The sequence below is a fragment of the Alnus glutinosa genome, chromosome 13, assembly GCF_958979055.1.
Source record: "Alnus glutinosa chromosome 13, dhAlnGlut1.1, whole genome shotgun sequence".
Lineage (NCBI taxonomy): Eukaryota > Viridiplantae > Streptophyta > Magnoliopsida > Fagales > Betulaceae > Alnus > Alnus glutinosa.
In genome coordinates, this window is record NC_084898.1 from 13635450 (window position 1) to 13778905 (window position 143456).

A 143456-nucleotide genomic window follows, 5' to 3' on the forward strand; every position below is an offset into this window, starting at 1 on the left:
AAAAAGGATTGGAGAATTTTTCGTGTCATAACAATTTTGAGGTGGGAAGTGGTGCAGGAATGTGGCTCTTAAAGCAGCTTTTCCAGTTTTGTTTGGTATTGCTCGTGTAAAGGATACCTCTGTTGCGGACCACTTGAAGTTTTTGGGTGGTTTTAACCGGTGAAATGTGAGGTTTGCTAGAGCGGCGCAAGATTGAGAGCTGGATATCTTTGCCTCTTTCTTCCAGATGTTGCACTCTGCTATAGTGAAAAGAGTAAGTGAAGAAAAGCTGTGATGGATCCCATTCAAAAGATGGTTGTTTAAGGTCAAATCCTTCTATAGCTCCCTGGCTTGTACTGAAGTTAGCGGCTTTCTTTGGAAGAGTGTGTAGCGGACTCAGGTTCCTTTGAGGGTGGCCTTTTTTGTGTGGTCGGCGGCTTTAGGTAAGATCCTTACCATGGATAATCTTAGAAAGCAGAACGTCATTATGATGGACAAATGTTGCATGTGTAATAGGAATAGGGAGTTCGCGGACCACCTTCTTCATTGTGACGTTGGTTATGCCATTGAGATTGCCTTTTTCAGTCATTTTGGATTGTCGTGGGTTATGCTTAGACGTGTTGTCGATCTCTATGCTTGCTAGTGGATCTCTGGCAATCCGCAAAATGCTGCAGTGTGTAAGATGGTGCCTACGTGCATTTTATAGCGTTTATGGAGGGAAAAGAATGACAAAAGTTATTCGAAGGGGGTGGGATACTTTTTCTAAGTTTGTGCGATTGGAGGTGAGAGATGGGTATCATGTTCGATTTTGGCATGATCTGTGGTGTGGAGATAAGCCACTCAAGATCTGTTATCCAGTCTTGTTTAATCTTGCTCGTTTTCAAGACGCTTAGGTGGTAGATAATTTGTCTGTGGTAGATAGAGTTGCTTATTGGAATGTGGTCTTTATGCGTTATGCTCAAGATTGGGAGGTGGACATGGTTCTTTCATTTTATGAGCGTTTGTATTCTAATCGGATTCGGCATGGAGCAGTTGACAAGTTGGTGTGGAATCTCTCTAAGAGGTGGATCTTTGAAGTGAAGACTTTATATAAAGCCTTAGCTAATCAAGAGGTCGTCTCTTTTCCTTAGAAGAGTGTTTGGCGTGTTAAAGCTCTGAAGCGGGTGTTGTTTTTTGTGTGGACAACGGCATTAGAAAAGATCTCGGCACATGACAACTTGCGTAGGCGTCATATAATGGTGGTTGAGTGGTGCTGTATGTGCAAGAAGAATGGGGAATCTATTGATTACCTTTTACTTCATTGTGATGTGGCATGGGTTGTTTGGAGTTTTTTCTATAGTTTGTTCGGGGTGGAGTGGGTCATACCAAGAAGAGTGCTGGATTTGTTGAGTGGTTGGGGCATTTTGCTGGGTCGTGGTTAAGTTCAGCAAATTTGGAAGCAGGTTCCCTTGTGTGTTATGTGGGGTCTTTGGTGTAAGAGGAATGCAAGGCTATTTGAAGATGTGGAATTACTGGTTTTAGACTTGTGTCGAAATGTGCTTAATATGCTATTTGTATGGGTCTCGGCTCATAGCCCTAGTCATCTTATGTTTGCTAAGTTTTTACATTCATGTTCTTTTGTTTCCTTTGATTATGGGCACTTTTGTATACTTCCTGTATACTAGGGTTGCGCTCCTCTGCGCCTTTGAATGAGATTATATTACTTATAAAAAAATAATACAAAAGTTTTGAGGACTGCAAAAGGATGATGGAGGAGATTATATCTTTATCCTTTAGAATTTTGTGTCTGTGGACTGTTACTTATGTAACTCCTTTGTCGATTAGTTATATCGTTTTCCTTACTCTTTTTGCTTCTTTTAGTTAGGTGTTTTTTTTTTGTATACTCCTCGTATACTTAGGGATGCCTTATGTTTTTAATGATATTGTCAATTACTTATCAAAAAAAAGTTTCATCTTGAAACCAAGATTTGCTGTGGGCTGAGCATCTGGGATTTCACCTTTCTGTCAACTCCTGAAAGTCTCTAGAAATTTGCTCCATGTGATATCCACAGTTTCTTTGTATCCAGGTTGGTATGGGTTTGGACTTTGTCCGGCCTAGAGCAACCAAATATGTTTCATATAGAAAAAAATAGTTTGATACTTGAATTTGAATAGTCTTGAAACTTGGTTTTTCAAATTAAAAGGAATTCATACTAAGTTGCATAAATCCAAGTTTGTAAAAAGTTTTAGTGCTTGTTGAATTTTTTTTTTTTTTTTTTTTTGGGTAGTATTGGCATTTTGAAGAGAAAGTAGTACCATATTATTATTGTAGCAGAAAATTCTTGGGCAAAAGGGAGTGTTAATTCCCTGTTTCTCGTTTGGAAAAGAGAGAATCAAAGTGTACTGATTCCTACACGTACTTGTCTAACCATGGTTTAGTGTCTGCCAATATTTTAATCCTGAGTGGTACTTGTAAGACATGTTTGGTCTTACACAACAGCTTACTTAAAAAAAGAGTATGCTGATTATGGTCCTGAAGTCTAGGCTGTCTACCAGGGTCTGTTCCCTGTCTAGGCAAGATGTATATTGGGTTCTCAGATTATTGCTTTGGAGTTCAGATTGTAGCAAACAGCTTCTGAGTGAAATATTTAAAGAAACAAGTACATGTTGGTTTTATTTGGCTGAAAGAGAAGGATGTTTATAGCCACAAATACTTTGGATATGGTTTAGTTTGGTTATCACTATAAGATTTGCTATTATTTTATCAGAGAGTTTTGTTCATGAAATTAATGCTGGAAGATAATGTCCAAGCTCCAAACTCCATGTTAAGACAATACCAGTGACCATGTTCTTTTGTTTCGAAGAATTGATATTAAATGTTTCTCATTCAAGTCTTAAACTCCATGTTAAGACAATCCCAGTTTCCATGTACTTTTGTTTCAAAGAATCAATGTTAAAAATCTCCCCTTGGGGCCAATTACATATACAAAAGAAAAAGAATCAATATTAAATCTTTTTCCTTCAAGTATTTTGTAAGTCATGGTAGAATTTTCATCTCTGAATAGAGCATTTGTGCACTGACTGACTTCAATGTATAATCCTTTTTGCATTAATGTGATGATAGCTGGATGGTTTTCAGCTGCATGGTTTTCTTGTGATTTAACTGGTGGACACTTTCTTAGTTATATCTGTTGATGATGTTTTCCTTATAAAGTTTATTTTGCATCTGCCTCTTTTTACAGGTTATGTGCATATTGACGTCATCTAAAGAGCTGACTGACCTTATAAAGAACGTGGATACTGTTTTTCATTCCAAACAAGCTGGATCAGGCAAATCAATGCTTAATAGCTTATACAGATTTGTTCCTTCAATTCGTGAACAGTTGCAGGTAGATTCTCCTGTCCCTCCTGTATGCCTGTGCTATGCCATTTTGATTCACTTTTTAAGGAACACAAATGAGCACTCAGACCTTTTTATTGCCTCGATTCTTCTAACTTAAGCTGATTAAATCCTCTCCCTCTTAAAAGTCAAATGGCTCCTCTGATGTGTTGACTGGATCTTTTTGATGTTTGATGTCTGATGCATTCTATGATGGGTCTGCAAGGGAGGGGGGGGGGGGGGGCGGCGGCTACGAGTCTATCTATCCTTCATGTATTAACAAGATTTCTTCATTGTGTACTGTTAGATCTTACCATATTGATTATTTTTGTGTTTTCTAATTTTGATACTAGGATTGGGAGGATGGCCTATGTGAGAGTGATGCTGATGGATCTTTCTTGCATGAGAACTGGAATAAAGATTTACGACTCTTTGATGATGGGGAAGATGGTGGAAGACGACTGCTTCAGGTTTTTACTGTTTATTATTGCTTGTGATTGCCATTTGTGTTTATGCTTTTAATTACTACAAAAATTATATAACTATCTACATTAGAGGATCTCACCAATTTTTTATTATTTTGTTTGCAGTTGTTTATATTGCGAGCAGAAGCTGAGTTACAAGCAATTTCTGGTGATAACCTTGCAGACAACCTTAAGTGTATAGATTCATTGAAAGCACAGGTGAGCTACTTGTTTGGTGGCGATCCGGTAAGGAGGCTGTCATTTTCCCCAGAAGCGCAACAGCACTCCCAATCCCGATATGATATATTCAAGCCTCGAAGAGTTGGGAACGACACAGTTTCAGAAATCAAATACAAGGGTGACTGGATGAGGCGCCCAATCTCTGATGATGAGGTTGCATGGCTTGCAAAACTGCTGGTCAAGTTATCTGCTTGGCTGAATGAGAGTCTTGGACTGAACCAGGCAGAGAGCGGCCAAGAGGAGCGTAAGTGGTCGTATGTGGAGGTGTCAGGTGATGCGGGCAATGTATGCGGGCCGACAGAGACGGTGAAGGTGGTTATATGTGCTATTGCTTCTTGGCTTCTCATTTTGGGGGTGGCGGCAGTGAGGCTAATGAGAAAACATGGTCTGAGAGTGAACCTTAGGATGTTAGCCTCAAAAAAGATTGTGATGGTTTTACTTTTGTCCGCTGTATTTAGTGTACTGAAGAAAGCTTTTGGACTACTGTTTCATAGGGTATAGAAGAAGAAAAATTGCAGAATGGAAAAGGTATAAAAATATATGAAAAAATGTAAAGCTTTTTTTCACAGGGTACTTTTGTTTCCCCTTGTAAGTACGAGAGACGTGGATCCGGAGCATGAAAAAAGAAGATCAATGCTTTGCTTTTGTTTTTCAATGCTTTGCCATTTATTCTTTCTATGATTATTAGAATGAAATATGTCGCAACTTCTGAAGAATCGAATTTTGGACATGTACCATTGTGCCAAAGCCCTTCGCTAGTTTCCAAACACCCAACCGGGCGCTTTGGGAGGACAGAGAATTGCTTAACCATAGCTGAAACAAATGGGCTTTGAACAAAGCCCATCGCTAGTTTTTTTAATTTGTTAAGACTGACAATTTATAACACGATTCGCGAGTCAGCACAAACGTAATACGAAATTAGAAAATTAAGGTTAATAGGATCAGATTTATTTAATTAAATGGATTAGATTAAGGTTTACCTATATAGTCTTATATTCATACATCGGCCGACATGCATATATGCGACATAATGGGTAGCAATTTTTGATACGACTCGTAAACTCGAAAAAATAGACAGAGGTAACAAGTCCGACTTTTTTCAAAACCGAAATACCATCTGTGATGCGATTTGAAACTAAGGTACCAAAAACTAAAGTTTTCAAATCACGTGTAACAAAAAGGTCTTTTAACCTAAGAAAAAAACCACAAATCTTTGTAAGTGCCAATAAAGAGAACACAAATCTCTGTAAGCAGATACGGAGCCAAAAATTCTTATGAGCAGGGGTCAATGGGAAAAAAAAAATTCCCACCGAATAAAAAAAATTCCTACCTATCCTAAGTAGGTAGGTGCATATAATATTGGGACACAGAAATATGAGCACCGATCGTAGAGGCTACTTGTAATTTGAATGACCATGGAACCACAATTCAAACTCCAAATTTTGGTGGTCCAACTTCCAACTTCCAAGCAGCTTAGAATATGTGGATCGAGTAGATATTCATTTGGGTATACCCCTCATGCATGCTGACAATATATGCCACAGGGCACTGGCACCCTCTGCTTGGAGGTATCATTGTGAACACAAGGTACGTACGCACAAATCTTTGTAATATATATATTATATATTATACGACAGACTTTCATGCAATCGTAACCGTAATTCAAACTTTCATGCAGCTAATAGTCGCCTCCCCGAGCTATACTTCTTCTTCTGCTGACCACCCATGTGATCTGGGCGTGTGATCCTCCTACAAATATTACATAATTAATGATCGGATAATTACTAGTAATCTGAACAGGTAATGTAAAAAGGTTGATAAAACTTATTAGTCAAATAAATTTTAAACTATCTATCAGAAGTAATAAAAATTAAAGAGAGACAAAAAAAAAAAAAAAATTGAGAAAATACAGATTTTAAGTGATTCGGCTTATAATTAATTCCAGGCATATGCATTGCAAATAGACAGATCGATTATAATGATACATAATGATTAGATAATTACTAGTAATTTGAAGAGGTAAATAAATTTTGAACTAATTAATCCCATATGTGCATATTTTGGCAGTGGAAATTAAACTGATTTAAAATTGATGCAAATAATGGTGTATATAAAGTCAATATTAACACCTCTTTTAAAAATTTAAATCTTGCATGTGAAATCATGTACATTATTATATGCATTAATTAACTTTAAATCCTAATTAGAAAATTGATAATATTCATTTAATTTGATCGAAAAGGAGATAATCCTATTCTCAATCGGTCTTGCAATTGAGTGATATGATCCTAAACTAAAGTACATTTTCACTTGAAGATTTTTGACTTAGCTCAAATCATGAGTACCATACTGGATCTTCTTTCTAGCATCTCCTGTCACATTTGTTTTGACAGTTGGCTTATATATATATATATATATATATATATATATATATAGATCGAGTCCTATTCCAGAATTTGACATGTGACCAGCAAGCTAGGCTTGGTATGATTAATGCATGTCCTTGGGTTTATGTCTTTCTTTTGTTTTACTTGTAACCCTTCCTAATAATATTGCCATGTCCGACACGGTGAGACCCAAATGACATTCAGTATGCTCCAAAAAAGAAAAAAGAAAAAAGAAAAAAGAAAAAAGAAAAGAAGAAACGCCAACTAACCTTCACCAACGCTCTTGTGATGATGACATGATGACAGCTCCTTTTCCCTGGCCTAGATTTGTGCATAAAGTTTGGGAGAAAAGACCCTTGGCACAATAATTGTGCAAGATTTGTACAGTTTTGTAGATACATGAGATACTTCACACTTTTCGGTACGAGTAATGCTACACATCATCCCCTTATCCTCCTTTTGTCACCCCAAAATTGATGTGGCTCTTAAAATCACCATTGAATTTTTGATATATCACTCTTGAATTTTGATCCAATGGTGATTTTAAGAGCCACATCAATTTTGGGGTGATAAAAGGAGGACAAGGGGATGATGTGTAGCATTACTCTTTCGGTACCCACACAAACAACAGGAAAAAATAATGTACCATGAATAGAATTTATGCAGCATCATTCAGCTCTCAAACTTTATTAATTACCTAATCAATAATTGCTCAACAGAGGGGATGCCTGCCAACGCTCACTTCCTTTAGTGCTTTTTTTCATTATTTTATATATATATATATATAAAAAAATTCAAAAAATCTAAAATGCAGTTGTTAATTTCCACAAGTTTGTTTTTTGTTTTGTTTTCTCTTTTCCTTTGCTTCTAGATTTGGTCAAATTAGGATCTACCAATCCAACTTCACCCAATTTCTTGTCACCCAATTTCGCAAGCGCAGCCCTCTAAATCATTCTATTTTAACTTTTACCTTTTCAAAAAGTCGAAATAATTTTCTAAACTTTTTTTTTAAGCATCTTTTTAAAGTATTGAAGTTGAAAAACACCCTTCTAATATCTAATTGTGAAAATTCTAAGAGATTCATTTTAAGTCTTCTACGCTTGATATTAACGAAGTTGATATTTCTTCTTTAGAACGAAATCCAAGATCCTCCGATGTGGGACTATCAAGTTAATTAACGTGAGGAAATAAGTAAGTTTTTTTGAAAGTGGGTCCATATCGAATTTGTCTTTCAAAACTATCAACGTTCTAGATCAGAAAAAGTATCCCGTCACTTTTAAGTTTCTTGGTTCACACAGTCTTCATCTTGACATGAGTATTATCCTTCTAAAGATGCCGCATATTGTCTGCCATATTATCTTCTTACCATGAAAGCAGGTGGATATCCTAAATGGGATGTACATACTACCAAGTGATTTAGAAATTGGAAAATTGTTAATGATGAAAAGAAATGTACATTTTTTACTCATATTGGGGAGGATCCTTATTCACCCCATAATAATACTGTGAAATCTTGTGAGAATTTACTAAAATATTCATGACATCTATCAAGTATTGAATGCACAAAGTCCAAACAAAAATTCAAAATAATCAACTACGGGTCAAAACTTATAATTGATGTTGTTTGGTGGCTCGCATTTCAAGCATGTGCTTTTAGAAGTCATGATGAGACTCTTAATTAAAAAAAAAAAAAAAAAAAAAAATTGAGGTAATTTTCTTAAAATGATTAAACTTTTGGCATCATAGGATGATACAATTGCAAAGCTTGTTTTTGAAAATTCTCCTAAATTTGCAAAGTATACTTCACATATAATTCAAATGAGATTTTGCAAGTAAAGTGCAAAATAAAATTCATGAAGATATTGGGGACTTTAAATTTTGCTGTATTGTTGATAAGACGCGAGATGAGTCTAAGAGAAAACAAATAGATATTGTTTTGAAATTTGTTGACAAATATGCTTTTACACGAATAAGGATGTTTTGTGCTACTTGTTTATTAGAGAATGAACCACTTACTCTCAACTTAAGAATGTTAATGTTGCTTATAAAATTATTATATCTTTCAAATTCATATTTATTTTACATATAATGAAGGATATCATGGGCATTACTGGTGTTCCTTTTCAAACTTTGCAATAAAAATCTCAAGACATTTTTAATGCTATTCATTCAGTTTCTAATGCAAAAATAACTTATCCAAAAATTGAGAGATAATGGTTGAGATAATTTGCTTGAGAATGTAGTATCTTTCTAAAAAATATTCAAAATTAACAATCCAAATTTGAGTACGTACTCGTTATATTGAAGGTCAATGCCGTAATCAATGGAATCATATTACAGTGGAGCATCATTATCATTTTGACATATTCAATGTTACCATAGACTTTCAATTACAACAGCTCGATAGTAGGTTTGATGAAAGGGCAGTGGAACTCTTGATACTTAGCTTAGCTTTGGATTCAAATAATTCTTATAAATCCTTTAAAAGTCATGATATATGTAGTCTTATGGAGAAGTATTATCCTTTTGATTTTTCTGAGTATGAGAAAATTAATTTAAATTTTCGGTTGAATCATTTTGAACTTGATGTGCTTAATCATCCAAAATTACAAAATTTGTCTTCCATTGTAGAATTATGTTGAGGGTTCGCAAAGATAGAAAAATCAAAGACATACTATCTTATTTTGACTATTCCAGTGTCTACAACGACTACCAAACAAGCATTTTCAGATATTAAAATTGTTAAAATAAGACTTCGCAACAAAATGGAGGATAAATTTCTTGCAAATAATTTAATTGTCTATATTGAAATGGAAATTGCTGAGAACTTCAACTCAGATTCAATACTTGATGATTTTGTTTCTCTAAAAGAACGTAGACTGTAATTTTAGACATTTTTTTGGCACATATTTATGAGCTTTTATAGATACACTTTTTGTGATACACATTGTGTGATAAATTACTGCATTTCTGTTTTAAATTGTGTTTGTCATATTTTTAGTTCGGTCTCTAAAATAATGATTTTTTAGCTCTGCCACTAGTAGTCAACATTCAGTCTTTTATCAAAGAACTACTATCTTTCCCACAGACAGTATTAAGCTGTTAGAACAATTGATTGTGGGCCGAGGTAGCAATCTGAAGTACCTATAAAGAATGGGAAAGATTGGCACAAGAGCTTGTTAGAGCGGGTAGATGAGAGATAATTCTGATGCTTAATTCAGTATAAATGTGGTGAATAGAATAGGAGAATATAGTGTTTAAGAGAACGAGACAAAAGTCCCATTTTACTTGATGTTTGATGCCTTCTATATTTAACTTGTCATAGCCGACAGCCACGTGACACATGCTAATTGCAGGTTTTCCTGTTGCTGCATTACCTAGGTCCCGGGACTCTAGCAATCTATAACTTCATGTTGGGGTAGTGATTGGGGGGGGACCATTGACCGGCTCCCTCCCCCCCTTTATATTAAAAAATCCACTTTTAATCCACTTTTTGTTTTTTATATTATTTTATTCCTTCTTTTGGATTAAAAGTGGGTTTTTTAATATAAAGGGGGAGGGAGCCGGTCAATGGTCCCCCCCCCCCCCCCCCCCCCCAATCACTACCCCTTCATGTTGGGATCGCGTAGACTAATGTTAATGTGATAGAGGATGGGATCTGGTGTGACGCTCCTAGGCTGTATTTGGGTCTATCGGTCGATGGGCTATGTATTCGGGTCATTAGGCCCAACAAACATATTATAGTCTTATTAGAAAAAAAGTTACCAACTATGACCAATTATTTAATAGTTGTAAATAGCTTGTGATTGAAGTCCTTTGTGCACTATATTCATAAAATGAATAGCATTATGCCCAAAGGCCAAAACAAATCTCAAATAATAAAACAACTTTTATTAAAATTATAAAATGTCAACAAATTAAATTTTGCAGGCCATTACTCGCAACACTTTCAACATTGAGTCAATCCCAAATTCAATTCTAAAACATAATTAAGGTACTGTCAATGTTGATCCCAATTATTTTAACTCCCTCGATACAAAAAAAAAAAAAAAAAAAAAAAAAAAAAAAAAAAAAAAAAAAAAAAAAGAAAAAAGAAAAAGAAAAAAAAAGTTAGGTCTCAAATCATAATCATTGGAGTCAGATATCCATATAAACAAGCTAGAAACTCAACTTAATTAGATCATGAGAAAACCAAAAAACAAATATTATTAGCAATGAAAATAATTTACCATCACTGTAAAATGATAGTTATGATTTATGACCTATTAATAAGATAAAAGAATAAATATGAATATCTATGAAGTTAAATATTCATTTATTAAGAAGTGTTTATAGTTTTAGTTTAATAAAAACTCAAATAGACCTTAAACTTTAGAACGATGGAAACAGGGTCAAACGAACTCCGTTTTGGTCGATTCGAAAGCCAGAACACTCGTCTCGGAGACCTCTATCTACATATAAAATTTCATAAAAATCAGAGTTTTCTAGATTTACCGAAAGTGTTCGTGAATCTACTGCCCTTGGACTGGGCAGCATGCATGTGTAGATTCTGCCACGTCATCACCTCGTCACCCTATTGATTTTGTGATATTTTGTAACCAATTAGTCCTATTTATAACTTAGTTTTATTTCTTAGTAAACCCATGTGCCAAATCTAGTTAGGATATAAATATTTGCTATAATTGGATTTGATTTTATTTGATTTGTGATGATTGAAATTTTAAGATATTTTGTGGGGTGTCAAATTTAGTTAGAATAGAATTTATTAGATTAGATATTATTTGATTTTATTTGATTTAAGTATTGATGAAACCCATGTGCCAAAATTCACATGAAATGCAAATGCATGTAGATATTTATCTTAGTAATAATGACACCCATGTGCCTTGGAGGATAAGGCTAACTCTAGATCAAAAAGTGTCTACTTGATCCTAGCCATTCATTCCCTTATAAATAGAACTAAAGAAGGATTCAAAAACCCATCAAGCTTCACACACACACACTCATGGCAAAGAGAGAGAAAAGTGTGCTTTTGTGTAGTCCAAGGCTTGGAGTGTGTTCTAGGAAGTCTTTTGGTAAGCTTCCAATCATTAATTTCATTGATTTTATGCTTTAAGTTTTGATTTCATTAGTTTAAGCTTGATTATGTTCATTATGTGTTTATGTTCAAAGTTGATCACTTATTTACCAAATATGCCATTATGATGCCCAAATTCAATTGGGTATTCCTTAAATGTGCCGTTATGCTGTCAAAAGTTTTGAAAGGTTTTTTAAGCATTACTTATAAAAACGTCGTTGTTCTGCCAAATTTTATAAAGGGAATTATTCATAATTATGCCGTTATGCCGCCCAATATTCTAAAAGTATTTTTAGACATTACTAATACTAATGTTGTTACTCAACTCAATTGGAATTGGTTATGTTATATAAATATATAGCTTTTATGATTAAAAGTGTTAGTAAAACGATTCTTATGTTCATAAGTATTTTAAAAATGCAAAAGGGTATTTTGGTCATTATTTATAAATATTGTTATAATGCCCGTATGGAATATGTGGCATTATAATTAAACCATTTTTTATATGCTGTTATTATGTTTAAATGATTTTAGCAATTATGTTAAGGTTTAAAAGGTTAAAAATAAAAATAGTGTTAATATGAGTTTATAAGTGAATTGTACTAATTCACTATTATTGGTATTAAATTATACTGCAGCTAATATTTATGTGAACACTTTTCTGAAGCAAAGAAAGAACTGTAAGTATTTATTACTTACTGAGGGTGAAGCTGAATTTTCATAATGTTGTGGTTTCTGTTTTATTTAATTGTTTGCGCATGTAGATTTTGCATATTTTGTTATTTTAATTAATGAATTTAATTATAACAAAGTTGGGAGTGACGTCTGCCAACGGATCAGGGAGTGACGTCTGCCTAAGCCAAAAATATTAATAAATAACAAAGTAGGGAGTTACGTCTGCCTGTGCCAAAAAGACAATAAATTGTTAGAGGAGTAACGTCTCCTTAGAACTCGCTAAACGGGAGTTACGTCTCCTATAACTCAATAAGCGGGAGTTACGTCTCCTATAGCACGTTAGACAGGAGTTACGTCTCTTAGACTCTATTAAATGGAATTACATTTCCTTAAATCTATGCGTTAGAGTTACGTCTCTATAAGATCGAATGCAAGAAGCTCATGATTCATTTTATAATAAAACTGTGCATATAAAACTATCATTACTTTATATTATTGCATTGTGTTGCATTTACTTAAATAAATCAGTAATCATATCAATATTGAAAATAGCGGACTCACTTTAGTATTTTGTGTTGTTGTTTTCCTCTCCATATTGTGTGATAATACAGGATATGAAGAATAAGAATATCAGGACTATCCAGACTCTTAGATGGTTCCTGATACTAGTTTTTGGGGCGAGACCGCCTCCCTTTTTGGGAACTACCATGTTGTAGTTCAATAACTTAGTTTAAAGACGATATTTATAATTCTGCTGTTATGTAGTCATTAAACCTTAGATATTTTGGCTTGTATGACTATTTATGCCCTGTGAGGCATGACTACTACTACTTTGTATAATTATGCTGACTTACTTATTATATCTATCTTGAGGTATTTCGGTAAAAGCTCTGAAGTGTTACTTAATTCCTAAGTCTGTATTATATTTATATATATTCCGTTGCCAATATTTAACTCTGATAAGTTAGTAATGTCACGTGAAAATTCAAAAATTTTCACTTACGCTTTTTGTAAAAGCGGGGCGTTACATAGTTTGAGTAGGTTTTTCTGAGGAAATTTGAATCTCCTTCAAACATATGTTAGGAAATGAACTTGTTCTATATTTTTATTAATTAGCACCGAAACCGCAATATTTATACAGACTTTTTTTTTTTGAACCGATAACTCTTTATTGATAATCTCAAATCATACAAACTAATAGCATCTAAGATCACAAATTAGGGATTAGGAGTTCCCTCCTTATAATATCATAAATAATTAGGGAAATTTCTTCCGCCCGAATAATATATATGACGTGATGGACCGCTTCTTTAGTGAGACAATGTGCAGCTGAATTAGCATCCCGTTTCACATGAACCACCTGAGACGATCAAAAAGACTGTAGTAGCGTTTTGACGCCCTCCACTAAATGACCAGAACTGCTCTTGTTTTGAGATACTTCATTGATTTCTCTTATCAACCACCTGTTGGGAGTCACCCTCAAGAATGATATAAAAAATGCCCACATCCTTACACAAATTAACCGCAATCGTACTTGCCCAACCAACTCGATCTTTGGATTTTAATTTTTTAACAATGACTAATTGAGACAATCGCATCATCATTATAAGATAGTTGTGAAATAAAAATTCAATTTTTAGCATTACTCTAACCACAGTTGATCAACCGACTCTTGACCAACTCAACTAAAATACTATCTCAATCTACTCAAAAGATAAACATAAAAAAAAAAAGAAAAAGAAAAAGAAGGTGGACCTCTAATAGGAAATTTGAAAGCAACAGGACTCTTCAACAATAATATAACCATATATAATAGGTGGATGGGAAAAGCATTTTATTCTTCCGACCAATCAAGAGCTCCTCCCAAAGGGAAATGAAATCCCACTCGACGAGACACGAGAGAGAGCTTTGCGGCCAAAAGCATTTTCAAATGTGCAGTACTGGGTAACGATTATATTTTTTGTTGGGGCTGGGGTCCACATGAGATTTGATGTCAACTACTCTAACCCTCCGGCAATAAATAAATAAATAATAGAATAATAATAGGGCAACACGTGACTCACATTTGCATGGTTTTAGACTTTTTTTTTATTATTATTTTTTATAGATAGATGGTTTTAGACTTTTAGTCATAAATAAGTTAAAACATTTCTCGAGATTGAGAAATATTCTTTAACTATTTATTCATATAATATTATTTCCCTTTCTGGTTCAAATTAATTAGTATTTTGGAAAACTTTTTTTATTTATTTAACAAACAACAAAAAATACAAAGTAGCATACTCTCACAACCCAGAGTAGAAATACCCCTTACGTGTTCCACCTTTTTGGACTCTAGTGGATATATATACGAGGGATGCTACACATCATCCATTTATCTTCTTTTTATCCTCCTAAAATTGATGTGGCTCTTAAAATCACCATTGGATCAAAATTTAATAGTGATTTATCATAAATTCAATGGTGATTTTAAGAGCCACATCAATTTTGGGGGACAAAAGGAGGACAAGGGGATGATGTGTAGCATTACTCCTAAACATAAAAAGAATATATCATTTCTCATTTAATAATCCTTTTCAACTCAAGTATAGAAAGTAGAAATATTATTTTCCATTCTTATAGCATTTTCAGCTGATGTGACATGCCTAATTCACTATTTGATCATTCTTAATTAAAAAATAATAATAATAATGGTAGATTGAATATGTCAGGTCAGCCGAGAATGCAAAATAGCATTTATTTGTCGAAGCACATGCAAAATAGTGTTCCTGAAACAAGTGAGAAGCACATGCTTTATTATTAATACTATTTTTTTTTTTTAAAAAAAAAAAAAAAAAAAAAACGTCAGAAGCACATGCTATTAAAAAAATATATATGTTATTCTCACATACTAAAAGACGTACACATGTTACTTTATTAGATTAATTTGTGAGAATTAACTAATAATTATTAGTTTGTAGCTAGTTTATGTCCTCTATATGGTGCAAAAGGGACAGAAGCCTAGAAAAATGAGTCAACATGCATTCCTTGAGCATGTAAAAAACACTTGTTTTTTTAAATAACAGGAAAAAAGTCGAAATAAATTTTATTAAAAAACATAATACGTGTCATTCTTTTATATATTAAGTTGAAAAAAGTTTTTTCAACTCAATTCGAAAGAAATCTTTAGGATAAAAAATAAGGTGTGCCACTCAAAGGGGAGAAATTTTGGCAAGGCCCAAGGGCACTATAAAGTAAAAACAAGTGATGGTCCCAATTGTTATTACTAAATTTAAACAGTACTATCGTTTTCAAATTTATTTATTTATTTTGACATGTTCACACAAGAGGGGGAGAGGGAGATTCAAACTAGTGACTTTCGCTTCATGAGGCATGATCCCCAGCCGATTGAGCTATCCTTTAGAGACTCGTTTCAAATTTATTGTGCACAGCATATATCCAAGAAATGAATATAAAAAATGTGCAAATAAATCCATGAAGTGATAATCTTTGGTAAATTCTCAGCCATATATATATATATATATATGATTGGTGTCCCGATATTTTTAAACTGATAATTGAACCACATGTAACATATATATATATATATATATATATACACACGTGAGTTTATGCTTATATATATATATATATATGGGGACCAACTTAAACTGACAATTATCAGTTTAAAAATATCGGGATACCAATCATGCATAGATGTACATAGAAGAGAATATTTAATTGATTATTCAAAAAAAAAATATTTAATTAATTAACGTCGTTCTCTTAATTAATTGGTCACCCGTGAATTATCTCCACCAACATTTCAAAACAGCAAAGTGGAAAAAATTAAGGAAGAGCCCAACGTTCGTTCTAGAAGGTTCTTGGCTATTAAAAAGTTATGATTTGTAGTACTTAAACCCAGATTTTTTTATTATTATTATTTTTTAAGAAGAAAAAAAAGTGTTCAAAGACCGACTGGCAATTTTTTTTTTTTAACAAAAAATCTTAATATTTCATTGATGAAAGATTACGAGTATAAAGCTTTTACATCACAAATTAAGTATAAAGCTTTACAAAAACCGATCGATAGTTTTTTATTTTTAATATTTCTTGGAGTAAATTTTTTCAAAGTTTCTAAAATCTTATTAATTCAAGATAATTAAATATATACCGATCGAGTTAATAAATGTGATAAATGATTTATAGATAAATGTGACAAGTGCTTAAGTGGTAAAATTTTAACCATTTGATTTAAACAATGTTATAAAATCTCTAGATAGAGGATATCCTGATTAATTCATTTTTCAAGTCATAAAACCTCTTTATTTTTCTTTCCTTCTGTTTATTTATTTATTGTTGGTCATGTGTTAGGTTTTTTCTTCTCTTTTCTTTTCGGTAAAATAATTGATTTCATTTGAAATCATAAGGATAAAGCATGTTGCTCTAACAAGAATGAAAATATATATTAATGTTTAAATATATCATGAATCAATAAATTTAATTGTCTTTATTTTTGAGAGATACTGTTGGATTTTTTTCGTGGCCAAACATGAAGTTTTGCTCACATGATTATTGAAATCCTCAATTAGGTTTCCTTTTTGAATGATACCATTAAACTACTCGATTCTCTCAGTCCCTTGGTAAGTTTTCTCTCTCATTTAATTCACATCAAATTAGGTGGTATCAAAGATGATATCAAATCAATCTTTAATTATTTAAACTTTTCGATCGAAGATGGCCCATATATTATATATAGCTTTACACCCTCCCCAAGAAATTAAGATATTGTTGTTAATTAGATCATTCTCGGAAGTTGTAATATACATATATACATCTTAATTTTTTTTTTTAGACGTATTATACATCATTTTCTTGTATTCTTCTTATTTTTTATTTTTTAAAATCACCATGTGAAACTTATGCATATCCTTCCCGTAGCCCCACAAACCTAATGATAATTTTGAAAAATAGGAAAATAGGAGAAAGACAATGAAAGATAAGAAATTATTTTTCTAAATTTTTTAGCTTTGGTCTTGTGTAAATTATTAAGTTTAAGATTTTTAACCTAAAATGATATCGGCTTTAGGGTCCATTTATGTTTGCGATTTTAAAATGTGCGATTTGAAAATTTGATTTTTAAAAATATAGTTAAGTGTTTGGCAAAATCACAATTACCTTTAAAATCGCATATTAGCTTTTCAAAATTCTACTTTTTCAAAAAAATACCAAATTGTCTGCAATTTGAAAAAGCAATTTTCTGCGTTTTCAAATAGTAATTTTTTAAAAACGTAGTTCCCAAACGGTTCATTTTCTACGATTTAGTTTAAAATTACATTTTTTCCTCTACAAAATCGCAATTCCAAACGCATCCTTCCTCTGCACACATTATAATTTGTTTCATAAAAAGAGTGACAAGAAGAATAACAAGCATATATATGGGCTATAAGTAATACTAGAAATTATATTTTTATCCAACAGTTATTTCATAATGCTAATGTGATAGTCGCAACCAATAAGTCTTGAATTTATTGTAATTATTCCTACAATGTATATATAGCCATGAGTAATATTATATGTGATCACATTTTTATTTCATACATAACTATTTTACAATGTTAATATGGTAGCCCCAACCACTTATTAGATTTTTTTTATTTGTTTTTAGATCTTGAAATTTCAATTACGTTAATATATATACCCTCAGATTCATAAAGTTCAAGTGAGCTGTATTTCGACACACTTACCTTATTATATTATAATTCTATTGATTAGATTGCAGTGATTTGATTATTGAAAGTCATATATATATATATATATGATCCTTATCGATACAGTCGGATTTTTAGGGTTCATTTTATAATGTCAAGTTTATAAGGGGAAATTTACCTTGCACACCTAAAAGATAGTATGACATACTTTTCTAATGACGGCTTCAAAAGATTTTGGGCTGCTCTCGCTGCCTTATTGCATATCTGTCTTTGGATCAACCTTTATTAAAAGAGTAATGACACATTAGAAATATCATTTTTTATTTTCTCAGTTGATATAATTTACTTTTAAATCAATCTTAATTAAAAATAAAAAATAAACAAATTAAAGATTGGTTGCGAAGCCATGTCAGCTAAGCATACTAAGAGAATGTTGAGAGAATGCAAAATAGTATTTCTCAATGCTAGATACTACGTACACTCATATATATCTCACCCCCATTCCATTGGCCTAATATGGAAATGATCATCGGCCTCTTGGATCAGCTATTGTTATAAATAATAAAGAAAAAATTTATTGATAAGTACGGCTACATCAGCTCAGTATAATGAAAATGTAGTATCTAACATTACTCTTATTAATAATTAAAAACTAAAAAATAAAAATCGAAAGCGGATGAATAGTGTATGCTTTATACTATATTTTTATCTCATATTCATTTTTATTGATCTAATGTAACAGTGACATCCATCTTTAAATCAATCCTTAAAAAAAAAAAAATAAATAAAAAAAGCCCTAGTGCACGTTTGTGTTTGAGTTTTGATGGAAAGGGCAAGCGCATGTGGGCAAAGTACCTTTTCATTTATTTATGGCAGAATCATTATGCCAACTATATTGAAGGTAAAAGTTGTCGAGTTGAAGGGAAAAATAAAAAAAAATAAAAACCCCACTTCCCATTCTCGCGAATCTATAACCGGTAGTTGAGGTCCTCTGGTTTTACTTCCCTCCCTGGGAAGGGTAGCTGGATGGACTCACTCACTCTTCAATTCCTTCTTCAACACTTCACAAACCTTCATGTTTTTAAATTCTCACTACTTCCCTCTCCCTCTCTAGGATCTCTTCATTCAGCAAGCTGCTTTGTCTCTCTGCCCCTAATTCTAGCAGCAATAACACCTCTCTCTCTCTCTCTCTCTCTCTCTCTCTTAAATGGCACCAAAAAATGAAGGATCAGCTAAGAAAGTAATGAACAAAGGAGCATGGACAGCAGAGGAAGATCAAAAGCTGTCTCAGTACATTGAAATCCATGGTGCAAAGAGGTGGAAGACAATTGCACTCAAAGCAGGTTAATTACCATTAAATGATAATTACCATTATCATCAGGCGAGAAGAAGGAAAAAAAAAGAAAAAAAAAAAAGCAACAGTATATTTTTCTTTCTTTCTTTCTTTATTTATTTATTGTTTTTTTTTTCAGGTTTAAATCGGTGTGGGAAGAGTTGTAGATTGAGATGGTTGAATTATCTGAGACCCAATATCAAAAGAGGCAACATATCTGATGCAGAAGAGGATTTGATACTCAGGCTTCATAAGCTGCTAGGGAACAGGTTAGTGTATATATATATATATCTCCAAGAGAAGCAAATCAAGCAACGTGTGACGTTTGATATTACATGTTTATGTGCATAGGTGGTCTCTAATTGCTGGGAGGCTCCCAGGGCGAACGGACAACGAGATAAAGAATTATTGGAATTCTCATTTGAGCAAGAAAATAAATAACAAGGAGAAAACAGTACTAGAGGCTTCAACCCCACCGGAGAATATGCCTCCGAAAATTTACACCCGTACTGATGTGGAGGGTGCTAGAGGAGCCGGGACTTCTGAGGGAAACTTCGATATAAACGAGTTCTTTGACTTCACCGCTGAAGGATCATATGGTTTAGATTGGGTGAACAAGTTTCTTGAACTCGACGAGGATCCTTGGCTCACTGATAAAAAGGTGAGCATTGTGTAATAAAATTTGTTTTCTCCTTGAAAATTAACCGACTACATTATCAATGGAAGCCAGCGTGATTCTTGTCCTTGTAATATAAGAAGAATAATTTCTCTCATTGTTCAAAGAATCTGTCAAACCTTTCTGGCCGGCCCGGTGGCCATGTGCGGAGAGAAACATGCATGCTCATTTCTCGAGCTAGCTAGCTAGCAGAGAAATGTCTTACTATATCTTGACCATATCTTCAAATAAGTAAGCACGTAAGCCAAACCTGTCTTAATTACTATATTAATAATACATATGCAGAAAATTAAACGACGAAGAAAGACAACAATATTAAAATAGTATAGAAATGCTAGAACTTTTTTTAGTGTTTTTTTTAGAATTTTTTTATGCTGATATGTTACCATATAAAGGACCCTAAAAATAAGAGTACTTGGACAGAGTGGCATGTGTCCTTTAAGCATCTGAAAAGCACATATTTTTTTATTAATACTGTTAAAAAAGCATGTGAGAAGCACATACTATTAAAATAACATGTGTTTTTCACCTGTCAAGAGATACATGTCAATCCTGGCCCTTGCATGCCCCAGATCGAGCAGTGTTACGGAGAAGCACTATTTTCAACTCCATGACATATTTGTAAGAGTAATAATTCACTACCACCTAAATATACAACTTTTCACCACCTTGTCTACGTGGCAAGGTGGTCCCTCATCTTAATTTATTTTTAAAAAATAATAAAAAATAATAAAAAAACTCAAAAAGTAGTGGGGGACCACCTTGCCACATAGGCAAGGTGGTGAAAAGTTATATATTTAGATGGCATTGAATCATTATTCTATTTGTAATTATAATAAATGAAAAAGTACTTTTTTTAAGATAAATTCTGAAAAGAATGCTTCTCCAAGCATTAACCGCCCAACATAATGGCCGACAAGGATTTAATTATCGAGTCAACACACATATAACGATTTATCCAACAATAATAATAAGAGTAATGATTCAATGCCACCTAAATATATAATTTTTCACCACCTTGCCTATGTGGCAAGGTGGTCCCCCACTACTTTTTGAGTTTTTTAAAAATAAATTAAGGTGAGATCGAGATCGACCACCTTGCCACATAGACAAGGTGATAAAAAGTTGTATATTTAAGTGGCCGGTAGTGAATCATTACTTTAATAATAATATTGTAACAATAATTAATTCATTAACAATAACAGTAACGCACCAAAAAGATCACCGTCAATATCATGGCGTACGTATAAAGTTCCTATCACGTATTTCAAGTGGGCTCAGTTTAATTACATGGAGTCAACCTTAAACATCGATGAGCTTTATGTAAACAAGAGTCATGATTTTGGTCATATATATCTATATAAAAAATGATTTTGGTCAATGAAAAAGTCTCCATTTTTTATACATACCTTGGATTCGACCTAATAACTAAGCTCTTAATTAATTAGCTTTAAGACTAATTGATTATTGATCACTTGTTTTTTTTTCTTTTTTTAAATATATTGATCACTTTGTTGGAGACTATGAAATAGGCCACTGAAATGATAGGCATCCGATGAAATTATATAATATATTTTCTGCTTTACACTACAGAAAATAAAGACAAGAGACTAAAATCCAAGAGTTCAAGAGTTAAAGCACTTAAGCATATTCACATTAGTTTTTTATCTTCATGGAATAAAATTATTTTTTATTTCTTATTCAAATAGACTCTAGTAGTGTTCCACAATAATTTCTCTTATATTTTTCAATATTAATTAAATATTCTTTTTTTACAAATATAAATTCCTACAAACCTTCAAATTTTTCACAAAATTCCAACACAATCTCTGATAAACGACAAATTAAAGAGATCATGAGAGGTGAGAGAGTAAAGATAAATATTTTGTACTAAAATAATAGATAGAGAAACACTTTTTGATTCCATATATTGTGTAAAACTGTAGCATTCTCAATGCTTAAAGAACCGATGGGTATTGTTGTGGCCTGTGGATATTTTTTTTATGATTTTTTTGATATTTTCTCTATGTGTAGGGAAGGGAAGGAGCCGCGCAATAGGGAAGCTGTTGGGAATGCTTTAACTGCAGCAGTTTTTTTAAATCTCATTTTCTTCTTTAGATGTAAGAAAAATTCTTTAAAAAATTTATTGAATCAGATTCTCTTGCCTAGATCTAGGAAAGCAAAGATAGTTCTCTTAACATTATTTTAATATTAAAAACTTTCTCTTTCCTCTCTCATTCATCTAACATTTATTTAAAACAATATTTAAATGATTTATCTTTTATCTCTTTTTCTTAACATTTAATTTAAATAATATTTAAATGATATAGGAAAATGATGATGGAAGCTATTGTGGAGTGCATTTAAAATAAGGAAGCAAAAAATAATTTTATTTTCTAAATTAAGAAGAAAAAAAAAAAAAAAAAAAAAAAAAAAAAAAAAAAAAACTGTCTTTACTGCTATAAAGTTGATGTTCTATGTTATCTGAATGTGGCCAAGCTTTTGAATTAGTGGTCGTGAGAATTCATGGACCGTGAGAATGTTATCTGAGTGTTTTGAATGGTCGTGAGAAACCGGCCGTGAGAATGCTATCTAAAATGTGGCCAATCATTATTAATGCATGTGTGCCACTGCACATATGTACGTACGTATCGTATTCTTCCTGGGGTAATTAATTTTAACTATGAGTTATTTTTTTATCACTTTCGTGTCCTTTTAAAAATAATATAACTCTTAAAATCACCGCTTAATTAAAATTCAATAGTGATTAATCACAAACTTAATAGTGATTTTAAAAGGCACATCATTTTTAGAGAGACACAAAAGTGACAATATAGTGACTTCTAGCATTACTCTCCTTCCCGTCATTAACCCATAGGAAAACGCTTTTTTTTTATTTATTATTATTTATATATTCTCGTATTTTTTTTCATTATTTTATTTTAAAAATTAATCATTGAATTTGTAGGACTTATAGTTGTGATCTTTTACAGTTTTACATCAATTTTATAGATTCAATGGTTAAATTTTTAAAGAGAAATGATACACTTACACCTCCTACACACCTTTTAATTTTTTATACATCTCTATAGTACTATTAAGTTTTAAATCTATCGTTGAATTTGTGAAACCCAATGTAAGTCCCATAAAATGAACAGTAAATTTGAAAATGAGATGTATAAAAAGTGTATAAGAGGTGTAGAAATGTTATTTCTTATTTTTAAAATATGAGGATGAAAGAAGAGCTCAAATGTATGTACTAAATTAATAACAGTACTCGATCTCATCTAAAAAGACATGTTTTGCTTTTTATTAGATACTTTTAAGCAAGCACTTTAGCTTATCTTTTTCAATATTGTCTTTCTCTTTTGTTATAGTTCTCTTGTCTCTTTGTGGATTAAGAAAACAATAACAAAATATTGAGAAATAAGCAAGCACTTTAATTAGCTTATCTTTTTCAATAGTGTCTCTCTCTTTTTTGTTATAGTTCTCTTGTCTCTTTGTGGATTAAGAAAACAATAACAAAATATTGAGAAATAATATTTAAGAATTTGTATTGAAAAAGTAGTAAGTAAAGTTGAAAATATATATATATATAAGCTAACATTACTGAAGATGCTCTTAAAAAATAATTAAAAAAAAAAAAAAAAAAAAAAAAAAAAAAAGGAAAAAAGCTACAAAGGAGAAGGATTAGGGTGCATGTTTTAGCGCAATCCGGATCACTATAACGGAGGAAGGGAGGAAAGAATAATTGCCGCCAGAACAAAGGAGGGGGATGGAGGTGACTGGTTTAGCAAATTAATTATTATGCATATGATTTACCTTATTTACAATTAGTTTCGTGTGAAATCAAAATAAATACAGAAGTTCATGAAGTATGCCTAAAAAATAATGTACTTTCTATAATCAAATTTTCTCAATTGACTTAACAGATTCGATTACTTTGACACCGACTTAAAATAGTACACGTGTCATAATTTTATTAACTCCGACGTGTCATACTTTCATAATCTGTTAATTCAATAAACAAAATTTGGCTGTAGAAAATAAATTATTTTTTTGACATATCTCAAAGATTTTTAAATTCATTTTGATACCACGTTGAACTAATTGTAAATCACATGCCGGGGTGGAGGGAGGAGGGGTTTATAAGGGTCACATGCTCAACCCCAAAAAATTTTTAAAAAAAAAAAAGAAAAAAGAAAAAAGAAAAAAAAAAAGATGGGTAGAAGTTTTCCTCCCCCCTAGTAGCCTACCCTCAGACATACAGGAAATTTTATTTATTTATTTATTTTTCTAAAAAGACCGACATTTAGTAAGTGGGTTCTCTTTGACTTCACGATTCATCACTCTTACTTACTCTTAGACTCTTACCCTTGACATTTAATTGCCTTCATAACAAAGGTAGATGGTTAATTAATTATTGTGCACCGAAATAGTTGACATTTCGGGGCATTTCATGGAATCGGGCGGAGAAGAACTTTGACAATGGGCTCCATAATCCGATCACATGAAGGGTCTTAGGGGAGAAGGAATAGTTGGCACACCATTAAATCAGTGTCCCTTTCAAAGGATAAGGATTCGCCGCTTTGAATTATTAGTAATTTGAAAATGTCGTAACGTAAAAGATTTGATATGAAATTAATTGTTTATTCGGATATATAAAATAGTTAGACAACTCAAAATTTATTCAGACATAAAAGATTTGTACAGGCTCTCTCATATTATTTGTCAAAATTACTAGCAATTCAGACAGATAATTACTGCAGGCCGGTCTCAATCTCTCTCAAAGATTATGTTTTGTAGGCCAGAAATGAAGTTGTCTATTTTTCACGTCTATTTTATATACTAGTTGTTGATGTAACATGTTTTAAATGGTGTATTTTTATTTTTTATGTGACTGGCATGGAAAGCTACTTAAAAAATACGCATGATATTAGGGACTATCTTTTTATCCTCCTAAATTGATGTGACTTTTAAAATCATCATTAAATTTAAGATTGATCACTATTAAATTTTTATGTAATGACGAATTTAACGACCTTGGCAACTTTGAGATGATAAAAACATAATCCATAATATTACTACAAAGAAATACCCATCAATCCGTTTAAGCCTATGTAACGCTATGGGAACAGCTTTTTTTGTCCGCTTTCAGCTAGAATTAGTATAATAAATTAATAAGAAGAGTTAATTGCATCAAAACTCTCAATTTATATTGCCTTAGTTATATAAAATATATATATATATATATAATAAATAAGATTACCATTAGAATTCGTATTCATGTATAATATCAAAAGAACAGAATTTTAAGAAGTTATTTTAGAAATTTTTACTTCTCATAAATGTTCGGACTATTTTCAACATAAATGGAATTGACAAGCAATCGATATTATTGTACATACATTTATAATTGATGTGAGATTCATGTGAGATTGAGCTGTTTTTAAGGGTAATTTTTAATAAAAGTAAAAATATTAATATACAACCCAAAACACTCCTAATTGCTTTTATTTTTATATCACATCACAATTAAAAAGTAATAAGAAAAAAACACTTTCAAAAAAAAGGTTTTGCCAAACGAAGCCGTTAGACACAAAACGCTTTGTTATTTTTATTTTTATATGAAAAATGTTAGAGGTGCTAAATTTTTTACTAAGATGATATGGAGCTTAATCATTAGTACCCGTAACATTTCTTTTTATTAATTGTTTTAAGCATCTCCAATAAATAAGCTCTATATCACTTAATAAGACTCTCTTTGTAAAAGTTTAAGTACGGCTTGTAATATTTCTCTTTTTATCTCACATAACAATTAAAAAGCATAAAGTAAAAACTCCAAAAAAAAGTTTTGTCAAACAAGTCCGTTGATATATATAAAAAAAAAAAAATGCAAAATGAGTTCATATGATTTACATTTAGTTTCTTGTCGTATTAAAATGAACACAAAGGCGTTTGAGGTATGCCAAAAAATAATAATAATAATTTATTCTCTATAATTAAATTTTGTTCACTTACCTAACATATTTGATTATTGTGACACTAACTTAGATAGGAGACGTGTCGCACTTTTTTTTCTTTTTTTCTTTTTTTCTTTTTTGCTTTTTTATTATAAGTCAATACATGCACTTAGACCGTTAGACAATGAATGAAAGTGAAACTTCCCCCCAAGTCCTTCCCGATTCCACATGCCATCGATGGTCTTATCAAGTCTTCTCTCGTGTTCCCTGCACAGCCTGAGCATCAAACTATTACAATCGCGAAAAATGTGTGCAGAAAATATGAAAAATAAATAAATAAATAATAGTAAATTCATAATTACAAAAACTAAAAATCACCTTTTTTTTTTTTTTTTTTTACTTTAGGTACTACTTTTTCAATACAAAATTAAAAAAAAAAAAAAAAAAAAAAAAAAAAAAAAAAATCTATTCTATTATCTATTTTTTTAGACTACTAAAAGAGAAAAGAGATAAATGACTGTAGCAAAAACAATAGAGAAAAGAGAGAGAAATAAAAATAAAAAATAAAAAATACATAAACTATAATGCTTGCTTAAAAGTGATTAATCAAAAAGCAAAATGGGTTTTAATAGGGAGAAGAGAAGTTGGTGAGCGCAATTTTTGCCTTATATTAACTAAATATATATATAGGGTTAAATATATTTAAGCCCCTAAATTATTAGCCACTTTTTTTTAAAAAAAAAAAAAAAAAAATAGATACTAACAAGTGTGCTCTTTGACGCATCAAATTATTATTATTATTATTCTTTTGTTACGATTAAGCAATTTTTCTGTCATTCTTTTAAAAAATATTCATATTTTCTTAAAAAAACTAAAATCAAAAGTTCATACAAATTATTTCTATAAAAATCGAGCCTTACTCTATATATTTTAGTATTTAATCAAAATTTCTTTTTAATTATTTTTTTTATAAATTCAATTATTATTTTTTTATTTAACCCATATGTGGGTTATGATATGTAAGTTTTAAAATCCCAGCAGATGCTCATTCAAACATTTATTTATTTTTATTTAATTGGGAGGACGGTAAAAGGATTTAGTAGTGTTGAAAGTTAATTAACAAACGGAATGATATTATTATTATTTTTTTTAGATACAAACGGAATGATAGTGATGGTTACTTTCTAATAAAGCATCGTACGTCCTCTCAAAAATAATTTAAAAAAAAAAAACATCGTACGGAGAGGGTACCACTTTCAGTTCAACACAGCAATAATTAAGCATGAATTTAGGTAGAGTGATGGCGGCATCCCCATCCCCATCCCCCTCTTTAAGAAGACGATTTGATGACCTAATTTTCAATTCATGTAATGGTGGATGTGCAAATTATATATTAATAATATTTGAGGCAAGTGGGGTTGGAGCTAACAATTTTCAATTCATGTAATGGTGGATGTGCAAATTATATATTGATAATATTTGAGGCAAGTGGGAATGGGGCTAACAATCGGTCCTTGGACCGGACATCATTCATTTGTTTTGTCGGACTGTACCATGTTCAAATTGTTAACAATTAAACCGATAATGTGAGAGAGATCGTATATTAAACCCATCTATTCGGATAGGAGGTCGGATGGTTCAAAATTTATATGAGAGATCGTATATCAAACCCATCTAAGATGAATCTCATATGAAATCTCTAGTATTAACTGTCTAAATTACTAACAATTGGATACATAATTGCTATGAATCCTTATTCATTTCGAATGCATACTATTTAATCATGTCATACTATTTAATCCTTATTCGTTTCCAGCAATGATTTTTATTTTAGTTATTCAAAATACAACTTTTTTCTATTTTAGCTACTAACTTTTCATTACAAACTCAAACAGTTCACTCTCTACTTTTTTCTAAATATTATTTTTTAATCATTTTCATTTTTATTTTTATTTTTTCATTTCTCTCTCACTCTCCGGTCTCCCCAATCCCAATCCCAACCCCAACCCGTCGAGAGACTTCACCATCCTCGTCTAGGAGACGGCCCCTTGTGGAAGGCTTGGACCAGAACACTAGCCTCGTTGTGCGATCTAGAGAAGATGAAGATCGAGAGAGAGAGTGACAGTAGGAGATCGAGAGAAATCAGGAGAATACCCGAGCGACCCGTGAGACCCAGAGGATGATTGGAAGCTGGGGGCGCGATTCCGGTAGCCGGAGAAACTAGTGACGAGAGAGAGAAAACATCGATTGGTTGCGGCGATGATTTTGGTTGTTCTAGAATATGCATTTCAGTTGGTTTCGATTTGAGCAATGGCCATGCCCATGTTACCAGCCCCGATGACAAAGATCTTGGTGTGGCGCTTGGTCGGGGATGGAGGGGCAGCGCTGTGGAGTGACAGAGAGGGAGAGGGAGAGAAAGTATTTGTTTTATTATTTTATTCCTTAACCGATAACAATGAATAGGCAACATTACCTATTTATTGTTGATGTGTTAAGAAAAAAAGTTAAAGTGGCTATTCTGCTTGAGAGAAGAAAAGGCTAAAAATTGAAGGTTTTAGCCATTCTTTTGGAGATGCTCTTAACTGTCTAAATTAATAACAATCCGGACACATAATTGCTGTGAATCCTTATTCGTTTTGATTGCATACTATTTAATCATGCCATACATCCCATCTGATATGCATTCCAGTTGACCCTTCAAGAATCAAAAGCACTTGTATTACTGAACATCAGACCAGCCTTCACAAGCTCAACGGCTAATCACCAGTGGAGTTGCTAGTTTGGGATCTGATTTGAATCTGGTTCAGCCTGTTAAACCATATTGAATGAAGAATCATATGAAACAAATCATATCTAATCGGTATTGGGTTCCAAAGAAAATGTTTCTGAACCATCTTCACATTAGTTTGCATCTTGAGGTATCTTCTCAGCGGGATAGCCCACAGAATCTCCTTCAGCTTGGGAATATCCTGCTCAGCCACAACAACAGAGAATGCACTCCACTCCAGAACTTCACTGAAAGGAAGGACAAAATTATCTGCAATAATAACCGGAACACATTCATAATATATGGCCTCAACAATCCTAGGGCTGTTCACTTCATACCCCATTGGGCATATACAATATTTACTACTTTTCATATGTTGAACGTAAGACATCCTTCGGGAGACTCTATTTGGTAATGGCCCATAGATTCTCATGTCTTCATCCTTGTCCCTCCAGTACTTAAGCAGTGTGGGGCGGACTCTACCATGCATGTTTCCTGCAAAAAAGGCGAGTATAGGGCGTTGTGATACTCTATTCCCACCAACATTTCTAAGAGGTCGTCTAGGAGTCCTTATGGTAGTTTCTGGCAGGGAAACATCCTTTCCACCAACAAAAATTCCTTCTGATTGGTCAGCATTGCATAGAGCTTTTATGGTGTTCTTGCTTAGCTCCTCGTGCTCAGTCACTGTGTACGGGCCCTACAGGGATTAAAATCGAAGATAAGAAAGTTAGGTGAATAGATATGATTACAGAGACTTGACAAATTAAGTCATAATACACGGATGCTCAAATTCCAGAATAAACAAAATAAAGGTAACACTCAGAAAGAATTGTTAAATTTTAGACCGAGAATCTCTTTTTCTATCTCAATGTTAGGGTAATTTGAATACTGATATCTCCTGATGAAGAGTCCCAGGCATTGCTATCTATTTAAGTGAGGTAGCTGCATCTCCAACCAAAACTAGAAATCGGTATGAAATGATTTTGCAAAGGGTTTCATTCTAAGCTTGTAGCCTAACAGCGGCTTTTTATGAAAGGCGCTCAGGGTGTTCTATATAAGAACACATACACACATCAGCCTACATATATAATGTGTGTGCGTATGTGTGTGAGAGAGACAGAGAGAGAGGAACTTCTAAGATGACAGTTGCTAACACAAATTTTTCTATAGCAAAAAATACAAAGAGACGTAGAGAAGTCCCCAGTGTTGAAGCACCCCTTGGAGACAATATGCCAATGGCATAATTGGTCGTGCATAATTCAATGTCAAAGAGGATATGCATCATTATATTAGTTATGTTGTAAATAAATTATACGTCTTCAATAATTACGGCACCCAATCTACATATATCTATAAACGTCCCTACATTCTGTATTGAATGGGTGGGACCTAACTCTGCAACCACATGCACAACCAAGAGTTGGGTCCATCCCATTATTTTTTTCTCCCCCTTCAAACATACAGGTTGCACCTGTTTATACCAAAGAAACTTTTAAAGTGTAATTGCATTGAGAGCAGCATTTTGATTTTTGTTCATGAAGTCTTAAACCAACCCACCACAGATATAAATTGAAAACAAAAGCTTGTCTTTGACCATTAAAGGAATTGTCAAAGTTAAGCAAAATTAGACACACACACAACATTTCTATGACCAAAACAAATAGGCTACTGTACCCAGTCATGGCAAGCAACGAGGAAATGATCTGACCCATGTGCGCGGTTCCAGAAGGGATACTTTGCAGCAATCATGTTCACATAGTCCCTTAGGAAGATTGACAGAGGTTTCATATTATGTGACTCAGGCACATAGAGTGCCATCTGCAGCTGGCGTGCACTGTATGGCAGATAAAATAAGTGAGCCTTTTCAGGGTCTCTCGTCACAAATTGCCTGTTTGCCTCTATCAACTTCATGAACCATCCTTCAGAAGCATAAATTCCTCGGAGATGAGGTTCGTGAAAAATAGGCCTCGCTCCATCAGGGTAAATGAACACTTTAAGTATCATTTCCATCAATTCGTAGCTCCTGCAAATGAGGAAAATCAATGGCTTTTAAATTATTTTTTACCCAGAATATATTTGCAGGGAAATAGCGAGAATGATAGCACTATACATAAACGATTATGTCGTTAACAGATGAATAGAAAGCCTGATGAACCTAATGGAGGTGCTGATGCTCAAATGGCTCTGCTGGCAACTGATTTTTTTTTTTTTTTTTCACATGTCCACACAAGAGGGGGAGGAGGATTCAAACTAGTAACCTCCGCTTCGTTCTGCTAACAACTGATGGTTGTTAATTACGCATGATCAACTAAAGAATAAAAGTGAAGGAAATGGCATAAAGGCCTACAATCTCAAAACAACTCTACCATTAATGTAATTTCAATTTTCTAATGCTTATATCATTCCATTACTTTGATGACATGCCCCTAACTTCTGAAACTAATATAGGAGCTCGTCTCAGATATGGGGGCAACTAAGGACAACTTAATGGCTAATAATAATCATAGCTGCAACAATCAAACTTATTTCTCATATGCGTGACATGCAAATTATTTAGATTTCTCAAGAAACACCATGTTGTTCTCTTAAAACCATCAGACTTCAATGTACCAACAACTATTTCTTCTGACTATTCATCTATTCACTATTAGCTACCAACAACTACCTTTACTGTCAACTTAAACCAATATTATGCTGAAATTTGTACACACCCACCAATCAATTTTGCATCTTTTAAGATGCATGACTTTTTTATTAAAATCATGTTAACGAATTGGAGTGCCTAACATTGCATCAATTAGATCAATCTTTCACTCCCATATTTCTGTACTTGGTGCTTCAAATTTTTACTCATACTGAATCCATTTCAGTGATTTTCTTCTCTCTCACTTTTGGAGGCATGGGCTCGCTGGTAATTGGTTTAGTGCAAGCAATCCACCCTACTGCCTTCACCTCTTATATAAGAATGTTTTTGTTTGGGCAAGAGCGTTCACCTCCTTATACAAGAATGATTTATTTTGGTGAGAGCTCCTCACACAGGATAACTGCATGGGACTGAGTTTGTATAAAAGAAAGCAGGAAACATAGACATGGAACATGATAGAAAGTGAGAATGCACTGGATGACTCTGCTGTTTTAGAATTGCTTATTCTACCGAGCCTATTTAAATCATAGAGACTTTTAAATAATCTCGACTTTTGCTATTTTTCTTTTGAAGTGGGGAGGGAGAGGATTAACCTGCTTACTCAGTGCCAAAACGGTGATTAAAAATACCAATTTTCGTAATTTCCTTTCATGATCAACAAGTCACAGGGTTTTTACAAATACCAACGTTGCACTTTAAGTGGGTATCAATTTGGTCCCTGAATTATCAATTTGAACACTTAACCTCCTAAAGTTGTAGGGAATCAACCTATCCATTAAATTGTCTGTTAAATTTTAACTGAAATAATCTGCCATTTCAGCAATAACTAATGAACGATACAACTTCCCTCATGCATAAAACATACAAAATTACTACCTACCATTCTCATTCATGCTTTATCGAGCAATTTCTTGGAGGGCGAGAGCCCAAAACCAAAGGCGAAGCTGCCCGTGGTTGACATCAACGTCATAATCAGTGGTGCCAATGAGCTCACCCACTGTGAAGATAAGTTTGTCGTTGTTACCAAGTCACCCCTGAAATTACATCGCAAAGGTTCCATAATTTTTTCCCCAAATTGAAAAGCTTCAAACCCTTAATTCAAAAAGCCCAACAAAAAGTTGGCAAGGCCTAGCACGTGGATCCATACGATGTTTTCTTTGATGACGAGCAGAAGAAGATTATGGATACAAAAATTATGGAACGCATGTATAATTTTTCTTTTATTTTTTATTTCTGATTTCTTTTTTTCTATTTTTTTTGCACAAATATCTGGAAGTTCTGCTTTGCAATAGAGTGGAGAATCCGCTGGCTATATACTGGGGAAACAAAGAGTTTGAATTTGGTAGTGGAAATCTGGCTTAATTGGGGAAAAATTGGAGGTCTGCAGTTGAAATTGAGGGTTTGAAACTTTTCAGTTTGGGGAAAAAATTAAGGGACCTTGGGGGATGTGAGTTTAGGGGGACATGGGGACGGCAAAGAACTTGTCGGCTCAATGAGGGAGCTTATCAGCACCACTGATTACAATGTTGGTATTAGGCGTGTAAACGAACTGAGCTACTCATGAGCTTATTCGAGATTAACTCAAATAAATTCGACTCGATTATTAAATGAGATATTCGTTAACACGAAATTAAACTCGATTATGAAACGATACAAACACGTATAAACTCGGCTCGACTTGATTAATGTTCGTGAACCCGCTTGTATAACGATCGACTCATATATATATATATATATATATATATATATATATATATATATATATATCAACTGATTCAACTTGCTTATATATATACATCAAACTTTTGAAAGGACTTTAATATAGACAAATATATAAATAATTTGATTATTCCACATAAATCTTGTGCATGCATGTGGGTGACTTGAGATTCAGGCGCTTAATCCTTCACTTTCACAGTTAGGTCTCGATTGAAGCCCTAATCATGTCTCTTTAAGGTTTCCAATTGGCACATTTGCTACAATTCATATATTGATTAATTCTAGTTTCTTGAATTCCTCACATGTTTGTGTTTGGCTAGCATAGGCTTGTGGTATGGATTTGTTATTTATGTCAATTTGGATGACCGAGTCCTGGGCATAATAGAGTAATGAAAGAATCCCATCATAGGTTCTTGGATTAATCAACATGAAGACAACTGGAATAGATACTATGTTCCAACCTGAGTGTGTTTACCGATTTCTATAGATTTATACTTTCTTGAAGAACAACTTAGTAGATACCATGCTAAATCCTTCAAGGAAGAAAAGAATTAAAGTAGATACAATGCCTAACTCGTGGCTTAGGGAGATCAATGACTTTAGGAGTAGATACCATGCCCTTGTGGGCAGTAAACATTAAGTATCAAGTTATGATTGTAGCATTGGCATTGTGGATCTTAATTAAGTATGATTAGCGGTGGATATCGAAGCCCCATCTACCTCCTATTATATTTCCTCAATATTTTTATCTCTTCTCTTATTATATTTTATTAATATTTTTATTTCTTTTCACTCATCTCAGTTATTTAGGAATATCTTTTCAAGCATTATTTACCAATCCTCGTGAGAATGATATCGTATTTGCCTATTATACTATCATTTTGATCTTGGTAAAACGTACAAATATTTATCTATTTATTTAAGTAGATATTTGCACAAAAAAATTTTGGCGTCCTTCCTGATAATTTTTGCCTGCCTACTGTTTGGTTCTAATGGTTCATGCAACTCCTAATTGTTCATTTCTACTTTAGTTACACATGTAGAGAACAGAGGTCATTCTCTCTTTAGGTTTCACATGGCGTTTTGGGGGGATTTGTGAAGAAAAGTTGTTCAGAGTTGCAAAGGAATAGATCAATGAGTTGAAGCCTTTCTGGGATGATGATTTCAATACTTTGATAGTTTTTTTTTTTTTTTTTTGAAAGGAACTTGTAATTTCATTAATAAGAAGACAAATGACTCTTAGCAATTACAGTTCCTGAAATATAAGACGGATACGAGCCCATCCAAACTTAATTTAGTTCCTGACTAACAGCAAACCTAGCAAGTTGGTGGGCTGCATTATTACATTCTCTCCGAACAAAGCTAACATTCCACAAAGGAAAACCCTTTAAAATCTCTCTAGTCTCTACAATGATATTCCCAAACCTACTAAAATCCTCATCCTCCCGATTCAGGACTGTGACCACCACATTAGCATCACCTTCCAGAAAAATGGAATGGAGACCCAAAACTCGTCCAAGTTCTGCACCCATTTTAGCACCCAATTGCTTCTGCTATAGTGGGATCCAAAATGTATCTCTGCACCAAGCACTGAGCAGCAAGAACTGTCCCAGTATGGTCACAAGCTATAACTCCCACCCCCATGAGGTTCTTCCGCCTATCAATGGTAGCATCCCAATTCACCTTGACACTATCAGCTCTAGGAGATTTCCAGACAATTTGGGTGGAATAGTCCCATGTATCAAAACATGATGATGAGGTATTCGCCTCCCAATACTTCTCCAGAGAATCTCTAGCACCAATTATCAAGCACTTTGGGGGTATAAGGGTACCCTCGAAAACCCATTGATTTCTTCGAAGCCATAGTTTCTGGGCAATTATGGTTGCTAATTCTAGTTCCTCCTGATTCAGCCGATCACTTAAACAGCTAAAAATGTTGCGAAACTCATCTGCTTCAATTGCACATTTTTGGATAGCTCGGGAACTTTCAGTCCACACTGCACGAGCAGCATCACAACCCCACAAGACATGCCCAAACATTTCCACCTCTCGGCCACACAAACGACAGTTCGGGTTAGTCACAATTTTTCTTTTCAATAATTTTTCCTTTGTAGGAAGAATGTCATTGCATACTCTCCAAAGGAAGAGATGAGCCACCCGGGGCACTTTCAGCTTCCATATTTTCTTCCATATAGGACTATGGTTGGGGCAAACAAAGCTGCTGCAATTCAAACTAGCCTTTCGGTCAAGCTCCAAAAAATAAGCACTTCTCACAGTAAAGAGCCCATTGGCTGTATATGCCCAGACCTGCCTGTCTTGAACAACACTGGGGCTGATGGCTAAGCTACAAATTTTCTCCACAATATCAGCTAGAAAGATTTGCTCAATAAGCAGTATGTTCCACCGTCTACTATGCTGATCAATAATTTCAGCCACTTTGGCATCTTTGTTTAAAATTTGCACTGGTGACTGAATAGAATTGGAATGGGGAGAAAAAATCCAACGATCTCCCCAAATATTAATTTTTGATCCATCTCCCACCTTCCAAATCAATCCCTCCTACAGCAGAGGTTTTGCCATCCATATGCTACGCCAAACATAAGAAGGTCTGTAGCCAAGCAAAGCCTCCAAAAAGGATTTCTTAGGAAAATAATTTTCCTTTAAAACCCAAGCTGCAAGTGAATCTAGTTTCTGTATTAAGCGCCACCCTTGTTTAGCAAGAAGAGCAATATTAAAACTCTCCAAATCTCGGTATCCTAGTCCCCGTGAATTCTTGCTTCTGCCAAGGCCTTTCCAAGACATCCAAGCCATCCGATCAATATTTTCCATATGCCCCCACCAAAACTTATCACATATTTATTTCACGACATGGAGTAGTTGGAAGCCTAAACACGCTCATAGTATAAGTTGGAATGGCCTGTAGGACTGCTTTTATAGGGATCTCCTTACCTGCATGAGATAGGAATTTTTCTTTCCACCCATTCATTCGGCTCCAAATCCAGCTCTTAATATGGTTGAGAGTGGAAATTCTTGACCGACCAATAAGGGCCGGTAACCCCAAATATGTTTCATACTGATGAGTAGAACTAAGCCCCGTTTCTTGCAAAATAGATACCCAATCCTCTTCCCTTGTGTTTCTACTAAAGAAAAGAGAGGTCTTTTCAAGGTTAACTTTCTGACCAAAAGCCCTCTCACAGATATCCAAAATATCCTTAATTTGCCTCCATTCTTCGAGATTAGCCCTCCCAAATAAAAGACTATCATCAGCAAAAAGAATGTGATTTATCTTTGTCCCTCAACAAATAGGCACACTATAAATCTTCCCCATTCCTACGGAATGGTTTAACATGTTACTTAAAGCCTCAGCACAAATTATGAAAAAATAAAGGGAAAGGGGATCTCCCTAACGGATGCCTCAAGTAGGGATGATATGACCATGGGGTTGGCCATTGATGAGTATAGCATAAGTAACCGTTCGAACACAACTCATTAGAAGCCGAACCCATCTATCAGCGAGACCAAGTTTCCGCATCATAGACTCCAAGAAATCCCACTCCAAACGATCATACGCCTTACTCATGTCAAGTTTAAGAGCCATAAAACCATTTCTACCTTTGAGCTGTGTTTCCATGGTATGGAGAGTTTCAAAAGCCACAGTGATGTTATCCATTATCAATCGGCCCGAAATGAACGCACTTTGTTCGGGGGAGATGATATGAGGCAACACAATTTTCATCCTATTAGCTAGCACCTTGGAAATCAGCTTGTATACCACGTTACAAAGGCTAATGGGTCGATAATCTTTAACTGTCTCCGGGGAGGGAACCTTAGGAATAAGGCAAATGTTGGTAGCATTAATAGCCGCATCAAAAGGCCCTCCATTGAGGAAAGATAAAACCGCCTCTGTGACTTCTCTTCCCACAGTACACCAAGCCTTTTGGAAAAAACCCACAGAATACCCGTCCGGGCTTGGAGATTTCAAGGGATGCATTTGGGAAAGGGCCATGCAAACCTCCTCCTCCGTGAATGGCCACAGTAAATTTGAGTTCATCTTTGCCGAAACTCGAGGCTCCACATGTTCCAAGCATTGAGAAAAATCTGTTGATGTGTTAGAGCTATAAACATATCTTTGTAATAGTCAATGAAAACCCTACATACCTCCTTATTGCGCCTCCATGTCCTTCCTTGATCGTCAGTGATTGAACGAATATTGTTAATTTTCCTTCTGTGATTGGCCCATGCATGGAAAAACTGGGTGTTGCGGTCTCCTTGACAATACCAGTTCTGTTTTGCTCTCTGTTTCCATTTGACATCTTCTCTCTCCAGGATATCATCAATTTCTTTGTAATTCAAGTAGACTTTTACTTTTCTGCTTCAACAATTTTGCATCTTTCCCAAACTTTTGTTTACTCCAACGTGTGAGATTTCTTTGGCAAGCTGATAATCAGGATTGAATATCCTTCATCTGGTTTGCCTCGAACACTTCTTGTTCCCAAGCTGCTTTGATGATATCACGACATTCGGGATCCAACTGCCAATTAGCTTCAAATTTAAAACCACAGCGATAAGAGCCGGGTTCAAGAGGCAACTCACTGTAAGAAATGAGAATCGGGTTATGGTCCGATGTACGTGCTGCCAAAACATGAACATCCACATGTTGGAAACTTGAACACCAATCTCTATTGGCAACCGCTCGATCGTCTCTCCTACGTAAAGTTTCCATCACTTATGCTATTGCACCATGTATACCAGGGCCCAGAGAACCCCAAATCACTCAAATCACAATCTTCTAAAGCCATTCTGAAATTGTTCATCTGGGAATTACGTCTTAGAACTGCTCCTTCTTTCTCCTTTTGCTCTATAATCTCATTAAAATCACCTGCACAAAGCCATGTTGTGGGTTTGAATGATTTTAGAAGCCTCAACAGATCCCAGGATTCACTTCTCTTAGCATTATTAGGATTTCCATAAAAACCGGTAAATTTCCATCCCAGACTTCCATCTTCAATACGTATAATAGCATTGATACGGTGGCGAGAGTAATTAAAGATCTCCAAGAAAAAAATTTCTTTCCATAATAAAGCTAGACCCCCACTCCTTCCAACCGGGTTCACGACAAAAAGTCCCTCAAAACCCAGTTTACATCTGATCTTCTCCATATATTTATGCTTACTCATAGTTTCTATAAGAAAGACAAAATTGGGTTTCTTTTCTTGCACCATTTGGTGCAAATCTCGAACTATTCGAGGCTTCCCAAGCCCTCGACAGTTCCAACATAAGACTCATTATAACAGGCACAGCCACCACCTTTGCCAACTGAGAAGGAACCTCCCCTCTGGATTTGCATTTCTTAGTCTGAGTCTCCTGAATATCAAAAGACATCCATCCCACATCTTCAAACTTTCTTTTCCCTTTAGTTTCATATGTACTACCAGCCGTGTTATCCTTAATTTTTCTTCTCCACGTACGTACCTTGCCCAAAACCTTTGTAGTCTCCTCATTTGAAGCCTGCGGAACCTCATGGATAACATTATACCCATGCTTAGGGTTGGGTGGATCAGAGACACTAGAGAGCACTCCTTGTCCTGTATGATTTGGCGGGAGAGAAGCCACCTCCTCCTGGGACCCATTGCTTCCATTCGCCACGTTAGTGTTACATGGCTCCTTGCATGCCACATGCTTAGCTTTTGTCATTTTTTCATTCAGATTTACCACCAAGGAATCTCCCGCATTTATTATAGAATCTTCGACACTTAGCTCCATGCAAGTAGTCTTTTTTATCACACCCCGGTCTTCCACAGAGTTTTGAGCAAAAACCTCTGTATCATTCCTAATCTGTTGCCTCGCGCTCCGATCCTTGTCACCTTTCCTGTTGTCAGCCGCATTTGTCTCTTCCAAATCCCCCACTGAATCTTTCACATTAATACTAATTGTCCCGCCCTAATCCTCATCACTTTCCATGTAATCAGTCGTGCACTGTTCATCCAGTTTTCCTGCTGCTTCTTCTGAATTTTTGTCAACTGAGTCATCTCGGCTCCTCTCTCCCTTGTGCTGATCATCCGGTATTCATGGCTGGGTTCTGCCCCATCCCGTTTCCTTCGTACTTTGTGTGATCATACGGGTTGTGAACGTGGTCGGAGTGTGCCCTTCCAATACACTGTTAATGACCACAGCTTCCTGATTGGCATAGAACTGCTTTCTTGATTTATGATTTGCCTATCGAACTTTCAATAGACCTTCCTTCTTGTAGCGCAGATCATCTGCCCATAACCAGGCCCCTCAAGATTTAGCCAATACATCCTCATTAATGCAGAAGCTGGTTTTGCTCGTACATGGTTTGTTTGCATGGTAGATTCTCCCACAATGATAACAAAACTGTGGAAGTTTTTCATATTTAAATGATACCCAGAGAGATTTACCATTTACAGCAAGAGCACGACCCCTTTCAAGCGGCTTTGTGATATCAATATAAACTCTTATTCGTAGACATCTATCCCACCCAACTCCATCACTAGTAACATCTATGTCCTCCACAATGCCAATGGATTGGCCTATCCAAAAACCTACTTCCCGATTCATACACGTTAAAGGCATGTCATGTCCCTGTACCCAAAAAAGAGCTTTGGAAAAATCCATTTGTAGTGGTGGTATATTTTCATCAATTTCCTTTAAGACCAAAACACTGCGGTCAAAGAGCCATGGGCGACCCTCCTTAACAAGCCATTTGTCAGCCATGTTGGAAACTCTAGCAACAACAAATTATCAAGTAGTTCCTTAAAAGCCACTGCTCAAGAGTCTTCCAAAGCCTGGTCATTAGCGCCTTGAAAGCTTCTTTCTGGATACGCCGATCCGAAATCAATCTACCCAGCAAACAACATTCACTCCTTGCTCGTAAATCTGCAGTGTAAAACTCTATGATTGTTATCCCTTTCCTTTCACCCTCCGTTAGCTTTATCCTATCACCCATACTTTCTATTAACTCTTCCATCCCGACGTATTAGTGAGAATCTAAGATTGCAAAGCAAAACAAGCCTAGATCCACTGAGGACTCAGGGACTGAAACTCCCAATCGTAAAGAAACGACAGGAGACACAAACTCTCACTCCTAGAAGTTTCCAAGGCGAGGCAAACCTAGGGGAGGACAATACTCATTTTATTTTGAATGGCGAGAGTTCTCAATACTTTGATAGTTAAACCTAGAGAATGGGACAAATGTCTGTAGGATAAACTTATTATTATTATTATTGGTAAGTTAGACACGCTCCTGGTGGGACTTGAACTCACAACCTCACCCTCCACCTTGCTACAAAGGGAGATGAAGTACCATTTGAGCTAAAGCTCATTGGCTTGTAGGATAAAATATTTGAAGTTTGAATATATATTCTGTAACATATGGAACTGAATTGTGACTTGTAACACATAATATTGTAATTATGAGGTCGGGAGTTTTCTGAATATTTTAGCAACTTAAAGCTTAGTTATGATACATACGTTATTGAAGATTGATTTAATTATGTTCTACACTACATGTGTTATACTTCCTTTAACACTTAATTTATGCAACAACCTATTCACATGATCAAATTGAAGGTGAACTGTCATGCTTAGAGAATAGGATAAGTCTCGATCTTGGGTTGTGATAGAATGGTATCAAAGTATTGGTACTAATTCTGAAAGACGCATTTTACACACTATACCTTAGAATTTCAAGTTCTCGAATCGTGACAAAATAGTATTAGAGCATTGATCCTAGTTCTGAAATATGTATTTGGTACATTAGAAATATGCATTTGACACACTATACCTTGGGATTTCAGGTTCTCTAGTCAGGAATACATTCATTAATTGGCCAAAGATTGAACAATCCGAAACATAAACCACAAAAAAACATTTGAAGGAGGGAAGTGAATTTTCAAGGACAAAATTTATTTAACGGGCGAAGAATGGAAATACTCACTGCAAACTAACAAATCTTAAGGTAGATAAGTTAATTCTCATAGTTTTTAATTCACACTAATATATATGTAATGGAAGAAAATTTATGACTCGGTGATGCCAAATTGAAACTGTTGAAAACCTAGGGGTTCATTTTCACTAAGACAATTTGAATACTTGATAATTGAAGCTAGAGAGTGAGATAAATGTTGGAGGCTAAGCAATTAACATATGGAGCTGAATTATGATTTGTAACATATTATATTGTAATTATGAAACCTTAAAGTCTGTAAACATTTTGATTAAGCTTAATTTCTAATGTAAACATCATTGGAACTTGATTTAGTTATGCTATGTGTTGATACAATTAACCGCGTGCTAGAATATCGATTTTGAGTCCCTGCAAGGGAGAGGAAAAATTAGCAAAAGGAGCTTGCTGGAGCATGCCGATGGGAAATAGCTCCGAATGCTTAAGCCAACAAGAGATTTGAAAGAAAGGAATACGGCTAAAAATAGAATGATCAAAAAGGCAAAAGATAAAGATGATCCTACCTAACTCATGCAACCCTCTTTTAGTTTGTCTCATAGCCATCTGCCACGTGCGCTTTCCCTAATGGCGAATCCCCAATAACCGAAAAATAATGTTTTTTGCACAACTCTTACATAACTTTTGCACAACTCTAACTACATTTTTTTTATGATCAACCATTGAATTTGTTTTCCTATATGTGGGCCCTAAATATTCAATGGTTGATCTTAATAAAAAGTTGTTAGAATTGTGTAAGAGTTATGCAAGAAACATTACTCATAACCGAATATCCCACACCTCCCCTCACCTGCCTCACGGTCCCTAACCTCATGCCGGAAATAAAGGGGACCATTGCTAAGGTGGCAACAAGGAAGGGAGTGCGTGTGGTAGGAGCAAGGTGCTCTTGCATTAGTGGGCCTTAACTCAGTGGACCCCTCACAAGACGATCCCCGGGCCCAAAGGTCCACCACTATGTATGATCATGTGTAATACTTTCTTTAAGACTTAATTTATGCAATAATTGGTTCACATAATCAAATTCTAAATAGTGAAGCATCATACATGGAAATTTGGATAAGTTTGGATCTTGGGTCGTGACATAATAGGTGATAAAATAAAACTAATCCAATCAAACCAATGAAAATTAGACCAATCACAATGCATAGCATAGTAAAAAAACAATATAAAAATCATATCGGCATCAGGAAGCATGATGAGGCAACCATCGAAAAGATTCTATGAAACATACCTTTTGAAAACAGAAACGTTCCGAAACAGAGGGGGAAATAGGTCAGGATCATCAACAACTTCTGGAGCATGCTCAATCTCTTTTTTAGCATACATAAGCGACTCATTTGGTGACAAGGACCAAATGTATCTCTGAAAATATAGCCAGCCACAAAGGTAAATTTATTGGTAATAGCTTCCTTTGTTATGCTTCAAAGGAAAACAAAATTAGAACTCTCAATACTTCTACCTGCAAGTGAGAAGGCACTATTTTACGAGGAGGGAAAGGAGGCAGCAGCTTTGGCTTGTCATCTAGTTTGATATTCTTTTTCCTTCTTCTAGATATAGATTTTGTCTTTCTGGGAGCGGTCACTCTCTTTGGCTCAACTGGCATTGATTGGATCAACTTAATAGAAGAATTCACTGAAACAACAGGGGCAGCTGGAACAAGCTGAAACTCTTCAACCCTTGCCTTACTGAGGATCTCACTCAATGGAATAGTACTATTCAAAGATTCATATGATGAAACTGTAACATGCGGTGACAGAAACAACATTTTCAGGGGATAATGAAGACTAAACATCTGAAACACAACCCCAGCTATTGTCAAAATGACCCCAATAAAAAGAAGTTTTCTCCAATCAACATTGTACCCCACACAACGGTGGATAAGTTCCTTCATCAGGATAATGGCAATGCACCACACTGATCTTTTCATCTCATTGTACTAGAAGATTCCAACCTTGCCCACCAATAAAAAAGCAAAAAGAAGAAGCCTAGTGACCATAACATGATCATATCATTCAAAACATTTATTTGCCTAAAAGGACCGCATCAAATTGGCATGCCTTTCTGTTCTTGACAAGGTTAAACTTGTTTCCATCTCACCAAAAGTTGTCAATTCCACACACTGATAATTCCAGCTTCTCAATAAGAGACTGCCACATGAACCCAACACAACAAACAAATTAAAGTTCTTTTCAAAAAATGTTAGAAGAAAAATTACAACAGTGATTAAATAGTTCATCATCAAGTTTCTGTCATGATCAAAGGGAAAAACTATGAATGAGAGAACATAAAAGAAATACATGACAGACATAAATGAAATAAGAAACTGAAGACTGGAAACAGAGATAGGTAGATTATTAAATGAAATAATCAATGTGCTGAAAGGGTTCCAAAACAAGCCAGGTCCTACTTGCTTTCTTTATCAAATTGAGTGGAAGCATTAAAGAGACTCAAAGAAAGCCATTCAATAAAATCAAATAGCATTTTAACCAATACATTTTCCATACAAATATGACATTCAATTTCAGCACTCAATAGCTATTAGAATAATTGCTTCTTAAAGATGTTTTTAGACACGCCTTTACAAGAAAAGGTAATGATTAACATTCACAAAAAAACCATATCAGAAACCTAGTCAAAGCATCATCATCCAATAATAAGGAGCAAACCCAGCAAACTAAAATCAAGTTTCCAAGGTTTAATGGGGTTAGGGTGCCGTTGCAAGCAATGTATGATCCTCATTTTCATTGAATTCTGAACAATAGTTACAATATTACCCAGAATCATTTCCAGAGCTAGCTATTCATCAACTAATTTTTTAGCATATTCAAGAACCATATCTTTAATGGATATTCAATCCAAATTTACAACAATTCATCACAAATCAAGCAATTTGGCACAAAGAGGAAAGGATTGAGGCAGTAGCCAAACAATAAAAACTGGGCTCACTCAAACAACCACCCCCAAAATATCGAATTCAATTTACAGCACAATTTTTTTGATTACCACATAAATGGAATTGTTTTTATCATTCACTAAAACACACACACACACACACACAAACAAACAAAAAAAAAAAAGGCCCCTATCTAAAATTCACTCTTTTTTGTTTTCTTCCTCTTGTCCCTGTCGCAGTTCCAAAAATAAAATAAAGTTTGTATCGTAAAAACTGAAGTTTTGACAGGAAAAGGTAAAGCAAAGAGACAAACAAATAGTCAATACAAAGGAAAATAAATGACAGAATAAAATATGAAACATGATATAATAACCATACCTTTTGATCCAACGAGTTCGATGAGATTTAAACGAAGTTGATAACTGTAGGAAGAGGAACTGAGTTACAAAGCGAAATTGAATAACACGGGGAATCAGGGAGACCAAAGGTTAGAGAGAGAGAGAGAGAGGACGTCAAGGTTGAATGGAGGGAAACAGAGAGCTGGAGACATGGTAATCCAATAAGTAACGGCTCTGGCATATATATATAGCTCGACGACTTTTCATTTACGCAATTACTAAAATTACGAAAACTGATTTTTGTACTTTTTCTTTTCAAAGCCTACCAAAACCAGATTCGTTTACCTTTTGTGTCTTTTTTTTTTATTTGGTAGTTGGTATAACTAAACCTGGAAAAGTGCATGCGAGTTAAAAAGTATTAATTTGCATGAGTAGTAAGATTACCTTCCACACAGCGATTTTTCTATTAAAAAATGTAATTTTAAATCATCGTAAAAAAAAAAAAAAAAACAAAAATTATTTGAAAGTACATTTTTTAAAAAAATTATGATTTAAAAATATATAGTAGTACGAGAAATGTTATTAAACATTTTTAACTAATGCCCCGTTTGTTTCGGCGTAAAATGGTTTCTGAAAAATGGTTTCGGTATTTTCCGGTGTTTGGTAGGGGCGAAAATAATGGTCAACCGAAAAATGATTTCTGTTTGACCAAAAATGCTTAATAAATTTTGGAAAATGATTTACGCTTTATGCTCCGTTTGTTTCGACGTAAAATGGTTTCCGTCGTAAAATATTTTCGACGAAATCAATTTCAAAAGAAATTATTTTCTCGAAAATATTTTTCGGCGTTTGGTTCGCACGAAAAAATTACGAAAAGGGAAAATGCAACTGTCGCCGGAATCCGGCGACGACCGGTCGCCGTCGCCGGAATCCGGCGAACATGTTTGGCCGGATCCGGCCAAAATTGCCGGATTCCGGCAGGACACCTCCTGGACCGGTCAGATCCGGCCTGATCCGGTCATTTTGGCCGGATCTCGGCAGGATCAGTGGCCGGATCCGGTCAGATCCCGCCGGATTCCGGCCATTTGGGCCAGATCCGGCCGGATCAGTAGCCGGATCCGGTCAGATCCCACCGGATTCCGGCCATTCTGGCCGGATCCTGCGGGGTCAGTGGCCGGATCCGGTCAGATCCGGCCGGATCCCGGCCATTTCGGCCAGATCCGGTCAGATCCGGCCGGATCCGGCCGGATCAGTGGCCGGATCCAGTCAGATCAGGCCGGGTTCCGGCAGGTTTCTGTCCATGGCCGGATTCCGGCGGTATTCCGGCAACCGGATTCCGGCGGCCGGCGGTTTTCCGGCGACCGGATTCCGGCAGCCGGCAGGATTCCGGTGGTCGGATTCCGACGCCGACATTATTCCAGTGACTTGATGATGCCGGATACCGGTGCTGCCTATTTTCGAACGACTGACTATTGTAGGATTTGGACAGTCAGATATCAAACGTACGTGCAAGGACGAAGAATATAATTTTGGAAAACGATTTACGGTTTTAAAAACCGTAAATCGTTTTCCAAAAATTAAAGAAGGTTTTACGGTCAAACCGAAAATGATTTTCGTTGACCGTTATTTTCGCCCTTACCAAACACCGTAAAATACCGAAATCATTTTCCGGAAATCATTTTACGCCGAAACAAACGGAGCATTAAGCGTAAATCATTTTCCGTAAATGGTAGATGCAGTCGATTCTTTTTTAAACAACGCAGTCAACCTTTACGTTCAAGTAGTTGACTATTGCCGAATTTGGACAAGTCAGATTCCGACTTCGGTTGGTGCCGGAATTCGACAAATTAAGCCGGAATCCGGGGACGTCCGGCAGATGTCGCCGGATTCCGGCCAGACTGGCCGGAACGGCCGGATCTCCGGCTATCTCACTGGATCCCGGCCCGGATCCGGCCATCTGGCCGGAATCCTGGACGGATCCGGTCGTCTGGCCGGGATACTAGCCGAAGAGGCCGGATCCGGCCAGAACAGCCGGACCCCCGGCATCTGGCTGGATCCGGCTGTTCTGGCCGAATCTCCGGCCAGCTGGCCGGAAACTGGCTAGGACGGCCGGTTTCTAGTCAACTGGCCGGGATCCGGCCGTTTTGTGCCAGATTCTGGCCAAGTTCGCCGGAATCAGGCGAAAATGGCCAGAATCCGGCAACTTTTGTCAGAATTTGTATATGCCAAATTTTAAAAAATATTTTTATATTATTTTTTATTAATATTTTTTATTTTGTGAATAAAATTTAATTTTTTTAAATTAATATGATTAAATTAAAATATAAAAAATATTTGTAATTTTTCGTACGCACCATACACCGAAAAATGATTTCGACGGAAAATATTTTTCTAAAAAATGATTTCTCTGAAACTATTTTACAACGGAAATCATTTTACGCCGAAACAAACGGAGCATAAATTGGCCTGCACCATCTACTATTTGTGTTTTTTTTTTTTTCCTTCATTTTAATAACATTTCTCTAGCGTTTTTAAATTGCAGGTAAGACTGCGTTTTTAAATTGCGCATGAAAGTTGCCCATGACTACTCGATCGATCCGGGCGTTACGTTAACCTTAGACAATCGTGTGTTCAACGGTTGAAAATGAAGAATTGTTTTCAGCACATGATGTTTGTGAGCGGAATAGAATTTTGCCCCTCAAGCTAATTAAGGCGGGTTTGTTTAATTATTCCGATTACATATCTAACAGAAATAAATGAGTAAATTGATACGAGATTTTTTATTTTTTATTTTTTATTATTTTTTATCAAGTTTGATAGGTTTACGTCCACAAATTTTTAGTGCTTAATAAGATTCTATCTTTATCATATTTACTTGGATTACATCCTGCATATTTTACTACAATAGTACAAATATAATACAATTTTAATTGGTGAAGTATCATAATTCAATATGGTTGCTAAAATTGTACGTTTTTAGTATATTTGTATATTAAAATCCTTCATTGAGCTTATTAATTAAATCACTATTTATCCAAAAAATACTTAAGTTAATAAAAAAATGACTAATTTTATATTCTAACATAACTCAAGATGGAAGTTTGAATTTGAAAGAAAGTGAGTATGTAAGATTATGGTTGATTGAATTAGGAATATACATGTGCATGCGAATGCAGATACAAATACTGATGTTGTTATTTACAATATCTGTAACCGCATCCACAAAATGCATATATCACTTTTAAATATCTGCATCTGTATCCGCTACATGTTTTTACTAACTGCATCATCGCGATTATTATTGTTATTATCTACTATTCGCATATTAAGTAATTGTCATGTTTTAGTCTTTTGTGCTTTCTTTAGGTCTCTATTATGGCCAAATTTTTTTTTAAAAAAAAAAAATGAAAATAATTTAGGCCAATTTTATGTGTTTTGGACTTGTTTTAATTTTTTTAAGCCCTAATCTTTTGCAAAATATATTGATTTCACATTAGTTTTACATTTTTGTCTAAGTGTTACACGAGAAAGCAACACAACCAACCAATTCAATATAAACATAACCTATACCTAATCCAAAACGACTTCGTTTTGGTGAATTTATTAAATATAAAATATATATTATATATAAATTGGTATGTAGATGCGGTTATTAATTGCATTCGCATACCCTAAAATCGTTATATGCGTCTACATATGCGGATAATAGTTTTGCTAACCTCATTCAAATCTGCATGTACGAATAGCAGATAACAACTAGTTATGAATAACGAATGCGAACGATTAATATAAGCCTTCATATACCCTCTAGATTGAATAAGTAAATCTTGAACGGATCCAAATGGCAAAAGGCAAGAGTAATAATTGATGCAATTTATATATATATATATATATATATATAGGGAGGGAGGTTGTCCATCAGAATTTGACTAAAAAATTTTGTTTTTTTTAATCAAGATAAATAAGTAGGTTAACCTTTCAATTCCTAGGAAACATATGAGAGAATCCATAAAGTGTTCACATGGTTACTCATGTTAAGAGAAAGACCGATAAATGCAATCATGCCCAACAATTAAAGCATGAGAATAAGGTGTCAATAAAGTATTATGGCAATCAAGATACATATTTCTCATGCAATAAGGAAAACTAAGGGCATATAAAGAAAGATTGCATGGAGTATGAGGAATGACTTAAAAATAATCTCATATATCTAGTATGTCGTGAATCTCTTTTAGTTAGGGTTGGCAATTTTTGACACGACCCACGAACCCGACATGGGAAAATAAGGTTTGGGTTTATTATAATCGGGTTCGGGTCATAATCGGGTGTTTATAATCGTGTTTTGCGGGTCAACCCGCTGGTTGACCCGCGAACACGATTATGACCCGTTCCATTATTAAAAAAAATAAAATAAAAAAATAAAAAATGGGGTCAAGAGTGACCAAACCCATATAACCCGTGAACACGACTGACCCGCACGCCTTTTGGGTTTTGGACTTTTGCCCTTTTCATCACTTTTAGTCTCAGATTTCAGTCTTTCGGTTTGCCCTAAACCTTCAAAACCTTCAACTGCTTACTGCATCGGCGAGGCCACAATCTGCCATGGAAGCAACAAGCACCGAAATCAGGAAGTGGCTAGTGGGTCTATGTTTGCCCCGAAACTTCCGTCGAACCCACCGATGATCGGCTCCTGTGTGGTCTACTAGGCTCTTCGGGACATACGGGTTTGGTCTCCCGTCTCTCTTCACCGGCGATCTCTGGCTCTAAAGGCGTCGTTCCACCGGAATTCGAGTCCTCAACCGCCAGCGTCGTTTCTGACTCCAACGACCCAGCCCTCTGATCGGACTCACTCTCTCAACTGATCTCTCTCACACGATCTCAATTCTCACAGTGTTTCTCTCCTAATTTCCCCCCTCTCTCAGCTACACTCAGAAGCTTCGATCTCAGTGTTTCTCTTCTGATTTCCCCCCTCTCAGCTACACTTGGAAGCTTCAATTCTTCTTCAGAGTACAGAGAATCAAAGAATCAGAGGAAATAAACGGGTTACCTAGGTCGTGTTCGGGTAACTCGGTTGAAAATCGAGTCGTGTTTGGGTTTTAAAATCCAACCCGATTAATAATCGGGTCAGCCGGGTTGAGACGAACCCGACCCGTCGACCCGATTTGCCAACTCTACTTTTAGTGACTCATTCAAATATGTTGTGGATTGATTATGGTTTAACAATTCACGTTGTCAACACAACTGCAGAGTCTTCTTAAAATGAATAACACGTGTTTATAATTGGAAGTTGTTGGGATCTATAGGTTAATTTTAAAATTCAGTTATAATTTTGACCTCAAAAATGTTTTATATTCCATAATCTTTTATAAATTTATTTTCTAGTTTAGTTTGTTAAAAAAAATCAATTTTATTTTAAACTTGAAAATTTTCTTATTTTGGGTGGAATATTAGTTAGGGGTTTATTTAAAGTCTATTTAAAATTGACTTACGTTCCAACTTTTGAAACAAAATTATTTGTTTATTTCTGCATACTGATGTTGACGTAAAGTAGAGTCTTTGAGAATTTAAAATGCTCTTGTTATGGCTTTGGAGATTGAAATATATCTCCATACAGAAAATAAAAGTCGGTAATTTACTGACTTTGGTACTTGTGTGGACTGCATAAGGGAAAGCATACCAACAAGACCACTAAAGATGCCAAAGAGAGCCTTTTGAGATTCTTGAGATCATGTACATTGAAAAGTGTTGACCTTTTCATACTCATTGCCTAAATGGTCAGAGATATTTTTATCTCTTTTAGTGATGACCATATAAGGTTTATGTATCTCTATCTTCTAAATAATAAAGCTGAGGTATTGAATGCTTTCAATACCTATAAAGAAGAAGAAGAGAAACAACATGAAGATCATAAGATCTCATATAGGCATTGAATATTAAGGTAGGTACACGCAAAAGGGAAATTATTAGTAATACTAGTCTACTATTACCCTTATAGAGTAAAGCTTTGAAGACCGTTGTGTATATGTTAAACAGGATTCCATTTAAGGTTGTCCTTAAGACACCTTATAAAGTATGAAATAGATGGAAACCTAGTTTAAATTATTTACACATATGGGGTTGCCTTGCTAAAGAGAGGATTTATAATCCTCGCCTAAGGAAATTAGATTCAAGGACAACCAGGGGATCTTTTATAGGCTATACAGTAAACTCGAAGGGATTTTATGTTTTATTATCCTTCATATAATCCTAAAGTTGTTGATTGTAAAATCTATAAAGGATGTTAAACATAGTGGGAGTGTTTACCTCAAAGGTTGTACTTAGATGAAATACGAGAGTTAACTGAGGCTCCTTCATATGAAGGATGTTTGATTGTACTTATGGAAAATCAAATTGATTACCTTGAGTTACAATCAGTTTTGAATTGTCAACTCATGAAGAATAGGTTCAGTTTGAATCTACTTAGACTTTGCAAAATGCAGAGGTAGAATTAAGAAAATCCTATAGAATAAGGAGATCAACAATTCTTAGTGATCATGTTGTATACCTCCCAGAGTTTGATGTTGACATTGGACATAAAGATGATCCAAAATTGTTTTCACATGCTATGAGTGGAGAAAACTCCACATTATCGTTCAATGCCATAAAGTAAGAGATAAATCCATGGCTCAAAAGTCAAGCTGAACTCGTAGCCAATGGTTTTACTCATAAGGAATGCATTGATTATCATGAAACATTCTCACCAGTGTCTAAGAATGGTTCATCAAGATAATCATAGCATTAGTAGCTCATTTTGACCTAGAGCTACATCAAATTGATATGAGAACAACTTTCCTGAATGAGGATCTCAAGTAAGAGGTTTACATGAAACAATCAAAAGATTTTATAAATAACAGTCAGAAAAGCTTGCAAATTAAAAAATTCTATTTATGGCCTGTGACAGATCTCTCATCAATGATATACTTTTTTACAAGGTTATTGCTTCATTGTTTATTGAAAACCTTGTTAATTAGTATATATATATATATTAAAGTCAGTGGGAGTACAGTAATCTTTCTAGTCCTATATGTAGATATTATTTTTGCAAGTGGTGATTTAGGTTTGCTACATAAAGTTCATTTCACAAAACTTTGAAATGAAGGATTTGGGTGAAACCTCTTATGTCTTTTGACATAGAGATTCACAGAAACATAAAGAACATTAGCATTGTCTCGGAAAGGCTTACATTGAAAAAGTTTTGGGAAGATTTAAAATGAAGGATTTTATACCTTCAGTAGCAAGTAAGAGGGACAAATACAATACAGACTAACATCCCAAAATGTATTGGAACAAGGGTAGATGAAAAGTCTTTTATAAGCATCTGCATTATGCAACCTACTGCATTGGACTGACAGTAAGAGTACTGGGTCAATAAAGTGCTGCAAATAAAGTTTTGCGGTATATGCAAGGAATCAAGAAGTACAACTTAACCTAATGATACACTTTCCATTTGGAGGTGGTTAGTTGTTCAGATTTGAGTTTTGCTGATTGTGTAGATAGTAGAAAGTTTACTTTAGGGTATATATCTTTTTATTGATGGATATATCATAGAGATGCAGTATGCAAACTATAGTTGCTACGTCTACCAAGAAAGCTAAAATTCTCTCGTGCTATGAATTTAGTACACAGGCATGATGGATGAGACAATTTGTTGAAAGTTTCAATATTGTCGATTTTACAGTTAGACCATACGGATACTTTGCGATAATTCTACTATAATCTTCTTTTATAAGAATAAAGAGTAGAAGCAGAAGTAAATCAACATCAAGTATCTCAGTACAAGAGATAACATTAAGAGATATAAAGGGTCTATTGAGCATATAAGTACTGAATTAATGATTGCGGATCCCATGACTTAAAGTTTATCGGCAAAGAAAGAATAAAGTCATGCGGAGTATATGAAACTCATTAATTCATTTTTTGCTTGGTTAAGTAGTTTTGTCTCTTTTTGGTCTATAGACATGAAGTTATTATAATAAAGATTTTGTGCACATTTGTTATTTTATCCATGAGGATAAATAAAGTTGGACCCGAATGACTTATAAGAAATTCATCCATAAAGCTTAACTATCCATAAAATACTTATGTAATGAGTGTTTTACATTGTGATACATGGAAGGGACGACCTAATTTTATAATGGTTTTACCGCCATGATTCATGTGAAATATTTCTTATTTGAGTTGGATGATTCCATAAAAAATTGGCCAAACTAAATAACCTAATACCATAAGGTCATGTGTCATAAAGGCTAAGTGGGAGAATGTAAGATATTATCTCCATATATGACCTATATGCCACATATACGGTGTTTATTATAAATATAATATACGGTATTATGGTTATGGTAATTTCTATTAATTTCGATTACCGTAATGGAATCATTTAATTGATTTAAAATCAATTAATAATATTGTTTCCTTGATTGGAGGAACAATACGGAATTTACCATATTTGAGGGTCCCTGACCTAGCCTATAAATTAATAGCTTGTGTACACCATCAGTATGGCAATACAGTCATAGGCATAGGTTAGAAGATTCCTCAGATAACTTTTTATTGTTCTTCATATGGATCATGAAAACGCTTGAGCAAATATGGCTAGAGATAAGCCTGAATCCTGTCTTATTTATTTCCATTGTGCATGTTAGTTTAGCATAATATGTTTACATGTTCTAACATTTTATGCTTTCTTTAGGTCTCTATTATGGCCTATTTAAAAAAAAATAAAAATTGAAAATAATTTAGGCCGATTTTATGTGTTTTGGACTTGTTTTAATTTTTTTAAGCTATAATTTTTTGAAAATATATTGATTTCACATTACTTTTGCATTTTCGTCTAAGTGTTACACGAGAAAGCAACACAATCAACCAATTCAATATAAACATAACCTATACCTAATCCAAAACGACTTCGTTTTGGTGAATTTATTAAATATAAAATATATATTATATATAAATGGTATGTAGATGCGGTTATTAACTGCATTCGAATACCCTAAAATCCATATCTGCGTCTGCATATGCAGATAGTAGTTTTGCTAACCTTATTCAAATCTGCATGTACGAATAGCAGATAACAACTTGTTATAGATAACGAATGCAAGCGATTAATATACGCATTCATATACCCTTTAGATTGAATAAGTAAATCTTGAACGGATCCAAATGGCAAAAGGCAAGAGTAATAATTGATGCAATTTATATATATATATATATAGGGAGGGGGGTTATCCACCAGAATTTGACTAAAAAATTTTGTTTTTTTTAATCAAGATAAATAAGTAGGTTAACCTTTCAATTCCTGGGAAAACTCATGCAATGGTTCCTCGCCTTCTTGCATTAAAATTGGCGCATGTTGCACAATGGATTGTTTCTTCTGGCCAGATCACCATGTGCTTTGGAATATATAAATCAATGTTATGTTTCCATCAAGTGAGCTGTCCTACTAATAGGATTGGTTTCTTCCTTCTTTAATGTAATAAAAGGAAAATATTATAGTTGTATCATTTTCATGAATATCACAATTTTTTTTTAAGGTTAAATACAAATTTGATCAGTATGGTTTATCCTTTTATCAAAAAACTCATTAGGTTTTTAAAAGTGAGAAATTTTTCTCCTCATGCTTCTCACCACTCTAACCACCCTCCCAGGGCCGACTCAACCGTAAGGCGAGTTAGGCGGTCGCATAAGGCCCCCAAGTGAAATAAGGCCTCCAAAGACGGGTTTGTTTAAAAAAAAAAAAAAAGAAAGAAAGTAGAATAAGGCCCTAAAACAAGTTTGTTTGAAAAAAGAAAAAAGAAAAAAGCCCTAATCATAAGCTAAAATGGTTTTTTCCCAATAGAATAAGGCCCCCCAAATATGGGTTTGTTTGAAAAAAAAGAAGAAGCCTAATCATAATTTGGAATGCTCTTGAAAAAATAAAAGAAGCATGATCTCTTCTTTGGAAACTTTTAACTTCAATAAAAAAAATAAATAGTTAAAGGCCAAAAAATACAACAATTAATACCAACAAAAAAAGAGTACATTTTCTCTCTTATTAGGAGACTCAACTAAAATAATGTGGACTATAAGAAAGCTAATGAAGAGAGTGGGACTCACAGAAAAAGATTTGTTGAAATACAAGTCATAACTCTACAAAAACAACAATCATTGAGAATAGGGCCCACGAAAAAAAGCCTCGTTTAAAATTCTCGCCTTAAGCCCCAAAATATATCGAATCGGCCTTGCACCCTCCTCATACTCCTCATCACTCTCACCAGCATGACTTTCATGATTCACATCTTCTTCAACCCTTGCCCAAGTATGGATGCATCAACAACATCATTATCCCCATCAAACAAATCAAGTTCATATACCTCCTCCTAACATGAATCATCTTTGTCAATCTTAGAATGCCCACCATCACCAGCCACCAGGGGCGGAGCCAGGAATTAGTTTGTGGGGGGGCCGAACCTAAATAAATAAATAAATATATATAGTCCAATGTGCACCCACTTGTAAAATAATAATAAAAAAAAAAAACAAGTCTTAATAAACAGTTAAACTTAACTTCATTGTAAACCATAAGTTATAACTGTATACAAAAGTTACATGTCTATAAAATCATATTTAAAAATAACTTTTCTTCCGAATACAAAAGCGTTCTAGTTTGCTATAGACATGTACAAAAAAAAAAAAAAAAAAAATCCAAAAAAGAACTTCATATCTCTTTCGAATTGTGCTCAACGTCGGCGGTCTTTCATGGAATAAAACTCATCCATTATCATCTCTGTAGTGAAATCCTTAGCAATTTCTTTCTCGATATAAACTACCAAATTATCTGTTAGAAACTCATCTTCCATTCTATTACGTAATCTAGTTTTTACTAGTTTCATGGTAGAAAATGCTCGTTCAATAGTAGCGGTAGAAACAGGGAGAGTCAACACTAGACGAATCAACCTGTCAATCAAATTATAAATCTTTGATTTTCCTGAAATTGCTAATCCTCTGCACAACTCAGATAAAGTAGACATATTCTGAAAATCTGAATGTTTTGGCACATCAAGCTTATAATGATCCAATTGAAATTTCAAAATAATTTTCTCTTGCTCGGTAAAATCTTGAGGATAGAACTTCTCAACAAAGCTGCATATATCATCGATCTTAAATGATTTGTATGCATCTTGAGGGCTTAAAGTGGCACTAAGACGAAGAAGTTCCACTGCATGCTCACTAAATCTATTATCCAGTTCTTGCAATTGGAAGTCTATTGCAGTAATAAATACATCAATTCTAAAATGATGCTCCATTGTCATGAAAGGTTCTTCATTTTGGCGACATGATCTACCTCGAGCTCTAGTGTAATGAGCATTCATATCAGGAACATCAATTTCATTTTTTTCACAAAATGATTTAATAGTATCAAGGAAATGCTCCCACTTTTCATTTCTCAAATTCTAAAGAAGTGATTTTGTAGTTGAAACCAATTTCATGGCATTTAAAATGTCTTGAGAATTTTGTTGCAAAGCTTGACAAAAACAATTAGTAAATCCCATAATCTCTTTCATCAAATGCAATATCAAAACAAATTCAAATGATGTTAATACCATATAAGCCGCTTCAGCATCACCGCGCTAAGAATAGTTGGTTCCCTCCTTTGAGATAGTGTCGAGAACTGAACAAGTAGCATGAAACATTCTTATCAAGCTACAAACAGAATTAAAAAGAGAAGACTATCGAGTATCTCCAGGTCGTTGCAAAGTACCAATTTGGTTGGCCCCCCTTCCAGTCTCAATTTCATTAGAAGCAATCATACTTTCAATCTCAGCAACTTGAGCAGATTGCAATTCATCATTGCATTTTGAAGAACCAACAACAATGTTGATAATAAAATTCAAATTCTCAAAGAATTGATGAACAGATTTTGCTTCTCTAGATGCTGCAACCAAAGCTAATTGTAGCTTATGAGCAAAGCAATGCACATAATATGCATATGAACATTCTCTAAGAAATAAAGCTTGTAGCCCATTCCATTCTCCACGCATATTACTACCTCTATCATATCCCTGACCTCGAATATTTTAAATTTTGAGGTCGTTACAAGAAAGGACATCACATATCTTATTTTTTAAAGTTAATGCAGTAGTATCTTTGACATGGACAATATGAAAGAATCTCTCTCGAATAAAACCATCTTTATCAACAAATCTCAAAATGATTGCCATTTGCTCCCTTTTTGACTCATCTCGAACTTCATCAACAAGAATGCAAAATTTAGCATCTCCAATTTCTTTGCGAATCACATCTCGTACTTTAGTTGCAAAGATATGCAAAATTTCTTTTTGAATTTGGGGTGATGTATATTTGGCATTCCGTGGAGCATTTGTTAACACAACTCCATCAACTTTATCATTAAAAGTTGCTAAAAACTTTATCAATTCAATGAAGTTACCTTTATTTTTTGAGTCGAAGCTTTCATCATGACCTCTGAATGCACATGCTTGAAATGCTAGCCATCGAACACTATCTATTGAGGTTTTAAGCCGCAATCGATTATTCTCTATTTCTTGTGATGACTGTTTTTCAATCAACTTGCCAATATGCCGTGAATAATTCTTCAGATCTTCACAACATTTCACAGCAATTTTATGTGGTGAATTTGGATCTGTCCCCACATGCCCCATTAAAGGACAATTCATTCCATCATTCACCTTTTTCCAATTCTTAAAACCTTTAACTGTAAATGCATCTGATCTTGGACGGCCTGTTGATTTCTTAGCAAAAATGTAACATGGATGACAAAAGATAGCATCCTTCGATTCCAAATATTCCAACAAAGTTAAGTATGTCTGAAACCAAGAAGCTTGAAATCGACGACGATGATTCTCCGGTCCTGAAACTGGATATTCTGTAGGTTTAAGAATAGGTTGACATGGGCCAGCTCTAAGATAAGCACGTCGCATTTCATCTTGTAAGTTTACAGGAAATTCCCATATTTGCGGACGTTTTCCTGGATAACGTTGCAAAGAGGTGGCATCAATTTCTTCAGGAAGGATTCTTGGACATTTGGAAGGCCGTTCATCAGTCACTGGAGCATTAAGATCCGTTGCTAACGGTCTATTTAAAGGTGTATCACTATTAACATCTGAATGACTCTCATATTTTTTCTTAAAGAATGAATCGATTGTTTTTGGTCTACTCATATTTTTCTAAGCTGTAAGAAAAATTTATAGATTAATAAATTAACCAAAAAGTACCTAGAAATATAAGATTTTTATTAGAATTTTTTTTACTTGTAATAGTTCTTATTAGCATTAACAACCAAAAAAGCAACCAAAAATTAACTAAATCAAAAAACCCATCAAATTATAAGGAAAAAAAAAATTAAATAATCAAAGTAACTATTAAAAATCTTAATTTAGCCAAAATAGCAAACACAACAAAAATATAAACTACTTGACAAATAAACTAAGCACAATTAATAGGGTACGAGAAAAATGAGTACCTTTCAATAAAGCAATGTTATCTTGAGCTTAAGGAGTTTCTTAAAAACAAATCAAAGACAATAATGTGCTAGCCGAATGCTGCAAACCAATAATAATAATAATAAAAAAAAAATAGAAAAAAAAATTATGGAACACAATAAAAAAGAAAAAAGAAAAAAAAAAAAGGCATACTTAATTTTCTTTTTTTTGTATATTTATTTTGTAAGCTTCTTAAGAATTCTATCTAGACTAAATGTTTGAAAAAAAAAAAACAAATTAAATAATAAAAACAAATATAAAATTTTTTTATCATTCAAAGATAAATATTAACAAAGCATATTTGATTAATTGATTATTTTTTTTAAATTAATCACATAATCATATTTAAAATTTTAATCATTTGATTCCTAAAGAAATAAAAAAATAAAAAATCTCATATCTAAAATCAAACATTCCAGAACGTCTAACAAATCTATTGGTCTTTTTTGAAAAAAAATCTATTGGTCTCTTTTGAAAAAATCTCTCCCTGTCTCCCCAATCCTCACGGTCCCACCATGGTTAATGGTTTGATAGTCCCACGCATGACACATCAGAGCATTGAAATCATTCGGTCAAAGTGGGTTTTTCAGTTTTTCTAATTTACACTTTCTAGGACTTTCTAAACTCTATCCTTCTGGCTTCCACAAAAGACAAATCCACAATATTCCTCATTTGAGTCATTTCCTCAATTTCATTTCTCCCCTACGCCTCCCTCAAAGTCTCAGACTCTCAAACTGTCAAACACAACATTTCCTCATCTCACGCCTCTCTCAAACACAGTATAGAAAAAAAAATGGCGTAGATACTAGAGCAGATAACTCACATTTGTGACGTCTCAATGTTTCACAGTGATAGAAGACAGTGTCTCGAGGCTAGATGGACAGCCTGGATCGCGCGCTGGACGCTGGTGGTGGTGTGGCGTAGCGTCGGGTGCGTGGAAGACAGTGGATGCACAGCCTCTCAGTCTCAGATCTCAGTTCTCTCCCCTCTAAGCCTCGGTATTTTCAGGAGTGAACCACAACATTTTTTTTTTCTTTTTTTTGGGGTTTGGGTGATACTTTTGACAGAGAGTTAGTGAGAAAAATTTGAGGGAGTTAGAAAACTAAAAAACAATTTGGTTTGCCCCCTTTTCTCTTGTTGAGTGTGAATTTTTTTTGATTGACATTTCAGTGATTACCCATTGCCGTGTGGAGAGGATTTGATTGCTGTCTCATGTCTGATTATTTTTTTTTTCCCTAGGACCTATCTTCTGTGTACTGCGTAGCTGTGGTTTTTTCTTTTTTAATTATTATTATTATGATTTTTTTTTCTTTTAAGATTTAAGTGCCAGAACTACAGGTTTGAGGATAATTTTTTTTTTTTTTTAAGAAAAAAAAATTAGGGGGGGTTGAATTCATTTTTTGCAGGGGCCATTAGTGCATTAATAAAAAAATAAAAAATAAAAATTTAGAAGTCAATTTTTTTGGCCATGGCCCCCGCCCTCCAATGTGCCTCCACCCCTGCCGGCCACCATATTCATCATCCTTTTCATTAATGAGACAAGGTGCAACTCAACTATTGGTGTCCACATGCACCATCAATTCCCATGGAATTCCGATCCAGTCCTCGGTAGGATAGTGACAACTCCATATGCCAGTTCTGTAGCACCTAGTCAGGATCCGTCCAATGCTTAACATGGGTTTCTCTCCTTTTCACCCTCGATAAAAGCATTTGGCTTGTTTGACAAAGACATGTACAGAACAGAGTAGTGAGTTGTTAGTTTTAGAATTAGTAAAAAGTGATGATGTGATATAAAATAAAAAGAATTTGTATAAAAAAGTGAAAAAGTTTTGTATTATAGTGAATTTTTTTATTTGAATAGTAATAAAAAATTATTGATGTGATATAAAAAGTAAAAAATGTGGGAATGTTAAGATGTTGATTGGTGGTAAAAAAATATAAAAAAAAGTGAGAAAAAAGTACATAAACAGTAACAGCATAATACTGTTACTGTTCTGAAGCTTGTCAAGCAAGCCCATTGTCTCGACCGTTCCCCTATGCACCTGGTCAAGCCTGTGCATTTCCTAGATTCCTGCGAATGAACAGAGAACAAAGAAAACAACACTGTCCTGTATGTTGGCATCAGAGTCAATCCACACAAAGGCCTTGATTGGTAAGAAAGTGAGAGTGAAAGTTAGAAGGGGTAGATGGGATATAAAATGAAAAGTTTTATATTATAATAAATTTTTTTTATTTAAATAATAATAACAAATTATTAATATGATATAAAGTTAGAATATTTTAAAATTGACTATTTTTTTTAAAAAGTACAGAAAAAGAGGTATGATTTTATTTTCATTACCAAACAAGCCCCGGTAAAGGGCCTTAGAAAAACTTCGTCCTCTTGTCCCTCTGCTCATTTGATTTTTCGACATTCCAGACAAAAGCAGTACGACTATCCTCATCCGCGTTTACGAAATGGTGAAAATCCTCCAAAACAATCAAAGGGGATGAAGATAGATGCGGCTTAATCACCCTTCTTACTACCTCGAAACCCCCAAATAATAAATTCATGAATTCAAACAGGCAATGCGGCCACAATCCGTCACGAAGAATGAACGATCACCAGAGGACACACCACTGCCAAACTCCATCTTCTGAAATGTATAAGATCCGGAAGACGCCTAGCTATAAAAATGAATCAGATCGATATCATTTTGTAAAAGTAACGATTATTCTGTCAACTCCCCACTCCTTTCCGATAGAATTTCGATTTTTTTATTATTATTTTTTTATACTGTGCTTATTCTATTATAAATTTTGTTTTCTTGCCAGTTGCCACTTTTTTTGTAATTTGCCTTAAAAAAAAAAAAATGTAGTTTCTTAGAACACGTCGATGGTTGAGCGACAACCAATAGAGATGCGCCACGTCATAAACACTACTACGTGTACTTAGTCCAACAAATTGCAAATTAAATTAAAGAAAAAATACACATACCTCTTCAAAATATCACTTCATTGACAATATGGCTCTCAAACTACAAATTGTATCAATATTCTCCAAAACTACCAAAAGATGTCTATATCTTCTCTAAAGTCAACAAAAAGACAAAAAAACCTAAAAAAAAATTTCAATAAGACAAATAAATCTTTATAAATTCAAAAAAAAAAAAAAACTAAAACTAAGAAAAAAAATAAAAATAAAAACGACTTTTTTTGAAAGATTGATTTTTTTTTTTTTTCGAAAACAATCGTTTTTTTGAAAGATTGAAAAAAAAATTTAAAGGAAAATCCAAGGTGTGGCCTAAACTTAAAATTATATAAAACAAAATCTAAAAAAAAAAAAATGAAAAGCCTTGGTTTTTATTTTATTTTTATATAATTTTAAGAATTTTTATAATTTTATAAAATGTATTTTGTCATTTGAAAAACATTGACATTATTTGATAATTTCTAAAGTAACATTGCTACAATTGGTAGGCTGAGGCACGCTGACAATTCGGTCATAATATAAGTGAAAGACAGCAAAGAAGTAGGAAAGACAAAGAAAAGAAAAAAGTAAATGACAAAACAGGAACCTGAAATTGAGCTCAAGCTGACAAAAACGCCACTGAAAAATATGTAAAATACCGGGAAATTCCAAAGCCAAAGTCATTTAACGATCAGGGTTATTTTGGTAATTTTGTCTCCATTTGGTTTCCGAAGGCCCCCAAAACCCTGCACTGGAAACCAAGAAATTGAACGATTTCAATATCATATTGAAATCTCAGAAAGAAATTGAACGATTTCATTCTGTTCGATCTCTCTGAATTCAAAGCAGTACTTCGTTATTTCGCCATGGCCGCACCGTTTTTCTCAACGCCTTTCCAGCCTTACGTCTACCAGGTGTTCACTCCTTCACACTCCGTCTCTTCACGATTAGATGCGTGTTTTTTTTTTTTTTTTTTTTTCTTGGTTTGTTCTCTATTCGGTTGCCGAGAAAACTTAGAGACACGAAAAAAAATTTGAATTTAATCTCTTTTATTTTGAATCCTTTTCGCAGTAGCTGAATGGAGCTAGTTCTTTAAATTTGTATGTGAATTTAGGGATTTGCTTTGGTTTTGGCGTTTGATCCGATTTACTTGATGTGCATTGTTGAAGATTTGTATATCAGTTTGCTAGTTAGGGTTTAATTTGGTGGAGGTAAGTTTGTAAGACCATTAGCTAAGTTTGGTCTCTGTCTTTTGTGTGTGTGCGCGTGTTTAGATCATGGGGGTTTTGGAGTTGTGGACTGTACACAATGTTGTTTTTCTAGTTGTCTGCATGCCTTGATAAGTCTTGCAGTTTGAGATCAAAGCTAACAAACAAGGATAAATTAGGCCAAGCAATTGGTGTTTGCTATGCATATGCTGTGAAAGATTCAATCTAATGGACAATGTGTAGTCGGCACATGCTGATCTCAATGATGAGAATTGCAATTTCCTGAATGATAAAGGTTAATCAATGATTAGTTTTTTTCAGAGGAAAAGTTGGATCAGTTGGCTTATAATTTTTTTTTTTTTTTGGGTAATTACTATTTACCTCCCTGACTTAAACATAATTGCTTCCCACACTGTGGCAGATCTGATTTCTCATCTGTAAGGTCCTTATTTTTGTATTTCATTTTTGACACTTTTCTTGAATGTTCACACCTTGCATGTATGTTCAATTTACTATACATGGATCATGCAATGTGAGCTTATTTCTGTGCTCTTTAGAGTGTAGGTCCCAATACCACTTACATATAGTCTTTATAGGCATTTTAGGTCACCTTAAGGTCCCCTAAAAAGGTCTGGTCTCAGGCCAAAAAGATAGGCTTTAAGGCCTCAAGGTTCAACTAATGTGTTTGTGTGTATATGCTGTAATTCCAGTAATGTGTCAGCGAAGATTACTCTGCTGTAAACCCTACATGTGTCCAATGACCGCATGGTTTGGACCATTGGAAAGACAACTCAAAGAGGGTTTATTCTATAGTCACTTTGTTGCAAAACATTTTTTTGGAAAAGGCCCTACAACCACTTTTTTTGGTGACTGCAATGCTGCAGAATTTCTGCAGCAACCTAATCTTGTTGTTTGGCCTCTACAGTGCAATGCACACACTCAACTAGTCATACAACATGTTATGATAATTTCAAACATTTAGGAAATCATGTGATCATGCTATATAAACCATATCTATTGTCTTTTAAGAGAATAAATCAGATCCATAGGGCTTTCCTTATTGTTGACAGCATGCATAGGAAACTCAAACATCAAACTTTAATTCCGTTATTCATGCTTTAGTAGGTTTCTGTTAGGGTTCTCATAATAGCACAAATAAATATCAACTACAAGGTTTATTAGAACTCATACCAAAGCAAAACCCAGCCGTGAACTAGGAGAAATCCAAAAGACAGAATCTTTTCCTCTTTGGTAGCAAGAGCTCTCTGTGCAAGAATCTGATTCTTGCACTGTTTTTGCAAGATTTAGAATATAAGAATTAGGAAAATCACAAAGGGGAAGTTTATCTCAGATTTATTGAAAAGGAATTCTCAAAAACTTAAAAGGATTGTTGAGAACGCTTACGAAAATCTTGATTAGAAGCTGTACAGCAAGTGGCAGCTTCTAGGAATCGGTTTTGAGGCTCAAATTGCAACTGATTTTGCATTAAAAAAAATACAGAAATTTCAGGTAGGCTATATGAAATCTGAATTTCAGTTTTCAATAGAAAAGCTTGAGAAAAAACCTGGAAAATCCTACCTGTTCTGGTTGCAGCTGTGAGGAAGATTGTTTTTTGTAAATTGTTTTAGTTTTAGGTCTCAGTTTAGAGAGAGAGAGAGCTGAGTTTTTTCAAACTAACGTGGGGTGTATTTTGGGGGCTGTAAATTGGAGGCTGAAGGGGTGAAACTAGTGTTTTAAGTTGGGTTACAATCTAGTGGCAGATTAGGTTTTAATTTCGTTAAAATTCTGGCGGTTTATTAAGGTTTGTTTTAAAAAGAAAACTTTCCTTTTTGGAGAAAAATAAAGCTAGTTAGATTCTGTTAGGTTTTAGACTTCACAATTATTGACCTTTTTGCCCTTTATAAGTCTTTTAGCCCTCTAAGAGCACTCCCAATGGATTATCTATTTGCAACTTTAAGCTATAATAGATAACAAAAGTGTTAAAAAGAGACTCCATCAGCTTATGTATTCCAACTCTAGAATAGATTTTTCTTAATTCCATAAATAGTGCAACTCTACAAGTAGAGTTTTTTTTTTTGATAAGTAAAAAAGGTGGAGATAAAGAATATAAAAAAGAAAGAAAAGAAAGAAAGAAGATAAGTGAATAGTATAACTTTACTTGTACTACTCTACAAGCAGAGTTATACTATTCACTTATCTATTTTTTTTTATTCTTTATCTCCACCTTTTTAGCTTTTTTTTTTTCTTTTTCCCTTTACTACTCCACGTTCTTCCTTTATAGTGGAGATCTAAGGGAAAGTGTGTAAAGTAGTGGAGTTATCAAGTGGGACCCACGTGGAAAAAAAATACTATATTGAAAAAAATTAATGAAAAATAATAAAAAAATAATATATAGTTAAGAATAGATAATCGGATGTATAGTACATTTTAAAACTCATTAGTTAAATTAGATAAAATAGATTTTGATTAGCTATTCTAGATTGAAAAATACATAAACCATTGAGAGTGCTCTAACATGCCCCCCAATTAAACCCATGAAATTAAAAGAGATAATTAAGCAAATAGCTACCACACAACAAATTTTAAAAAATAAAACAGCAACAGCATCAGAAAATTACCCTAGGGATGCCTAGGGCGTTACACGGGTGTAGTGCTCTTGATGCCTTTTAAAGAAGCTTGTTACCTGCACCAACTACTCCTAGGTATGCCTCTACTTTGTACCTGCATTCGAATTGATCAAGGCATTCATCTTAAGGGCCAGCATCTTGCCACAAGAAGGACACACCTTGGCTTGCTGGAGTACATAGGAATCCTGAGGGCTAAGCCTTCTTGATTATCCGTGTGTTGCTTTAGGCTTTTGACTTGTGGACTCTTCCCATTGTAAAAGTTATAAACTTACACCCATCAGACACAAAACTATGGATCCCTGTGTGATGAGAGAAGTCAGATTGCCTTGCCAGCATGTATCATTTTGAGATTTAAAATTTGGCAAATTATTTGGGATAGAAGTAATAATATGCTACTACTTGCACTTTGTATCTTATTTTTTAACAGTATCTATTGATCTTTTAAATTTGGCAAAACTACTAATAACTTTGGCAGACTGGTGGTTGCATTGACATTTTTTAAGAATTGAACAAGTTGAGCATTAGAGATGTAAATTTGGTACACATTTATCAAGATTGAAATTAGGGAAGGGTAAATAACTAATAAAAGCAAGTACATCCAATTCAATGCAAATTAATTTAGGTTTTGCTCATTTAATGTTCTTAGAAGTTGAACTTGTGCTAAATGTCATCCAAGTAATGTCATTGACTCTTGTGAAAGATAGGTATGGTTGTAGTTTCAATAGCACAGTACTTGTAAGGGAATAGATTTAGAGAAGAAAATCTAAAAAAGTTTTGGAAACACGTTATTAATGTGGGCATACTACATTCTATTCTGATCATGCTTCTTAAAACTGCATGATCATTGAATCTTTTGGAGCTTTTATGTTGCATAACTAACCTTTTTAATTGTTATATCGGTCAACATTAAGAAGTAATGACCCTTTATAGTTGACCTAATCTCAAAAGTGGCCAGTGGGTTTTGGTGCGTCGAGGGAGGTGGTTGCTCAGGAGCAGGGCGATGAGTTATGGGATGGGGAGGATGACGATTTCCCTCTCCCTTTGGGTGTCTTTCCTCCTGATTGGGCTGTAGATTGGGAGTTGGAAAGTGATGAGGGCTTGGACCTGTCCTTGGCGATTTTGGATGCCATTGAAGAGAACTTCCATCGGGGAGTTAAGGCCGTGCGCCCAAAGTCCAAGGGTAGGAGGGAAGTTTTGAATTTGGCAAGCTCCATCAACTACGGGGATTCTTGTGCTTCCTCCCGACACAGGAAAGACAAGGTGCACATGGTGTAGGGCTGGGTGGGTTGATCAGGTTTTCTTGTGGGTTTTGAGGGTTTTGTTGGGTTGGGGTGCTTGTGGGGTTGGTTTGGGTGTTTGTTGGGAAATTCTTTGGGTTTTAGGGTTGTTCCTTGTGGGTTTGTTTGGTTTTTCTTTTTGTGGGTTGGTTTTGGTTGTTCTTGTGTATACTCCCGGTGTACTTAGGGGCGCCTTACGCTTTTTATAAAATTTTCGTACTTATCAAAAAAAAAAATTAATATGCACCGGTTGGGGCTCTTTGTAGAAATGTGTTTAATATGTTATATCTTTGGGTGTCGGCGCAGAGCCCGAGTAGTATATCGTTCGCTGATTTTTTACTTTCTTATTCGTTTATTTCCTCTGATTAGGGGCACTTTTGTATACTTCCTATGTATTAGGGTTGCGCCCCTCTGCGCTTTCTAAAGAATTTTTACTTATAAAAAAAAATTAATATGCACGATATGTATCTCTCTGTAGTGCTTTCTCAAGGAAAGAAATGTTTTAGAACGTGAAAGCAAACTAAAGAGAAATGATTAGCTGAAGATGCTGGGAAATCACAGTGACTGATCATATTACAGACTTGAAAATAAGTTTCAAAAGGTGTTAGCACACAAAATGTAATTACTGGTCATATTATAGACTTAAATACAAGTTTCAACTGTCATTAGCACACAAAATCTTGTTGATAGAGCAGCATACTTTCTTGTTGTGTTGGGAGAGTTTTTTGTTGTTTATTTTCATATAATTCTTAGGGAATTCATGCTAGTAGCTTATGAGTCAGATGCCTCTTCTCTCTCCTTCTTTCGAGCCTAGGCTTCTGTTGGCTATCGCTTAGTTTATATGTCCATCTTTTTCCTTAAACCAAAATTATTGAATCAATTTTGGGTTTTTATCAAATTGCTCCATTGAGATTGTCCCTTTTATCAAATCAATCCTTTCATCCAATTCTGTATAGATGCTGTTAATGTTTTTTTTATGGAACCTGTATAAAATTACAAATATACCATTTTCTAAAAGAAAGAGAGAAAAAAAATCAGGGGGTGGCTCAAAGGGGAGGCTGCAAGCCACCCTTCTGAGGGGTTAGGGGGTGGTCATGGCCAGCCACCCCCTCACAGCCTATACTAGGTACAATTTTTAATTTTATACGAGTTCCATGAGAAAAATTGACGAAATCTATACGGAATTGAGTGGAAGGATCGATTTGATAGTGGGGACAACTCATGGAGTTAAAATATAAAAATAGAAACGCAGGAAACGATTTGATAAAGGCCCAAAACTCGAGGAGTGATTTAGTAATTTTCCCTAATTCTTATGAAGAGATTGCGAATTTGATAAATAGTAAACTATAATCTACTATGAATTGAATGCTTTGCCACAAAATTGTTTGTATGTATAATGTGATACCGGTGGTTGCTCCTGATATAAGCTTATTTTTGTGTTTTTTATGAAGTCTGGTTTGATCAAAGGAGCTGGCTTCCTCATATTAATATGAATTGTGCAAATATTGATGGTCGTTAATGTCTTGTGTGCTGATATTACATATGCTGGATAATCTGATGTGTGTTATTGTACTACCGTAGAGTCCGCAAGATGCGGTGATACCTTTTCAGATTTTGGGTGGTGAAGCTCAGGTGGTTCAGGTATATGCATGATCATCCCAAAGTATGCAATTTTATTTTCTTATTCCTCTGCTTTTGTATCTTTATCTCCTAAACATTTTAATTATGGTTTGCACATTTTCAGATAATGTTGAAGCCACAAGAAAAGGTTATTGCAAAACCTGGTAAGTTGCCCAGCATGGGTTTTCGATTTATGGTCAATTCCATTTAGTTGTTAGATTTTCAAAGAGAACTAACATCATCCTGTTAGCTTATCATTCTTTCTTTTTCTTTTCTAATTTCTTTCCTGCTTTTTTGATACTGTTAGCTTTTGTGTTGTAAAATTCTGTGTCAAAACCAAGTTGGTTGTAAGTCTAGGTTTGTTAGTTTAAGTCGGTACTTAAACTGGAATTCAGACATTTGGGTCAAAATTGAGGTTCAGAATGGCTTAGTTAGACTCTTGGTTGGTAGACGTTCGAATGAGGCACTTTCAAAAGCAATCAAGTTTCAAAGGCAGAACCTACCAGTCGAACGGGTTGTCACACTGTGTCCGAACGGCATATGTCAATACACCAAATGAAGTGATCCAAAAGCATTCATTCGGAGTGGTGTTCGCACATGGTTCAAACAGCAGCCTTTAGTGAATAAAATTGAGAATTCCATAATAGCCCGTTTGGAGTAACGGTCGGTGTTTGGTTGAATGGCAGAAGATCAAAGATGTCACAATTTTGCTCGGTTGGAACTCACGGTTGGACACTATACGAATGGGGGAAGGATCACAACTGGTGGAATTGTTCGGTCAAATGTGCGGTTGGACTAAGTCCAAACGCCATCAACTGTGAATCTGTGAAACCCTAGCCGCGTCCGAATGAGATATTTATCCATTCGAACGCAGCCTTCCAAAATTTATTTTTTCGGTATCCAACTTTGTTTAAACCACACAATTTAAAAAAGAAAAAAAGAAAAAAAAGAAGAAAACAACAACAACAACAACAACAAAAAACAACAAAAACAACAACTACAACAACAACAAAACCTTCGGCCATCAGAGTTCTGAGATGCAAGAGGAAGCTTGATAGAAGATTGGCTAGAGTTTTGGGCGGTAGAGAAAAATTGGTCGTTTGTTGGGGGTATGATTCAAGTTTTGCTGCAAAGGTTTTGGTAGTATAACTAATTATAATTAATCTTCTATATTGGATAAATTTTCTAGGTTTGGTAGCTACATAATGGTTTTACTTTTAAAGAGTTCTTCAAAAGGTTTTCACTTTGTCACCAAAATCCATTGTGTGTGGTGAAATTTTAATTGGCATCAGAGCGAGGTTTACTTTATTAGGATTAACCCCTTGAGTGTGATCCTTGATACCAGTTGTCAATGGATAAGCCGCTATCCCTTAGTATTTTTCCCTATTTTGATGGGAGCAATTACGTTTAATGGAAGGTATGCATGAGAGTGTTCCTAAAAGCCTTAGATGAACACGATTGGGCCTCTTTAGTAAAGGGCTGGAAAAGGACATCTATTGCCATTAACGTGTGGTTGAAGGAGGAATTAAATGAGTGTAACTAGAATAGCAAGGGATTGAATTACATATTCATTGCTGTTTTACCTGAATAGTTCAAACAAATGTGTGAAACTGCTAAAGAGGGACGGGACATTCTTGAAGTCACTCAGAAAGGTACTAAAATTGTTAAAAATTCTAAACTTCAATTGTTGACTTCTAAATTTGAAGAGATAAAAAATTCTAAACTTCAATTGCTGACTTCTAAACAAATGAGTTCTATGCCAAATTAAATGATATTGTGAACTCAAGTTTCAACCTAGGAGAGAAGATACTTGAAACTAGGATTATGAGAAAAATCATGAGGTCTTTGCCCCAAAAACTTAAGACCTAAGGTCATTACTATGCTATCAAAGAAAGCGAGGACCTTGACACCGTCAAAGTTTAGGAGCTTGTGGGTTCTCTTCAAACTTATGAGCTCTTATTACCTCAACCCAAGAAGAACAAGTCTATTGTCTTAAAAACAGTGTGGGAAGAGGCCGATGACTCCATCGATGAGGAATCATTGATTTATGAGGACTTGGCATTGTTTGCCAAGAGATTCAGTAAACTTTTCAGACCTAGGAGAGGTAAGTCAAAGAATAAGTTTTCTAAGGCTGCTGAGAAATCCAAGGGTGATTCCAATGGAGCCTCCCAAGGAAAAAGGGACAATGATAAAAAGGACAAGAACCCTCAAGGCATCAAGTGCCATGAATGTTCAGGTGAGTCATCTCTGGGTGATTCTAATGATGAGGACGATCTGCAAGTTGCCTATAATAAGCTTTTGGAAGAATGCATTAAACTGAAAAAATTGAACAAAAATACTTTTAAAAAGTTTAATGAAGTTGAATTGGAAAAGGAGAACTTGCTTGCAAAGTTGGATGATTCACATGCTGTGGTTGACAAATTGAAACTTGAGATTGCTATGCTTAACGAACAAAACAAGTCACTTGAAAATGACCTTAAGGATTCTAAGGATCACTTGAAAAGAATTCTCTAGTGATAAGCTTGATAAGATGTTGAATGTTCAAAAGCTTCATTGTGATAAATCTAGCTTGGGTTATGTTGATAATTTTTCTTCTTTGCTTTCTACTTCTAATGAAAAATCTGATGCTAAAGGTAAAGTTGTTTTTGTTCCTGTTGTGGTTGATAAAGGTAAGAAGGTTGCTTGTGATAATGGTGTGTCAAAGCCTAAGTCTTTTCCCTCTCCTAGGAGATAGCCTACGCCTAGGTTTGTTCCCACTTGCCACCATTGTAGTAAGGTTGGTCACATCCGACCAAAGTGTTTTTTGTTAAGACCCTGTGAGCATAATCATAAGGGGTTGTTCAAGATGATGAGGACTGTATTGGCAAAGTTAGATGAGTTGAACAAACATAGGGTTCAAAGTCAAAAGTCTCCTCCCAGTGTCAAGAAATTGTGGGTTAGAAAAGTTGACCACACTCACCCTTTGAAGAAGGGTGGTGGTAGTCCTACCTAGATTTAGGTAGTTTCATTGTGTGTCTAGGAGCGCATTTGGTGTCATATCTATCATCCTAGGGCATGCAATTGCATCTTGCATATCTCATTGTGCATTGTGTTTTGTTTGAAATTTTCTGCACTGCATTAGCCTATGTATTGATTTGATTGATTTTTTGTGTTTTAAGTTTTTTTTTTTATTATTTATTATTTAATAATAATAAGAAGAAAAAAATGAGGGGTCCTACTTTGGCGATTTCATTTTTGGATACATCTTATTCTCATTTGTGCTTAATCATGAAGTTCACTTTGTGTGACTTTTGCATGAGGTTTAAATTTTATGATGGATTATGGCTTTATGTGCATAAATAGTGTGGAATGCTTAGACTATGCTTGGTAATTTTGCGTGCCAATCTGCATTTTTTGGTGTGTTAGAGAGGAAAGAAATCTTAAGTGTTTCAAGGATTTGAAGAGTTCCATGGAAAATATTTTAGCTTCGTTTTTTCATACTCTGTATCTTTGGACGGTGGTTTTTTTGTCCCCACTGTTGATTAATTTTGTCGAATCCCTTGTCCGTTTTTCTATTCCTAGTTAGGTGTTTCCTTTTGTATACTTCCAGTGTATTTAAGGGCGCCTTAAGCTTTCAATAAGACTAAATTTACTTGTCAAAATTTTTTTTTGCACATTTTAACTTCCACAAATTGAGTTTGACCGCATGTGTGAGTTATCGGTTGGCAATCATTTGTGGGTGTAAGACATTTTCACGGACCAAATTGACCTTAAACTAGTTGAATCTAGGGCTTAATTACTTTTATATATCTCACTCTAATTTCTATGGCATTGGTGTACTATAGAAAAAACCAATGTTCCTAGCTATGGCAAGATGTGGACATTGCACATTTCATGATTGAAGCTAGTGTCCTTATAGAAAAAGGTATTGTTGACTCACTACGGAAAAAGGTGAACAATTCAAATGAACTAGGATACAATTTAGCGCTAAGTGTTAGAGTGAGTGATTGTACGAGTGTTCCTAGGCCCTAGTGATTGGGTTTGACTTTTGTTTTTTGAATCATGTTTGCCTTCCACTTGTGGTTTCATATTAAAGCTTGACCTCCTCACAAAATTAAGGTCTTAAGCTTACCTGTTGGAAATTATTCACACACAACATGCAAGCATTGTTTAAAGATTATACACTATCATTGCCTTAGTTGTGTGACTTCAAATCCATCAATTTTTGAACTCTTCATGCCTTTGATACACATTTTGGACATATTGCAAGATTTAAATTTTATTGAGTGTCAAATGTAATTTGATGTTTCTCATGATGGGAAAATTATTTTAATAATTCATTAAAGGGGAGAAATGCCTTATGTCTTTTGCAAATGTTTTTTGAAAAATTGCATATTGGTTTTCACAACACGGCGTCTGGACGGCCAATAAAGCTCGTCCGAATGAGAGGCGAAGGGTTGCACTTATTAGGCCTTTTTAAACGGCCCGATCGGACTCACTCTCTTTCTATCCCCTACTTTTTCCCATTTGCACCGACCCGTTTTGGGCTCCTCACCAAATAAAGATTTTCTGTCTTTCCTACAATTTCTCATCTCGAAATCAGTTTGCATCCAAGTTCCTCATACCCATCTATCAAGGAAAATCTCTTTCCATTGTCTCTCGAGACATTTTCAGGTTCTTTATGTTGAATTGAGAGTGCGTTGGGTGTTCATGAGTTTTTTATTTTCCTTGGTTGTTTTGCATTTTGCTTTATTAAAATTTTTGGGTTGTTTGTATCTTAAATTTCACTCTTTTTCCATTGCACACAAGGTGCTTGATAAAATGCTCCACTGACCGTTTTTAACTTCTCTTGGCAAGTTTTATCCAGACTTGAATTGGTTTTACTCTCTACTTGTCTTGGAGCATTTTGTTGAGTCCGTATCCAATCCATTCATGCTTGTTTTCATTTAGGTCTCATTCGACTTGTCTTTTGACATTCTATAAGGTAGGCATTGCATGTATTGTGTCCATTGCATTTAGTGCACTTGTCTTTCACTTGGAATGTGTTTCTGTGCACTATCTATTGATTGATGGAATACACATGTCCTTGTAATCTCAGTTCTTTAACTTGGTCACACTTGTCTTCGTTCACTTAGATGCATTGGTTTGGTTGAGTAGTCACCTAGGGCCACACACTTAGAACTAGTTGTGCGACTAGGTGTGTGTCATAGGCACATAGGATACTCAATGTGTATCACCCATTGGATCATTGGTTGTTTGTCAAGTGCATGGGTGTTTGAACTGTTTCGATGTTGGTGGAACAGGTATCATGGCTGACAGCTCACAAAGGAAACATTCCCGTAACAATTCCAGATTCGGAAGTCTTGCTACAGAGAAAATCTTTTATGTACGCTTTCAGGATCACACCATCTTGGCAAAGCAAGGGGTAAAAACTTTCTAACCTTACTGACCAATTTGTGTTTATACATCACATCTTTGAGTCTTGAGGTTGGAAATCTTCGATATCCGATCCCGCCTCTCCTCCTGTGGAGCTGGTTCAAGAATTCTGCTCAAACATCCACGACATCCAGGAGGATTCTTTTTCTGTTTATGTTCGGAATATCACTTTCAGGGTCACCCCTTCCTTTATATCTCTGGTGCTTGGTGTTCCTTTGGAACGCAATCCAGGCTATCCTTTACCCAATGATACGCTCCCTACGAAGCGCATTATGATGTAGAGGTTTGTTGATCTTGACCATCCTACATGGCCTGATCGTGAGTCAGTTGTCTTGATCAGTGATTTTACTCCTACCAAGAGGTTATTGAGGAGGATCATGACCTCAAATCTTTGGCCTGTCTATCACCACTCTTGACTTTGGAGTTGAAAAGGCTCGGTTTCTGTATGCCTTGATCGATGATAGCCCCATTGATCTCTGTAGTCATGCCATTAGGGTCATTCTTGATAATTTCCATGCTGCCAAAAATACTTCTCTTCCTTTTGGTGGACTCGTCACATGCCTTGCGATTCACAAATGCGTTTCCCTTTCCAAAAATGAGACTACTCAAAAGCCCATGTCTGTCTTTTCTCACCGTATTGTTCAGAAAAGTCTTGCCCAAGTCTCTCCAAAGCCATTTCACTGTATTGATCCAGCTGCCGCAGCCATTCCTAGAGGAGATTCAGAGACTGCTGTAGATGCTGCTACTCAGGATGGACTTTCTTCATCGGGATCCTCAGTTCCTTAATCTGCTCTGATGGGGTAGTTTGGTACTGTCCTTCAGCATTTTGACCAATTTGGTCAGCAGACAACTGAATTTGGTCAGCAGTTGGGTTGAGTAGATGCGAGGTTAGATGGAGTTGATGCTATGGATACTCGCTTGGCTTAGATGCAGAGTGATTATGTCCACAATCATGTGAGGCTGGTGCAGATTGAGCTTGATATTAAATCCACTCTTGAGTGCTTGGATGATGAGGATGGGGCTGATTGAGTAGTTATTGTCGTTGCTGTCTATTTTTTCTCCCTTTGTCATTTCGCAACAAAAAGGGAGAGTAGATAAGTGAATTTTGGCTGGATTTTGGATGTATTTTGGTTGAATATGGATATTTTATGTATATATTTTGTTGCTAAGATTTTATTGTGCTGCTTGGTGATCATTTTATTATAATTAATATCTGTTCAAATATGTTTTTATTATTACCTGTTCAAATTGCATTTAATGTGTGTGTGCGTGTGTATGTTTCAGGAGAGACGGGTTCTTTCATCCATTGAATTAAGTCTAGCCTAGTTAAGTTGTTTTAATAGGGTAGCTTGTAATTCGTTGGAATTTTTTTTTGAGTTGTGATTCATGTAAGTTTTGTCACAAAATTACCAAAGGGAAAGTTTGTTAGTTTTTATGTTGGCAAATTCTATATCAAAATCAAGTTGGTTGTAAGTCTAGGTTTGTTAGGTTAAGTTGGTACATTAACTGGAATTCAGAAACTTGGTCAAAATTGAGGGTCAGAATGGCTCAGTCGGAGTTCTGGTTGGTAGACATTCGAACGAGGCACTTTCAAAAGCAATTAAGTTTCAAAGGCAAAATCTACCAGTTAAACTGGTAGTCACATCGTGTCCGAATGGCATATGTCAATACACAAAATGAAGTGATCCAAAAGCATTCGTTTGAAGTGGCTATTGGATCAGAATCCTATTCGGCTAAAGATAATGCTATAGACTTGAATAAGGATTCTGATCAAGCTTTAGAGTTAAACAAAGACTCTTCTAGTTAGAACAGTCGGTGGTTGGTCGAACAGAAGAAGATCAAAGATGTCATGGTTTTGCTTAGTTGGAACTCACGGTCAGACACTGTCCGAACGGGATAAGGATCGCAACTGGCAGAATTGTCTGGTTGAATGCGTTGTTAGACCACAACAATGAATCTGTGAAACCCTAGGCATGCTAAACGAGAGATTTATCTATTCGAAATGCCGCCTTCCAAAAATGATGTTTTTTTTTTTTTTTTTTTAAGAATCCGACTTGCACTTAAACTCCTTACTTTCCGAGGGTCTATATAAGCCCCATAATGCATGATTTTCATAAGACCCTGAGGCCATTATTTGGTGTTCTTAGAGAGCTTTTTACACCTTATGCATTCATTCTTAAACTTCTCCTTGATCTTTGTTTAAACCACACAATCACAAAAACAAAACTTTCAGCCATTGGTGTTTCGGGATGCAAGAGGATGAGTGATAGAAGATTGGCCATAGTTCTGGAGCTATTCCGGTAGAGTCAAACAGGTCGTTTGTTGGGGGTACATTTTAGGTTTTACTGCAAATGTTTTGTTAGTATAATTGATTGTAATTAATCGTATATAGTGGATAAGTTTCTTGAGTTTGGCTGCTTCGGAGTGATTTTATTTTTTAAAAGTTCTTCAAAAGATTTTTCACTTTGTCACCAAAATCAGTGTTTGATTTATTTTAAGCTTTAGTTGATTTTGATGATATTGTGTGTGGTTTTTAATTTTAATTTGCTGATATTTGTTGTGCTTGAATCGAAAACATCTATTCACCCCCCTCTTAAGTGTTGTTTGGGTTCTTTTGATGGAATTTCAGATACTAAAGTAGTCATAAGGAAGTTCTCTAAGTGATTTTATTAGTATGATGTTTGAGACTTAGTCAGTTCTTGATGCCAATTTGTTGTTGTTTGAAGTGCTGTTTTTTTATTTCAAAAACATAATATAGTGAAAGATTGGTTATGGGTATTAAAAGGTTGAGAGTGGAGACCATAATTTATTTGTCTTTTCAGTCATTTATAATTTTTTTTCCTTGATGATGGATGACATGGATAATCTAATCCAGTGATGCTCTTTCATAATTGGTTTTGGCTGTTCATAGAGTTTTATACAATCTATTTTGTTACACCTGTGTGAGGAAAGCTATATTAGGGGCATGTCTGTCCATTTGAAAATAGGCATGCTAGGAACAATTTACCGACTAGAATGATTCTAATAACTATGTTGTTTTCACTTGAGTTGTGGTTTGGCTTTGTTTACATTTTAGACATGTTTTAATTTGGAGCTGTTTGGTTGACATTAGAGCATTCCTAGCAGTCTCACCAAAATAATTTTTTATCTATTTTGGTGAGGCAATTTGGTAAAAACACGCAAAAACCACTCTGAGCCTCATTACTATAACCAAAAATATTTGGTGAGTGAACAGTACTCACTAACAATAGTGAGTACTGTTCACTTACCAAATCATTTCTCTCTCTTCGCCTTTTTTTTTTTTTTTTTTTTTTTTTCACACACAACTCTGTTTCGTTCTGCAATATTTTAGGCTAAAACTGTTTTTTTTTTTTTCTTAAACTACAATATATCCACACTTTAAACTAATAGTGCCATACAAATTTCTTGTTCGCATATTTCAATAGGTTTTGTGGAATTGAAGGGGCATATTTGGGTAGCATTTTATTTTTGATTATTTTTTAAAAACATGTTTGGGTAGGTTTTTTAAATTAAAATTCTACTAAAGTTTTATCAAACGTTTTTCAATTTTGTCTCAGGTTCTCTAAACCATTCAAACATAATTTTAAAAAACAAATATTCTCGGTATTCACAATTTTAAATATAGTAAAAGATAATATAATATAATACAAAATTTTAAAAATATGACCATTAGAATAAGTCAAATATTCAAAAATATGACTGTTAGGAAAATACAAATATTCAAAAAATATTAAATAGAGAAAAAATAAAGAAATCTGAAAAAATATTATTTAAATAGAATAGTGATAGTGAATAGTTAAGATAGTGAGGTTGCTGGGGATGCATTAAAAAAGTAGTTCACCATAATAGAGAAAAGTAAATTTTAGCTATTTTAGCTGTGGTTCAACCCTTTTCAAGACTTGAGAGGTTGGGCTTGGACCCAAAATTTTCTGAACATATAATTTCAACATTTTAACATTTTGAAACTCGAGGTCGAGTTTTCTCTAACTAAGGGAGAATGATGCAAGGGGCGAGACATGGATTTTACGTTAATTTAGTCTTATTAGTATTTAGTTTTATGTTGTATTTAGAGTTAAGGCTGTTTTTGGTAATTTTAATAAATGGGTGTTGTGCTAGATTAAGGTTTAGTCGTTTGTCTATTTAAGTGTGTTTTGTATTCCAATGGAGGCAGACTTTGATGGAATAAAAAAAATATGCGGAATTGATTCTCCTTTCTCTTTTTATCCCCCCTTAGCTTCTTCTTTCTTTCTCTCCCCTGAACTTCTTTCTTTCTCCCCCCTGAACTTCTTTCTTTCTCCCCCTTTTTAGCTTCTTTCTCCTCCCTTTTTCCTACTTTCACTGTCTGATTTTGTGATTACATCATTTAGCTCAGTAGTTGGACGTGCTTCAAGCCATATAAGTTCCATCCCCATTTAAATGCATAGATACTAACATCTATTTCTCCCTTGTGGTATTCCATATGCACTGCCCTGCCTAGTGTTTGTTCTTTAGGATTGGCCAATGCTCCTTACTTTTGTGGGGCAATTTAGGAGAAGTTTCCATTTTTTTCTTAGTTCCATATTCTTTTTCTATTTGGAGTTGCATCTCCATCCCCTGCTAAACATCGTTCAGGTGAGGTTGCTGGTTACCAATACTTCTTTGTGCTCTTCTTAATTGTCCACATGCTGTGTTAGATGTCTATTGTGTTTTTTCTTTAAGCAATATTTGCACCCCATGTGAACAAAAAGTCCAGCAGATCATCTGCTGCATCCTTACTCTAGCCTACTGGGTTGGACCCATGTAGCAGGGGCTTGTTGCTATAGGGACAAAGACATGGAGAGCTCATTTAAAATTATTTGTTGGAACTCTTATAGGATTTTTTTTTCATCTCAAGTAGTTATCTTCTATTTTTCAATAATGGAGTATGGATTAAATTTTACAGATTACTTGACTGAAGTTATATTTGTTCTTATTTGAGTTATAGATCATATAATATCTTCTTTTTTCTTGTCTTATTGTGTAGCAACTGATATATGAAAATTCGTAGGTTCCATGTGCTTCATGTCTGGGTCCATTGAAATGGAAAATGTTTATGTCCCTGAAAATGAAGCAGGTATGTGGCAATGGCTTTTCGGGAAGAGTGTGAGTAGTATAGTTTTTCGTAATGCTGGTCCAAGTGATGGGTTTGTTGGAATTGCCGCTCCTTCTCTTGCAAGAATTCTCCCGGTATGTGCTTTTTAGCCATACCACATTTTAAGTCAGCATGCTGATGATCCATACTTGTTATTGCATATTGCTAACTCTAGTGTTGTCATATGTTTCTGGTTCACATTATTCTACAGATTGACTTGGCAATGTTCAGTGGAGAGATTTTATGTCAGGTACAGCCAATTATTTGTTTTACTTGCCCCTTTGCTCTGCTAAGTTTGCAGTCCTTTTCTGGTATTTTCCCATTCAGCAGTGAGCAACTTTACATAATCTCCGGTGGTCTTATGCTATAATCACCTTTTCCTTTTCTTTATTTCTGTCAGCTGGAATTTTATGTAACTTAGTTAACATTGATCTGCAGCCAGATGCATTCCTTTGCTCCATCAATGATGTGAAGGTCAGTACTACAGTTGATCAGAGGGCACGTAACATCATCACTGGTGCAGAGGTGAGTTCTTCTTCATTGTTTTAATTGGCCTCTTGCAATCCTTCCAGCAGTTGAGTTGTTTCTTTTCCTTTCTTTTCTTTTCTTCTTTCTTTCTGTGTTTCTTTTTTGTTGTTTTGAGTATCCTATCTCTTTGTATTATTTCTCTGGTCTCCCAACTGTGCTGTGTTTACCTATTTGGAAGACATTTAAATGTTTCTTTCGATGGTAAATAATATGTTGAGGTTATTGTAGGGATTTCTGAGGCAGAAGCTATCAGGCCAAGGACTTGCATTCATAGTTGCGGGTGGATCTGGTATGAACTTTCTGAATCATTTAATACAGACTTAAGAAAATTTCTTTGAAAGCCTTTCTAGAGTTTGCTCTGCCATGAGTTCTGCATAGAAAACAATTGGAACAGGATACAGGCAGGCCTTTAATCCTGCTCTGAGTTCAAGGCATGTCTGGGTGGATTGAGCACCAGGCTGTGCTTTTACCCCCAACCCTCCAACAGATTAGTCGCGTCCTTTGTATTTCTATATGAACCCAAATGTACTTCCCTGTGCCTCATGTTTTTGGCTTAGTTAGAGCTTGTTTCTATTTTTCCCGGTATTTTTCTTTCACTACTCCCGTCGCCCCTTTTTGTGCCTTATTATTTCTTGATTGATTACTCTACTTCCTGGACAAGCATGTATTTTGTTCAGATTACAAAATTAAAGCTCCAATATTCATCCTCTAGACTAATCCCCCCATGGTTTTCTCTGTTGGCTAGTTGTACAGAAAAATCTTGAAGTGGGTGAGGTATTAGCTGTTGATGTATCTTGCATTGTTGCCCTGACAACCACAGTCAATGTTCAAATCAAGTACAATGGTCCTATGAGAAGAGCTGTTTTTGGGGTGAGTTTCTGCTATCCATCTTGTTACTTTTTGTTTCCTTTTTTTCTTTTCTTTTCTTTTTATTTGTTCATTCTGATTTTAGCACCTTATGTATATATGTGGCTACTTCTAATGATGAAGATTCAGCTGGTTCTTGGGGACTTTAATGATAAGGTTGACCAAGCCCTTCAATAGTTGTTGCACTATCCCGGAAAAGATTAATTCTGTGCGATTTTATACATGATGAAAAATGGGTTCACCCAATGGAATAGGATCGGCTCCATTTCATTGTGAGGATTTAAATCCTGATCATGAAATGGATACCGGAGTGGATCCTTGTCCTAAGCGAATATGGTACCTCAAGTGTACCATCTTTACGCATCCACTGATACCTATAGCTGTCATACTAATGCATCAACTGTGTTCCACTTTCCATGAACGTCGTTTTTTTTTTTTAAGTGTGTTTGTCATCTTGCAGGGTGAGAATCTAGTAACAGCTGTTCTAACAGGACCAGGCATCGTCTTCATCCAGAGTTTACCCTTTCACCGACTCTCTCAGCGCATTGCCAGGTATTGTCATCTTCCAGCAAAGATTCAACTTCATCAGTTAATTACCCGAGTATTAAGATTTTCACCACCCATTTCCTTTGATTCTGTTCTGAACCAAATTGTTTTCTGGTTTACAGAGCTGTTACATCCCCGAACATGAGGGAAAATCCAAAGTTCTTCATTCAGATTGCCATTTTCTTTTTCCTGGCATATGTGGTGATTGTATCTTCATTAATCTTGACCGACGTTTGAACTTTAGTTCTTGTCTTTTTTTCCCCCAATTTCTTCTAACACAACCCACATTATATTCTCGGTTCTTTAGTTATTGGCCCTCTGTGGTTGAAATCAAAAGAAAAAAAAGGGCACAGAGTTATCTATGGGAATATATTTAACTTGGTACTCAACACTATTACTTGTACATGCAGTTTTTTTGTTTTTTGTTTTAATGATAGAACAGTTCGTTAATGGACCCCCATTTCTACGAAGTGTTTCTGCAAAAAGGCTATTAAAATTTCTAAGTGTGGAATCTATGATACTCATGATTTGAGAAATTGGGAGATATGTGCCTTGTTTCTTTCAGGTTTTATCAAATTATTGTGCTAATTATGGAGGAGTTGATGAATAATTAATTTGCAGCTTGTTCATAAACTTTTTGTACATGCTATATTTTAGATTGAACTGTTGTACAGACTGCAAATTTTTCGAGTGAATGGTTAGCCATCCCTTCCCCCCCACCCCCCGCACAAAAAAAAAAGAAAAAAAAAAAAAAAAAGGGAAAAATGCTCATCCTCTTAAAAAATTTTCTTCAAAAGTTGGTTCTCAAGTGATTTGTCATCATCTTATTTTTCAAAATAATATATCATTTGTGAATTAATTTTTTCCTAAAAAATTTGGGATATATAGCATTTCTCGAAAACAAAATATATTTTTTTATGCGTTGGTAAACAATGCTCAAAGCCTTCTGCTTATACATCTCATTTTTCATCTAATGGAGTAGCTTATTTGAGACAGAGTCGTAGTTCTTAACACGTATTCCTTGCATGTGAAAAACACTTTTTTTTTTAAAAATAGTATGTATTTTTTACATATTTTTTTAATAGCTTAAAGGACATGTGTCGTTTTTATAAGCCATACAAACCAATTTGTAAAAAAATTTTGCTTTTCAAATTGGGTTAAATGAAATCCATCCTCCGAAGCTGAGAAGCTCTCAAGCGCCCCGTCGCCTCTTACGTCCCCTTGGACTTCCGTAAGCCTTAATTTAGTTAAGAATTGAGATCTTTTACAATTATTGTCTCGAATATTAAAGAATTTTTGTAAATTTGAGAGGCATTTGATGAGGTTTACTTGTCCAAAAAGTTTTAAGACTGCTCAAGTATGTCACAATTGCCTACCCAGGCTACCTGACTAGAGACAGAGCAAGGGGAGGGCCGGTATGGGTCACGACTCTCCCCCTCTTGAATTTTTTTCTTCTTTACCTATAACCATACGGATACCCAAATATATTAGAAAAATCCACATGAACTATTTGTTTTAAATTGACGTGGTGGGAACTTAGCTACTAATAGGACAATCTCTTCATCGTTATAACTTATAAGGCCATCTCCAGTAGATGCTTTAAATCTTAATTTGACTATTTTGAGCATTTTTTCCCCTCCAACAGATTAGTCACTATGACTTTTTCTCTTCAACATTGAACAGTGAATAGCCAACATTGGCTATTCACTGTTCATCTGTTTATGATTTTTTTATTAATATTTTCTTTCTCTCCCTCTCCCTCTCTGTCACTCCACCTCCACCTGCATCCCTCTCCTTCTTTGTTCACCCGCTTCCCTCTCCCTCACTTCTCATCTTTGTTGGTCTCCCCCTGAGTCCCCCACTTCGACGCCATCATAGGCCTCCAGAGACCTCCGTTTTGGCCTTGACGAGAATCCAAAGCAATCAATCGGTGCTCTCCCTCTCTGTCACTCCACAGCGTCGCCCCTCCGTCCTCGACCAAGCGCCACACCAAGATCTCCGTTATTGCCCATACTAAAATCAACTGAAACGCATATTCTAGAACAACCAAAATCAACTGAAAACAACCAAAATCATCACCGCAACCTACTAATGTATTCTCTCCCTCATCACACGTTTCTCTGGCCACCATAATCCCGCCCCCAGCTTCGCCGGCGTCCACCTAGTTCCATCCACCGGCGATCGGACCTCCGATCATCCTTTGGGTCTCATGGGTCGCTCGGGTATTCTCCCGATTTCTCACTCTCACTCTCTCTCTCGATCTCTATCTCCGTCTCCATCTTCTGTAGATCACACGGTGAGGATGGTGTTTTGGTCTGAGCCTTCCAGAAGAGGCTCCGCCTCCTAGGCGATGATGGCGTCTATCTCTCGACGGGTTGGGGTTAGGGTTGGCCGGTTGGGGTTGGGGAGATCGGAGAGTGAGGTGGAGATGGAGACCGGAGAGTGAGAGAGAAATAAAAAGAAAATAATTAAAAAACAATATTTTAAGGAAATGAAGAGTAGAATGAAGAGTATTGTTTGAGTGTTTTTAACTGTTGGAGTAGCTAAAGTAAATATTTGTAATTTTTGAGTAGCTACTTTAACTTTAACTGCTGAAGATGGCCTAAGAGATTTGAATTAACACATCCTGACATCAATAATGTTATAATAATTGAGGTTAGCTTGATAAAGAGGAAATTTAAAATCTAGAAAACCATGGTTAGTAAATCATCATTTGGATTTGACTAACTTTAATCAAATATAAGACTATGTATTCGAGTTTCAGTTTTAGGTCTATAAAAAAAATAGGGGTAATTATTTTTTTCTCTTATCAACTACAAGCCATTGTCAATATACCACCACAAATTGATATATCGACCAAAAGAGAGTATGAAACTACCATTTTCATACCGTTACCTCTCTTCTATTAGGAAATCTCGTTAAATCGGATGGAATATGCGATTTTTATACATTAAATTTTGTTTAAAGACAAATACTCTTAATCAGTAATTTAATAAAAAAACATATTAAACATAATGTATATTTTTTAAAAAACAAAAAAAACAAAACCAAAAAAAAAAAAAACAAAAAAAAAAAAACAAAAAGAAGAAAGAAAGAGAAAGGGGGTGGCTGCTCAGCCACCAATTAGGCCGGGGGTGGGCCACCTCTAGGAGTGGCTCGCGGCCAGCCCCCTCCCCCTAGTGGCAACCACCACCTTTATATTTTATTATTATTATTATTATTTGTTTAATTTTGAGGATATTTTATGTAAATTTTGATTTTAAGTTAGGGTATTTGAGTCTTTTTACGAATTTAATTGACGGAATGAGGGTTTTGGTATGTAAATGATAGTTCAATGCTCTCTTTTGGCCGAGACGTCAGTTTGTGGTGGCATATTGATAATGGCCAGTAGTTGATGAGAGAAAAAAAGGTAATTACCAAAAAACAAATATGTGAAAAAGAAGAAGAAGAAGAAGAAACAATTATTAAGAATGTTGAGTTTCATTTTGATAGGTGATTGAGTTGAAAATTGTAATATATTAAATTATTTTTTTATTTTTATTTTACAATAAATACTGTTTTTATATTAATTTAATCTTCAATCTTAATATATTTCTCATTCATATTTTGACTCTATATTTTAAAACACCCCTATTTTATTTTATTTTTTTTAAAAAAATATCATAAAAAATTTCAAAGATTCAAGCCTGGGTATTTTTGCAAATTTCGTTAAATTATGACCAACACCTAAATCTTTGCAATTTTTTTTCCCTAAAAAAATTAGGGTATTTTGAAAATTTTGACATGATTTAACAAAAAAATTTAATGGATATATATATAAACATATACGGCTCAAGCTTTTATACGATCTTGTTTACAAAATGTTATTCGAGTCGAGCCAAATTTTATATGAGTGTATCGTTTAATAATTGAACATATTTTCGTGTTTATGAGCAATTCATTTAATACTCGAGTTGCACATGAGCTGAGCTTTACAGAGTTGATTCCGAGGGAGCTCACAGGTATCTTTGTTTGTTTACACCTCTATTAATAAAGGTATGAAGGAGTGAATGAAAGAGACAAATATTATGGTTTGAGAGCGTATGTCTTTGCCTTTAGCCAACCATATATAGATGTGGTCTTGGTTTGATTGGATGCATTGGTAAGGCAAGTATTTTCAATTAGTGATTTATGTAGTTCATTAGGCCTTTGATCACATTGGTTGTTTCCTTTAGCCTTCACCATCTTTATGAGTGTCTTTGCCTTTGGTGGAGTACTCTTATTTTAGGTGATTCTTTTTGGTGGGTGTTCATTTCTTTCTTTAGGAGAGTGATTTGTGGTTTCATAATCACGGGGATTTGTAGCCTCTTTGGCGACGTGTGCCTCAAGTCAATTGCTTGTTGGGCTTGCATGCTCCTCGATGACCCTAAAAGTTTGCTTGGGTTGTATTGTATAGATATTGGGTCAGCTGCTTATTAGGCCAATGGAGAATGTAAGCCTCTATTCCAGTAGTCCCTCATTCCTTTGAGTTACTTGTATATGACAATGAAAATTAAGTTGAAGATAAGATCGTGGGCTTCCATTCTATAGAGAAATGCACAAGGGTTCAAAGATGAGATCTACCCAACCTAACTAACCTGGACAAGGTTTGAAAGAAAAGTAATGCAATGAGTTATGCTATATGCACAACAATCTAACAAGAATGCTTGTGAAACAATAGGACACCACATTTCAAAAGGAAATTAACATTACTAACTGTCATTGCACATGCCAATAACAACAACACTCAACAAAGTCCAAAGAAGCACACACAAGAAAAATATCACATGCCCAAATCAAGAACAATACACACAATCTACTTATCACATAATTGGAGAATAGACAAAATTATGAATCAAGGGATTAATGTGATATGAGAAATATGGTATAATAGCATAACACGTGAAAAACAACTACAAACCATCCAAACAAGTCACATACTCAAAATCCCCAAATTTGAATTTTTAAAGAACCTAAAAATCTTCAAACTATCAGTCACATGGATAAAGTATGGGAGAACAAAACTCGACCCAAATTTTCTAAAAACAAAACTTGATACATTTTTTTGATTCCTATCTATTACTAGCGATATAGATAGATAGAAATGCTCGGGTCAAGGCCTTGGGTTGGTCCAACCAAGAAAGGTATGGGAATGAAACGTGGCCTAAAAGGGTCTTGATCATTAGAATAGACCCGTACTAAATAAAGAATGACTATTTCATAGGAATAATCATTCATTTCGGAGGTCTATTTCGCGAATCAAACGAGGCCTAAAGAAATACCAAGAGAACGAAAAGTTGTACCATAAATCCAATAAAACAAAAGTAGCTTCCTTATCATTATTTTAATATATATATATATATATATAAAAGAAGAAGGAAAAAATGCACTTTACCCCCCAATGTTTCTCCAAATTTTCAATCTTGCATTCAAAGTGAAAAAATTTGCAATGGACTTCAACAAAGTTTCCTAATTTTGCAATGTAGCCTATCTGTTAGAGTATTCCATCTTCCCTGACGAAAATTAGTGCACATGTGATTTTTACTGTCTTCTTCACCAAATTGTCCTCATGTCTAGAGTGTCATGAGTTACAAGAATGGAATTTCCTCTCTTCCAAATCCGTGACAAGTTCAAAAGCATCCCAAAATCTCCCTTCTTTGCATAGGCTTGATATCAATGTGTTGTAAGTAACTGCATCAGTGGCTTTCGCTTTTGAAATCCATGTGAAAAGCTTAAGATCCTTTTCTAGCATATTACATGTAAACACATCTGGCTTAAATGAATTCTCAATCATTTTGTTGTGGATTTTGGTGAAGAAGAAATCAAAAATATGGTGAAGATGGCAATTTGGTGAAGCAGACAACAAAAATACATGTATTGTGCACGTGCGGCAATTTCTGTCAGGAAAGACGGAATTCTCTAACGGATAAGGTACATTGCAAAATTAAAAAACTCTGTTGGAGTTCATTGAAAATTTTTCACTTTAGAGGCAAGATTGAATGGGGTGAAACATTGGGGGGTTAAAGTGTATTTTTTCCAACAAAAAAAACTTTAGTTTTCCCTTACCATTCATCTGGCATTTATGTGAAATAATATTTAAATGATTTTTCTTTCTTCTGTCTTTTTTCTAGAATTTAATTTAAAGAATATTTAAATGGGATAAGCAAAAAAAATAAGAAAAACTATTGTAAAATGCATTACAATATAGAAACAAAAAATAGTTTAATGTTTTAAATTAGAAAAAGGTTAGGGTTAAATACATTTTACCCCTCAAACTACCACCCTTTCTCTGGATGGCCACCCAAACTACCAATGCTTAGATTCTGACCTCCTAAACTACCACTTTTTGATTTTTTGGCACCATCCGTCTATTTATGCCGTCAATTCTAACAGAAATTAGCCAAAAACCCGAAAATACCCCTCCCTTAACCGTGGAAATTTCAATGCGTAGGAGGGGTATTTTCGAATTTTTGTTTAGAATTGATGGCATAAATGGACAGATGTGGTCAAAAAATCAGAAAATAGTAGTTTGGAGGGCCAGAAACTAAGCATTGGTAATTTGAGGGGTCATCTAGAGAAATGGTGGTAGTTTGTAGGGTTAAAATGTATTTAACCCAAAAGGTTATTAAAAAAATTGCTATTAGTGTTCTTTTATGACATAAAATTAGAAAAATAGGAATGTGGCCGCAACCCTTGTCACAAAGTAGAATCGATGAGGGATGCCGAATTTATCAATCGAAATATAAAAAATCTCAAAATCTATTATAATTTATATATAAATGTTAGAACTCTTTTTAGTGTTATTCTGAATTTATTTAATATTATTCGCACAAAGAGGGAAGATGGACGTGGCAGTCGGTCGCAGGCCAACGGCCCAACAATCTTGGGCCAAGATGTTCTTTAAAGACAAAAAAAGAAAAGTGAAAAAAGAAGAAACCGGACATCATCCGAAACAATCTGTAAAGTGTGTGGAACGCGCTTGCGAAAGCGAGTGGAAACAGCGAGCAGCGGGCAACGCAAGCAACCGCTGTGAGTGGGCCTAGTATACAAATAAACACCTCCGTACGTTGCTGGTTAATCCCCGGAAAATCCATCGAGGCCTTCCCTCTGCCTTCTCCCTTTTCCAGGTTTCGCAAACCCTAAGCCCTATGGTGATCATCTTCCATCTTCAGCATTTATACTAGCCCTGGCTAGTGTTCTCACGGTGATCTTCTTTTAGAGGTTTCAGTTTCTTCTCTTTTGGTGCACCAGAAGCTCTTCGAGTTATTGATTTTGAAGATTAGGGTTTTTCCTGCCAATCGGGGATTTATCTGCGCAGATCCAATCTAGTTTCCTTCCGGTTCCTCCTTCGTCGAGCCCGATTGTTCAAGATTAGGCTTGTGTGCGGTTGTCTGATTCGTTTTCAACCTGAAGAACCGGTTCTGCTACATCTGGAAGATAGGGTTTCTTCGATTTTTGCCAAGATCTGCGAATTCTCGCTGAAACTGTGGCAATCGGAGGACAGTGATATTTGCTAAGCTTTCCTCAGATGCTTTTGAATTGCCTGAAGAAAAATTGTTTGGCGATTTTGATTGCCCAGACCCTGGATTTCCATTGAGAGATATTTCGGAGATCAGCAGCGCGCGAAGAAGAATCAAAGAGCGTGGTTCGATTAGTTCATCTAATTTGAGTTCTTGAAAAAAAAAAAAAAAAAGACAAAAAGAAAGAGATTCAATTTTGTACTGTTTGATTTTTTTTTTCCCGAGTTTAATATAGCTCTTTTATTTGCAAAGCTTTTCTTTTAGAGCTTATTATTTGTTCTTGTTCATGGCGGTGTATTATAAATTTAAGAGTGCAAAAGATTATGATTCAATTCCCTTGGATGGTCCTTTCATCTCAGTTGGTACTTTGAAAGAAAAAATTTTTGAATCCAAGCACTTGGGCAGGGGTACTGATTTCGACCTTGTGGTCACCAACGCCCAGACTAATGAAGGTTGGTCCTGATTTTAGATATGTTTCTCAAGTGTTTTCAAATATTTCCGACAAAATTTGGGCTTTGGGCGGTGGAGAAGTGTTTGCTTTCAATTAGTTTTAATTTGGAGTCATTGTTTTAATTTGGGTTCTTTTATCTTCTATTTTGATAGTCATCGCTTTGAAATATTATTCGGGGTGACTTATCAAAATTTCCTTTTAAAATTATTTTCGAGAGAAAAATGTTAAGGGTTAGGGTTGCACCGGAACGAATCCAATTGACATGTGCTACCATGTGCCCCTGCATTCATGGAAGAAATAACTTTGTAATGTTGAACTTATGAATGGATTTGGATTGGAAGAAACTTGGTTCAAAACCAAATGTTAATGGGTGCAATTTGAGTAGTGATGGGTTGTGAGATCGAAATTGGGGTTATGTGGAATGGTTTGGCATACTTTTAGGGAGAGTATGATCCTCGTGTTGGGCAATTGTATTTGTGATAGCTTGTGTGCTTTGTTTCATGGATTGATGTCTTTAACAGTATTTTATACACAATCTGTTTCTCTGTTTGGAATTTCAGAGTATCTTGATGAAGCAATGTTGATTCCTAAAAATACCTCAGTTTTAATTCGTCGAGTTCCTGGACGGCCACGTATGCCCATTATTATTGGACAAGAGTACTATCTCAAACTTTTTAATTTCTTGACTCCTTAGTTGTTTCAGTTTAGTAATTTATTGAAATTACCAGTTATAAAAATTGAACCAGCATTTATACATGGTGATATGGACTGTCCTTGTCATTTTATCTTTACAAAGCCATATCACCTTGCTGATGTGTGCATAAATAGATTTCTTCCTCTTGCATTTCCTTTTGTTGTGAAGCAAATTATGAAAGTTTGGTTGAGATGGGCCATCTTTTTTTTTTGCAGGCCAAAGGTAGAGAATAAGGCGGATGATCTTGAACTAGAAAAAAGTAGCTTACAAGTTACTGATGCTTCTACCATGAAATATGTAAGCTCAGATTTTTTAATTTTCCCTTGGATTTAGTCGTATTATTGAACTTCGAATCGTCTCTGATGTAATGCATTCTTAAAGTAATAATGTGTTTAATTTGACTTTACAGCCTGATGACTCAGAGTGGGATGAATTTGGGAATGATTTGTATGCGATTCCTGAAGTTCTACCTGTGCAGTCAAGCAATTCAATTCCGGAAGCTCCTGCTCCTAATATAGCTGATGAGGATAGCAAGATTAAAGCTCTAATTGAAACTCCAGCCTTGGACTGGCAACGGTGAGATGCCTTCTGCCGTTTCGTTGTGTTATCTGATGTTAATGGTTGGTTTTAGGTCACTAATGCGAAAATCATACCATTCACAATCTTGTATTGCAGTCAAGGTCCTGAAGGCTTTGGCCCTGGCAGAGGTTTTGGGAGGGGTATAGGTGGTAGAATGGGTGGACGTGGTTTTGGTGAGTTTTTATACCTCATTTAGTTATATATATGTTGCATTGACCACTACTCAATCATATTTAACTGATAAGCTGAATCTTATTATTCTCCTTTTGAGGTCGAGCAGGGTTTGAGCGGAAAACACCTCCTCAGGGCTATGTATGCCACAGGTGCAAGGTACCTGGTATGTTTGTCTTTAAATGCTTTTATTTTTTTCATCTTTTATCTTATATGGGGAATTGCTTGCTTATTGCTGGTTGAGCAATGTGTTGGTACATATGCATTTCTTCATTGGGGGGGGGGGGGGGGGGGGGTTATGTGCTATGATAAGATGCTCCTGGATAACTAGGAAAAAAATGTAAAATTAGTCATTGTGGTTTCACTGAGTTGCAAATAGCTCCATGAGGTTTAAAAAGTGACCACTTATTCAAAAAAAAAAAAAGGTTTAAAAAGTGACTGAAAACTCCCTTGGGTGAGCAAATGGACGCGTTTTCCGTTAGGAAATTGGACGGAATCTGTTAATGTGTTATGTAAACACCAAGAATATTGCAACATGTGTCCTTTAGAATAAAAAATATAAAAAAAGAAAAATAAATCACAAAAAGAAAAGAACAAATTTAAGGGGGTCCCAAGCCGACCAGAGGGTCCCCATGGAGAAGATTCAGCTCTGGGTCAACATGAAGGAGACTGTGAGACCCACCGTGGGTCTTCATGACACAAAATATTATTGTGCAATATGACCATAGAATTTGAGCGTTAGTTCATAATTTGACAGTCTTCTAGAGAGAGAAACACCACCAAACAAGCTTGAATTTCCTTCCAATTATCAGCATTGCATAGAAAATTTAATTCATAGCATTTCAACAATCAAACTCACCAAGATTATCAATAGACCCACTGTGGGTCTCCTCTAGCCTGCTTGGGGTGGGCGAACCGCCACCTTGGGGTGGTTTGGGGGTAAATTTATTTATTTATTTGTTTTATTTTCTATTCTAAAAGACGTGTTGAAATATTATTGGTGATGACTCCTATATACTAGGAGGCACTTTATGCTTTTAATGATATTCCGATTACTTATATAAAAAAAAAAAATATTATTGCTTGCATAGAGGTTTATATTTGTATCAATAAAAGGGCTGACTGTGTATAACTTTCTGTGTTCAGGGCACTTTATTCAGCACTGCCCTACGAATGGTGATCCCAATTTTGACATCAAAAGGGTGAAGCCACCAACTGGTATACCGAAGTCCATGCTGATTGCTACCTCAGATGGTTCATATGCATTGCCAAATGGTACAGTTGCTGTCTTGAAACCAAACGAGTAAGTTGATATGATTAACAGTTTTTCATAGTGAATATCCATACTTAGTTGTAAAAATTGGCTAACTTTTAAATTGAAAACAGGGCTGCTTTTGAGAAAGAAATTGAAGGGTTACCATCCACGCGTTCTGTTGGTGAGCTACCACCTGAGCTCCACTGCCCTTTGTGCAAGGAAGTAATGAAAGATGCTGTATTGACGAGCAAGTGTTGTTTTGAGAGCTTTTGTGATAGATGTAAGTTATGTTGTTTTCAAGGTTTAAAAGGTGGTTACTCCTTTACCAAAATTGGGATGTTATCTAGAATCTTAACTTTGATATTACAATTTCATCAGCTTGACTTCATCCATCAGTAAACTTTGCATTGTTTGGACCACTTTACTGCTCATTTTCCTTGTTATATCAAACGCTTTGTTCTCAAGTTCATATGTTCACAAAATCTTACTCAGGTATCAGGGACAACATTATCTCGAAGTCAGTGTGTGTATGTGGGGCAAAAAATATTCTTGCAGATGATCTACTCCCAAACAAGACACTCAGGGATACAATCAACCGTATATTGGAGGGGGGTGGTAACAGCAGTGCTGAAAATGCTGGAAGTACTTTTCAAGTTCAAGGTTTGTGTTTGGGTGAAATGACTTTTATATCAATCTTAACCATGTGATATAATATTGTATTAATGCCATTTTAACTTCTAAAATTCAGATATGGAGTCTGCTCGTTGTCCGCAGCCCAAAATTCCATCCCCGACTTTATCTGCTGCATCAAAGGGTGAACAAAAGCCATCACCTGTTAATGAACAAACTCCGAAGATACATGAGGCTGCAGTTGAGGGAAAGGCTGCTGTCGCCCCACAGCAGCCTGCAGAGAGAGCAAGGACTTCAAAAGCAGCTGATATGTCTGAAGCTACACATGAGTCAGCGAGCGTCAGGGAACCAGCAGCATCACAAGGAAGTGCTCCATTGGCTGAGGAAGAAGTGCAGCAGAAGATGGCTACTGGTGAAGCTGGTAATGTGCTATTTTATGGAATTTTTCAATCTTCGTTTTTTTCCTCCCCCATCCCAACACCTATTTAGTCAAGCTCTTTTTGGACAATTTAGCTCATGTAGTTCCATATCTTGCTTTGTAGAATAGTTGTAGTTATATTTGATGTTGCATTTGGAGCTGCATGAATTTTTGTCATAACTCATAAGAAACTGAAACCATATAAGTGTTATTCAAAGAAGTGTCCTACAATTATTAATATGTTGTATATTTATTTATTGGTTGTCATAATGAGGTTTCTAGATGATCTCTCTCACATTGTTTTTTATTTTTCAGGAAAGAGAAAGAAAAAGAAGAAAGTCCGTGTGCCTGCAAATGGTATGTCTATGCTCTTTTGCTTTTGCCTAACATGAGATGAAAATTATCCGAGAATTTGGTTTCTTTGAATGGCTGAGAGTTATATGGCTGTTGCATCCCTTATGTTTATAGGATTATTTTTTGTTTTTTGTAGATGTGCAGTGGAAAACCCCTCAAGACTTTGCAGCCGAGAGTTATATGATGCCTTATGGTCCTGCTGCTTTTAATAATCCATACTGGGCTGGAATGCAACCTGGTATGGATGGGTATATGGCACCAGGATATGGTGCCATGCCTTATACGGGTGGTTATGGACTAGGCCCATTTGACATGCCTTTTGGTGGTATTGTGCCACAGGACCCATTTGGTGGACAAGGCTATATGTTCCCTCATGTTCCACCTCAAAGGTATGCATTAGTAATGTCCTTCCTAGTTGCTCTCTCTCTCTCTCTCTCTCTCTCTCTCTCTCTCTGGTTGGTGCTATAGCATGTATGTTAGTAAGGGCAAGTTCGTTTGACATTTGTTGTGCAATCCCTGTCTGTTTGGGCAGTTTTGTTTTATGGAATCCTAATAAGCATGCATTCGTGGTATGCAAAATGCTATTCTGATCATATCTATGAATATCAAGAAGCTTAATTTGATTTGTGACCTTGGACATATGTAGGGATCTTTCAGAGTTCACTATGGGTATGAATGCTCCACCTCCAATCATGAGCAGAGAGGAATTTGAGGCACGGAAAGCTGATTTGAGGAGGAAGCGTGAAAATGAGAGACGGAGTGAAAGGTAAATGGAAAGATTATGTATTTTTTATTTGTGTTGCATCTGTATCTTTTAGAAAGTGTTATGGTTTCCAGTCTTATTTGATTTTATGGCTACGTTTTGCTGTGTGATATTTTAAGGGTGTGAATCATTTCTAGTGATAATTCTCATTCTCATTTGTTGGATCATTGTTGCTGCTAAATAGCAATTTCCAGCCTCTTAAGTATACTATGTAATACAATGTGATTCATGCTTTTTATTCTTTTGTTGCTTGGATGTACTGCGTGGAAATTCCTTCTTTTTTAATTTTTAAACGACAAAAATGAAGTTCTGTTATGTGGTTAACTAGTTTTTTTCTTTGCCTTGATCAGGGAGTTTCCCAAGGATCGGGAATTTGGTAGGGAAGTGAGCAGCAGTGGTGATGTCCCTTCAATGAAATTGAAATCTGTATGTCTTTTCTGTTATCCTAATTTCCCGTTGTCCTTATTATTTTTGCACTGCAGCAGGTACTTTTCAGTCACTAGCAACTATTTGGCAAGAAAACACCAATTTCGCCATTTATTGCGCTCTTCTTTTTCCCAATGAAGAAAGGAAGAGAGGTTGTTGTTTTGTTGATGCAGTTAAGGTCAAATAATTATCTTAGAAGAAGTAGTTTCTTTTTATTATTTTTTATTTTTATTTTTTATATATAGATATATTTTCTAACTATGCCCCATCTAATTGTGGAGATATCATCGGCAGAGAGTGCAATAGAATGTCAAGTTTTGTTTTTTCTGTCTGTGCAATTAAATGGCTCTAAAGTGCATAGAAAAAGAAGTGGTAGAACATGTAAGTCAAATGTTTGCGACTTGCATGGCTGTAGTAGCACGTTTTTGGTCCTCTCTACCCTTCTGATCTCATGAGTGAATTCATTGCAACTCATCCTCCCTGGAATCAATATTTTAGTCACCTCCTCTCCAACCTTTTTCACTTTTGCATTGGTTTTGTTTTGTTTTCTCATTTCTCTTTTATATTTAGTTTATGGTAATGAAGATATTTCAATTGGAAGTAATGAATAAAAAATGTTACAAACCTTCTGGGGATTTTTGACGATAGAGTTGAAAAAAAACCTTTTCTGATCTGTTGGGTGTTTAAATTTGGGGCTTAGGAATGGGTACGGGATTCACTTAAAAGAAGACCAAAAGTTTGAAAAAAAAGAAAGAAAGACACTTTGCATGTGAATCCGAATGAAATTCTTTTTCATAAAACAATCCTGTTTTGTCTTCAGAAAATTTGGTTTTCATCAAATTAGCATGCATGCTTTTAGAAAATTTGACTTGAAGACTACTGCAATTATTCATGTCGCTGTCCATGATCTCGCAAAAATCACCCCCCTTTTTTTTTTTTTCCTGATTAGCAGTAGCAATAAAATTTCTCAGCTATGCACAACTTATCTCGTAATTTTGTCATGAAGTCAAACCTTCGTAGTGGAAGTTAACTGCTTGATATGTAACGGATTTGGAAAAAGGAAAACATTTGAGACATTGCTTATCAAAATGTTATTTTGCTAGATATTCTATAACTATACTGCCTTCTGTCCTAAAGAAAAATAAAAAAATTCCCGACAACGGGGCTCTTTTATTTTCATTAAAAAAATTCTGAGGGGAGGATTCTATTTAATTGTGCCCATTTTGCTGAATTTTACCACTTGCCTATAGAACACGTGGAATAATGTATAAAAAAGTAACGCAATGGTTGTATTTTGCTAACTGACATGCCCTCTATTGTGTTGGTGCAGAAGCCTATTCCCCCTCCATCAAGTGCCGACCACCACCGCCACCGATCCGAGAGATCCCCAGACCGGTCTACACGTGAGATCGAACCACCACTGCGCCCGGCCAAGAGAAAATCCGATCACCATCATGATCGTGACTATGATCGCGACTATCGTGACCACGACCACGACCATGAGCGCGACCGCCACCACCACCACCGTTCGGAGTCTTCTGCCCGAGCCACTCCGGAAACGTCCTCCAAAACTGCCCCAACAGCTGCTGTAGACCGCAAACACAAGGTCAGCGTCTTCTCGCGCATAAGCTTCCCAGCCGAAGAAGTCAGCAAGAAGAGAAAGCTCTCGACCTCAGCAGAGGCACCCCCTGCTACGCATCATCAAAAGGCGTCAGCAAATGGTTGTTATGATGACTACAAATTGGCATCGACTAAGGCGGCTTCAGTGACTAGCGGTGGTGGAGGGAGGAAGAGTAGTGGTGTGGATTACGAGTCAAGCGATGATGATAGACATTTCAAGAGGAAGCCGTCGAGGTACGAGCCGTCACCACCTCCGCCGCTGCAGGCAGAGTGGGAGGAGGACGCGAGGCATCATTCGAGAGGTTCCAGGGAACGGGAACGGGAGCGGAGCAAACATAGGTAGTTGAGAGTTGGATAAAAGTTGAAGTGGATATGATTAGACCCATGAGTTTGTAGCTGGTGCTTGAGTTTCTCTGGCTATTGAGACCAAACCAGCTTGAGCTTCCCTCGCTGTTGAGACCAGACCTGGGAGGAGTCTAGGGAAAGAGATGATAACACTCTCTTTGCGTTATTGAAAATTCTCTGAATCACAAGCTTTGTATTTAAAAGCATTTAAGCTCGATTTACAATAATATGAATTCCACTTTTCTTATTATAATAAATGGCAATGCCTCTCTCATTCTTCTTTTTCTTCTGGTGTAAATGGAACCACTAGACAATTAAAATCTAAACCTCTTTCAAAGCAAGGATTTAGAAATAAACTTCTCTCTGTCAGTTTTATTCATAAAACTTGATTTAAATATACTTACATTCCTAGCGATTTTCTCCTATTATAAAATAACTTAAAGACTCCTAAACTCTTACGGACTAAAAGAACCCAAATATAAAACAACTTACAGTTAAAGACTCCTACTTATAACTCAAATACTTGACAGGTAGAGAGACGAATGAACATTAAGTTCTAATCATAGAGGGAGGGATTGTAAAACTCTTCCCTAAGAGCATTAACATCTGGGTAGCGAAAGGTTATTTTTGTTAGCCGGGATGCAAATTTGGGTGAAAAACCAACCACATTTGGCTTGCTATTTTAGCAAAAAAATTTGTGATTTGCTACAATGCTTACCAAATGTTATATGTCATTATCTCTGTTTTTTTTTTTTTTTTTCCTGATTTTATTCTTAGCAGTTATGATAGAATGCTCGTTAAAAATAAGACATAAATTTAGACAGAAGGAACCAATTTGTTAATTAGTAAATTAAAAGTCTAGAAAGTGATTTGTTACGGTAGCAAAATTGAGAAAAATAACTTTTGGTTCATTTGGAAAACTTTTTAAAAACTGTTTTTGCTTTTCAAACTCTCAAAACTTTTCTCATATATCATTTATTCAAACAGATTTTGAAATGTGGCCTCCCACCAATAACACATATTTCAAAACAAACCACAAAATTCTTTTCATAAAATACTTATAAAAAAATAAAACGCAAACACTTCTAAAAAAATAATTATCATGAACTTTTGACGGCCCCGTTGTGGCTGCCAAGAACTTTCGCTGCTCCGTGGTGCCGCCATGAACTTCCGGCAGCCCAACGATGGCTGTCATTACTGTTTGGCACATATACTGCAATGGCTGTCGTCAGGCAACAACCACCGTTTAGTGTAAACCGCAATAGTTTTTCTTTATCTTTTTTTCTTTATATATTTTTTTCTTCTTTTATTGTGGGGGAACACTTCATTTTTCAAAAACACTTCTCAAAATTTTATTGTGTGAATTTTGGTTTGTGAACCCCACATACAACACATTTTTCAAATGTAGCCTCCACCAAATTAATTCAAATTCAAAAATTCAAAACACTTCTAAATTTTTTACCAAATCGATATTTTTTATGGTAGATGTATCATAAATTATTGAGTCAATGAGTAATTTAAAATCACTCCCTCACATTTTTAAACTTTCACTCATTAGCTTTTTCGCGGATTTGAAAAGAGCCATTTCATATTTTTTTTTGTCAATTTTCTCGACTTCCATTAATTACATCTTATAATTTTTCCACTTCACCACTTCACCTAAAATAATATTTTTAAAAACATACTTTAATCAAACAAACCTACGTGTCAAATCAAACCTACTTCTAAGGCGATGGATCATCTCCTCTATAGGAAAATTAAGAGAAAAGACTCATGCATAAATTGTTGTGCAGATTTATAGACACATTGGTGAAACTCGTGTGGTGGGATCCACATGAATCTCACCCTATATGTGTAAATTGCACAACAGGTATAACTGTTGTGCACCAATCAGTCTTCGAAAATTAAATGCAGTTCTCTTGAAGTTTTGCCTCACACTCTCAACCCTGTGCATTTGGCCTTAAAGGGATCTTTAGACTCGATATGAAATCAAAATCTAATACTCCATATGAAACAAAACCCAATCTAAAGCAGCCCTCCCATGGTGTTATGCCATATTCAAACCTTTTTGGCCTTCGACATCCAGAGCAACGTAGGTTGCCTGCTTGGGCACCAAAGAGCTTCAATTCTGACCTCAGTTAAACATTTTTCTTAATAAACAAATGACAGATAAAAAGCAAGAAAAAAAATATGTAAAATTGGTCCTTGTGATTGGCCTAATTTACAAATCACTCCTTATAGTATCAAAAATAATTCAGACGTCTCTGTAGTAGGCAAAAATGACAATTTACTCCCTATAGTGAATTTCAGTCTACTACTTAACAAAATCTGTTTGGTTGCCACGTCATGCATAATAAAAACACGACACATGTCACTCTTTAATAAAAAAAATATAAATATATTAAAAAATAATTATATAAAACTTCTTTTTTTTAAAAAAAAAAAAAAGAAAAAAGAAAAAAGAAAAAAAGGAAGAGGAGGCTGCCGGCCACCTTGGAGGTGGGGGTGGCCCGAACCAGCCACCTCTTCCATTTCTTCAAAACAAAAAAAATATTTTTTAAGTTTTATATATTTATTTTTTTTAATATATTTATATATATATATTTTTTATTAAAGAGTGACACGTGTAGCGTTTTTATTGGGTTTAATGAGAAGATGAGTAGTCTATATAGAATGAATGGTTTATAAAAGATAGTTATGAGTGCTAAGTCTCACATTGCCTAATTATTAGGGGAAACTGAGTTTTATAAAGAATTTTAGAGAAACTCCAATTGGACTAATCCTTTTGAGGTGATAGCGTAAATGTGACTTAACGTTTTTCCCTGAGTCGTTCCAGTTACTCTAATGTTGAATGCCAAAAAGGTTTGAATATGTCAGAGCACTATGGAAGGCTACTTTAGATTGGGTTTTGTTTCATACTTTCATACCCCATGTGGAGTATTATATTTTTGATTTATAATAAAAAGTTTAAAATATTATTTTAAGGTGAAGTGAAAAAATTATGACGTGTTATTAACGAACATTGAGAAAATGGATGGAGAGAACAGAAGAGCTCTTTTCAAATCCTCGAAAAAGTTAAAAGATTGAAAATTTATTTTTAAAAAGTAACACGTTGACTAAAGAATTTATGATACATTTATCCTACTTTTTAAACTAAAATATAAAACTCTTAAACTACCTACTACATACTCACAAACAATTAGATCCTTTCAAGGTGACATTAGATTACTTTAGAAGTAAACTAATGCTCCGTTTGTTTCGACGTAAAATGGTTTCCGTCGTAAAATATTTTCGACGAAATCAATTTCAAAAGAAATTATTTTCTCGAAAATATTTTTCGGCGTTTGGTTCGCACAAAAAAATTACGAAAAGGGAAAATGCAACTGTCGCCGGAATCCGTCGCCGTCGCCGGAATCCGGCGAACATGTTTGGCCGGATCCGGCCAAAATTGCCGGATTCCGGCAGGACACCTCCGGGACCGGTCAGATCCGGCCTGATCCGGTCATTTTGGCCGGATCTCGGCAGGATCAGTGGCCGGATCCGGTCAGATCCCGCCGGATTCCGGCCATTTGGGCCAGATCCGGCCGGATCAGTAGCCGGATCCGGTCAGATTCCGCCGGATTCCGGCCATTTTGGCCGGATCCGGCGGGGTCAGTGGCCGGATCCGGTCAGATCCGGCCGGATCCCGGCCAGATCCGGCCGGATCAGTGGCCGGATTCCGGCAGGTTTCTGTCCATGGCCGGATTCCGACGGCCGGCGGTGTTCCGGCAACCGGATTCCGGCGGCTGGCGGTATTCCGGCAGCCGGCAGGATTCCGGTGGTCGGATTCCGACGCCGGCATTATTCCAGTGACTTGATGATGCCGGATACCGGTGCTGCCTATTTTCGAACGACCGACTATTGTAGGATTTGGACAGTCAGATATCAAACGTGCGTGTAAGGACGAAGAATATAATTTTGGAAAACGATTTACGGTTTTAAAAACCGTAAATCGTTTTCCAAAACTTAAAGAAGGTTTTACGGTCAAACCGAAAATGATTTTCGTTGACCGTTATTTTCGCCCCTACCAAACACCGTAAAATACCGAAATCATTTTCCGGAAATCATTTTACGCCGAAACAAACGGAGCATAAGAATTGTTCTGTTTTCAAATATGTTTTTCTTTTTGGTCCTATGACATCTCACCCCAGAGCAGAAAATCTGATAGACTCATAAAGCAAGAAAAAAAAAAAAAAAAAAAAAATTATGATAGACCCATGATATGGTATTTTCGAGGTGGTTGGGTTGAGTTAGGCTGCTTATTGTTGAATTGGCCCAACTTGCTTCCTTTCGGGGACAGACTGAGCCTTTGCAGGCCCAAACCCGCAACCTAAAAGAGTGAGTAAAACGGCGCCGTCTATAAGCGATGGGTTAGAGGGAGCACGAAAGTAAACTGACGGCTCAGATTCGAAGCCCTTGACCCCTCCCTCCTTTATAAAGCCTAAGCATCATTCGCCACAAACCCTAGCTCTCTTCAAGCGAAAGCCCTAGCCGGTGACTGCGCCTTGCAGCTCATTTCTGATCCCATGGGTACTCTCTCTCTCTCTCTCTCTCTCTCTCTCTCTCTCTCTTAATTCAGCTCCATTGCTAGAGATACAGACTTTTTTTTTTTTTTTTGCAGAAACCGAACTGTTTGTGGTACACTTTTCTGTGAAAGATTTATTTTTCTCTTATTCCCCGTTTGGTTTCTGAGAAAACTAAGTGAATTAGCACAAAATATGGTTCTGGGTCATAGGTTTATGCTGTTTTTTGTTTGGGTATATGTAAAAGAAACAAAAAAAAAAACTTATGGTGACGGAGAAAAATAGTAGTTTGATTCATGGCCTATAAGAGGCTCTCTTTGGTTTCTAGAGTTTGGGCAAAGTGGAAACTTGGCGGATCTGATATTCGCGCCGTGCATAATTTTGGCAAACATTTTCCTCTGGAAACAAGTAGATAGGAAACCTAAGATAGATCTGGTTGGATGTGGTATGAGATTTAATCTATGATTTGTTTAATTTTTGGTCTGAAAGTAATAAAAAAATGACTGTTTATTCTGCTTATGTTTCGCTGTGCTAAATAATTCTCTTAGAAACAGTGTGAAGGGTCTTGGGAATAACGTAAGGTGCTTATGTTCTGTAATTTACTTGTAAAGGAAAATCGATTTTTGGGCTTGATAGAAGTAGTTCTGGTCAAAACAGATGGAGAATTTTTTTTATTGTTATTTTTTTCTGTCCGTTTTGAAGCATAATATAAGGTTTGTTATTATTATGATTATTGTTGTTGTTGTTGTTACTATTATTATTTTCATTATTCTTATTATTTTATTGTTTCTGTGACAATAGGGGCTTACAAGTACGTCTCGGAGCTATGGAGGAAGAAGCAATCCGATGTGATGAGGTTCCTGCAGAGGGTGAGGTGCTGGGAGTACCGCCAGCACCCTTCCATTGTTCGTGTTACCCGGCCTACTCGCCCTGACAGGGCTCGCCGCTTGGGCTACAAGGCAAAGCAGGTAATGTAGGCATTACATATAGAGATTCTTTGTACTTTATGCTTGAAATATGCTCTATAATACCCTGATTGAGAGGTATTAGCCCTTGAAATAATAGAGATTAAGTAGTCTTCTATCCATGTCTTGCTTGCTTATTTGGGGATGTCCTTATTAGGTGTCATGGTTTCCATTTTATTTACTTGTTAGGTTGTTGCTGTAGTATTGTCCAATTTGATATATTCTTGTGTTCCTCTTTCCTCGTCCGTATTGTATCTGTAATTTGTGCTGTGGGCAGTTTGTGATTCTGTTTGGTTTAGTTTTTCCTGACTTGGATTGGCTGCCTCCTCTGATCACATTGCTAGCAGTTCCTGGACTATAGGGCTCATAATGTACCCCTGTACTGATGCATTCATATACAAGCGATCTGTCGATAAATAAGATTTGCAATATAGAGCAGTTTAATACTGGTTGAGCAGCGTCCTGATGTGTATGCATTTCTCCCTAGGAGGGTGTTTACGTAGTATGATAAGATGCTCCCTGAGACCAGCTACATTCAATTTATAATCAATAATCTGAGCAAGCAAGATCTCTTTTTGGTTCTTGATTTTGTCGTGATCCGATACATGCCTGGTCTTTAAACTGTTGGACAAATAAATGTAAGTTGTGAATTCAGAAGTGGCACATCAGGCATATTTATGCCAAATACATTCGGAGTTCGGAATTAAGGAATGATGTCAACCAGCTACATTTAAGAAAGCCAAATACATTCGGAAGTTGTTAGGGATTTTTGCAGTGTTTTTAATGTTTCTTGTATTACTTTGTTGATATTTGCTTGCACATCTTTGCTCCATGATTCTGTTTTCTATTGGGCATCCACACAAGTAGTATTCATTGATAAAGCTTTCTTAGTGATGATTTTGTTGTATACAGGGATATGTGGTTTATCGGGTTCGTGTAAGGCGTGGTGGACGGAAGAGGCCTGTTCCCAAGGGTATTGTCTATGGGAAGCCCACAAACCAGGGTGTTACTCAACTGAAGTTTCAGCGCAGCAAGAGGTCAGTTGCAGAGGAACGAGCTGGGCGGAAGTTGGGAGGACTCAGGGTTCTAAATTCATACTGGCTGAATGAGGTTTCTTCCCTATTCTATTCATTGTCCGCATTGCCGCTATGTTATTTTATTTGTTCATTGTTCTGATATGTTGCTATTGTCTGATATAGGATTCAACTTATAAGTACTACGAGGTTATTCTCGTTGATGTTGCGCATAATGCAATCCGAAATGACCCAAGAATCAACTGGCTCTGCAATCCAGTCCACAAGCACAGAGAGCTCCGTGGTCTCACATCTGCTGGTAAGAAATACAGGGGGTTGCGTGGAAAGGGACACGCTCACCACAAGCAACGTCCTTCTCGCAGGGCAACCTGGAAGAGGAACAATACCCTCTCCCTTCGTCGCTACCGTTGATTTTGACGATCTTGCTTCTTGGTTCTGCATCATTTTCTGGATATTTGTGTCGAGGGAACATAGTAGTTATTTTGAGTTTGAAATTTTGGAGATTGAAATACTTTTTTCATGTTCTATTCGAATGTTTTACTAAGTTGGTATCTTGGGTTGTGGTTTAGCACTGCATTACTAAGTTATTCTAAGGTATGTTTGCTATTGCATTACGTGAATCTTGACCCTCTTGGCGTGGTTGGTGTGTTTGATTCAGTTGGGGTTATGTTTCATTTGGGTGTAGGCTCTTGCAGGCCATAGAATGTTTAGTTTGTTAATTGACCACGCTCCCCAGGTACTTTGAAAAAGGATCATCTCTGCTATAACTCACCACTTTGGGCTATTATTTCACATCTTCATTTTTTACTAGGAAATATTAATTACTTCCCCATCCTCTCTCTACTACACTTAACGTTGGTTGAAGCAACATATGGCACGAGGAAGGTTGGTGACTTCGTACTACGAGATTTTACCAAAACTAAAACAGGTTTTTATTGTTATATAATGTATATTATAAAACTGGGTATTTAGTTATTGATCACTCTTGTCAATTCTTAAAATCGGTCTAGGAATTATTCGGTTCAGGTGATTATTCGGTGGTTGTTATTAGCTGTTGATAAGTACCTTGTTTATACATCTTTACTATTACTTGCTACTAACGCCTGGTTGTTACTGAGGGAGGTGCTCGGATGGAGCTCTACATAGAGAGAGACAGAGAACATAACCTGGTTGCTTTTGAATTGTTAATTTGTCACAACATAACCTTTTATCTAGTAGACTTCATTATTAATCTCCTCCCTGTTAGATATTACTAGTTTGCTGCTCCTTGCACTCCTCCTTTTGTGCTTATTTAATTCTCATAGGAGAAGACATCAATAGTTTCTTTCAGGCTACAAAACTACATTCGAATCCCCCCTCCCCTTGTGTGGATCCCCTTATGTGGATATGTCAAAAAAAAAAAGAAAAAAAAAAAGAGGTTGTTAAGAACCCCTAATTATTATCCTAATCATATTTTTAAATTACCTTATCCTAATTAGTTGAAATTCTATTCCATCTTAACTAGTAAACCTATCTCACCATGATCTTATCCCTAACAGTCCTTGTCTAAGGCCTATCGAATAGCAAAGTTGATTCACACAACTTGACCCGAGATTGTGAGGTGCGGAGCTAAGCAGTTAATTACTTGACTTAATATTTTTATACATTTGAAATGCGTTGACGATGATTCATATGGCTAGTCGTACTGCCTTAATTTGACATGTCATTTGTTCTTTATAATTTTAATCTCTTGCATAGTATTTGTGTTTAGCTTATGTTGTTAAGGGGCATAATATAATTATAATAGGATATAAATTTTCTTCAACTTGGATTGGAGGACCCAGTCTAATAATAATTAGCAGATATCAATTGTGCCCAGTTGTTAATAATCTGAAACCTCTACTTACTGCATTGTTGAAATTCTTCCAAATAATTTCACCATAGCATACTCGACTACATTTGCTTAATGTGGCTCAAGATAATTATTTTATGAGTACTAGATATGTAGCCATCTTCAGGCCCTAATAATATTAAGTACTCGTAATGAAGGCCGAAGTAACCTCTCCAAGTGATTAAGTTTTTTATCACCATACGCTCATCATGTATACGGGTGCATTTGGAATTGCAGTTTCGTATCGTAGACAAAAAATACGATTTTAAATCAAATCGCAGAAAATAAATCGTTTGGAATTGGGTCTTCTAAAAAATTTGCGATTTGAAATATAAAAAATCTGCATTTTGAAATCGTAGGCATGAGTTTTTTTTTTTTTTTTTTTTTTTTTTTTTTTAAAAAAAAAAAAAAAAACGTACAATTTTAAATGTTAAACTGCGATTTTGCCAGACGCTTAATTGCGTTTTTTAAAAATCACATTTCACAAAGTGCGGTTTAAAAATAACAATTTAAAAATATGTGATTTTTCCAACTTGCATATTTTTAAATTGTTATTTTTAAACCACACTTTGTAAAATTACACACCTAAACGGACCATAACAATAAAATTTGGTTATATATTTTCCTCTATTCCTCTATCAATCCTAATGTCATTACTTTAGTGCTTTTGTCGGATTGAACTCATCAATCATGGCCTTTCTAGAGTTCAAAATTTTCTTTACTCATCAATTATAGCTTTTGCCGGATATATAGATTTGTATGCGCTGGTTTCGTATTGTTATTAAATAATAGTAATAATAATTTAAAAAAAAAAAAAGAAGAAAAAGGCAAGAGGATGAAACATAAGAGCTAGACAATGTTAAGTAGCTAGTTTTCCTTTTCACATTCCAATACATATTAAATTTTTGTACCCATAATATCTTCTGATTCCCTCCCTGACTACAGAGGAGCCTTTAGAAAAATAGAAGCAAAATCACGTCTCCAATTATTTTTGAGCTTCAATTAGATGTTTTTCTTCATCTTGAGAGAAGCATATTTTCTTAGAATTATACTTCATTGTAACTATCGCGGCAATCACTACCATCGCCAAAAAGAAGATGCTGATGCTCAATACTGCACAGATGAAACCATAGTCAGTACAAAACCATTCTCTCTCTAAAAATAAATATAAAGTATAAGGTGTTAGTGTTAAAACATACTTTTAAGTCTCTTACTAGATATTATTTTTATTCTTTCTTTCATTCTACAAGGTTATAGAGATAGAATTAATGTCATAATTCATCAACTAAACTAGATAGAATATCTAATTCTTTTTCATAATTAAAAACCATTCAATAATATTTTTACAAGCAGTACAAAAAAAAAAAAAGTGTAAAAAATGTCTAATAAATAATTGAAATAATTGGGCACGAGAGCCAATTGAATTAAATAGTCATGTTAGGTTTGGAAAGAGATTGCACTAGTCTTAAAATAAATGAAAACATGGTCGTCTACTTTATTAAATGATTTATTAATTAGAATAGTCCCAAACAGAGAATCTAGAAGACTAGTCAAACTTGATACAAAACATGTTGAGATAAAACTTTTATCCCCAAAGACTCAAAGTCAATAATTTTGAAGCTTAATAATGTTATATCATCCTGCCAATCGAGCAATGCTACACATTACATATTTATTTCACCTTCATTCGAGTGATTTGATGTGATAGTTTTCATCAGAAAAAAAAAGAAAGAAAAAAAAGAAGAAGAAGTTAGGATTGATGAGCACTGTCACATCAACTCTGTTAAAATATATTTTGAATATAATATTATTGATTTATATTTTTTAATCTAGGTCGATTTGTGTTTTCTTGTACAAGTCGATTTAAGTTTATTTGTATAGGTCGACTTATTCAACTATAAGAGTACTTTGTAATGATAAACGTAAGTGTCTAACACCGAACCACCTATAATTTATTATGTTATTTCTCTTATTTGCTTTTGCTTTTATTCTTGTATTTTAGATTTACACAGAAATCTCAACAAACACAATGGAATGAGTTGAAAAATATAAAGTTGAAAAAAAAGAAAAAAGAAAAAAAAAAAACCATTTAAATTCATAGTATTATTGAAGTATTAATGTGGCAAAAATCTTGAAGCATAAGACACGGCAGCTAGTTATATATATATATATATGACATTCTAGAAGGCAGTGGTCAGCGGGAGGTGCAAGTTGGTAGATAAGGACCAGAACGGAAGTTTCCTTCAGTGTTTCCATTCACCGGTCAAAGTCCTCGTCAATTTGGCCAAACAGAACTAAATGACTTACAAAAGAATCTAGGAAAAATTTATATTTCGCCCCTACGTTTTTATTTTATTTTAATTTAGTCCTTTAAGTTTTTAATTTTAAGAAAATGATCCTTTAGTTTTGCTTAGATTTTAAATAAGTCTTTCTATCACATTTTCATAAAAAATAAATGGTTTGTTATATGCCATGTGGGTCTCAGACTCTTATTTGACACGATAAAATACGGTTAATATCAACACTTAATATCAATGTTATATCATTAAGCGCCAAATCATTCATTTTAAAAAAAAAAAAAAAAAAAATACCCCAACTACTAAAAACAAAAATTATCTTCTTTGTCATCTTAATTTAATATATTTATAGCGTTAAAGGAAAAATCATTAACCTTAACATTAAGATAGACCCCGGCGTGTCAAATGAGACACACATAGCAAATAAAAAATAGTTAACTTTGATGGTAAAGTGATAAAGGGACTAATTTAAAACTTGAGTAAAACTTAAAAACTTTATTTTTAAAATTAAAAATCTAACGACTAAATTCAAATAAGATAAAAACTTAGGGATTAAATATAATTTTTTCCAAAAATCTATAATAATTAATTAAAAAAAAATCTTTTGAGGGTTGAAAAGTATGCAACTATAAAAATGTATAATATAAAAATAATAAAATAAAAACTTCATCTTATAAGAAATGATTCATTTAATTATTTAATTTATATTATAATATTTTTTCTTAATTAGTAAGGCTTAACACCTAAAATATCTTTTTTGAAATGGAAAGTAGATTAATAGAGATAAAGTTTCAAAAATTCTGGACTTTTGAATTTAATAATATTAAATTATTATTTATTCTAAAACTTTAAACTTACATATAAAAAAAAAAAAATTATTTAATTATTTAGTTTATATTTTAACACGTACAAGTTGAAGTGTTACACGTTTTCATTCTCAGGATGGCCGGCCAAGGGATGAGATGTCTTTGAGGAAAAACCTTAAAAAATCTTAGTTTCTATTTAATAGTAAATTATGTTCCTAATAATTCTTTTTAATATGTATGAGCTGATGAGCATCTCAACGACCGAAAATATAATGAAAAATAATTAAAAATCCAGAAATTGCACATAATTAAAGTTCCTAAAGAATGATGAACAGAAAAAGATACCTTTATCTGATACTACGTTGTTGGAACATCCTGTTTTGTACTTGAATCCGGAATCTTTGGATCCAGCTGGACGGACGTCCCAAGACAATCCAAGACCAAAGGTATTGTCGGAGACGTATGGACTGTATTGAAACGGAATCGCCACAGTCTTCACTCGCCGGCAAGAATCCGGCAAAGCCATAGAAGGTTCTACAGTGTAGACATGATAGCCGGAGCCACTCAGGCAAGGGACCTCGGGGAAAGAAGAAGGAAGCCCAGACGAGCAATTGAGGTACGTGTAGTTCTTGACACCGTAGAAATAACGAAAAGGCGTAAGAGAGAGATCGAGGTTGAGGAACACTTCGTGGACGCAGTTTTTGGGGTCGAGAAGATTGAGTCTTTTGTCGTCGTAAGAGATGGACCTGACAACCAAGTCCCCGTAAGATGGAAAGTGAGTTATTGTTGTGTTGTCTTTGCAGACAACCTCAAAACCAGCAAGGTGATCGGGACCGGAGTTTTGCAGCTGCCCGCCTTTTATATGGAAAGGAAACTGAATCTTGGGAGCGCCATGGCCACAGTACTGCTTCACAGCCTCGGTGGTCAGGAAGGTGGAAGAGAAGAGAACGAGGAAGATGAAAGCATCCATATCTCTTAACAATGAGAAAAGATAGCAATTGTTTGTTGATCTTCAGAATTCCTATATATATAAAGCTTGAAACGTGTATAACAGGGCAGCTAGGGTCTACGTTGAGACCCGAAAGGCAAAGGAAACTTCAGCCGGCCGCCTTCGAGTAAACAAGTGGGGAAATGTGGACTTGACTCTAGAGAAAGAAACGGGTTCATTTTGAAGCTTTAACCAATTGGGTCATCCCAGAGTGTACGTTTATATATATGGGATGAATTTTCAGCTGGAAATTAAGCTTAATACTTATTACTTAATAGAGAGGTTAGTTGGATCCCCCACTAAAAACCTTGGGGAAGCACACAGGAAGAGACACCAGGATTTGGTACTTTTTTATGAAGATGATAAATTTTTACACTATCTGCAAATTCGATACGAATCTAACACAAAATTAGTAAATTATGGTTGAAGGGTATGTCCCGTTTAATTAAATTTGTCAAATTAAAGGATCGACCTATATAGTCTTATACCCATACCTCTATATAACCCAAATAGAACATCTAATATTTAAGACTGACAGTTTTTTTATATGATCTGCGAACCTTACACAAACCTAACACAAAATTAACAGGTTAAGGTTAAAAAGTGTAACCCGTTTAATAAAATAAATTGAATTATAATTAACATATATATTTTTATATCCATACTTAACACGATTCAGAACTTGACACGTAAATACAAATTGTCATTCCTATTCTCCCCGTTAAACGCTGTGGGATGTTTGTGAATATCATTTTTCTGTTTTGGACGCCGGCGTTTTGTTGTTTTCGGAGTTCCATACCATGATTTGCAGGGTAATATATATATATTAAAGTTTTGTGGACATCAATCTTCCCTAGCTAGTAGGCCATAGTATATTTGATTATGACTTGTCAAAGTCTTAAAAGCCGTCTTTATTCAAGATTATATAATAATTCACACGATATTTCAGGCACGCAACATTGGTTGTATTCTAAATGAGAATAACTTCAATCAGATGGCGGTGTAATTAATAGGATGTTTTGCACCCTCCAATAGGAAGGCGTACACCTCAGCTTGAAATACTAAAAGAATTAATTATAGAGAAATGATCCCTACACTCATTTCTCACAACAGCTTCACAACAAGCTGACGTGGTTGGTAATATTTTATTATTTTTTTGTTTTGTTTTGTTTTGTTTTTGTAAAAAAGTAATAAAATATTACCAGCTACGTCAGCTTGTTGTGGGACTGTTGTGAAAAATGAGTGTAGGGATCATTTCTCATAATTATAACCCTTCACACCAAATAATTTTCCATCTTAGTATTTAGTGTTTTTAGTTGATGTGTCAAATTTCTATCGAAGGTTATAAAAGAAGGTTTTATACCAGGTCTTGATAGAATGGGCTCTCAATCTTTCTAAATAAGCAGGACAGATGCACACCAAGTCGCTGTTGGTCTACATCAATTTCTCAGTGGATTTGGGTTGTTAATTTCTATCTACTTTTACGTTTGTTTCTCTATCTAGTGTCTTCCAATGGATTTGCTTCTTCTCTGCAACTTCTTTTAAGACAAAGACAGCAAGAAAGCATGAACAAAGTCTTCTTCTAAAAAATTGTGGGAAGAATTCTTTTCCAAATCAGTCTCTTTCAAATGTGAGATTTTTTCCAAATCAACAATTCACCCCCCCTATTTCAACCAAATCCTATTATATATCTATGCAAGTACCCGACGGTGAGGGAACGAGCTAGAGTTAATCAGTCAGGGGACCGTCGATCAGCTAGGGGAGTGTCTTGGTTGGGGTTTCATCATTCAATAATTTATCTGAGGAGTTTTATGCTGGCAAGACACTTGGCCCATCTTGAAAGTGGATGGGCCTCCTTGGGCCCAAGGGATAATGGGCCATAGTGGGCCTCAAAACATCAATTTTCCTCTATTACCCTACTCGTTTAGCGTTCTTAATCTAGTGGGAATGCCATCTCTCCTCTTTTACAATCCTCCATTTATCCCTAATGAATTACCATGCTTCGCAGGAACATCGTTCTATCAATTTTGTTCAAGTCACCGTCGACTGACAGGATACCAGAACGTTAGCATTCGTCGGTGAGATTGACCGTTAGATTGTCGCACATTACTGTTGGACAAGGCTTCCAAGGTTGGGGAGCCAAGGGGTAGTGATCGATGGTCCGTCGAATACTGCAAATCCCTAGGCACACATGTCAAAGCGCACACATTCCTTTGTTGTGGGGAGTTCTTAAAGAAATTGAAAGTTTGGCATGACTATTTTACAGTATTGTCCGGCCAAGGATAATATATATATATGGTCACAATCTGGTGCATCATTTTTTTCTTTAATGATGAGAAACATCTCCAAGCCAAAGCCATTTCATGTACCCAAACCTATCTGGTAAACCTTAAATCCGTATAAAACGTCCCCTCGTACATAATCATAAGTTATTGGACATAAATTTTTTTTCCAAACTGAGTTGAAAAGATTTCCTTGAACCCGGTTTCTAAAAGTCTGAAGTGTTGTTAAGTGAGAAACACGTTTTTTTTTTTTTTTTTTTAATAGTAGTTTTAGAGACCGGATGGAAGATTAATTTCCTTCCACTCCTCTACTTCGATGTAAAAATAAAATCAAAAACAAAAAATATACAAATACCCGAACATATTTTTCTGGGATCTGCAATGCTCCGAATGATTGAGTTCCGAGTACAAGAATTCTTCGGTGTCAAATTGCAAATACAAACAACCCTTGCATATAAGAATTATACTGTACTAACAAATTAATAGCTGATGATGGTACAGGAATAATCTGAGCACAATCATACATTTCAAAACAATACAGGCATCATACAACTCTTGGGTTGATACACCGTACCAGGATAAATATATTGAGATTCTTGAATAATTTAGTTGAGAAATGTTCACCGATACACCTGGGCTCCTACAAACAACAGGAGGGGACCCAAGAGAGAGGCAATTCCAATTGGGAATTCGAGGAAATAATCACATGAGCTCCCTTGCTAGTCTCACTGGTTTTTCCTTCAGAAAAGCTACATCACCACTTGGTGCGGTCAGCAGATGATGATTTGGCTCCTCTACACTCTCTGCTGATGCATATGATTCATCAAATTCTGACCCCTCATCATCTGTATTGGCATAATATTTAGGACGATGGCAGAGAAGAGAAAGTGTGGGGAGAGAGATCCCAACACTAAAACATATAACAAAAGGATTAAATCTTAAACCCTGTTTGAGATTGCATTGGAAAATAGAACTTCCCCAAAACACAGTTTTGGATCCTTTTAGAGCAAAAATGTCAAAAACATACGCACCCACACACACACACCCCCACACACGCGCGCGCACACACATATATATACATGGTTTTTAACTTTTTTACCAAACAAACCCATTTTTGGATGACATGGCTTTTTATGTACTTAAAACACTTTTTAAACTCCTTAACACAATCCCAAACATACTCTTAAGAGTTAGCCCTTTCTGCTGAACAATTTAAGTAGTCACTGTCAAGACAGTCCTAGAACTTATTTAGATGGGATGAGCACCCTAGATACCTAACTATAGATGCGCCTGCACCAAATGGATGGTTCCAATTTTGAAGTGCCCAAAGAATCATTTTCACCAACGGTCCAACATCCTACCAGCCCATAGATCATCAAAACATAAAGAACTAAAAACCTTACCTGCCCCTATCTAGATAAACTTCAAGCAATGCCAATTGAGCAAGTAGGTTTGACCCTCATTGAAGGGCTTAATGATTACTCTACATAGCCCAGATATGGATTTTCAACAAAATGATTAAAAGAGCAAGCTGAGTCAACATATCCAAAGTGGGATCGAGGCGAATATCAAAGATATATATGCATGTGACTAAGTGAACCCAAAATATATAGAGACGTATATGGTTAATCAATTCTATGCAGAGGCTCTGTTTTACTAGACTATATATTTCATGGAAAGTAAACGGCTGCAAAATTCTTTGAAGAAGATAACAGATTCGAGATATGAACTTCGCTTGCAAACACGGGTGTCGAAATAGACTTACCAGAACATGTTGGATGATCAGGAAGATGTCTTACTGATGTAACCTGAATGCTTTCTGGCAGAAGACAATTGCAGAAAGAACCTGAAACTTCAACCAACTAAATAATCAGATGAAGGAAAAGCCAGTCATATGTTGGCTAAAAGATCCTTTTGCTTGGCCAAGAAGTGTAAGCAGCTATGCTGCTCACACCCTTTAAAACCCCTATATAATCAAATTCCACTGGTGTGAAACTGCCATATAGTATAGAACCAGTACAGATTTGATGCAGCCTGATAACATAGTAATCATAAAAAGAAAATAACAGAATAGTAAATAGTTATTGATAATGCGTCTAACCATTGGGCCAGGTAAATGTGGAACTAGGTACATATGCTTATCCAACATTAAGACACCCAGGTAACATATAATTTACCAGATGTAAAAGCTACCATGAACGTCAAGGAAGATTCTCAATAACATAAATACGCAAGCAGGAAGCTCTCTTACCTAATCGGGCAAGTCGATTAACCCATCCTGGTATAGGCTTTCCAGTTAGCTGCATACAAACTTCATCTGTGAAGTGGTTGCAGTTCTTGGCAATCAAATGGTAAGTGTCCCCATGATATTTTGCAGAAAGGTGTTCCATAAACGATCGGAATTCCGAACGAGACATATCAGTGCTGCCTAACAACACTGACCGTCTGAAGATGAAGCCAGGGCAACTTCTTGGTTCCACCTCAAACACCCCACTGGAAGAGTACTCATGTGCTCCATAGCCATACTCCAAACCATGCACTGTCCATCAAAGTACGGGTAAAACTTTTAATGGTTGGTACACCACAGATTTGGAGATACAAATGCTTCATGCCTGGACTCATGAAAAACTATCTATACACAATATATAATAAATCCCTAAGGCCTCCCTTCCAACTTTGTGGCATTTATATGGTGACTCTCTTCCTTCGTTTTTTATTATCAGCTAATTAGACATTATAACGTCTCTCTCTCTCTCTCTCTCTCTCTCTCTCTCTCTCTCTCACACACACACACACACACACACTTTTAATGTCTAAAATTTGTTCACCAATTACAGGAAAAAAAAATAACGGCATTTTTTTTTTAATGTTTATTTTTGTTACATATATAAATTTCCACTTCTCTGCCAATAATAATATATTATTGGTGCTTAATGGTAGCCCATATTTCAGAAACCCTATATCTCTTGAATCAATGGTGAATGTATCCTTGCTCTAATCTATAAAAGTATGAGTTTACTATAGCTAACACAAATTGAGAAGCAAGCAGCATCACTTACTTTAATTCAGGGCATTCTCTTTGCAAAAGTGAGATTAGACTCTTTCCTTAGGTAATATAAGACATGAGTACTTCTTTAATTTACCTCCCAATGTGGTGGGAATATTGGAAGTCCACATACATAATAGTTCCTCTAGGATACATCCCTATAAGTCACAAAAGAACTAACAACACAGAATTCTTTTTCCCATTCCATAAAGTAATTTATTTATTTTTTATGACGAGGAACCTCTCCAAGGCATGGCCATTTTGTGTACTCACCCCTGTCAGGTAAACTTCGGACCCATGTAAAACGCCTCCTCCACACGGATCAGGTAATACTCCGGCTTCGCCGGTGGGCTGGCCAAAGGAATTGTTTGCACCCAAAAGAATTCGAACTTTAGATCTCATGGGACTACGACAAAGACCAAGGCCTTTACCACTTAAGCCAACCCCTTGGGGCTATTCCAAAAGTAATTAAAGCAGGAATATAAAATATTATCCCAAAAGCAAAAGTCATAAATTCTATAGCAATGACAACTACACTGTGCAAGGAAAAAATACAATAATGAAATTACATCCAAGCATAACCACTTGAACCAGCATTTTGGTAGAACGAAATGGCACTTGAACTAAGCATTTTGGTAGGATGAAAGGCCATGTAATGCAGATGTGCCTATAATAGCGTCAATAGAAAAAATTGGGTTATAGTAGAACAAATTTTGTTGACATAATTGGCTACTAGAAAACCAACTCTAAGAGAAATGCACAAGTTTGATTCAAAATTTTTATTTTTATTTTTATTTTTTTTATTATTTTTTTTTTTTTTATACTAGTAATATTTAGGATTTAGGAAAAATGTTAACCTAGAGGTAGCAAATAATCTTACGCAGTTTTCTTCTTTTAGGTTCAAGAAATCTCTTACAAAATTTTGATTAATATCTTTACATACATCACTTGTGAGTCTAGCATGATCCAGCCAATACCCTAAGAGAGAATGCCTAGAGAAACATTAACATTAAGGTCTCATTTGGCTTAGGAAAATAAATAGTTATTATTGGGAATGAAGGAGTGTGGAATGGAATAGTTATTCACATTCCTTAATTTGGTGACAAAATATATGCCATAATTGGAATTGAATTAAAATTACTAAAAAACCCCCCACAATTTTTTTTTTCTTTCTAAAACTAAAATTTAAAATAAAAATAAAAAATAAAAAATAAAAAAACATTTGTTGTGGGTGGCCGGCCACCCACAGAAGAACCTGGGGTTGGCCGCACCACCCTCGGTGACACCGGGGATGGCCTTGGCCACCCCCGATGAGCATCGGAGGTGGCTGCGGCCACCCCCGAGAGACTCCGAGGGTGGTGGCCGCCACCCCCAAGAGGCTCCAGGGTAGTATCGGCCACCCCTGACGCCAATCGGGGGTGGTGCGGCCACCCTCAGGTTCTACTTTGGGTGGTCAGCCACCCACAGCAACAACAACGTTTTATTATTATTTTTTTTATTATTTTTTTTATTTAAGGGTTGAAGAGTTAAAACATAAAAAATAAAAAATTGGTTTTTTTGGGAAAACGTTGCCTATTAATTAAGGAATAGTTATTCCTCTCATTTTTTTAGAGGAATGGGTATTCCTCTTCGTAAAGGAATAATTATTTATGGGAATAACAATTCCTAGGAATAGGTCTCTACCAAACAAAAGAACAGTTATTCCGTAGAAATAATCATTTCATTCTAAAGGTCTATTCCACAAACCAAACGAGGCCTAAGTAATTTTGTTGTTCAAATCTACTGCTGGAATGCTTATCAATCTTTGTTTACTCCTTGCAATAATCCAAAGATTCTATCTTCTTATGGAAACACATTTTCTAATTAGGATCTATGAATTTCTTCCAGATTGACAAGGCAAACAAGAGAACTTATGTAATTTGATTTTTGCATATATTTATATGAGCCAGTGTGAGGCCCCAAGGAATTGTTTGCATTTTGCACCCATGGAAATTAAAACCTTAAACCTGATGGTTATGCTACCAAAAAGTCTAAGGCCTTCACCACTTGAGCCAACCCCTTAGGGTTTAAAAAAAAAAGACTTTTTTTACATTAAGGGATGCTAGAAACTATATTTTTATCTCACAATGCAGGCAATCCCAACGAGTCCTTGTTAAAAAAATAAAAAATAAAAATAGCTAAAGGTTAATTGGGACTGTCAGTAAAGATTATGAGATAATTGTAAAATAAAAATTATAGTATATAGCATTACTCTTTTACACTTCTTCCGGAGCAAAGAGTTTCAACACATGGAATATTTAACTAAAATCATGCGTATAACAGGATGGTTCGAATTCATGACCACTACTCTAATTCCATATTAAATTCTCGAGCTGATAAAAAAAAATTATGAATTTAATCATTTAATTAGAGATTATAAGCTTCAAAATTAAAGAGTCAAGAACGAAAGTGGTGAAATGTAGCAGACAAGTACCTTCAACACCCGAATGGAAGACGCCGAGGCCGAACCAGTAAAGGTAGTTATTTACGGGCGTGAGGTCATAGACATTGAGGTACAACAAAGCCCGACTTTTTTGTACTCCATCGCGCTGCTCGTTGTCCATGCTCGAGCTCGAGCTAGAGCTCAGCGGAAACAACCGCATTTTTTTTCTAAGACCCAACACATATATTCCAAGACTCACAAGCCCATCATCTTCAACACCAATCCAAGAAAACCCTATTAAAAAAAAAAAGGTTCACACCGATTCAAATAAATTACAGGCAGAAGAGAAACCCTGAAAAGGAAAGAGAGAGTAGAATTTGGAGATTTGGAGGGATCGGAGGGAAAAACCACGGGAAATTGAAATGGGTTTGGGGAAGAGAGAATTAGAAAAAGGAAGATCTTACAAACAGAGAGTGAAAATTACAGATGAATCGGATGCTCAATTTAGGGGGAAAATAATGTGGCAGTAGACCTGAGAATGAGATCGGAGCAGTCACCGGCTTTGCTCCTCTGCAAACTCTGCTGTTTTCAATGAATTGGGATTTGGGAGGATCTTTTTGCTGGGATTTGATGATAGACTTTAATTGAACTTCTAAAGTGAACGGGGTTTTTCACTTACAATAATGCCCTTGCTTTTTTCTCACATATAACCAGTATTCCCTTTGACTACTCCTCCACAGATAGTGATAAAAATAATAAAATATTGGGATTTGATTCATACACAACATTATCACAACAACCATACAACAATCATACAACAACCCCTCACATGATGGTGGGTCCTAGTGTGTGGGGTCCACCATCATGTGAGGGGTTGTTGTGTGGTTGTTGTGTTGGTGTTGTAAATTTAACATTTTTCTATTTACCCACCATCATGTGAGGGGTTGTTGTATGGTTGTTGTGATAATGTTGTGTATGAATCAAATCCCTCTAAAATATTACCAGCCACGTCAGCTTGTTGTGGGATTGTTGTGAGAAATGAGTGTAGGAATCATTTATCATATATATATATGAAAAATATTATTTGCACTACGGGGTATAACATGGGCACAACACCCCATCACATAGAGGTAGGTCCTAGTGTGTAGAGTCCACACATATGTGAGGAGGTGTTGTGCCCCCGTAGTGCAAATAACAAGTCTATATATACATATGAGAAGTGATACATGCACTACAAGTGCACAACATCATCAAGGCACATTGGAGGAGGCCCACATATATGGGCCTCCTCCAATGTGCCTTGATGTTATCCACTTGTAGTACACTTGTAATTCTAACATTTTCATATATATATATATATATATATATATATATATATATATATATATTTTAATTATGACATTCGAAAGAACCACTTATCAAAATGCCTAAATCTTTCTCTCACTTAAATATTTTTTTTATTCTTACTTTATTCTTATATTAATCTTTATTTCAATTGTCATTCTTCAAACACTCATTTTCTAACGGAAATGTTTTTCCAACCATCATATTCTTTCGGTACAAATAAGACTATTTCCTCTCCGATCTTCATTCACCTCAACAGATGTTTCTTTTTCAGTTCAATCCTTGTTTTTTCTCTATGACTCGCTCTCTATTTCACAAAATGCTTCTAATCGAGTTAGACTCTAATAAATAATTGGAGATAATTGTAAAACTTATTATGAAAGAAGTTAACATCATATTGTCGTTCCAAAAAATGTTGTAAGTTCATCTAGCATGATTGCTTGCAAGCCCATGAAAGCCTTTTTCTTGACTATTTTGTTGAACTACCAATATATCCTCACAAATATTTCTGAAGAAGATTTCGCATGAGTTGTACTCTTTTTCTCTGTATTCAATATGAGATAAAAGTTCACAAACCTTATTTTGTCAAAGGAAAAGATAGCTCCAAAAGACTCAATTTTTTCTCCCTTTAAAAGATTACCGCTGTACTTGGGACGCTTCCATGTGGTGTTACAACCAATATTCTCTGGATTTGATCAATGTTTCAATATAATTTTATGCGTTTTATTGTCTTGAGCGCTACATGAGGCATCCTAACGCTGTTGCATCAACTCCATGGATTTGAGCTTTTCTTCAACATGCAGTTTAGAGTTTTGGCTATTGTTCTATATAAGGATCCCTAAGCACGAAGTTTTCTTGGCAAAAGCTTGTGATAACTTGGTGCTTAGCTTGCATTTCATTTTTTGTAACAAGAGAGATTTATGCCGTGAGCTTTATTGTTTCTTTCTTGGAGTCATTTCAAACCACACATTCACCAATCAATAAACCTTTAGTCTAATCGGAGTTTCAGTTAAGGAGATTAAGTAAAATAATCATTCAGAGGTTTTGGAAGAACTAATGCGATTCCAGGCAAGTGGGTCACTTGTCTAATACAAGAGAGCGTCACAAAGATTTTATGAATATGAACTTCTTGCAATTTCTCATTCTTCTATAGTGAATTAATTTTCTTGTTTTGCTCGCCCCAAAGTAATTTACCTTCGAATGGTTCTTCAAATGTGTTAATATAGTGACTACACACCCTAGTCCCGAAGTAATTTACCTATAACATTGTTAGTTACTTAAAATTGAGAAATGTGATTTGTTACCAAAAGCTCATTGCATAACAAATTTCAAAACAATTTGCTTACTAAGCCATTGACTTACGCAGTTTCTTTTTCACCTATGAAACACTATGATGTTTTGCAGCTTAGCAGGTTGCCAAGTTATAAAGTGAGCATTTCATCGCAAGGATAAAGATGCAAGTGAATGGTTTGCATAGTCAGGTTTGCGTAGATAGATAGTAATTGTGATTTTGTACTAGTATTCATTTCGAAGCTCTAACTCTATGTTGATGTTAAATGATACTGTTTAAATATATTTACTTCTCTTAGATCATTTCTTTCAACTTTCAGCTATAGTATACTCTGAAAGAGTAGTGTTTGATAGTGATTTCAGCTAATTACCAATTAATTAGTGTGAATGCACTATGAGTAACACTCTACGTTAAGTATTTTAATTATTTAATTTTGAGGCAGTTACAATTATGCATTAAGAAAATTGGAGTGACATCCTCTAAAACGCAAGTTAAATTAGAAATCAAATCGCCAATAACATACGGGAAAACAAGCTACAAAACATAGTTTCAAAACAAAGTAAACCTCAAACAGCAATGCATAAAAGACATGTACTCTTAATATTATATCTTAAATTAACTCTTTAAACAACATCATAAGTTAAATAACATGGCTCAAAGAAATCATATATAACATGCTTTTGTAAAATAATGCAAGGTCAGTAAGTTTGTACTTACAACTTTGGCTTAATCTTCTGATCTATTTCTTCAAGTACAGACTCCGTACTTTCTTTGCATTTCCTTATATCTATATTAGACTTCTTTAAGCTTTTCTAGAACTCTAAGGGTCGTCTAAGATCATTAGTCATTCTTTTTTATCAGAAATGCCTTAACCTTTCTGCCCTGAGCAGTCCCGGTGGAACAGGCTTCACCTAATCATCGATCAGAGCTCTCTTTGGCTTCCCCGATCGAACGGTACTCAACCGGACTTTGATCGAAACTCTTGGATCTAACTCTGACTCATATCTCGGTCAAACTGATTACAACCAACACTCTTTGGAAATGACCTGGTTGATAGGTGTTCGAACGATAACATGCAAACTTATGCGTATTGCTAGCTCAAAAAGAGTGCAAACCCAAATGCAGGCTTTCTCAATTAATAAATTCCTATTATCGTACAAAAAAGTAGATTAAGTTGTTTTTCCACTAAAAAGTGGAGCAATTGAGAGATGATAAACTAAAATTAAATTAACTAAACTAAATTAATAAAAGTGAGATTTGGACAAAAAAATGGAAAATACTAAGGTTTCAGGGATCCACCTAGCAATCTATTATGTATTCTTGAGGCATATACTTTTTTCTCAACTAGGTAGAAAATCAACTCTTCTAGTCGAAAGAAAAAATAATTAAGCACAAAGAAACATAAGATATAGAATGAACCTTAGTTGATAAAAATTTGATTTTAATATCATGTTACGAGAGATTAAGCATTCACTATAAATTTGAATCATAACAAATCAAACAAAAAGTAAGCATTTGATATAAACAAAAATGATAATGAATAAAAAAACTAGGCAACATTATATCTTTCTCAAATTTAACATCATCCCCAACATTCAATCATTAAACATTTAGAAACATGAAACATAGTTTCAAGAATACATAATAAAAATATACTAGGCTTCACCCCTAGCCTTAGTTAGAGATTTAGCTACTCATTTTATTAAAATACATAACAAAGTACAAATAAAAAGACATGAAGAAGAAAAAAAACTTGAATATTAGGGACAAATCCCCTGCAATAAAGCCTTTGTTGTAGCGCCTCAGATTTTAAGACATAAAATCTAATGTCTTAAATTAGATTTAAGACCTAATAATAAGGCAAAAGAATAAATATGAATATTTATGAAAATAAATATTCATTGATTAAAAAAAATGTTTATAGTTTCAATTCAATATAAGTTCAAACGGACCTTAAACTTTGGAATGACAGAAACAGGGTTAAACGAACTCTGTTTTGGTCGATTCAAAAACCGTTATGCTCACAATAGAAATATCTATCATATAGTAAAATTTGGTGAAAAGTCCATTGGTTGACTTTTTTTGATTTATAATTGACTATTTAGGTGCTAAGTAACACTTTTGGTTGAACTTTGACCTCTAAATTGAAGCTTGATAAATATGTTTTTATGGCTTATAATTACTCAATATAGTATATATAAAGTTTATACTTGAATTCTGTGAAGTCAGAATTCAATTTGGTAACAGTTGACTTTTTGGCCAAAACCGGTGCCTAATTAATCCAATTGTCGAATTTTTAACAGAAATGAGTTAAAAGCTCAACACTAGTTGGCCCTAACTCCCTCCAGATCTGCATTTTCGTATTAAACTCTCCTAGTGGCCAGCCATCATGTGTGTGTGTGTGAGAGAGAGAGAGAGAGAGTTGGCTTAAATTCCATTTCTTTAATCATAATGCAAAATGCACTACCTTAGTAATGATGAAACCCATGTACCTTGGACATAAGGCTAAGATTAGGGGCGGCAATTTTGACACAACCCGAAAATCCGACATGAACATGACACGAAATTAGCAGGTTTGGGTCTACCTTAAATGGGTTTGGGTCATAGACGGGTCGACCCGTTTAAATTAGTTAAATGGGTCGGGTGACCCGCTAGACACGATTAAGTCCCTTACTTCTTCTTTTTTTTTTAAAAAAAATAAAATAAAAAAGGGGGAAAAATAGAAATTGGGAAATGGGATTCAGGGATTGGGAATTACCGAATTGAAAAGTGAAAACACAAGTTTACACAATAGTTTAAACTTCAAAAATCAAAACTGAAAGTCTGAAAAGTGAGAATCTAACTTTTTTTTTTCCCAAAATTTCCCTTTTTCCTTCAGCTGCCGCCTGCCGCCCTTCTCTTCTTCTTCAACTCCCCACCGCGCCGCCGCCAACCGTCGTCCCTTCTTCTTCCTCCCGCAGTCCCGCAACTCTCGCTGGAGTCTGGACCGCTGGACGCCTTGACCCACTCGAGTGCCGACTGCCAACGCTCTCCACTCTCCAGCCTCTCCCCGTCACTCTGCCGCTCTCTCTGTCTTGGTCTCGGTCTCTCCAATGCTCTCCACAGTCCACTCTCCAGCCTCTCCCCGTCTCTCGACTCTCTCTGCCGCTCTCTCTCTCGCTGTCTCTCGACTCTCTCCAACGCTCTCCACTCTCCAGCCAGGACCAGCCTCTCCCCGTCTCTCTGCTGCTCTCTCTCTCTCTCTCTCTCTCTCTCTCGGTGTCTCCCTTTTCTGCCGAATTGCCATGTCGCATCCGGTATGTTAATAGTAAATAGTTGATTAACTTGATTTCCATTTTTAATTTTTTTACAGCATTTTGACATGAAATGATTTGATTATTTGTAAATATTAATCTCTCTTGTATCTTACTGATTTTATGAGCCCAAGATAATGAATGTCGGACAACCTGTTGGGAAAACACATGAAGGGTACTCTACCCACTACTCAACATTGCTGCATCTACAAAAATCGCTTGGAAACAACTCCATTACAATAGACGGGTCAAACAGGTCGTGTTGACCCGATTCGACCCATTATGTTAAACGGGTTTCACGGGTCGTGTCGGGTGACCCGTGAAATTATCGTGTTCGGGTCGTGTCTGGAGCCCCGACCAGTTAACATAAACGGGTCGTGTTCGTGTCTAGGCTAAACGGGTCGCGGGTCTTAACGAGTCGTGTCGGGTGACCCGTTTTGCCAGTCCTAGCTAAGATGCATTAACTCCCATCCATTGGATCAAAATGTGTCTACTTGATTCTAACCATTCATTCTCTTATAAATAGAACCAAGATGCAATACCCATTAAGCTTCACTCACACACACACCTACGGCCAAGAGAGAAAATTATGAGATTTGTGTAGTTTGGTGTGGTTCAAGGCTTGAAGTGTGTGCTAGGAAGTATTTTGGTAAGCTTCCAATCATTAGTTTCATTAATTTTATGGTATAGGTTTTGATTTTATTACTTGTTTTATGAGTTGTTTAAAGACCCAATAAGCTTAAGAGAAAATAGAATTAAAATAAAAAGTAATATAACTGCTTTTATATTTCATTGTCCTCATGATTTTCATGAGTTGATCATATTTATATTTCATTTTATATTTCATTGTCCTCATGATTTTCATGAGTTGATCGTATTTATATTTCTTTTTTTACATTTCATTGTCCTCATAATTTTTCATGAGTTGATCGTATTTATATTCACTTTTATCTCATTGTCCTCATGACTTTCATGAGTTGATTGTATTTACTCTTATTGTCTTTATGATATATTTTAATCCTTCAAGTTCATATTTGGTGGTATTGGTCATATAGCCTCGTTACCAAATCATGAACCAAGGTTTTAAGATTGTCATAAGTGATCGTCTCAAACATAATGAAATGATAGATAATAATAAATATAAAGAGATGAGGGTCTATAAACAATGATTTGTTTGTTAGATAATTGATATATATATATATATATATATATATATATATATATATGGATGGATTTATATGCAAAAAAGAAGATTAAGGAACTACACTAAGGAGTGTAAGTAATTATTACTTATTGAGGGTGATGCTGAATTTTCATGACGTTGTGGTTTCTGCTTTATTTAATCGTTTGCGCATGTTGAGTTTGCATATTTTGTTATTTTAATTAATGAATTTATTTATAAAAGAGTTAGGAGTGACGTCTCCCAACGAACCAGGGAGTGACGTCTGCCTGTGCCAAAAATATTAATAAAGAACAGAGTAGGGAGTGACGTCTGCCTACAGACTAGGGAGTGACATCTGCCTGTGCCAAAAAGATAATAAATTATTAGAGGAGTGGCGTCTCCTTAGAACTCGCTAAACGGGAATGACGTTTCCTATTATTCGCTAAACGGGAGTGACGTCTCCTATAACACGTTAGACATGAGTTATGTCTCCTAATACTCGTTAGATGGAGCTACGTCTCCTAGAATCTATTAAAGGGAATTACGTTTCCTTGAACCTATTTGTTAGAGTTACGTCTCTACAAGGTGAATGCTAGTAGATAATGGTTATTTAAATAAATAAGATTGTGCATATAAAATTGTCATTACTTTATATTATTACATTGTGTTGCATTTACTTAAATAAATCAGTAATCATATCATTAATAAAAGCAGTGGACTCACTAGGTACTTTTGTACTATTGTTTTCTCTCTGTATTATATATTAATATAGGTTATGAAGAAGGGGAGTATTAAGATTGTCCAGACCTTTAGGTGATCTTGATAACAGTATCTGAAGTCAGGATGCCTCCCACTTTTGTGGACTACTATGTCTAGTATATTATTATTATTATATTTGGAAAACGATATTTATATATTTATTGATATGTAATAATGATACTCTGAGTGATTTGATTGTAAATTATTTGTGCCATACATGGCACAAATAATATTTTTAATGCGTAATTATCCAATTACACTCTTTCTATATATTTTGAAGTATTTTTGTTAGAAGCTCTGATGTGTTATCATTAGAAAAAAAATATATATTCCGCTGCCAATTTATAACTCTGATGATGTCGTAATGTCACGTGAAAATTGAAATTTTCACTTACGCCTTTTTGTAAAGGTCGGGGTGTTACAGAATGGTATCAGAGCAGTTGCTCTGCGGACTAGGTGAGACTTAGTGTCATACTGTAACTTTAGTAAATTACAGTATGGTATCAAGAGCAGTTACTCTGTAGACCCTAGACTTGACCTTAGTATAGAAATAAAACACAAAGAGCTATAGAAATACAAAAATATTTTTGTTTGTATATGTATACCAAGTATAAAGTAGAATTCCAAATTAGGGTGAGAATAAAATTCCTAACATGCTTCATTGGATGTATGCATTTATATTGCATATTGCTAAACCCTAAATTATATTGCTTATGATGCTGTTTACTTGAGTGACTTTAAATGTTAAAATTGTTTGCAATATGATTTGTTAATTAGTATTGATGGATTCTTGTTAATAATGGAATGCGAAATGATTAGTTTTAGTTAGTTTTAAGTGTTATATAGTATTTTAAAGGAGATTGATTTTAGTCTACGAAATGTGAGATAAGTGTTCCTTTAAATATAGAATTATGCCTCCTAGACGTCGTTCTCTCTGCGACTTTAACCGTGACCTGCGTCCTGAAGAAAATGGTGAGGAAGAGTTGCCACCTCCACCTCCTCAGCCACCATACAATGATGGAATACACCCGGCCTCAGTACAATTTATAGCTAATGCCACTAGACACCTTATTGAAGCAATATCACGAATTCCACGACCTAACGAACGGGCCGAACCCATAGGTTGTTCATTACATGATTTTGCTAGCTTTCATTTTCGGACTTTTGAAGGAACTAAAGGGCCGAACGCCGCTGAAGCATGGCTTGCAGGCATAGATGTGTTGTTCAAAACTCTCGGCTGTACAAACGAACAGAAAGTTCTGTACATCGCACTGCAGCTGACGGGTGAAGCTGGGAGATGGTGGAATGCAAGGAAAGTGCTACTCGGGGACGAGACAGTGATCACATGGGAGATGTTCAAAGTGGAATACAACAGGCACTTTTTCCCTAGAGCCCAAAGGCAGTTGCGAGCAATAGAATTCCAACCTATGGGTTCGGCCTGTTCGTTAGGTCGTGGAATTCGTGATATTGCTTCAGTAAGGTGTCTAGTGGCATCAGCTATAAATTGTACTAAGGCCGGGATGTATTCCATCATTGTATTGTGGCTGAGGAGGTGGAGGTGGCAACTCTTCCTCACCATTTTCTTCAGGACGCGGGTCACGGTTAAAGTTGCAGAGAGAATGGCGTCTAGGAGGCATGATTCTATATTTAAAAGAACACTTATCTCACATTTCGTAGACTAAAATCAATCTCCTTTAAAAGACTATATAACACTTAAAACTAACTAAAACTAATCATTTTGCATTCCATTATTAACAAGAATCCATCAATACTAATTAACAAATCATATTGCAAACAATTTTAACATTTAAAGTCACTCAATTAAACAGCATCATAAGCAATATAATTTAGGGTTTAGCAATATGCAATATAAATGCATGCATCCAATAAAGCGTGTTAGGAATTTTATTCTCACCCTAATTTGGAATTCTACTTTATACTTAGTATATACATATACAAACAAAAATATTTTTGTATTCCTATAGGTATTTGTGTTTTATTTCTATACTAAGGTCAAGTCTAGGGTCTACAGAGTAACTGCTCTTGATACCATACTGCAATTTACTAAAGTTACAGTATGACACTAAGTCTCACCTAGTCCGCAGAGCAACTGCTTTGATACCATTTTGTAACGCCCCGCCCTTTACAAAAAGGCGTAAGTGAAAATTTTGATTTCCACGTGACATTACGACATCATCAAAGTTATAAATCGGCAGCAGAATATATTTATTTTCTTTAAAAATACACATAAGATTTTACTAAAAGACAAATGTAATTAAAATATTACATTTCAAACTGATACAAAGAAATCACTGTAATCATTAGCTACATTAATAAACAGTTCTAACTCTTCAGTGCTAACAAAATCCAATCCTTGAGCTTTATACTCTTTCGTGCCTGCATAATGGGCTATTCTGCCCATATATAAATATATGGGTCAGTCAACTGCTTTCAACAATGATAAGATTACTAATTTAATTAAGTAAATGCATCACGGTGTAATAATATAAAGTAATGACAATTTTATATGCACAGTCTTATTTATTTAAATAACCATTTCCCTCTTGCATTCATCAAATGGAGACGTAACTTTAGTATATAAAATCTAGGAGACGTAACTCCTGTCTAATGAGTATTAGGAGACAAAACTCCTATCTAACGTGTTATAGGAGATGTCACTCCCGTTTAGCGAATAATAGGAAACGTCATTCCCGTTTAGCGAGTTCTAAGGAGATGTCACTCCTCTAATAATTTGTTATCGTTTTGGCACAGATAGACGTCACTCCCTGTTCCGTAGGCAGACGTTACTCCCTACTCTATTCTTTATTAATAATTTTGGCATAAGCAGACGTCACTCCCTGTTTTTGTTTTTGTTTTTGTTCTAAAAAAAAAAAAAAAAAAAAAACTTTGTTCTTTAAGAATTGATATCCCTCGGGTGGAATGATGAAGGAATGAGCTTCAGTACTCATTTCCTTGTCGTTGGACGAATTTGGATTTAACGGGGGCGTTGTGTGCTCAAGGTGCTCCTCTCTTCCTTCCCCTCCGATGCTATCCACAATTTCTTCACTCTCCAATATGGTGATGACAAGGACATGCTCATGATCAGAATGGCTAGCATCATCCTCATCAATCATGTAGTGCCCTTGAGCCATCAGCTGATTTTGAAGCTCTTCTTCCTCTATTCTGGTGACTTCAGCAACCAAATATTCCATCTGTCCTTCTATCCTAGCAATCGTTTGAGTGTTTTCCATAGTAGCATTCTTCATATCACTGATAGCTCGGCATGTGAACTCTATGAAGACCTTGAGAGTGTCTTCCAAAGTGGACTGTGAGGAAGAAGCTGGATAATTGTAGGATGAAGGATGAGAAGATTGGTTATTGAACTGCGGATACTCGGGATGGTGTGGATCAAGGTATTGGGGAGCACTATTTCCCATGGCTTGAGCTTGCCACGAGAAATCAAGATGGTTGCTCCAGTCCGAGTTGTAAAAATTGGAATTTGATTCGAACCCCGGGCTGGAGAAATTGGTGTTCATTTGCTCATAGGAAGGATTGCAGAATTGTCCCCAGGATGGACAACTACTAGCACTATGATAAGGATCGGAGCAATATGAACATGGTTCATGTGAGTTGAAATTGTAAGGGTAGTTGGTTAGAACAAGTGTCCTACCACTAAGTGAAGCATGTTGTGCAGAAGAATCATAATAATTATCAAAGTATCACTTACACCATATAGCAAGAAAATATCCCACCAAAGAAATGAACCAAGCGTTTTTTTTTTAAATAAATTAATTAAAGAAAAACAAACAATAAAATAATATAAAATAGAAACAGAATATTAACAAAATAAACTAAAAACAACTGAATATTTTTTTTTTCTTTTTTTTTTCTTTTTCGGTTTTCTGCTGCTTAGAAAATTCGCACGATCGAAGTAAAGTTCGATCTATCGAATTACTTCTAGATCAATCGACTTTGTATAGGGCAAATTCTTTCTCGATCGATCGACTTCGCAGGGCACTTAGAAAGTGCAGAAACAGCAGAAACAGAACTGGGAACACAATTTTTTTTTTTTTTTTTGAACGAAAACAGAAACAAAACAACAAATTTATGAAAGAAAAAATCTATCTAAACTAGTAGAAAAATAAAATCAATTCAAACAAAAATCAATTTTCACAAACAAAACAATTCCCCAGCAACGGCGCCAAAAACTTGTTGTGCAAATTATAATACTCGCAAGTGCACGAATCGTTTGCAATATAGCGTTATGCAAGTGCGAGGTCGATCCCACGAGGAATTGTGTTGTGAAAATTAATATCTATTCAAACTAATCATATTTTAACCTAGTTCCAAATTTAGGGGTTTTTGATAAAATAAAACATAAACAAAATTAATGAAAATAAAAGGTTCTAAGATTTCGGAATCCACAGCCACCAAATCATAGCAACCTAATCTCATGCTCATCTACACCATTTGAAGTTCTCATCATACAAATCTTATGTGTGTTCTACTTTTGCTTCAAAAATTGTTTAAATCATTCAATGAATCCATTCTTCCACAAATCACAAAAGATATCTAGTTTCAACTAAATCATCAAATGTATTCATAGAATGAAACACAATGAATATCTAACATAAATGAAAACCCAAGCCATCAATTTAATGAAACCATATCAAATCATCACTTGTATCTGGAAATCACAAGAGATATCCAATAATAATCTCAAAAATCGAAGTAGAACAATGAGAAATCAAAGCTCAAGAATAAATAATAAAAATATTATAGGCTTCACCCCTAGCCTTAGCTAGAGATTTAGTTACTCATAGTATTAAAATACATAACAAAGTACAAATAAAAAGACAAGAAAAAGAAAGAACTTGAATATTATGGACAAATCTCCTGCAATAAAGCCTTTGTTCCCTCTTCTTTTCCCTTGTACCATGCTACCCATTCCCTGTGCTAGAGAGAAACTGAAAGAAAAAATTTGAAAATCTCCTCTCCCCCTGCTTCCAACCGAGAGAGGAGAGAGTCCTCAAAAATTGCAAAGAAAAAAAAGCTTGCTCCCTTTTGCGTCTTTCCATAGAATAAATAGGAGAAAAATATTCACATTTCTTCTTTATGAAGAAATGATTTTTTCACGCCGAAATTCGCATTTTGTTTTTCCTCTTTTTTCAAAAACTTTGAATTTCTGTTGCAGTTCTGCATTTCAGCCTTTTTTCAAAAACTTTGAATTTCTGTTGCAGTTCTGCATTTCAGCGCCGCAAAATGAGCTCGATCCCAGTTCTATTGCGCTCTAGCACATGTGCGCTCAAGCTCACAATGTTGGCGAGTTGGATTCCTTCACTCGATCGCATGGCTGTGCGCACTACCGCATGCGCGTTCGATCCCTTTTGGTTTGCGCTTGAGCGCGTTGCCTTGGCTGAAAATAGGAATTGCCCTTTTAAGCTCAAAACTGATGGTTTTACTTGGCATTTTTCTTTATAACTTGAAAATGCTTAAAACACAAAAACAACGCAAAATATTATATTACAAAGAAGCTAAGAGGTTAACAAATGCAAGTTAAGGGGTTTAAAAGTACAACATTCAACACTTATCACATATCAAGATAAAAATCACAATTTTATACTTAATTTGTATCTTAACAAAAATTTGAGTAGCACAACAACGTGTTAAAATACGTAAACAAATCGCATGCAAGACCCCTTTTACGTGGTTTTTATGAAAAGAACTCTAAAACTTTATTTATAATAACTTGAGAATAATAATACAACCATTAACATGGTTATCACAAAATGGGCAGCATCTCTATAACATAGCTACACCAACCCATATTACCAAACTACACGAGCATTGTAACGACATTTTAACAATTCTACCAAATTCACATATAAAATTATATGGGTATTAATACAATACTATACCATTATAATTGCACTATAAACACGTTGTTTAACCACATATACTTTATACGGGCATTACAACAACACATCTAATAACTGAACTAAACAAAAAGCTAATGTTTTAGAAAATATAACTCAAAAACTCTGCTTTAAACTAAAAATTTCGAAACTTCTACACTAAGAAACTACTTTCGCAAGGCTTTGCTACTCAAGAACCCTTCTTCACACTCAAAACTTGCTTAATAAGAAATTCCTTAAGAGATAGATAAAGTTTGGTGTGACTTCTAAGATGGAACTCGATCCTATTTATAGAATTTTTCGAGGTGCAGTGTCAAGTGATACCCATTCGAACGGAGATCGTGTCAGTGTAAAAAATATCTAAGTCAATTCAATGGCACATTGCAACATAGACTGAGTGACCATGGAAAGTATCCCCAGATGATGCATGTTCAAACGACACCGACATACCATCCTATCTTTCTAGGGTATTATCATACTCCATACTTAAACATTCTAATAATGTATTTCATGGATTAGATCAATGTTTCAACATTATTTTATGCGTTTTATTGGGCACTATAAGAGGCATCCTCACGGACTTACTTATGTGTCCTAACACCGCTGCATGAAATGCATGGATCTTCTCTTCAATGTGTAGTTTAGGGTTTTGGCTCTTGTTCTATATAAGGATCCCTAAGCATGGATTTTCTTGGTAGGAGCTTGTGATAATTCAATGCTTAGCCTATGTTTCACTTTTTTTGTGCCAAGAGAGATTTATGTTGTGAGCTTTATTGTTTCTCTCTTGGAGTTGTTGTTTCAAAGCACACCTTCACCAATCAATAAAAGTTCAGTCTAATCGAAGTTTTGATTAAGGAGATTAAGTAGAAGAATCGTCCAGAGGTTTTGGACAGACTATTTCGGTAGCAGGCAACTGGGTTGTTTGACTAGTACTAGAGAGTGTGAACTGCAAAAGTTTTGTAAATATGAACTTCTTGAAATTTCTCATTCTTTTATAGTGAATTGATTTCCTGGATTTGACTATCCCAGAGTGTAATATTCCGGTCATAACCGTGGTCAAGAGAAGTAGTATTTTGGACCCTAGGATTAGTTGAAATCAAGTTTAGAAGGTTCGGATTGAGTTTTTGGGCTCGGAAGGACCTCAAGGTTAGTTCCTGACCCGAAAGATCGATCATCCAAAGGAGAGGATCGATTCTCAACCCTAGAGAATAGATCCTAAGGGGCCAAAAACCCTAAGGATTGATCCTCCCTTTAACATGATTGATCCTTTCGCGTCAGAATGTGATTTTAGGGTTTTTTGAAGCTCTAGTGTGGCCATAGCGTCTATATATTCGTCTTTAACATTCACCAAACATTGTTGCACAAATTTTAAGGTATCGAGAGGTTGTTAAAGCAATGTAGTAAAGAGAGAGTCGTTGTTTCGTTAGTTTGAGAGTGTGTTCGGGAGTTTCAAGGTTAATATGATGATCAGTTGTTGCATTTCATGTTGTTTGATTGCCTTTTCTCCCTAGGTCAGTATAGTGTTTTGTGTTTTCACGGATGTTTAATCGTTGGTTCATTTCAGTTGGTTATTTTAGAGACCATACAAAAATTGTTGAGGTTGTGTTGATCATTTTAGATCGTAGATGTTGTTTAGTTTGAGTCCTTAGAATTTTTAGAGACCGTAAAAGTCATTCTTAGGGTTTGGTTGAGCCGTTTTGGGTTCGGGAACGTTTTGAACTCGTTGGGAAGCGTTTTTGCCATCCTAGGATCGATCCGAGGTTGTTAGAATCAATCCTGACAAGGCCAGGATTGATCCTCCCAAGACAGGATCGATCCTCCCTCAGCACGATCGATTCCAACCCTTCCAGGATCTATTACAAGATGTTTCGACACTATGTTTTGTGAGTTCTTAGGTCCTAGGTCAGTGTTTTTGGTTTGAGAGAGCTATTTAACACTAGAGTTTTTGTAGAGGACCATCTTGGTGAGGAGGAGTGGAGCCAACTTTTGTAAATTGGGGAGGCCAAATTGAAAGGAAAAAAAAAAAAAAAATTGGGGGGAAGGGGGGCAAAACTAAAAATAGAAAAATTTTAGGGGTAAAATTTTAATTTTTTTTTTTTGTGGACCACCTTAGGCCTTGGGGGGGCCTAGGGTGGCTCCACCCCTGGTGGTAAGTTCAAGGTCGGTGTAAAAGACTTTACCCACGACTCAGGTGAGTGAATCTCACATGGATATTATTATCTGTTTGACATTCTTTTTAGTATACTATGTTTATATGAAAGAAAACTAGCATGACTTGTACTTGCACAAGCCATACTTTGTAAACATGTGAACTCTTCCTTTTGTGCATACTAGATAATTGAGTTATGAGATATGATGAATTCGTATAAGTATTTTATCATGCATTCATGAAAAAGAAAGATTAAATAAGTTGCACCGTAAGACATAACCTTATGTCATGGGCTATTATTATATGGGAAATTCCCTATGGTCCAAGTTATTTTAATTTTTTTTTTTCATTGGATCCAAGAGGCTAGCTAAATGACTAGCGTAGCCATGTACGCATGGTGGTCATGACCATACGGCATTGTTAGCAACCTGGGCCACCCGAGATCAGACTCGGTTGGACTGTTTTATGATGACCACTAGTTTGTGAATATCGGGGCACCAATGTTGTGCCAACAATTCTTTCGAGAAAACGCAAATCCAGTTGGGAAGAGTAAGGGCCCGAATAAACCATATGCAGTTAAATTATGACAGTATGATCATAATTTATTATGTACTTATATCTATATTGCATTGCATATTTCCTATCAATATCAACAGTCTTACACACTGATACATTTTAATGTGGAAAAACATTTTTATAAAAATATGAGTTCACAAAATGGATAATTGTCTTGCATGTGATTTTACCCCACTAAGTCATGGACTTATACTTGATTTTCCTTTCCACCTGTGGAACACATTTGTGTTTTATAGATAGTCAGCAGCTAGATGATAGATCTTGTGAGACAATATGTATTTATGGATGACATAGTTAGGATTATCTTTGAGGAGCTAGACTCAAAGTGGTTGTAGGGCATGTGGGATAGCGATGGTGATACGCGTAGCAAGATTATCAGAATTATTTATTTGATTTATCTTATTATGTCTCAATCACTTGAGATATTTAGTATTTGCTCTGGATACTTAATGATTAATGGACATATTTAGATATGCTATCTTGTATTAAGTTAGAAATATTTTTGCTATTTTATTTTCACTGTATTAGTTAGTTAGATCCCTTGAAACTTATTTACGTTGTAAATAAGTCTGTAAGTGGTGCACCGAGTTAACTAGAGGTTACTTAATTCTTGGGGGCGTTACACATAGTGTTTTACCTTTCAAGAGTTCTTCAAAGAGTTTCACTTCGTCAACAAAAAATTGTGTTGATTGTGTAATTGCCTTGATAATGTTTAATGTGGTTTGATATTTCTTTATATCGCACTGTATTTTTTTTTTTTAAGTGGTGTTTATTGCTGCACATCACCTATTCACCCCTACTAGGTGATTGTTTGGGGTCAAACTTATGAAACCCAACCAAAGCAAGGATTTCCTATGGATTATGGATCACCCTGAGGGGGACGAGCATAGCGAAGGGGGGATACGTTCCTTCGATCTTATTGAACAACCTATTTCAACAACCTATCCTCAAGGATCCTAACATCAAACATCGAAAAGAATGTGTTTCAGAACAACCTAAAGGCGAACGGAAATGGCATTTTTCAAAGTCACATTTTTTGCTTAATCATTTAACCAATTATAGACAATGACATCAATTTGTAAAGGACTTGTAGTAAAAACTTTAGTATCTTTTTGGCTTTTCCTATAAAAAAGAAAAAAAGATCATTTAAACGAATGTCAATATTGATGCACGACATGTGGATGAGGACAACAAGGTCTTTCGTGAAATGAATTCTCGCAAGTTACATTTTATTGAATGTGATAAAAAGAATTAGAGTGTTGCTAAGGATGCTACAAATTTTATAACAAAGTCATTTGCAAACTGGCGTGGCAGTCCACAATTAGTGAAATGATTAAGCAAAAAATTTGACTTTTCAACTTAATTAATTAGTGGTTAAGATGTCAACTATATAGTCTCAATCATTTAATCAATTATGGACTATTATATCAGTTTGTAAGAAGAATTATAGTAAAAGTTGTTGTAGTGCCCCAAGCATTTTCCAATGAATCATGCCCTCTCCAATTGACTAAATCATTCCTCATGGAAGTTTAATTGCAAAGATAGTAAAAGTGGATCAAGGTTTGTCTAACATTTAGCAATGTCTTATGGTCATGCATGTACAATGGGGCACAGGTTACATTTGTTGGGAATAATCCTACTCTAAGTCGAATTACATTTGTTGGGAATAATCCTACTCTAAGTTGAATTGGGGTAGTAATCCTAATTCGGGTCCAATAAGGACTCGTTAAAGAATCTGATCAACAATCTAGTTCCAGTTGAATGAGGATAAGACTCACAGACCAAATAAAACTCAAATAGAAAATCCAATTCAGGTTTGACTCTACTTCTTTACCTATAAATAGGCTCATACCTTAGGTATAAACTACAGACTGAATATTTTATGCATAGAACATATTTTTCTCTTAGAGACTGACTTAAAAATCGGAGTAAGATCCTCGGAAGGGTATCTTAATTTTAATTATTTTGTTGTATTCTTTGAAAGCATAAATAACATCGAAGAACGCATCATTCACACCGTATTAGAAACTGTTCTAATAACATTAAAAGACAATATACATTAGAAAGAGCACTGTCATATTTACATGTTATACACAAGAAGGAGGATTGTGTGGCAATGCAAAGTACCGACTGCAACAGCTTCATTCAACTGCCTGTACAATTGGAATCTTGAGTTTCTACAACATTGTAGTACAGGGAAGATGGCATGCCATCAAATTTGGATACCACTGTATGAGCAGATAAGCCACAATACCGCTTCCCTAGGCGGGCAATGCAGATGTCGATGATTTTCTTGAACATGTGGTCTTCGCGTATAAGTGGTTGCTCCACAAACTCAACTAGGGGCATCCACTGCATGGTACAACATGAGATGTATTCTGGAGTCATAAAATAGTCTTGATACTGAATAAAATTTGAAGAAAACCCGGGTTTAATGTCATCTATACAGTAAAAATTCACAAAACACTAGTGGATCCAAACAAAGGTTTTGGGCTTGTTTGCATACTTTTTAGGACTGCTTTTTGCTTTTTAGCAAAAAAAAAACAAAAATATTAACAAACAATTCAATACATAGAAAACTCACAAAATACTCAAAAACAACTTTTACTTTTATGTCACGTCACAACCAAAAAGCAAAAAGTAGCCTCTAAAAAACATTACCAAACAAACCTTGTTCGAGATTGAAATTATTAGAGAAGGCTTGTGTCTTAGAATTGATTGTAGACAGCTCTACCTTAAAGTGCCTATTGGTGATAGGAAAGTACTATAAAGGGTAAAGAAAAATAACGAACGGCCTAAAGCAACCTTGAGTGCTCTGTGAGTTAAGGCATTTACCTTAGCTGCTTGAACTTCAAGATCATCGACGATGATATGAGTTGATAGGGGTCTTAGCATGCAGGTGAAGAACAAATCTGACTTTTCAAAAGCCACATTATGTGCATGCCTGAATTGCAGTTGCAGAGAGAATATTAGATACTGTTGGTTAAGACAATTAAGTACATAGAGGAAAGTATAAAGTCCCTGATTGCAGTGCTGGTCGATGGTGATCTACTTATTGGATGTTCTAGGCCAGAATCTATGCAGTGTTGGTATGCTTGTTTCAGTAGGAGAAACTAACTGTACAGCCTAAAGTTGATAGACTTTGTTCTTATATTAGATTTTTGTCTGTGACAAGTGATTTTCCATATATTACAAGTGAAAGATAATCATGCAATACTTGAAATTCCTTTTCTTTTCTTTTTCATTTTTTGTCTATAACATGTGTTTGTGTATGAGAATAACGTCTTGTTATCACCTGAATGCTATAACTTCCATAAATTCAGTATCAATCTGCAATATAGAAGAAAATTCATCTAATGTGAGTTGGAGAATTTGACTGGATAGTTATGCTGTTTGATGCAACTAGCAAGAGTAAACTATTGATATCCAGATGAATAAGAGCCTAAGAGAAAATGTCAGCAACAAAGTACTTACCCCAGTTTCCTCCTTGACTTCTCTTACAGCTCCTGTAAAAATCTCCTCTGACTGATACCAAATAAAACAATTGGCAAAGAATGAAAAATAAACAAATTGAAATATTGAGTTTTAATGATGATTTTCTATTTTAAGTTGGAGCATCTGAAAAAAAAAAAAAAAAAAAAAAAAAGGTACCTCAAGAATAAAACCAGTCGGTATTTTCCAAAGACCAAAAAAAGCTGGAGCACAGTGTTTCTCTTGCACTACAAGAACCTACAAATCATATATTCATATATAATAGGGGAATCAATAGAAGGAGAGCCTATAATCGTGACATGTGGCATCTCATACAGTTGACAAATGTACTTATTTTTGTGTTAAAGCAGTTTTCTTTTCCTTAAAAAAAAAAAGAAAAAACTGTACGATAACTGTCATGTGTAAACCAAATATCTGAAATCAAATAACTGTCATGTTTCAAAGCCACAAACTACAAGAGACGGAAACATTAGATTTTGTAGCAACATAAATTCTGTAGGTTTTAACAAAAACGAATAATGAATATACAGCCACCACCGAAATCATAAATCATAAATCCTATATGGGGGAGGTACGTTCACTGTATATGTAGTTGTTTGAAATCCTAGAGAGAGAGAGAGAGAGAGATTCCTGTTTGTCTTTCTTTGTATTGAAATAGATATCATACCAACAATATGAGAGATTTTTGCTAATGTTCCTAATTTACAATGAATTCAATAAAATAATTGAGAGAGAGAGAGAGATTCACGTTTGTCTTTATTTTATGTGGTTGTGTCATTTTGAATAACAATGGGAAATTCTCTCTCTTGCCATACTTTTAAAACATAGATTCTCTTTTCGAAATTTTACTTTGAATTCAGAAAGATGATGGTGAGAAAGAGAATTTTCTATCGTTGTATTTGGTACAAGGTATGACAATTTTTTTATTTATGTTGCTGTTTATTGAGTATTTTTTTTTTTTCATATGTAATGCAGTGTTTATGTGTGTAATTGATTAACAACATTGGGAAAAAGTATACAGAAAATAATTTCTATTATATTAGTATTTTTTATTTTTTCGTTTGTTTGTCTTTATTTTTATGTTGTTAGATTCTTCCATTTTTGTTTTTTGTCCTTATTTTCTGTTCTAATTTATATATATATATTTTTTTTCTATTCTCAAAGAAGTTCCTTTTAAGTTTTGAAATTAAATTATAATAAAGAATCCTGCACATAGTGCGGGTTATGAGCTAGTTGTCATAAAATTCCTTTACGTTAGTCTGAAACTGAAGGGCTTTCTGTTGCATGTACAAGTTTTTATGATAAGAAATTAACTCTCGAGCATGTTTAGTGCTCATTATTATCAGGATTTAATCAAATTGCCATTTAATCTCCTTTCTTCTGTGAGATACAGAACAACATACAGTAACTCTTTAATGACTAGGGTGGAACTGCAGCCTCATGAGGTGGAAGCCCATGAACACAGTTCAGTCAGTTTGAAGACTCATTTTTGTCACATTATCAAAAGAAGCAACCTTACGGGCTTGTTTGCCAACACTTTCTCTCTTTACTTTTTTACTTTTATTCAAAACGGTCAAATCATTAACAAACAACTTTAATTTCCTCACAAAAAACTCAAAATACTTTCACTTTTATGTCACATCAAAAGCACTTTTTCAATCGAAATACAGAAAAACACCTCTAAAAAACATTATCAAACGCCACCTACCTCATTCCTGTCATTAACGACAAATCCCCCAACCCCTACTTGATGTGAAGCATTAGCAGGAAGCATGCAAGGCCCTTCAGGTATCCAGTATGTTAACATCACATATCCTCGCTCCGCATGGTGGTATTGGAACCCTTCCTGTAACCAATGGAGGTTCAATGACATTTCAGTGGGTAAATCAAATATAAGATTGGTAGGGTTAGTCTTCAATGCCTATGATGTAATGACACCAGACTACTTGGAAAAGCTTGATAGACAAAAGACCAAGAAAGCCAACAATTGATCTTCTCTCCTTGATTTTAGTGGGTATTTGAATTTGATTTGGTTAGGCAAGGGTGCCTTGAATGTTTTCTCCTTAATTAACCAACCTATAAGAATGATTGTAAGGCTTATTGCCACTCATGATGCTTATTCTGAATGAGTAATAAAATTTCAGTATTTCTTTATTTCCTAGCAGATTCTAGGTCCCCAAGGGGATTCTAGGGTATTCAGTATTCACTTCTACTCGAAGTTGGCTGCAAACCATTCCACCACATATGTCCTACATCAGCCTATGTTCAGAACCTGTGTGCAATATTCTTGATAGCTGGGGCTGAAATCAAATCAAAGTTTACCTTTACTTCTGTTGAAATTGACCAAGTCCGAATACATCACTGAAGATTATTACAAGCTTTGAGTAACTACCACATTTTTAGTAGTCATCTAAATTTGTGTTTGTGTCGAGCTGCCAAACCTCATTGTTGGCCAGTGAGATTATGTTCAATGTAAGATTTATCTATCTTTTCTTTTCTTTTATTCTTCTTTCGTGCTGCATCACAAATAAGGGCCCAATAATAGAAATTTCATATACTCATGTCCAGAAGTTACCTTTACAGCAATAGGAACAAGCTCAGATCGTTCCACCGGTAAGTTAAGCCAAACTCCCTTCTTTCCCTGCAGTAAAATGACCTCAGATAATGAATGTCCAAACCTTCAAGATAGTTTGGCATACAGCATGATTTCAAGCTCACAAATCCATTGAAATAAGGACATATTCAGCAGAAAAAAAAAAAAAAAAAAAAAATCCCAGTTTAGCCTGAGAAACCCGTCCTACTGATTTTCATTCCAATTTTCATTCAGGGAACTGTATGATTGAGTCTTACATCAAAAAGGTCTTCGAAACTTTCGGATCAGCAAATAATTATTATCTGCAAGACTATAGTTTACTCAACAAACTTGGTGCCTGACGCTTGTAAATCAAGAACGGAAAAACAATTGAACAAGTTGGTTTATATCATCATCATTATTTACTCATAGCTGCAAGAAAGAGTTCATAACCACATCACCTATAAGACCCAAAAGAAAGAGAAGAAGGACTTCATGAAAAAAGAAAAAGAAAAAGATGAAGAAATCAGATGAATTAGATCTCGTTAAAAGGCTCTAGTTAGCCTAAAACTTGAAAATGTGAGCGATTATTCTTTAGCTAGTGAGATCTATGACGTTGGCAGAGAAATTACCATCTTTTTCCAGTGAGACAGAGAGGCATGAAGGATAGAAGCAAAGGCAACTGGGTTAGCTGGCAATTTTTGTGGATCAACAACAACTCCCTCATACTCATCGTCAAATGCATCAAGTACTCTCAAATCTCTAGAATAAGGCATTGAACTAGTCCCACTTGTTCCATTGACCTGATATGAAAATGATTCTTCTGAGAGTTTATTATGTGAAGTACTTGAACCGGAAGCCTTCAGAAATATTCCTGAACCCAAGATTACCAATAAATAAATATCAAGCTAAATTCTCATGGGGTCAAGAATCTAAATTCATACATTGAGATAATCTAATGATGGGGAAAAAAAAAAAAAAAAATCTTTCTGCTTGCTTTGATGAGTGAAACTATTACCTCTGCAAGAACAGAACTGTGGAGAGTAGTTAACGCCAAGTATGTGCCTGAAATTCAAAAACGGCGTCGAGTATGTTCTTCCCAAATGGAATATCTCAGACGAAAACACATTTTTCGATTCAAGCAATTTCATGTCTATCGAGGAAAGTATCGAAATCCCAACAACTTCAACACTGACAGCAACTCTAAAATCCAATTAAACCAGAGTTTTAATATAATTACTGTACACAGCAAGAACAATTAGAAAACAAAAAATACAAAAATCAAGAGAATCGTTCAAGAACAAGAAAAGAACATAGAATTCATCGGAGTGAACAATAGATTGAATGTAGAATTGAAATACTTTGAGAGGAAAACTTAAATAATGAGGCAATTAGCAGCACAAACCCAAGTAGGGACAAACAAATAAAGAAATATCTTATCCAAATATTGAACATCAAAGATTAATGTAGTGGGGATGAAGCTTAATTCGTGGTCTCAAATGGGTGGTCTGCGATACTTACAACAATAAAGGAATCAATTCACTCTCACAGCTAAAATGGAAAATAAAAAAATAAAAACGAGGGAATTAAATTAACTTAAAATATCACGTGAACAAATACATTAGAAACGTGAGAAAGAGACAGGGACGTGAGATCTCGATCCCACGCGCTGTCAGAGTGTGTGGAGTTACATTTTGTTTTGGATTTGTCGGGCATAAAACAAGCGGACCACATGGTCCGCGTACATCATGTCATAAAATTTCCGGACGATTTCCGGAAATTTTACTTCTCCCTAATACTGTTCTATCATAAATGCAGGTGTGTCCTTCAAAGCTCCTTTAATGCGGATGGATTGTAAAATTTAATTTTTACCGGCTTCTAATAAAATGTTCACACATTATTTAAAGGGGAGTGATCTTTATACTCACACTACACAACACTACACATAGACCTCACTCTATTGTGCCTTGGTGTTATATCATTGTTGTGTAGTGTGAGTGTTTTAATAATTTCTCTTATTTAAATATACATTACACTCCAGACATAAAAACATCAAATTTTATATCAAAAAAACAAAACCAACGGACAAATCGGATATGCCCAAAAAAACCAACCACCTACTCAGCCAAACCTAGCCACCGCTGGAATCTACCGAAGGTCACTACCCAAAGCCACCATATTTCCGATGAAGTTTCTTGCCCCTCTCTTTCATTGATTTGGGTTGTTTTTCTTACCAAGTTATGAGATGGTTTATCATTTTCTCTTAATTATTATGATTGTGGGGCTAGCTTTACAAAGTTTATCTTGTTCATTTTTATCTATGGATTAATATCATTTAACACTTTTTCTTACCAGGTTTTGAAGGACCGATGGACATGTGCACGATAGAAGGTCATCCAAAGGGTTTGTTGATACAATTTCCGGTATGGTGACGTGTCGCCTGGTGATTCGCTACTGGATCCTGATTAACTACTCCAATCCTGCAAAAATAACAAACAACTCGTCGGGGGTGCCGACTACGCCCACTCCAATGCCTAAGTCAGTTCAAATCAATTTTTTGATGAATATCTCAATCTCAAGAACTCAGAGAATGCGTGTTCTCATACCTGGTGCAATGGTCTTTATTTATAGGCTGGGCTCATGGTCTCACCAGACTTGCTACCTTACTAGAATTCTTGACGCCTAGTTGGATTAGGAGTTTGAATCCTAGCTTAGTTGAATCTTATCTTCAGAGAATTTGAATGAGATTGTAGAATCCGCAGTTTGATTGCGCTTGTATCTCTGCGCTTGTATCTCTTTAAATTTGATTTCAGATAAATAACTACCTTATCCCATTAATCATGGAATTGCGGTTTTTTCCCTGATCTTATGGAATTCTATCCTTATCGTATTCTGAGACATCCGCGGCAAACTTTCAATCAAACTCCGAGGTGATGATATCCGAGATATGTTCGCTCCGCCTTGGAGATCTCGGGATATCGCCGCACCATAACAGGGTTGTGAAAGGCCGAGACGTTATTATACCGACTTGATGTCACCTCCGAGGCGATGTTATTCCGAGACCCAAATACCCGAGATATGTTCGCTCCATTCAGACTAGGAGATCTCGGGATGTTCTACATACCGTAACCTGGAGTGTTAAGACCGAGACGTCGTTATGCCTCTGAGATGTATTTGCACCGAGACGTCGTTATACCTCCGAGATATATTTATACCTAGGCAATCTTTTCTTTGCTGGCCGAAATAAATGTCCGAGGCATAACTCCGAGATGTTTCTGAATCCACGTGTCTCTAGGGTTAATTTTATCCCTAACAGTTACCCCCCTAATTCTCTGATTTCAGAGATAATGGAAATAAGGGAATTATTCTTCGTCTGCCACTCTGTACTTGCTACTGTGAAGGGCTCGTCTTTTCAACAATTCAAACATTTAAATCTTACCGCTTCTTTTTCCAATGACGACGTCAGCTCTGTACCGCCGCCCTTTTGTCATCATGAAACGGCATTGTCGAGGCAGTGCATTTAATCCTGGAATACGGAAGGCGCGCCTTTTCACCTTCGAAAATTTTGAAACGACAGCGCCTTTTGGTATTTCAGACACGTAGGGGAGGGGGTATTTAAGGTTTTGAATATTTTACTATTCATTCCTCGTCACTTACCTATTCTCTCTCTCGATCCCCACTGTTAAACTTTTCTTTCTCTGTATTTTCTGTTTCTACCCTTCTTCTTTCTTCCATGGCTCCTAAGAAAACTGTCTCAACTGCTCCCGCCTCATCTCGGGCTCGGACAAAGAGGTCCGACGGCTCTGTGGATCTTTCTCCTTTGGAGAGCAGGGTCGACACCATCATCTTTGCGAAGCATGAGGGTGTCCTTCGTTCAAACTATGAAATTTCTCCAACAGTGAAGTTTTTCTACCAGGCGCCTGGAACTCGGGTTATCGACGGTGGCGACGTTACCCTGTACGAGAGAATGTTTCTTGCTGGGCTCCGATTACCGTTTCCGGAGATTGCTCGGGACTTCGTCCTTTTTCTGATGATCGCACCCAGTCAAATAATGCCCAATGCTTGGCGGTATCTGTTTGCCTCTTACATCCTTTGGAGGCTTGTGTTGAAGAAGGAGATGAAAATCCAGCAATTTTTCAATATCTACAGACCGAGGCAAACTGCAGAGGGGATGGTTGAACTCTGTGTTCGTCACCCGCCTGTCTTTATCAAGCTTAAGAGTGGGTTAACAAACAACAAATTCTGGGAGATGCAATTTTTCAGAGTTTCTGGGGAGTGGGAATGCCCTGAGGGTACCCTTTTGCCTGAAGACCGTAGGATGCCTCGGACCTGGCAATTGCTACTTCCTGACCGAAGCGACCCCCCTTCGCTCAGTATATCCGACTTGGAGGATGTCAAGGAGATAAGTGGGTGGTCAGCTGCTAGGGTCAAGGCCGAAAGGTTTGAAGAAGTCGACTTTGACAGTCTTGTTACCGAGGAGAATTTAAGGCAATTTCTCGGATACGACATCCCGAGAGACAAACAGCTCATTACCAAGAGGGGAGCTATTAAGAAGAGGAATGACGCCCCTCCATCTCCGAGGCCTGCTACTAAGAAGAGGTCGTTCAAAAATTCTGAAGAAGTTCTCGAGGATGTCCCTGTGCAAAAGAAACAGAAAATTCCTTTGGCTGCCTTGGGTGCAAGGAGAACTCCTCCTTCGGCTCCTTCGTCTGGAGCGAACGTTGAAGAGGGATCTGCAAGCTTTCGGGGTTTCATTCCCGAGGTTTCTCTTACACCCGAGGTTAGTCCTGCTCCGTCCTTTGTTCTAAGGGATGAGTCTGGCTCCGAGGCCTCGTTCCAGGGTGAACAATGTGCAGAAACTTCTTTTGCTGAACCTCCTCTCGGGACTTCGACAACGGATGCCCCGGAACCCGAGAGGTCTGGAGAAGGAGATGGGAATGTACCTGAGGCCCGAGACATTCCCGTCACGCGCAGGGTGAAGCATCCAGCCAGAAAGCGGAAGTTCACAGCCCAGGACCGAATCGCTGAAAAGCTTTTGGAGGCCGAGCGGATGTGGGGCAAGGCGGTTATAAGACCTTCTAGTGCCGAGGAAGTGCGTCAAGAGCCTTCTGCTTCATGTGGTGAATCTCTTGAAGAGATGGACGAGGAGGCTGACATCCCTCGAGCTGAGCCTCTTGTTGAGGAGTTTGAAGCTGACGTTACTCCCCAAACTTCTTCTCCGGAGCGTCGAGATGATCCACCACTTCTTGAAGAAAATCGTGAAACGGGGCATACCACCCCCCAAGTTTCATGTTCTGCGCCTGTACAACCTGAGACTCATACTGGGACACCTGAAGTTGAAAACATTGAAGAACCTAGAAGTTCTCGGGAAGCGGTTGATCAAGATATGCCGGGCGCCGCATCTGAAGTTCAAAATGTAGGTCAGCCCGAAGTATCTGTCCCTCTCGGAGTTCCTGAAGAGTCTCGGATCGACTCCGAGAATATTACCCCTGAAGC

At 35.5% G+C, this 143456-nt stretch overlaps 11 protein-coding genes and 1 long non-coding RNA gene across 17 annotated transcripts in view; 6 read left to right on the forward strand and 6 right to left on the reverse strand.

Moving 5' to 3' along the window:
- The window catches only part of LOC133854928 (uncharacterized), a 10374-nt gene extending 5678 nt beyond the window's left edge, over positions 1 to 4696 (forward strand). Inside the window, exons 2-4 of the mRNA XM_062291211.1 lie at positions 3201 to 3347; positions 3691 to 3807; positions 3928 to 4696. Coding sequence (XP_062147195.1) covers positions 3201 to 3347; positions 3691 to 3807; positions 3928 to 4542 — 879 coding nt within the window. The 3' untranslated portion in view covers positions 4543 to 4696. The remainder of the gene's footprint in view (positions 1 to 3200; positions 3348 to 3690; positions 3808 to 3927) is intronic.
- Positions 4697 to 11420: 6724 nt separating this feature from the next.
- On the forward strand, positions 11421 to 12986 carry LOC133854068 (uncharacterized). Its single transcript, XR_009896765.1, has 3 exons — positions 11421 to 11503; positions 12144 to 12185; positions 12792 to 12986. It is a non-coding gene; the product is annotated as an uncharacterized LOC133854068 (long non-coding RNA).
- A 5922-nt stretch (positions 12987 to 18908) lies between these two features.
- Positions 18909 to 20128, forward strand: LOC133854730 (transcription factor MYB3-like). Its single transcript, XM_062290990.1, has 3 exons — positions 18909 to 19213; positions 19343 to 19472; positions 19555 to 20128. The coding sequence occupies exons 1-3, from the start codon at positions 19078 to 19080 to the stop codon at positions 19877 to 19879; spliced, it is 591 nt and encodes a 196-aa protein (XP_062146974.1). The 5' UTR covers positions 18909 to 19077; the 3' UTR covers positions 19880 to 20128.
- Positions 20129 to 28456: 8328 nt separating this feature from the next.
- On the reverse strand, positions 28457 to 44444 carry LOC133854333 (probable glycosyltransferase At5g03795). The gene is made up of 5 exons (XM_062290482.1): positions 44225 to 44444; positions 42413 to 43100; positions 42185 to 42315; positions 30284 to 30632; positions 28457 to 29306 (listed from the first exon to the last, which is right to left on the reverse strand). The coding sequence occupies exons 2-5, from the start codon at positions 42878 to 42880 to the stop codon at positions 28599 to 28601; spliced, it is 1656 nt and encodes a 551-aa protein (XP_062146466.1). The 5' UTR covers positions 42881 to 43100; positions 44225 to 44444; the 3' UTR covers positions 28457 to 28598.
- A 10497-nt stretch (positions 44445 to 54941) lies between these two features.
- On the reverse strand, positions 54942 to 55508 carry LOC133853907 (uncharacterized). The gene has a single exon (XM_062289931.1). It carries the CDS (start codon positions 55506 to 55508, stop codon positions 54942 to 54944), a length of 567 nt encoding a protein of 188 aa, XP_062145915.1.
- Positions 55509 to 55931: 423 nt separating this feature from the next.
- LOC133853908 (uncharacterized) lies at positions 55932 to 57401 on the reverse strand. Its single transcript, XM_062289932.1, has 2 exons — positions 56390 to 57401; positions 55932 to 56137 (listed from the first exon to the last, which is right to left on the reverse strand). The coding sequence occupies exons 1-2, from the start codon at positions 57399 to 57401 to the stop codon at positions 55932 to 55934; spliced, it is 1218 nt and encodes a 405-aa protein (XP_062145916.1).
- Positions 57402 to 61372: 3971 nt separating this feature from the next.
- On the forward strand, positions 61373 to 80351 carry LOC133854319 (uncharacterized). Its single transcript, XM_062290459.1, has 10 exons — positions 61373 to 61586; positions 67366 to 67425; positions 67529 to 67568; positions 77867 to 78045; positions 78162 to 78200; positions 78389 to 78475; positions 78707 to 78767; positions 79224 to 79348; positions 79806 to 79897; positions 80014 to 80351. Exons 1-10 carry the CDS (start codon positions 61539 to 61541, stop codon positions 80126 to 80128), a joined length of 846 nt encoding a protein of 281 aa, XP_062146443.1. The 5' UTR covers positions 61373 to 61538; the 3' UTR covers positions 80129 to 80351.
- A 6533-nt stretch (positions 80352 to 86884) lies between these two features.
- On the forward strand, positions 86885 to 95420 carry LOC133854044 (E3 ubiquitin ligase PARAQUAT TOLERANCE 3-like). 2 transcript variants are annotated; one of them, XM_062290069.1, is made up of 15 exons: positions 86885 to 87881; positions 88441 to 88537; positions 88790 to 88871; positions 88984 to 89150; positions 89250 to 89326; positions 89425 to 89490; positions 90471 to 90627; positions 90711 to 90859; positions 91072 to 91239; positions 91328 to 91630; positions 91943 to 91984; positions 92118 to 92370; positions 92628 to 92747; positions 93095 to 93170; positions 94501 to 95420. In XM_062290069.1, the coding sequence occupies exons 1-15, from the start codon at positions 87716 to 87718 to the stop codon at positions 95131 to 95133; spliced, it is 2556 nt and encodes an 851-aa protein (XP_062146053.1). In that variant the 5' UTR covers positions 86885 to 87715; the 3' UTR covers positions 95134 to 95420. The 2 variants fall into 2 exon arrangements, with proteins under 2 accessions (XP_062146053.1, XP_062146054.1); XM_062290070.1 differs by having other exon boundaries at positions 89434 to 89490.
- Positions 95421 to 99551: 4131 nt separating this feature from the next.
- LOC133854523 (large ribosomal subunit protein eL15z) lies at positions 99552 to 102316 on the forward strand. The gene is made up of 4 exons (XM_062290761.1): positions 99552 to 99704; positions 100499 to 100665; positions 101575 to 101772; positions 101862 to 102316. Exons 1-4 carry the CDS (start codon positions 99701 to 99703, stop codon positions 102105 to 102107), a joined length of 615 nt encoding a protein of 204 aa, XP_062146745.1. The 5' UTR covers positions 99552 to 99700; the 3' UTR covers positions 102108 to 102316.
- A 2100-nt stretch (positions 102317 to 104416) lies between these two features.
- LOC133855012 (putative RING-H2 finger protein ATL21B) lies at positions 104417 to 107815 on the reverse strand. The gene is made up of 2 exons (XM_062291301.1): positions 107015 to 107815; positions 104417 to 104679 (listed from the first exon to the last, which is right to left on the reverse strand). Exons 1-2 carry the CDS (start codon positions 107637 to 107639, stop codon positions 104552 to 104554), a joined length of 753 nt encoding a protein of 250 aa, XP_062147285.1. The 5' UTR covers positions 107640 to 107815; the 3' UTR covers positions 104417 to 104551.
- Positions 107816 to 110368: 2553 nt separating this feature from the next.
- LOC133854501 (deSI-like protein At4g17486) lies at positions 110369 to 116095 on the reverse strand. Of its 4 annotated transcripts, none has more exons than XM_062290740.1 (5): positions 115940 to 116095; positions 115459 to 115701; positions 112191 to 112478; positions 111705 to 111791; positions 110369 to 110784 (listed from the first exon to the last, which is right to left on the reverse strand). In XM_062290740.1, the coding sequence occupies exons 2-5, from the start codon at positions 115625 to 115627 to the stop codon at positions 110642 to 110644; spliced, it is 687 nt and encodes a 228-aa protein (XP_062146724.1). In that variant the 5' UTR covers positions 115628 to 115701; positions 115940 to 116095; the 3' UTR covers positions 110369 to 110641. The 4 variants fall into 4 exon arrangements, with proteins under 4 accessions (XP_062146724.1, XP_062146722.1, XP_062146723.1 ...); XM_062290738.1 differs by having other exon boundaries at positions 115892 to 116071; XM_062290739.1 differs by having other exon boundaries at positions 115872 to 116071.
- A 17838-nt stretch (positions 116096 to 133933) lies between these two features.
- LOC133853731 (nudix hydrolase 8) lies at positions 133934 to 139503 on the reverse strand. 2 transcript variants are annotated; one of them, XM_062289752.1, is made up of 10 exons: positions 139482 to 139503; positions 138979 to 139163; positions 138593 to 138834; positions 137964 to 138029; positions 137097 to 137234; positions 135548 to 135625; positions 135371 to 135421; positions 135192 to 135226; positions 134732 to 134840; positions 133934 to 134248 (listed from the first exon to the last, which is right to left on the reverse strand). In XM_062289752.1, exons 2-10 carry the CDS (start codon positions 139109 to 139111, stop codon positions 134042 to 134044), a joined length of 1059 nt encoding a protein of 352 aa, XP_062145736.1. In that variant the 5' UTR covers positions 139112 to 139163; positions 139482 to 139503; the 3' UTR covers positions 133934 to 134041. The 2 variants fall into 2 exon arrangements, with proteins under 2 accessions (XP_062145736.1, XP_062145735.1); XM_062289751.1 differs by lacking the exon at positions 139482 to 139503 and adding an exon at positions 139366 to 139457.
- Between the last annotated feature and the right edge of the window lie 3953 nt (positions 139504 to 143456).

Excerpts from the sequence above, each read along its gene's own strand:
- LOC133854730 (XM_062290990.1), top strand. The coding sequence starts at position 19,078 with ATGGCACCAAAAAATGAAGGATCAGCTAAGAAAGTAATGAACAAAGGA. Across the intron at positions 19,214-19,342 it reads GACAATTGCACTCAAAGCAG|GTTTAAATCGGTGTGGGAAG; the intron begins GTTAATTACCAT and ends TTTTTTTTTCAG. Across the intron at positions 19,473-19,554 it reads CATAAGCTGCTAGGGAACAG|GTGGTCTCTAATTGCTGGGA; the intron begins GTTAGTGTATAT and ends TTATGTGCATAG.
- LOC133854333 (XM_062290482.1), bottom strand. The coding sequence starts at position 42,880 with ATGAAAAGATCAGTGTGGTGCATTGCCATTATCCTGATGAAGGAACTT. Across the intron at positions 42,316-42,412 it reads TAGTGCCTTCTCACTTGCAG|AGATACATTTGGTCCTTGTC; the intron begins GTAGAAGTATTG and ends CTATATTTTCAG. Across the intron at positions 30,633-42,184 it reads AACGTTTCTGTTTTCAAAAG|GAGCTACGAATTGATGGAAA; the intron begins GTATGTTTCATA and ends CCTCATTTGCAG.
- LOC133853907 (XM_062289931.1), bottom strand. The coding sequence starts at position 55,508 with ATGGAGCATCATTTTAGAATTGATGTATTTATTACTGCAATAGACTTC.
- LOC133853908 (XM_062289932.1), bottom strand. The coding sequence starts at position 57,401 with ATGAGTAGACCAAAAACAATCGATTCATTCTTTAAGAAAAAATATGAG. Across the intron at positions 56,138-56,389 it reads GAGATTTGTTGATAAAGATG|CATCTAGAGAAGCAAAATCT; the intron begins GTTTTATTCGAG and ends CTTTGGTTGCAG.
- LOC133854319 (XM_062290459.1), top strand. The coding sequence starts at position 61,539 with ATGGCCGCACCGTTTTTCTCAACGCCTTTCCAGCCTTACGTCTACCAG. Across the intron at positions 61,587-67,365 it reads TCCAGCCTTACGTCTACCAG|AGTCCGCAAGATGCGGTGAT; the intron begins GTGTTCACTCCT and ends GTACTACCGTAG. Across the intron at positions 79,898-80,013 it reads CTCTCTCAGCGCATTGCCAG|AGCTGTTACATCCCCGAACA; the intron begins GTATTGTCATCT and ends TCTGGTTTACAG.
- LOC133854044 (XM_062290069.1), top strand. The coding sequence starts at position 87,716 with ATGGCGGTGTATTATAAATTTAAGAGTGCAAAAGATTATGATTCAATT. Across the intron at positions 91,631-91,942 it reads GATGGCTACTGGTGAAGCTG|GAAAGAGAAAGAAAAAGAAG; the intron begins GTAATGTGCTAT and ends TTTATTTTTCAG. Across the intron at positions 91,985-92,117 it reads AGTCCGTGTGCCTGCAAATG|ATGTGCAGTGGAAAACCCCT; the intron begins GTATGTCTATGC and ends TGTTTTTTGTAG.
- LOC133854523 (XM_062290761.1), top strand. Across the intron at positions 100,666-101,574 it reads TGGGCTACAAGGCAAAGCAG|GGATATGTGGTTTATCGGGT; the intron begins GTAATGTAGGCA and ends TGTTGTATACAG. Across the intron at positions 101,773-101,861 it reads ATTCATACTGGCTGAATGAG|GATTCAACTTATAAGTACTA; the intron begins GTTTCTTCCCTA and ends TGTCTGATATAG.
- LOC133855012 (XM_062291301.1), bottom strand. The coding sequence starts at position 107,639 with ATGGATGCTTTCATCTTCCTCGTTCTCTTCTCTTCCACCTTCCTGACC. Across the intron at positions 104,680-107,014 it reads CAACGTAGTATCAGATAAAG|TATTGAGCATCAGCATCTTC; the intron begins GTATCTTTTTCT and ends TCATCTGTGCAG.
- LOC133854501 (XM_062290740.1), bottom strand. The coding sequence starts at position 115,627 with ATGCGGTTGTTTCCGCTGAGCTCTAGCTCGAGCTCGAGCATGGACAAC. Across the intron at positions 111,792-112,190 it reads TAATCGACTTGCCCGATTAG|TTTCAGGTTCTTTCTGCAAT; the intron begins GTAAGAGAGCTT and ends AGTTGGTTGAAG. Across the intron at positions 110,785-111,704 it reads TGATCATCCAACATGTTCTG|ATGATGAGGGGTCAGAATTT; the intron begins GTAAGTCTATTT and ends ATGCCAATACAG.
- LOC133853731 (XM_062289751.1), bottom strand. The coding sequence starts at position 139,415 with ATGTTCAATATTTGGATAAGATATTTCTTTATTTGTTTGTCCCTACTT. Across the intron at positions 138,835-138,978 it reads ACAGTTCTGTTCTTGCAGAG|GAATATTTCTGAAGGCTTCC; the intron begins GTAATAGTTTCA and ends TCTTGGGTTCAG. Across the intron at positions 135,626-137,096 it reads TCGTTAATGACAGGAATGAG|GTTCTTGTAGTGCAAGAGAA; the intron begins GTAGGTGGCGTT and ends TATGATTTGTAG.